At 40.0% G+C, this 135,519-nt stretch overlaps 3 protein-coding genes and 1 long non-coding RNA gene across 10 annotated transcripts; 1 reads left to right on the top strand and 3 right to left on the bottom strand.

The window, feature by feature from the left end:
* Positions 1–43,011: 43,011 nt before the first annotated feature.
* On the bottom strand, positions 43,012–63,712 carry LOC124257674 (monocarboxylate transporter 14-like). Of its 2 annotated transcripts, XM_046691797.1 has the most exons (7): positions 63,471–63,712; positions 54,323–54,424; positions 46,325–46,420; positions 45,724–45,867; positions 44,656–45,402; positions 44,105–44,155; positions 43,012–43,608 (listed from the first exon to the last, which is right to left on the bottom strand). In XM_046691797.1, the coding sequence occupies exons 2-7, from the start codon at positions 54,420–54,422 to the stop codon at positions 43,475–43,477; spliced, it is 1,272 nt and encodes a 423-aa protein (XP_046547753.1). In that variant the 5' UTR covers positions 54,423–54,424; positions 63,471–63,712; the 3' UTR covers positions 43,012–43,474. The 2 variants fall into 2 exon arrangements, with proteins under 2 accessions (XP_046547753.1, XP_046547754.1); XM_046691798.1 differs by lacking the exons at positions 54,323–54,424; positions 63,471–63,712 and adding an exon at positions 51,391–51,414.
* Positions 63,713–72,799: 9,087 nt separating this feature from the next.
* Positions 72,800–76,649, bottom strand: LOC124257628 (monocarboxylate transporter 12-like). The gene is made up of 6 exons (XM_046691734.1): positions 76,550–76,649; positions 75,921–76,016; positions 75,247–75,360; positions 74,315–75,061; positions 73,505–73,555; positions 72,800–73,123 (listed from the first exon to the last, which is right to left on the bottom strand). Exons 1-6 carry the CDS (start codon positions 76,647–76,649, stop codon positions 73,014–73,016), a joined length of 1,218 nt encoding a protein of 405 aa, XP_046547690.1. The 3' UTR covers positions 72,800–73,013.
* Positions 76,650–89,570: 12,921 nt separating this feature from the next.
* Positions 89,571–102,259, bottom strand: LOC124257675. Its single transcript, XR_006893325.1, has 3 exons — positions 102,191–102,259; positions 91,371–91,427; positions 89,571–89,692 (listed from the first exon to the last, which is right to left on the bottom strand). It is a non-coding gene; the product is annotated as an uncharacterized LOC124257675 (long non-coding RNA).
* A 246-nt stretch (positions 102,260–102,505) lies between these two features.
* LOC124257682 (monocarboxylate transporter 14-like) lies at positions 102,506–112,787 on the top strand. 6 transcript variants are annotated; one of them, XM_046691811.1, is made up of 6 exons: positions 102,527–102,815; positions 109,083–109,336; positions 109,568–109,711; positions 110,083–110,851; positions 111,933–111,983; positions 112,264–112,787. In XM_046691811.1, the coding sequence occupies exons 2-5, from the start codon at positions 109,135–109,137 to the stop codon at positions 111,943–111,945; spliced, it is 1,128 nt and encodes a 375-aa protein (XP_046547767.1). In that variant the 5' UTR covers positions 102,527–102,815; positions 109,083–109,134; the 3' UTR covers positions 111,946–111,983; positions 112,264–112,787. The 6 variants fall into 6 exon arrangements, 4 of the variants coding, with proteins under 4 accessions (XP_046547766.1, XP_046547767.1, XP_046547765.1 ...); XM_046691810.1 differs by adding an exon at positions 107,068–107,149 and having other exon boundaries at positions 102,526–102,815; positions 110,083–112,787; XR_006893329.1 differs by having other exon boundaries at positions 102,528–102,815; positions 110,083–111,983.
* Positions 112,788–135,519: the final 22,732 nt, after the last annotated feature.

Consider the following 135,519-nt stretch of genomic DNA (forward strand, 5'->3'; position numbering starts at 1 on the left):
GACGTCATAGTTGATGAGTTAACTTCCTCCAAAGAAGACGTGTGTGTTGGTGCTGGGGGATCAATTTCTTCAGTTTCAAATTTGTAACATAGGATGGTCTGCAAAAAGAAAATATACCAAACAGATATTTATACTTATATAACAACAAACAAAGAGAACAGTAGAATTACCTCGCCTCTCAGTTGAACGAGGTGGTGCTTTTACCTAGATTAACAACATGGTTGTATGATGTCAATGTTATCTCATGTACAAGGTGTGATCAAAATAATTTGAATGGTAGGTGCTGCGCATATGAAACCACTGTCTCCGATGCCTACCAAATATGGTCCCAATGATCTAGCGGAGGCGGCTATGTGTATTATGTCGCCATGCGGGGGCGTCTCGCCACATCCTAGACATAATCGATAGGAAGAGGTCTAACGAAGGTGCCATCCCTGGCTGTTCAGCAATATCGCTGTTTCAAGTGTGTTGTTACTACTTTTATATGTAGCATATGTAGGTTTTCTCTTTGTAACAATGTTCCAATGACGGGCAGTAGTGTGCTATATTTAGACTTGTGCTATATGAAGCCCCCAACAAACAAGCCCCAAGTAAAATGTTCAAACAGTTAACGTGTGGATGACAAACTTGACGCATTAGTGAATAAATTTGCCAGTTCGAACTCACACCCTCAGAGTCAGGCACCTAATCGCCAGCACACAAAGCCAGCGTCACTCAAATCCACTTTTTACAACTTCCTTTTCCTTAGAATAACTGTTCCAACGTTGAGTTCCTTGGCTATTTGAGTTTTAGTCACAGAGCAGTGAGGCTTATATCTGTTCAAGATTCGTCAACTGATAAATGTGTGTGACTGTTTCTAAGGACATTCGTCTGGGTATTGTTTTGCGCTTAGGCTCAATACACATGCTGATTGGTTAGTTACAAACCTTTCTGGACGATACAGTATACATGTAGGTGTTTTCAAGGCTTTCTTTGTTAGCTTCAAAGTTGTAATTGCTTGCGGTCATGACGTCGTATTTGATGCTGTCGACGTCTTTGTATTCTGCGTAAACGTGTTTGAGTAGGCGACCATAAACACCTTTTCCCTGGAGTCCTTTCTTCACCCTACCGGCTCGTACAAGAAAGGTAAGTCCATCGTCGATAAGGTGAACGCTGCAGAAGCCCACCTGTGGACGAAGAAGGCATTTTAACTATAATGTAAACGCTGAGGGTCGTTTTGGTAAGATCTGTTAATTGCTTTGGAGTTTATGTACATAAATAGAGATTATTACACGAGCATGTGTGTCACATGACATGAAACGAGTGTGGAATTTTGTATAAGTCATATGACACTCTTGCTCGAGTGTTATAATTTCGTTATTATCCATTTTATTCATGTACACTTGTGCAGTAAACCACGGTAAGCAAGTGTGACGAACCTCTTCATTGACATTACGTCGAACTACAGAAACGATGGTTGCTAGGCAAAGGTGATATGTGCACAAGTGCACATATGATAAATGACACTGGTTATGTTTCACCATATGGGTAATAAGTTATAATTCATTATTAAACAGTCGTTCCTAAGTTTTAAACATACCACAATAAAGTGAACTTTACAGAACTGATGTTTTAACAACTATCATCTGCGGGTTGAATCGTTTTGCCATCTCTTGAAAGTGCGTTCTATTTTAGATATCACCTACACAAATATCATTCAGATTAATCCATTAGCCTTCGAAATAACGTCAAACGGGTTTTCTTTTCTCAAGCACAGAACGTGAGTTTTGTCAAATCCACAGTTGCTTGTAACATTTTCTGTGTCCACATTCATCGGCACTAACCATCGCGAGACCACAAGTGAACCCTGAAAATCATATACTATATTTTTACCATATATCTACCAGGATAGACTGCGATGCCACCAATTCATAATTGTCGTCATCACCACCTCCAAACTGCAAGATCAAAATGACAAACACCTCCTGCACTAACTCCTTCACAGCGAACTACAATAAATGAATGGCTTCATCTAATCCAACTCAGTCCAGTAAATCGTTTAGAGGCTGATGAAGCCTCTCTATAGCTTCCTGGGTTGCATGATGATATGCACGACGCTTAACCTGAGTTATGATGTATAGCCGTTTTGGTTGTTGGTTGGTTGGTTGGTTGGTTGGTTTTGTTGGTTTGATGTATAACAGAGAGCATATACATATACATGTTGTAAATGCTACTGATGTGTCAATACTTAATGCTGCTATTACTGAGCAGGAAGTTTTGTTTCACATTTTACATTCTCCTAACAATAAGTCCCCTGGACCTGATGGTATAGCAAATGAGTTTCTTAAAGCATCAAGTGCCTCCATTGTACCTTTTCTTACAGTACTGTTTGATCAGATATTTAATAGTGGTAATTTCCCATGTGGTTTGGGCAAGAGTATAATATGCCCTCTGTTTAAATCTGGCTGTAAAAGTAACCCAGCTAATTATAGGGGTATATCTCTTATTGATTCTATTTGTAAAACATTTTCCTATATTTTGAATAAGCGTTTAAAATCATGGTGCGATGCACATGAAATTATTCATGAGTCCCAGGCAGGCTTCAGAGCAGGGTACTCCACAATTGATCATGTTTTCTTTCTTCAGGCTTTAGCCCAAATATATTCTGGTGAAAGAAAAGTAGATTTTATTGCCTTTTTATTGATTTCTCAAAGGCTTTTGATACAATAAGACATGATGTTCTCTTGCTGAAGTTGGTATTTCTAGTAAATGTTATAATATTATATCATCAATGTACAGCAACATTAGAACCTCAAAGGATTTATCTAAGTGTTTTACATGTAATATTGGTACCCGTCAGGGTTGTTTGTTCAGCCCACAGCTGTTTATCATATTTATTAGTAAGTTGTTTTCCTTAATGGAACAGGAAGGTGGTATAGGTGTTAATGTTTCATCTGATTTTAACAATTTGTGTTCACTTATGTTTGCTGATGATGTTTCTGCACTTTCTGATACTTGTAATCAGTTACAACAGAAAATAAATGCACTTGAATGTTTTTGTAAACAAACTGGAATGTCAATTAATCTTAGTAAAACAAAAGTTCTTGTTTTTAGAAATGGTGGGCCATTACGGGAATATGAAAAGTGGTTCTATAATGGTAATCCTATTGAAACTGTATCCTTTTATAAATATCTAGGACTTGTATTTACACCAAAGCTTGTATGGAGTAAAGCTCAAAGCTGTCTGGAATGTCAAGCTAACAAGGCAATATTTTCTGTAAATGGTTTTCCAAAAAAGATGGGAAGAGTAAATTGTAAAGACTTATTCAAGATTTTTGACTGTATGATTTCACCTATTTTGTGTTATGGGTCTGAGATTTGGGGTACTAACTATTGTAGCATCATTGAGGCTGTTCAGGTAAAATTTTGTAAACATTTCTTGAAAGTTGGTAAATATACCAGTAATAACATGGCTCTTGGTGATTGTGGCAGACTTCCTCTACAAATTACTGATATGACTAAAGTAATTAAATACTGGCGTCACCTATTGTATATGCCTTATAATAGACTGCCCAAACATTGTTATATTATGCTCAAGTCGTTAGATGATGTTAGCCGCACTACTTGGGCAAGCTGTGTCAAATATATTGTATTTAAGTATGGTTTTGGCTATGCATGGATCAGTCAGGATGTTGGCAATGTTGATTATTTCATATCCTTGTTTAAGCAGAGATTTTCGGATAATCTTAAACAATGTTGGTCCACTTCAATTCAAAATTCTAATAAGTGATTTTATTACTCCCAATTTAAGACATTTCTAAATGTGGAAAGGTATTTAAATTATGATATTCCTTTACATCTCATATCTGCACTCTCTAAATTTAGATGTGGTAATTTTAATGTAGCTGTTGAAACTGGAAGATACAATAAGTTAATTACAATGAGAGATTATGTTTATTTTGTAAAGTGGATGACAAAAATGTTATTGAAGATGAATTCCATGTACTCCTTAAGTGTGAACGTTTTTTCTGATTTAAGGTTACGATATATTCAGAAATATTTGTCTGATTTTGATCCAAATGCCAATTTTATTAACATTATGAAAACACAGAATGATTGTATCATAAGCGATGTCAGTATGTTTCTGTATCATGTACTTCAGCGCATTAGAAATGTTCCTCTTACACAGCACGTGCACTAAAGTATCTATATCCTATGCAAATGACTGTATGATGGGCCTGTGGCCTTTTAATGAATAAACTTGTCTGTCTGTCTGTCTGTCTGTCTGTCTGATCATGGCCGGAAATGGATACAGCTACCAATCCATTAACCTACCCAGCGGGCACATCAACGTTGTTTCAACGTTGAGAATAGATTGGTCCTCAACGTTAAGAAAATAGGTTGTATATGAAAGTTTGTTAGACGTAGATATCCGACCTGGAATCAACGTTGAAGTTTGAAATATTATTAACGTTGAAAATGGTTTGTTCCGTGGTTGTGTATGGGAAGGTTGATTTTAGAAATCTAACGTAAACACATGAAAATTCAACCAAGGTTACAATACTAGTATTCCGCTTTCCTGTAAATAGACTCGCACTTCAACTTTAAACTACACTAAAGTAGCACCAAACTCCTGCATCCAATTTAAATACCAAAAAAGCTACCTGCAATAAACAGTGTTCAAACAGAAAATTACAGCAAAAATATTTACCTGATAAAATACTTGGTTAAAATTCCGCATTCAATTTAATGTTTATTTAAGTTTTATGTCAGTTGGACGTATAATTCCAGTAACAAGGAAAGAGTATTCTAAATTAAGAAAAACTATTTACTGTTGTATTGTTATCTTGAAAAGGTGGAAATTGTCCCGAGAAGACATTTTGTCTGAATTTCAGCAATTAGATAGACCCCTGAATAAACACAATGCAATTACTTTCACCATGAAAGGGATCCAAGATGACCATGAACTATACCTGAAGACAGCACATAAAACTTTTTATGAAATCTTTATTAACACACACAGAGAGAAATGTGGTTTAAAGCATAATGTAAAACATCACACATGACATAGTCTGTAGGTGATCTCTGTTGTGCTAATAGCACAATATCATCTGCATCTGACATTTACGCCACCAATTCAATACCACAGTTCAGATCTTTCAACACAATTACAACTTCAAAAACACAATTATTAGCTCCTCTTCTTTCTGCCACTCCCAGCCTGGCGGTCAGGTGGATACTTCAGAAACGTTCCTAACTCTTTCTTGAAATTTGCTTCGGGTGCATTCCCATCTCATTCCCATGAGATTGGACACATTCTGAAATATTTATATTTAATCACATGTATAATTTCATATGGAAGATATTTTGTCTTAAATGATTCAAGTATTTGTTTAATGAATCATTTGAAAGGTTCATTTCACTGCTGTAACTTGGCATGTGAACATATGTAACATGCATATGAACAGCATCCATACAAAATATGAGGAAAAGTACTTTTATAGTGTAAACAATTTATATTTTTTTAACTAAAGGAATGGAAGTTTTCTTAAACATTTTCAAAAAAATCCTCAATTGCAAATTGATTATTCCATTAGACTATGAATTATGATGAATTAGATGATGCTTTACTGTCATATATTATTTGCTATGGTCATGATGAAAATACTGACAAAAGAGCATTTGGTAATTAACTTACCAGAGATGATTGAATACAACCTTGTATTCTTAAAAGAAAAATGACGTTTTGTCCATCAACATTCATTCTTGACTTCAAATTGTTTGACATTGTCCTGCAAAACAATGGAAGTATGTTGTTATTCTGTCATATTTAGTTTTCTTTAGAGATTCCCGGAAATGATTTTTTCAAATTAAATAGGAGTTGTACTGATGTAGCAATTTTGCTAACAGGAGTCATAAATTGTAACAAAAGCAATTTTCACATTATATGATGAAAACAAAGTGGGTGATAATGAAAGAACATTATCATCTTTCTCTTCAACTTTGTGATGGATATACTGGCAAACAAGTGGAATGTTAAAAACTTGTTACCTTAGCATTGCTCCTTTCATGTCATCCACAAAATTAATTCCACCCAATCTTCGAAAATGAAATTTTTGCAAATTCAATAAAATAATTTTATTTAAATCTTATTTTTAATAATTAAATGTTCCTCACTAAATTAATTCTTTTATATGTAACATTTTAACCATTAAGCGATGTAAATCATCACATCCCTACCAAACCAGTGTAAGAATGAAAGTCTTTGGGTGCAGTTTTGTTAATTGTCCCATCAAAGAATCATTAGTGAAGTTACACATTTTGTAAATAAATACAAGTTCAAATAAATTATATACAATTTCACCCTTCAAAAAGACTTGCACAAGACATTTTGATGTGACTTTTCGTTGCATGATCTGAGAAAGATTGGCTTTCGCCATTCTCGACACACACCCAAATAATATACATATGCTGACAGGGTTCAGAGCGTGCTCAGTGCACAATTTACTGATAGATCCATTCAAACGAACAAATGTTCATAAGAATGTGATGTAATATAAAATATTGATAAATTCTATTCGATGTTGAATGGCTGCTTAGGGACCGTTCATAATTTTATGGCTAGGGTGATGATGATTTTATGGAGAAGCATGTACAATGAATTACCCTGCCCCCCATGTTTGTACAAAATAGTGACCCCCACCCCTGCATGCCATGTACAAACTCAAGTAGCCCCCTCCCCTTCCCATAATTTCTAAGCACCATTTTAAACACAGTACAACGTACGTGTGTGCAAAATTGCTGACCCTCTAGCTCCCTGAACAAAATGGGTGACCCCCTATAATCATCATCATCACTATCTCTCTCTCACACACACACACACCCACCCCACCCACATAAATTATGAACCATATACTTCATTAATTATTTAAATATGTATATTTGCAAAATTCAAATCATGTGAAGGGTACGAAAGGTGAGGTGAGGTGAAATTGGTTTTACCTCGTGCTTGAGAATATTTCACTCATATGACGACGTGCATGCGTGTGTATGTGTATTTGTGGCTGCTTGTACTAGCCCAGACGTAAGCTGGTTTTGTAGTGCTACTGAGATACCATACCGCAGTGCATGAATACCCCACTTTATACTGACTCCGAGCCGACCAGTATTGTTGTACCCATTAATGCCGAGCGCCAGGCAGGGACCAACACGTACCATATTTTAACGTCTTTTTGGTATGACGCGGTCGGGGATCGAAGACCTTCCGCTCTCCGGGCGGACGCTCTAACCACTACACCACGGAGGCGGTCGGATACGAAAGGAAATCATATTCGATTATATAATAAAATGCTAAATATATGCATGCAAATATATTGAAATATAACAAAACAAATTCATGGAAAACACTGGCTTCCACGACATTGAGAAACGTACGTGACATACCTGTAACCTTTGTGAGATAAACATCAGCCCTAGTTCGGAGTTTCCTGCTACATTGACCTGATAGATTGAAACAACATCCCTACGTTTTCATTATACATGAATGAAATACTTACCAAATATACACCAGCATGCCGTGAAGATGTTGAAAATAGAACGATATTGCGTTGAACTTCTCCAAAGTGAAACGCCGAACTAACAACGATCAACTGCCTTTGCGCGCGCGATAATTGCGCGCATGTCCGGATATGACCAAACGAGGCGATCGACAGGTCAACATCTGGCATGTGTTTGAAAGCAAATTGTCGGAATTATACAATTTTGACAGTTTTGAGGGAAAATATCAAATTTAATGCAATTTGGATAACTGATGACTTTATACCTAACCTCATTAATTTTTTTCATTTTCATTTGCGATTTACGTAATATTTCCGTCCGTTGATCGATGCACAATCAAACAATATATTAGATTATATCTGTCACTAGGTCGATCTGGATCTTTTATGAAATTAATGTTCAGAAATGATAGTTGCTAAGTTGGATGCCTATTACCAATATAAATTATGTATCAAATTTGCCAATTAGTTGACATTTTATTTGTTCCATACGTTGAAACAACGCTGACAGCTAAACGAATCTCGACTAATTTTCTTTGGTCGCATGATAAACGTTGATCAACAAAACAACCCAAAGTCAACGTTGATTAAACGTTGACTCAACGTTGTGTGCCCGCTGGGTACAGTTCCTGTCCAGAAACAACTTGATTGAAGATTGCGTCTAACCTAACCACCGTATTGCATCTGAATAAATAATGAGTCAAAATGCACACCGCCATCACTGCAAGCGATTGAGACAAATTCGGATATCACTACCCTTACATACCCGTTAGAAACGCCACCTTGCGGAGCTGCCCTTGGTCATGGTCTCTAGACTAGGAGAAAGCTATATTCTTCTAATTCATACTTCAACCGAATGAAATATCACACATAATGGATGTTAACTTTTCCAAAGCTTGGATAATGAAAGACGCCTTGGAAACCCTGCGGACGCACACGTGGTTGTTATCATGTACGGAAACCCAAACTGATTCCACCTCTGGAGATTCGGTTGAGATCCGATATTAGGGCCGCCAAGATCAAGTTGGATACTACATCTCCATAAAGGCTTTTGTCAACGTTTCAAGACGATCGGTCCAACCGACAGTGATCATAATCGTAAAAAGTCAGAAACAACTATAACAAGCGGAATACATTCTGTTAATAAGCCCATGGGATTCTCATCGTTCCATTTTCACTGACGGTGGCAGTATGTCTCCAACCACTGTCGTTGGATCTGTAGCTATATTGCACTTTTTCTTTACACTGTTTGGGGCTTGCAAGGGCAGTTTAATGTAAGATACCTTTTGTTCGAAAGGGAAATTGAGTGTAAACATGATGAATCAAATGGTATTGAAGGAAAAGAAGGGATAATATCACAGCATGAATCATGGCACTGCCTAATGTGAAGATATAGAAGGCAACATATACTAGGTGTATGCTTCCACTGAACGATAATAAATCATCAAGCTTAAGTTAAACTTCTTGGCTTCCTGATAATTAGAATGGGAACCAACAACACCCATAACATAATGGCAAATGTTCATCGTGTTGAATTCATCACTTCGCAAGCAGGAGGGCAGCAAAGAATTCTCTGCTGGGTACCGCTATCGCCTGAAGACTTCATTAAATCTACAACGCAACACATCCACGTCCCTTTAGAATGACCCCAGTCACTGTGGCTATGTGACAATCACATGGGTGGTCTATGGGGCACGCGTTCCTGTAGGAATCTTGACACAGTTCGGCAATATTGGGCCCAGGTCGAATAACCATCTTATGGGGTGGCATCATTATTTGAAGAATTAAATTCCATGACATTTTGTTAATTCCAATGAATAAAATGCATTCAGAAAGAATTAAGATACCTTATACCTATACTGTTCTTGTAACTTTTCCCGTATTGCCTACAATTGACTTTTGGTCAAGTTCATTTTAGTAAAAGGTAGAATAGGTGAGCACATCAGCCTTACTCCCTGGTCACTGGACCGCATCATGCTGTTTTATCGTGTAGGCAGAATGGGACTGTAGGCAGAATGGGAAGACACCCTTCCATATTCACAGCACATTGGTGTACATGCAAGGACAGTCTCTTTATAGACTGTGTCATATTTTCTGGCTCCAGGTCAAATCTTCAGATAATATATTTTCAGATCGATCTTACCAATGTTCAATACGGCATGGCCTTTTGTTGCTTAACCAGCCATGTTGGCATAGTGGGTAATTCATACTTCAACCGAATAGAAATATCACACATAATGGATGTTAACTTTCCAAAGCTTGATAATGAAAGACGCCTTGAAACCCTGTGATGCACACGTGGTTGTTATCATGTACGGAAACCCAAACTGATTCACACATAGAAACCTGCAACTGATCACCTCCGGACTTCATTGAGATCCGATATTAGGGGCCGCCAAGATCAAGTTGATACTACATCTCCATGTAAAGGCTTTGCCAACGCTTCAAGAGACGATCGGTCCAACTGACAAGTAGGATCATAATCGTAAAAGTCAGAAACAACTATAACAAGCGGAATACATTCCGTTAATAAGCCCATGGGATCTTCATCGTTCCATTTCACCGACTGCGGCAGTATGTCTCCAACCACTGTCGTTGGATCTGTAGCTATATTGCACTTCTTTCTTTACACTGCTTGAAGCTTGGTAAGGGCAGTTTAATATAAGATATCGCCTTTGTCTGAAAGGAAATTGAGGCGTAAACACGATGAATCAAAATGGTATTAAGAGAAAAGGAGGGTTAATATCACGAAGCATAGATCATGGGCACTGCTTCAATGTGAAGATATATGAAGGCAACATATACTAGGTGTATGTTTCCATTGAACGATAATAATAATCCATCAAGCAAGAGTTAAACTTCTTGGCTTCCTAGTGGGAGATGGGAACCAACAACACACATAAATATAATGGCAAATGTTCATCGTGTTGAATTCATCACTTTGCAAGCAGGAGGTCAGCAAGTATTCTCTGCTGGGTACCGCTATCGCCTGTAAGACTTCATTAAATCTACAACGCAACACATCCACGTCCCATTAGAATGAACCCAGTCACTGTGACTATGTGACACTCACATGGGTGGACTATATGGGGCACGCGTTCCTGTAGGAATCTGGGGGCCCCCTATTCTCAAGAAACGTTCAATAGGCTCTAAGAATTCTTAACTTTGATCGTAGCCAATAATGTTAAGAATGGTATTTAAGAAAGTTCGTAGGAGTTACGAACGTTTCGAAGAGCTAGCTAGCCTAAAGACACAGTCTGGCAATACTGGGCCCAGGACGACAACCAACCATCTCTCAGCGCGGGGCATCATCATAATTTGAAGAATTAAATTCCATGACATTTTGTTAATTCCAATGAATAAAATGCATTCCAGAAAGAATTAAGATACCTTTATACCTATACTGTTCTTGTAACCTTTTCCGTATTGCCTACAATTGACTTTTGAGTCAAGTTCATTTTAGTAAAGGTAGAATAGGTCAGCACATCAACCTTACTCCCTGGTCACTGACCGCATCATGTTGTTTTATCGTGGCAATGGGACTGTAGGCAGAATGGGCAGACCTCCATATTCACAGCACATTGGTGTACATGCAAGGACAGTCCTTATGATTGTGTCATATTTTCTGTCAATGTCAATCTTCAGATAATATATAGCTAGATCGATCTTACCATCGTTCAATAACATGGCATGGCTTTTTGTTGATTAACCAGCCATGTTGGTATAGTGGGTAACACAATGGTTGATGCTAAAGTAAAAGAGATCTGTGACGCCATTTGTTATCGGTATATTACATGACATCAAAACTGTTATTAGATGACAAATCAGAGTCCTGTTACCAAAGAAAATGGGCTCGCAAAATGTGTAAAATAGAATACATGCAATAAAACTTTATAGACGACACTACTTATCAGTCCAAAACTGATGAAGCCTCATGCGATGGATCCCATTGCTATCAAGTTAATGTGTGTTAACTATAGTCGTTGTATTAGATACTGGTGCATGTATTTGAAAACGATAGATCAAGGTATCCCAGTACATGGTTGTGAAATGATGAAACATTTTCATGAACAGGATAAGGTATGTTGGGTTTCATTATTCGAATATTATTGTTTAAAACTGGCTTTCGTATGTATGGTTCGCTCCAGGATTACGCGATAGTATTAACGTTTTCATGTTTGTTTCCACAAAGATGTAGGGATATATAATTTCAAAACTAGTATTGTAAGATCTCAGGGTCATCATTTTAAAAACATTATAGTGGTTTTAAATGGTTGTGGATGTGGATAAGTATATTCTTGAATTCGTTTGCCGAAATGACCTGTTGAGGGTGTATTGTGGTGGTTTCGCTGTGCATCCTATAAATTGAAAGTTCAGTTAATAGATTCAAATGTTATGATAAAACCAAATGCGTTACTATGTACCAAATGTCCCTGGCTGTATTGAAGACGAATTTCATTTTTGTTTCTTTGTCCTTATTACAAGACTAGCAGACAACTGATTTTCCACCTCGAATATTTTACAAGAATCCAAGGTCTGCTTAAAATGCATCAGCTGCTAGCATTTGCTGCCACAAAACATAAAAGCAACTTTGTTGCATCACTTGAAGTACCCGATGCGCTGTGAATGATATACCGGTGTGCGTACTTTTGGAAGTAGTTGTTTCGTATTAGTAATATGGCCCACGGGCCCAAATACTAATAAATCTGCTCACTGGCACCAACCAACGCCCGCTATCGCCTCAGTTAATAACTTTTAACGGACGAGGTTTGTTTCTGCTAACAATGTTGGAAGTGAGCAGAACTGAGTTCTGTCTTGATCATTTGACCAGCTTTGATAGGTATGTCTGTCCAGCTTCAACACTAAACAACTAGGTGACACAAACTGTAGCTGAGTTCCAACTGTCAAGTTTTCAACAAAACTCTGATGACCCAACACGAGTATCACAGATCAAAACAGGTGCAGCCAAGTCCATCTAATAGGACTCACTCTAAATTTTCATATATAGTTTTCTCTTCCCTGAATGGAATTTGTTTTCAGGATAGATAAGACTGGGTATTCTTTTGCACTGAAGTTCTGTATTTAATATTTGAATGTCAGGTGAACCTGACAGCATGCGTTTGGTCGATGTTCCGATTTCCTGTCAGGGTGCGACAGCGTTTCAGAGCGAAACGTTCATTTCGATGTCGGCGTTTGTGGAGGAATCGTGATTCATCACAGCGCCATATTCGCCGACTCATTGAGTCTATGCCTGTTAAGTGTGGCCCCATCAAGCGCTGACGGTGGGTAGCCTTGTGGTTAAAGTGTTCGCTCGTCACGCCGAAGATGTGAGTTCGATTCCCCACATGGGTACTGTCCTGTCCGAATTCCAAGAGACGTCGGCGTGCCAAGGAATGGTGAAACAGATATTTGGACAATCTATAGAGGGACATGTGTGCGGGAGAGAAAAGGTGGTGTAAGTGTAAGTGGCGCTACAAATCTATGTATGTAACCAAAGACGGTATTTCGATGAAGAAACGCGCAAAGCCAAACGTGAGTTTACTAAGTGCACTTTACAGGAACCTGATGATCTCTGTGTTAGTGATTCCCAGCAATTCTGGAAGAAGATTGGAAAAGTTGGTATTGGATCGGAGAAGAAGAAGACTATACCCATGGAAGTGAAGTTAGAAGACGGATCTATCAGCACAGACACAGATGATATACTTGGAGAAAAAAAGCCTACAAACGCCTACTCAACTGCAATGAATCGTCAGATTTTACCCAGTAGACTTAAGTGACACTGACGTTAATGACGAAACTCTACCAAGACTTCACTGAAAGCTGGACACGCGAGTGAGCAAGCCCACATGGACAAAGAGGAGTTGGTGGTAATAAGTTACGCAACTACAACAGATTTAAACTTTCCAATGAAGCAGAACAGTACGTTTTATCCAATATGCCTCGTCATTATGGGAGTGCTCTTGCTAAATTCAGGTGTGGAGTTGCACCACTGAAGATAGAAACCGGACGGTACAGCAACATACCAATAGAGGGAGACCAATGCCACGTTTTCTTGAAGTGTCCACTGTATACAAATGAGAGATCACAGCTTTATCAAAGTGTGAAGATGCCGAACCCGATTTTATTGGCTTCTGTGATACAAGCAAACTAGATTTTATCCTGTCCATCCTCTTTTAATTTTTAGCTGCCAAACCTGCCATTTAATTCTCGCACGAGAAGGAATTGTTTATATGTGTGGTAGTAATAATGTGAATGTAAACTTGTTTTAATATATTTTTTTCCTTTTCACTACCTTGTATCTGTATTTCCCTACTTATTATCGTAAAGCATTTTATTTCATGTGTGTTTTAGTCATGTGTATATACGGTAATCATTTTATGTCTCTCATAACTAGAGTGGCTCATTACATATTTTATTGTCATTGTTTTTCTGTGTACATATTTTAATTATGTAATAATAATAATAATATAGATCATTTGTAATGCGCTTGACTACACAACACTTGGCCATGCTCTAAGCGCAAACACAAGACAGTCAATAGCGAAGAAAGAGAAATGTCTTTAGATGAGATTTAAAACTTGAGAGAGTTGGAGCAGATTTAATGTCTGTAGGGAGAGAGTTCCACAAGAAAGCAGCTGAATGTTTGAAGGATCTATGTCCGAAAGTTTGGAGTTTATATGGAGGCACAACAAGAAGTGATTGACCGGCAGATCTGAGATTCCTCGGTGGGACGTAGGGTGAGACAAGGGCTTGGAGATAGAGTGGAGCAGTTCCATTTAGTGCTTGATAAGTTAGAGTAAAAATCTTAAACTCTATTCTTTCTCTGATTCTCGACCATTGGAGGGACTTCAATGCAGGCTGGATCTGACTTGATAGTTTTGTGCGCGTGATAATATTGGCGGCAGTGTTCTGCAGCTTCTGCAGTGTGTGAAGTTGGTCATTGGTAATACCAATCAAGAGGCCATTGCAGTAGTCTAACCGCGACAATACTAGGGATCTCATCAGTGTGGCTGTGGTGTTTCTGGTGAGGAGGTGACGGATAGAACCAATGTTCCTGAGGTGGTTGTGGCAGATCTTTGATAGGTGGTTAATATGCTGTTCCATGGATAGATTCCCGTCTAAAAACACCTAGGTTTTTAACACAATGGGAAACAGGAAGTTCTACATCATTGATCTGGAGATGATCGATACCACATTTCTGCAATCTGGATTTAGAAGCAGTAATCATGAGTTCAGTTTTTGCGGTATTTAGCTGTAGCATGTTCTTAGACATCCAGTATTTAACATCTTTCACACACGACTCCATCCTGGCACAGACCTCAGTCTGACCCTGGGGTTCACTGGTGAAGTTATCCATGAGCTGAGTGTCGTCAGCGTAAAAATGATGGGCAATATGCTGGTCACTGATGAGAGAGCCGAGTGGTTTGGTATAAAGGGTGAACAGGAGAGGCCCAAGGACAGAGCCTTGGGGTACTCCACACTTCAATGTAGTAGCAGGTGACATGGTGTTCTGTACATATACAGACTGGGTTCTGTCCTGTAGATAGGAAATACACCACTTCAGCGCAGTCCCATGGATACCGTAATCCTTTTCCAACCGATCTGTCAGAAGTTTATGATCCACGGTATCAAAGGCGGAAGACAAGTAATGTGGTGAGACGCTAATAAAATATTTGTCTGTCTGTCTGTCTGTGTTAAGCCCATTTCTGGGGTCCTCCGCCGTGATATTGCTGTAATATTGCCAACAGCTACAACTTATCTAACTTACTCACGTAAACGTTTCATGATATCGACAAGAACTCATCATTATTCCTCAATGTTTGGTAAGGCACATATCTTCGCAGTTTGGCCAGTAGCCTGTCCAAGGCGAAGAAAGTCCCGGATGTAGTAATTTTGTGCTGACTCAATCACTTCTAGGACGACCTTGGGTTGACATGATCGGTATACCAATCCTATATTCAAACCATAATGCTCTTGTGTACGTTGAAATGTTGTGCAACTGGGGAACTCTCCATCTTCAAAACGTCATGTGGCGACATAGCGAATTACAACAGTCAGTCTCAGCACTGCCCCACTTCCAATAAGCTGCAGTATACAAATATGTTACTAGTTTCTATTTTCCCTAACGGAACGGTGTTAAAGATATATGTGCATTGCTTTGTCTAGTCTCAACAAGGCGGAAGTAATACCGCCGTGACGCAAAAACTCACCCACATTACTTCTCGTTTATGGGGAATCACTATAGCTGTGTACGAAGTCTCATATTACAAAGTGTGTTATCAAGTTACGTACTATCTGTTTCCCGATGGTGTAGACGTACGACCTGACGTTACGGTCGTCCATGAAGGTGTGGTAACAATTTCGCAAGTAGTCAGCGCCCATGTACACGTCCCCGATGTCCATGACGCCGTCAAAGTCGTCAACCGTGACAAGCCTTATGTGATAGTCCGAGTGCAAAGAGACATGAGAGTATGGTTTTACGCCGCTGTTACCAACGTAGGGAATAGAAGCAGGAATTACCAGAGTGTTTGTTACATATATTATATTAGCCGAAAACTATGAATACACAATGACATTTAGAAAGTGGTCAAATGTAACATATATTATATCTGGGATTACATTTTCTATGTGAAGTACAGAATCTAGTACTTTTGTGGGTTGAATCCCATTCAGTACTCGAACCCACACCCTCAGAGTCAGGCACCTAATCACCAGCGCACAAAGTCAGATGCCTAACCCGCCCAGCCACCGCGGCTTCCACAAGAATGGAAGTTGGACAACTGGTAGTCTTGACTACGGATTTTGTGTACCCCTCTGATAAGTGTAAATTGGCTCCCACGGCCGAACGCTGTGAATACACAATGCGTCATACACAATATGTATCGCAGTATAAAATCATGTGTGAAAGTTTCGGGTTCTATCACTGACTTTCCCTTGCAATGCACACATTGCAGGAATGTGAAGCAAATGACAAGTAGAACATAGAAGAAGTACTTTCAGTGTGTGTGGTGCGGCCATTACATGAATAGACAAAATAGACCCTTAAAAAACGCATAGGTGATTTTGAGAATATTGGACTCATTTAGCTGCGGCAAAAACAATATTATATTATTTCTTTCCAAAACATTATATTTGTGTGATTGTAAACAGCTTCAGCGGCAAAACGCGGCAATTTTAGCTTTTTCCTTTGTTTTAGAAGCGTTTGAGGAAATGTTCGCCAAAACGTCACCAAGAACAAATACAAAGGAACATGTAAGCGGAAAACCATGCGGTATCCATCACCATAAAAAGCCAAATGTTGTGTTTAATTTTGTCATTGTTTTTGCCTGAAAAAGAGGAAATGATCATGTCAATCGAAACATCGCCAAAGGTCCCTTTCATCTGGGGAGTCGCAGTCTGCAGTTGCCAGACATTTCAACGTTCATCAGAACACCATATCTCGCTTTCGGGTCCTTTCCTGCAGACCAATTCCGCCCAAGATCGCCCCAGAAGCGGCCGTCCAAGTGTTATCACACAAGCAAACAGCTTGGGTTGGTCACTTGCGTCATAGTCTTGCCACAGCCGTGGAGACTGCACAACGCATCCTGGTTTGAGAAGAATTTCCGACCAAACTGTCAGCAATCGATTGCGTGAAGTGGGGATTCGACCAAGAAGGCCACTTGCCCCCCCCCCCCCCCCGACTTCCATCGGCGCAATCGCGTGCGGTGGTGTTGTAGAGTCCGTAACTGGAACCACCGTGGATTCGATTATCGTAAGGGGGTAACTGTTATTTTTATGATTTATTTTTGTACTTTATGTATATATAATTGAACTTGTAGGCCTTTGAGATTTCGAGCACTTCCCAGACGATAATTATTTACCATCCCAAAATATAACGTGCACGTATTAAACGACGTATCTAATGTCAGTCAAGTTACATATTCAACAGGTAGAATACCCTGTACATGTGTATACGTTAGAAGTGGTCTACAGCATAGACGTTACTCGCTCTCTCTCAATAACGGGGTACAAATAGCTAAACAGATTACTAAAAAATTAATCAAGTTGCATTTGAGTGAAATTATTTATTTTGCCAAGGTAACATATTGCTCTGCTTGAAACCAACGAGAATTCTACAAGAATTGAAAGCTTTTGAAAATATAATAACAAGCTAACAAGATAGGTTCACTCTTAGAGAATACTAACACTGAAATGTTCATTATATAAAGGGATAACCACCTAAGCCGATAAAAACAGTCATGAAAGTCAGGAAGCAGCCATGGCCCTTATCACCAAGCCTGGGAGTACATGTTTCGTTAACATTGTACCTGTGTTCTTGCTGGGTAGACTAACTAATCCCCAGCCAATACAGTGCAGGATAAAACACGCTGAACTTGCTAACATTGACCAAACTGCGTGAAAGCAAACTTTAGGAATGCAGGATACACATGAAACAAAATGCCATGAAGTGGCAAATACTTTCAAATCCTCTGAAAGTTCAATCATAAGACATATATGTCGTCTATTTAAGGAAGAAACAAGGTTTAATAGTTTTCAAACCACTAGATATAAACCGATATCTAAAAGTAACGAACATTTCAGGCAACGTCATGTCTTTAGAAACACTGTCTTGTCCTCAGATAGACTTAAACTGGACATATTCCAAGACACTGAAGACTGAAAACAATACACATGCCTACTTATTATCATTCAATCTTTTGGGGTATAAATTTCAAATAATGATACTGTAGTTATTTAACATGACACCAGTAACATGAATTCTGGAAAAAATAGGTCTGTAGCTCAATTTTAATCCAATTGAAGCGACAGAAATATCTGTTGATGGGGTGCAATTTCCTTGTGGTTGTTATTGATGTTATGGTAATGTTTCTATTTCCCAATTGTAAGTCTGTCTTATCAAACACAGAGTGACAGAGATACTCCGAAACGTGACTAATAGCTAAACAGTAAGTGATGGTGTCATCATTGTTATTTAGAAATGAAATGTTCGTTACATCGTTACTTCCCATTTCAGATGACTCTCAGTCATACGTCTTTGGTGATTGTATACATTCTCTTTGACGTCCAAGCTAGGATAGGAGTCACGTGATATTTGTAAAATAGTGTCAAAAGCAACGTAGTTTCGAATACTCTGGTAACGAACATTTCAGTAACGGAGGTTACATACTCTGGTAAATCAAGCAGCAAGTTACCACTAACCACACACAGGCTTTGAATATTTCTTTCTTTTCTTATCTGGCATACTTCGTGTTCTAAATGTAACTTAAACTAAAAAAAAGAGCACAATTCCATAATTTGGCGGTGGTAACGGACAAGATATTTTAAGCCCCAAATAATGACAAGTACCGTTGATGTAAACATAAATTGTATTCATTCAAAGTGAATGGGAAAGATTATGCTTTGTTCTTCACGCATACACGTCAAGCTGAGACCGCCTCCGTGGTGTAGTGGTTAGAGCGTCCGCCCGGAGAGCGGAAGGTCGCGGGTTCGATCCCCGACCGCGTTATACCAAAAGACGTTAAAATATGGTGCTTGTTGGTCCCTGCCTGGCGCTCGGCATTAATGGGTACAACAAGGACTGGTCGGCTCCGAGTCAGTATAATGTGTCTGAGTGGGGTATTCATGCTTCACTGCGGCATGGTATCTCAGTGGGCTAGCACTATAAAAAAACCAGCTTAAGTCTGGGCTAGTACAAGCAGGCGCACATACACATACACACGCATGCAAGTCGTCATATGAGCGAAATATTCTCAAGCACGACGTAAAACCCAATTTCACCTCACCTCTTGTTACCCGTGACAGTAACGAACATTTCAAATTGACCTATTACCGTAGCTGTAACAAATATACTTGTGGGGTTATTGGACTGTTTATGCATGATGGATGTTGGCCAGGGTGGTACCATTATCCAACCATACTGATGATAAATTTTAGGAGAAGCATGGCGGCGACAGCATTTGCACCCCATTGTTCAGAATGGGTGTACTACGTATATTTGTTAGGGGATCGAAAAATATCCTTATACGGAAACAACACAGTAAAGTTCGCTGAATACAATGCTAATACCTATAGTTAAATAATCATTTACCATCCCAAAATATGATCCGTTCGTATTAAACGATGTATTTAATATCATTCAAGTTACATATTCCACAGGTAGTTCGAATACCGTACATGTGAAGAAAAGTATGCTTTTATAGACAACACAGTATTAGTTTGATCTTTGTCATTGTTAACAAATGACGAGTTGGATTTCAGTAGCCGGTAGACATACCATAACTTCAAGCGATGCCCTGTATTGGCCTCCTGGCTTGGCGTTGATAAAAATGTTTTAGTTCTTTGTTTTAATGCGTTTTAGTAAACGGTACTTGGACGTAATTACCTGTGATGCCTGTATGTAGGTAGATATCAATGATGGTGGTATGCAGGTAGATATCAATGATGCCGGTATGCAGGTAGATGTCAATGGTGCCACCTACAATATCAGATGTCTGTACCTGAGCGTGTCAGCATGAAGTGGGAAGAACGCACCGCGGATCCAGTTAGACTTCAGTAACCTCCTCGGTGTGGACACAAGAAAGGTACACGTGTGAAGGATGACTGACGTATCACTTAACAGTACGTGAAATTACAAAATGACACCACCAGCCGTCCCTGAGAATGTACAGTTGATTACACGTTAATCATACACAAACATTTGCTTTCTTTGTTGGTCACGAAGTGCAATTTGTCGTTTTCAATAACACAGTATCCCAAATATTATATTTTTATGTCTTGATGCACCATGCCTGAAAATGTGAAACACATGGAACAGAAAATACACAATATAAAAGTAACATATTTTGCACACATACATAATCTGTCTTTATGAATGTCAAGCCCTGATAGATATAACTGTACGTTTCAGAATGATTAGGCACGGACCGCTGACTATCTATGGTGGAGGCTGTGTTTATTGCTAACTGGAACAGACGAGTTTTCACACCCATTCTCTTACTAATGAGGTGCAATTGATGTCGCCAGCCATTTGTTCATAATCCAACAAATATTGTGCCCAGTATTTGCATTTTTCACAACGTCTTATACTCGACCTAGCCAACAAACACTGTTTCGGGTCATCTGTCCTTATATTGGCAATGCAGGAAAAGTCAAAGCTGGCAAAACGATACGTACGTTACTGTCGCCATGTCGGAGACGATTCACTTAAGTTAATACTGTCATTTTGATTCTGCAGTTTGGGTTTCAGATTGAACATTTAAAGAACAATGTACTTATTACGCTGTATTCAAATGAGAATAAGAAGGCAAACCATCGAAATCGGAATAGTTATAGAGTATTGAAATGTTGTCGCCAAACTTTGGATACATACGTTGTGTTTTTCTGGATGACAGTGTAGCAGCGTACCTTTCTGGCTTAAGTGAAATACAGTATCAATTATTTATACTTAAAACATTTACCAATTTAATTACGACAGGTTTTAACTATAAGTATAGTTCAGTATTGGAAAAAATACTTTTCAACACGACAAACAAGATGCGTAGAAATCAAGCAATACATACGTTATCATGCCAATAATATCTTCAATTTCTATAACACTTTACGCAAAACATTATACCAACAACACACCTTTCTACCATTCTAAAACAGCTCATATCACGATCAGTAGTGTGTATAGATTTGCAAAAATGAAAATGAAAACCATTGAAAATATACATACGTAACCGTTACATACGTTACTAGAAAGTACAGAATTAAGTGTTCGAAACATTATGATTAGGTTTTGGCTATACCTACTTCATGTGGCGACAGTCATCGAACAGCAGACACATTTTGAGAGAGAAACCACATCAGTTTTATGAGGTAATGTTGTTTAAAATTCAGGTGATACCATGCATAATTAAAGACGTCATGTTAAACATGTTACAAAGTGTAATTCTTTCAAATTGTCATTGTGTGTTTTAACTACCATCATAACAAACAGGAAAGCGATGCTAAGGGCATCATTTGGTGGTCCAGTTTTCGATCAAGGCATGCTAAAGTAACTGATACATACGTTATCAACGGTAACGTAGGTAACAACATTTGTTGAAGGTTTCAAACGTAAATGTCATATCATTTGAAGCCAGAAACTTTGGGTTTTTTAAAAACATTCAGACTTAAACTGGCAATCAGTGTTATTTAATGTCCTTTTATTTTCACATAATGAGCTATGTGTTGGGAATGATATGGTCACCTCTCTGAATGATATGACAATTGATATGAATATTTGATTGTTTAATTGGATGGAAGGATTGATGTACAAATGAAAGGTACTTTAGTAGCTTATCAGACAGAGTATTTGTAATAACATTTGGATTAGTCCTGGGTCTTTGTTATGTGAAAGAGCATAATTATAGGGTAACGTAGGTATCGAAATGTATTATACATACGTTACTCATTTGTTTGTGGGAAAACGTAGAGCAGAAATTCAGACAGAATATTGGTAAATTCGGAAAGCAAAAGGACCCGCCTTCCTTGAGAAAGAACGATCGAGGATACAGTCTTGTTATGTTCCTTTTGCCAAATTTAAGATGATTAATATTGATCACCCTGATATTGTCTTTATGTAGTACTGAAAACTGTAAAGGAAGAAACGATAGAATCTTGTAATCCTGAAGAAAACGATGCTCATGTGTTTTGATCGATGTTTAGGTAAGAAAAAGTATTATTCTTCATAATAAGAATCTTATTTGAAACAATTGAAAGTTGGGCTACATACGTTACTGTTTGTATTGCAAAAAGTGACTGGTAATTTTCATGAGTTTTATGTTGTTGCAACTGGCTATCGATCAAAAATTTTGCTACTCATTTTTTGGTCTACTACGCCCTCAGATTGTCGGCTAATCTAGTTATCAGGTTTGATTTGAGAATGTTTTTGCAATTTGTTGGTATTTTTGAAAAGCAATCTGAGTAATAATGATTTACAATGTGTATGTCAAAGTACTTCTAAAGTCTTTGAGCAGACATGTGTGTTACTAAATCGCCAAACCCATGCGGAATATTTGATAGGTTACTCAAATACTTTATCACATTGTCACTTAATTCTCTAGTCAGAAAAACTAGTCACGTACGTGTCAGGTGATAATATTTTATAATTCAAGGTGCCACATTTAGATAACAGCTGTATGGTTATTTGTAAAATGGTGTGGCTGAAAAAGTGATATGTAATAGACCATATACCAAACTGTCTAAATAAAATGTTTTTGCATAGATTTTGTGTAGTTGATTTTTACTTACGACGCTTACCCATTTGCGCCTCATTAGTGAGAACGGGCGTTCAGTCAGCACACGTCATACTCCATTGTTCCTCCGGAAGATGGAGACAACACCTTCTTTGGTGCCCATAGCACTTTATTGTTCAAAATATCAAGTATGTCGAGGGATGATATGGCCTTCTATTCCAGCGGCTGAAGGGATGTTACAAATCCAGCTAGGGTCCATGCAGGTAGCAAAGGTACTGTAAGTCCCCATGGTCCCTAGTATGGTGATCTACCTTCGGGTGCTGGCGATCTATAGCCCGTTTCTTATTGTGTTGTCCTAATGTGAAATCAAGTTTTAGAGATAGATACTAGTTTTATTTCTTGATACTCTTATATTCTAGTGGGTTTTGCTGTCCTTCGTTAACAGGTTTTTTAATGATTTACGTGTATTTATGATGAAGTTTAACACTTGTTTTAGTCACGACATGGCTGAAATATTGCCGATGTGACTTTAAATCACTCACTCACTCTTGTGCAATACAAAAAATGATGCATAACGGAAGAAATGGTGGTTGAGAAATTCCTTCTTACTTTCGCTGTTTTCATAGGTCTAACATTTTGAGTACTGATGACAATTTGTGGCGGTTGGAACCATACCACGCGATAGGATATAAAATGGTTAGCCACCCGACAGTTATTATTGTAGGTATTTAGTATCTCATTTTGGTTCGTGGTAATAATCCAGTTCTGAGGAGTGGATAATTCAATATGGAGGCATCGAACCACTGAAGCAATAATCTGTTGCTGAAAATGGGGGTGAAACAGATTGTTGTGTCGGGGTCATTGATTTTATCCACTTTTACTGGCTTTATGGAATTGGACAATGTGGCATGATCAGCCAAGTCACAAAATGGGGACCTAACCTTTCTGAAGGTTAGCATATGTTACTGTAGTTCCTGTGTCAGACGCTTAGGCTTTAAAACTGAGTTAAAACGTGAAGTCATGTCGGCATTAATTCAGCCATATATCGTTTCTCTCTGACGACGGGACCCGTGAAGATCAGGGTTAGAATTGGTCTTCAGCAACCTTTGCTAGTCGTAAAAGACGACTAACGGGATCGGGTGGTCAGGCTTGCTGACCTGGTTGGCACATGTCATCGTATCTCAGTTGCGTAGATCGATGATCGTGATGTTGATCACTGGATTGTCGGATCCAGACTCGATTATTTACAGGCGGCCACTATATAGCTGGAATATTGCTGAGTGCGGCATTAAACAACGACCAAACCAAACCTCAGACGACGGGTCCCAAATACTGTAACACATTGGAATTTGGGATTAAGTACAGATAGTGAGTGGCTGTGTCGCACTGAGCAGAAAGGACGCCGGGCCTTCAATGCACACTAGCCTCTAATAAACATCAGGTCATCAGCTTGTGCGAAATTTACTGACTTTCTGCTGGCAATGTATACTATTGACTTGTAATTAGCTTACAACAAGTATAAATTGATCCACTAGGGTGAGTGAGTGAGTTAAGATTTAACGTCACATCGGCATTTTTTTCAGCCATATCGTGACGAGAATAAATTAAACATTTATAAACAACATGTATATATTATAACATCTGTCGTCAAAGGTCAGTAAAACAACTAGACTATCACAGACACAAAAAATAAAACTCGTATCTATCTCTAAAACTGGATTTCTAACTAGGACAATTAAAAACGGGCTATAGATCGCCAACAACTGAAGGTAGATCACCATACTAGGAACCATGGGGACTTTTACTTTTGCTACCTGCATGGATCCTAGCTGGATTTACACCATCCCAGTTTTAAAAGATCCTTCAGTGTTTTGACACTGAAATATTTATCGCTTGTGATGGAAAAATCAATTCAGTCAAGCAGGACATGCTTGACCGTGGTTCTCTCATCACAAGGGATACAGAATGGAGGATCTTCACATTTCAATAAATATTCATGTGTATATCTTGTATGGCCAATGCGCCATCGTCGCATGGTGACCTCCTCAAACCTGGACTGACAACCGAAGTAGGTGTAACCGATAGTTGGTTTAATTTAGTGTAATTTATTGATACCTACTTGAGTGTCCCACTTCTTTTGCATTGGATCTCGGATATATGATCTAATCACGGCTTTATAATCAGAATATGGAATAAGAAGTGGTGTCACAGATTTGTTGAGTGCTGCTTACGCAGCAAAATCGGCCATTGTGTTACCAGAGATTCCCACATGGCTGGGTAACCAACAAAAGACGATGTCGCATTGGCCAGTAGCAAGATCATTGTATAATTCAACGATTTCAATTAAAAGTGGATGTTGAGAAGACAAATTTTTAATAGCCTGAAGGCAAGAAAGAGAATCTGAAAATATTATGTATTGTTTATATTTAGGTTGTTTATTAATATATTTAAGAGCTGTGCGTATGGCATTAGCTTCCGCTGTGAAAATAAAGCTGTTGTCAGGTAATCTAGACGATATTATTCTAGATCCAATAACAGTGGCACAAGCCAATGCGCCACCTTCCTTGGACCCATCTGTAAATAAGGATTTGTATGTATCATATTTACTTTCTAACTGATTATATTCTTGTTTATATTGTAAGTCATTTGTTTCTGCTTTCTTAAATGTTGTCAGTGTTAGGTCAACTTGTGGCCTCACCAATTGCCATGGAGGAGAAGAAAGAAGACGGGAAGGAGATATACTTTCCAGCTCAATGCCAGCAGCAGAAATGATTGGTTTAATTCTTATCCCAAGAGGCGGAACAAGAGAAGACTTTTTGTTGTACAGATCCTCATAAAGAGGATTAAAAACACAGTTATATGCAGGGTTAGACTCACTAGAATATAGTTTTGTGATATATTGTAACGATAATTTTATCAACGTTGTTTGAGAGATGGCTCATCAGCCTCTACAGAGAGACTGTCAATAGGAGAAGTTCAGAAAGATCCAACACAAAGTCTGAGACCTTGGTGATGAACAGAATCTAATCATTTAAGATTGCTTTTGCAGGCTCCACCATAAATGGTTTAGAACGGACGAATGATCTGTATAAGTGAAGGAGGGTTGACTGGTCCCCTCCCTACTTGGAGTTTGAAACAACCTTTAATAAATCAAGTGCCTTCAGACATTTAGCTCTCAGAGATTTAATATGTGGTAAGAAAGTAAGATGTTGGTCAAATATTATTCCCAGAAATGTGGCTTCCTTTACAATCTTGATTGGAGTGCCTGCTAGATGCAATTCTGGGTGTCTGTGCGGCTTATATTTCCGACATAAATGAATGCTATTAGTTTTAGTTTTTGAAAACTTGAAACCATTTCGTTCTGACCAATCATTAATTTTATTGTCTCTTAATCGTGGGCATATTTTTCCTCGAGATGACACATTAAAATCATCTACAAATAATGAACCATCAATGGATTCATTTAAAACTTTAGATAAGCTGTTTATTTTTATACTGAATAACGTTACAGATAATATGCTACCTGGTGGTACACCTTAGTCTTGATCATACATATCAGACATGGTGGAACCCACACGTACCTGGAACTGCCGATCTGTTAAAAACTGAGATATAAATTGAGACAAACGGCCTCTCAATTCCATTTCATGATGATCTTTCAAAATTCCATACTTCCAGATCGTATCATACGCTTTTTCTAAATCGAAAAATATTGATACAGCATGTTGTTTCTTGATGATAGCATCCTTTACGAGCGTTTCCAATCTAACTAAATGATCTATGGTACTTCCATTTTTTCTGAAACCACACTGAATATTTGTTAGAAGATTATTTGTTTCCAGGTACCATATCAGTCGGTTATTGACCATTCTCTCCATGGTCTTTAATAAACAGTTGGTAAGAGATCCTATAACTAGATCTAGAATAACTAGTAGGGTTCTGTATGGTCCCGGTCAGGTTTAGGTATAGGAATGACGACAGCATTCCGCCATGAAGAAGGCAATTCCCAGTAGTCGATATATTGTCAAAGATACATAATAGTACTTCAAGTCAAGGCACCCATGAAGGGCCACCTCCTCGTGGTGGGTGCTGGGTCACGCCAAGCGCCCTTCAACCCCCCGTTGTGGACCCGGGGGGATATTAGGTCCACCAACCCGTTTGCCGTGGGTTGCGCCCCTGTGTCGGTGGAGGAAGGGAGTCTGGTGGTTGAGGGCACTGGTTCCAGGAACAGTGTTCCTTTGCCCAACACACCACTTCGCCCCTGACTTCACCTAGACGGGTGGTTGAATGGGCCCGGTTCAACCAATCGGCTGGTCATGCTGAGTCCTGTGCATTCAACTTGTTCTTGCACAAATTTGATTCTTTCAAGTGTTTGCCATGGGGTCTTGTTCAAATAGCTTGTAGACCTGCACTATTAATTGATTTTACATAGATCAAAATACTTACCTAGAGTCTTAATGCCCAGAAGGCGATGGCTCATGGGTCAATCTGGTGGATTTATTGATCTCGAATTGATACTTCTGCTGGAGTATATCATCCCAGTATCCTTGGTGCTGCTAGTTGGAAATCCACTGGCTTATAGCATTGTCTTCGTGATACTCCATGGTGGGTGGGGAGCTGGGATGATGAACCTCTATAACCTTAACATGATACCCCCAAAACAACTTAAACGTACATTAGATGATAGTACATCTTCTGATGATGATGCTGTTTCTAACAGCAAATCTGATTATTGGTCACGCTTTTTGGTGATTTCCTCATCGGATGATGGTCCGTTGAAGCTGAATCCCTTTGCTCTTTCAAAAGCAATTTATGGTATTGCTGGTGATGTTGTCACAATGGAAAAGATGCGATCTGGCTGTATCTTGATTGAATGTAAGTCTGCATTTCAATAAGCTACCCTCTTGGCACTCAAACATCTCGTTTCAGTACCTGTTATTGTGTCACCACATAAAACTTTAAACAGCTCGAAAGGCATTGTCACAGACCGAGAACGTTGTCTTTCAGACATGTCTGAAGATGATATAGCTTTTGAATTAAAGGACCAGGGTGTGACGGGTGTAAAACGTTTCACGAGTAGGCAGAATGGTCAAATAGTAAAGTTAAACACCTATCTATTTACCTTTTCTCTTCCTGTTCCACCAACATCCATTAAAGCGGGTTATTGCAACATTGGTGTGGATAAGTACATTCCTAATCCACTTCGGTGTTATTCATGTCAAAAGTTTGGTCATGGTGCCCAGTCATGTACCAACAGAAAGAAATGCCATCGATGTGGCGAACTTGCTCATGAAATGTTAGAATGCCCAAACAACCCAAAGTGTGTTAATTGTTCTGGTGATTACGCTGCCTCTTCCAAATCATGCCCTGTGTGGCAACTACAATACAAGGTAGTTAAAATGAAACATGAAAAAAATGTTTCTTTTTCAGAGGCTAAACGTTTGGTGATGTCAACTACAACTCCAACTGCAGCTGTGTCATACTCTGCAGTAGTTGCACGTCATCCTAGCATGTCTACTAAATCCGTTGAATGCCAGACAGATATCACCTGGGTGAATACTGAAAAACAGTCATTGTCTGAAATTCACGTTGTGGCGTCTACCCAAACAAAACCACCATCCCGTCCAAAATCTCGTTCACCATCACCTGTTGTGATAAATGCCAGCAAAACATCAACTATTCAAGAAAACCGGAACGAGTGCCCAAAGGTCAACGGAATCGGGTACAACTCTTCAGCAAATATGAAATTCTAGAAGATATGGATGTCACCCCTCACCACTGTACGCGCCGCAAAAGTCATTCACCACAGTCTAGGAACAGATCCCCTGTCTTACCACCTAATGTAACATGAACAACACTACTACACTTATCCAGTGGAATTGCAGAGGTCTTAAGACCAACTTAACTGAAATACAGCTGTTAATCCAAGACTTTCAACCATCTGTTTTCTGTCTCCAGGAAACTTACCTGAAACCGACGGATACATTTGACTTACGTCAGTACAATTCTCATCATTCCTTTTCTCCTTCGGGTGGCAAAGCCACTGGAGGCTCCTCTATTTTAGTGAAGCAGGATATCATACATAGCCCTGTTCATCTTACCACTAATCTTCAGACTGTTGCAGTCCGCCTCACGTTACACATTGCTTTTACTTTATGCTCTTTATATATCCCTCCATCTTCAAACCTCCAACAATCTGAACTTCAATCTCTATATGACCAGTTACCTCAGCCCTGCATACTCATGGGGGATTTGAATGGACATAATCCTTTATGGGGAAGTAGTGGTATTAATACCAAAGGTAAAATATTAGAGGATTTCATTTCTGACAATAGTCTATGTATTTTTAACGATGGTACTAACACATATTTACACCCTGCAACGGGTAGTTATTCTGCCTTGGATCTAACAATCACAGATGCAAACCTTCTGAATGAATTTCCATGGTCAGTTCATGATGATTTATGCGGAGTGACCACTTTCCTACATTTTAACAGTCAGTAACCCATCTGACGTTCCGCCTTCATCAAGGTGGAATTTTTCAAAGGCTAACTGGTCTAAATTCACATCATTGTGTTCTGAGAAATTAAAACATGAAGCATTCCAGAATATCACTGATCCCATTCAGCTGTTTTCAGATGAACTGAATGCTATAGCTACCGAATCCATTCCTAAGTCCTCTGCTAATCCACACATTTGTAAGCCATGGTTTGATGGAGATTGCAAACGGGCTAGAAAAAATAGGAAAAGAGCGGAAAAATATTTTTGCAAACATCCAAGTGTACATAATTTGAATAATGTTAAGGTAACCAGATCTAAAGCTCGACGTACCTTCAAACAAAATAAACGTCAGTCATGGAGAACCTACGTCTCCAAGATTAATTCCCGCACACCTCTATCAAAGGTGTGGAATATGGTCCAAAGAATCAAAGGCAAAGGTTCAAAAACGAGTGTTAAACACCTCAAGGAAGGAGATCTTATTTTGGAGAATACTTCAGATATCGCAAACAAACTTGGTGAAACATTAGCTAAACACTCGTCTTCATCAAACTATCTTCCTGAATTTCAGAAATATCAGGAGATCGAGGAAAAAAAGAACATTAATTTCAACTCCGAAAATGGAGAAGATTACAACGAAGTCTTTTCACTACATGAGTTACAAACTGCCCTTGGGCAAGCTCATGATACGGCAGCAGGGGCTGATAATATTCACTATCAGCTCCTAAAACATTTGCCGGAATCGTGTCTTGAAAGTACTTTTAGACATTTTTGATCAAATTTGGACTTCAGGAAATTTTCCTCCTTCTTGGCGGAATGCTATTGTCCGATTCCTATACCTGGCAAGGACCATTCAGATGCATCTAATTATCGACCTATATCATTAACTAGCTGTGTTTGCAAAACTATGGAACGAATGGTAAATAATCGTTTAGTGTGGTATTTGGAAACCAATAATCTAATTTCAGATATTCAATGTGGTTTCGGAAAAACCGCAGTACTATCGATCATTTAGTCCGATTAGAATCCTATGTTAAAAATGCTATTGTAAATAAACAACAAGTAGTATCCATTTTCTTCGATCTGGAGAAAGCATATGATACTACTTGGAAGCTGGCATTTTGAAGATTTTTATGATTTCGGTTTGAGAGGTCGTTTACCTCATTTTATCTCGCAATTTTTAACAGACAGACAATTTCAAGTCCGAGTGGGTTCAACACTGTCCGACTATTACACTCAGGATCAGGGTGTCCCACAAGGCAGTATTTTGTCTGTCACACTTTAGTATCAAGATCAACAGTTTATCCAAGGTTTTAAATGATTCAATTGATGGATCACTTTTTGTGGATGATTTTAATATTTCTTGTCGTGGGAAAAATATGCATACTATTGAAAGGCAATTGCAGTTGTGTTTAAATAAAATAAATAAATGGTGTCTTGAAAATGGTTTTAAGTTTTCTAAATCAAAAACTAATTGCATACATTTCTGTCGTAAATATAAACCGCATAAAGACCCAGAACTGTTTCTCAATAGCACTCCCATCAAAGTTGTTAAGGAGGCCAAGTTCTTGGGTTTAATTTTCGACTCCCATTTAACGTTTCTGCCGCATATTAAATCCCTTAAAACTAAATGCCTGAAGGCACTTGACTTGTTGAAAGTCGTTTCAAATTCTAAGTGGGGAGGGGATCAAACCACTCTCCTACATCTATATCGATCACTGGTCCGCTCGAAACTTGATTATGGCTCCATCGTATATGGTGGAGCCTGCAAAAGCAACTTAAAACTATTAGATTCTGTCCATCACCAAGGTCTAAGACTTTGTCTTGGTTCCTTTAGAACTTCACCTGTTGACAGTCTCTACGTCGAAGCAGATGAACCATCTCTTACACAACGCCGTATAAAATTGTCCTTGCAGTATATCACAAAACTTTATTCTAACGAGTCCAACCCTGCGTTCAAATGTGTCTTTACTCCTCTTTATGAGGATTTGTACAACAAAAAGCCTTCTCTTGTTCCACCTCTTGGTTTAAGAATTAAACCATTCATTTCTGCTGCCGGCATTGAGCTAGAAAATATAGCTCCTTTCCGTCTTCTTTCTTCTCCTCCTTGGCAACTGGTTAGGCCTGAAGTTGACCTAACTCTGACAAAGTTTAAGAAATCTGAAACTAATGAATTACAATATAAACAAGAATATAATCAACTAAAAACTAAATATAATACTTACAAATCCTTATTTACAGATGGGTCCAAGGACGGTGGCGCGGTGTCATGTGTCACTGTCATTGGATCCAGAACAATATCTTCTAGAATACCGGATAACAGCTCCATTTTTACAGCAGAAGCAAACGCCATATTAACGGCTCTTAAATATATTCAACGACATCCTAAACATAGACAGTACATAATCTTTTCCGATTCTCTTTCGTGTCTTCAGGCTATTAAAAATATTTCTTGTAAACATCCACTTTTATTAGAAATTATTGAATTGTACAATCAACTTGCCACTGGCCAATGCGACATCGTCTTTTGTTGGTTACCCAGCCACGTTGGCATTTCTGGGAACACGATGGCCGATCTTGCTGCCAAGGCAGCACTCAACAAATCTGTGACACCACTTCTTATTCCTTACTCTGATTGCAAAGCTTGCATTAGAACCTACATTCGTGATCTGATGCAGACGAAGTGGGACACCCAAGTAGGTATCAATAAATTACATGAAATAAAACCCAATATCGGTTACACTTACTTGGGTTGTCAGTCCAGATTTGAAGAGGTCATCATGCGACGATGTCGTATTGGCCATACAAGGTATACTCACAAATATTTGTTAAATGGTGAAGATCCTCCGTTTTGTATCCCTTGTGATGAGAGAGTCACAGTCAAGCATCTCCTGCTTGACTGTGTTGAATTCTCCATCATAAGAGATAAATATTTCAATGTTAAAACTGTTAAGGATCTTTTTAATTCTGTTCATCTTCATTTAATTCTTGGTTTTTTAAAAGAAATTGATTTCATTAATGAATTTTGATTAATATATTCTGTATATAGCTGTGTTTTAATGATTGGTAGTTTGATTAGTAACTTAGATTGTTAGTGGCTGTACTCTCAAGGGGGGTTGAAGTATTGTAAAATTATTGTCCCCCTGAGAGGGTACGTAAGTCCCAATTTAAACTTACCAGGATTTTTAAACGTAGCATTTTTGTCATTTTAATTGTAGCTAACATTTCTTACAATCGCCATCAGCTGAAGGGATGGTGTAAATCCAACTAGGGTCCATGCAGGTAGCCAAGGTACTGTAAGTCCCCATGGTCCCTAGTATGGTGATCGACCTTCAGTTGTTGGCGATCTATAGCCTGTTTTTATCTTGTATTGTCCTAATAGTGCTATTAGTTTTAACCTTCCAACTAGTTTTAAATCTAATTGTGATATTCTAGTTGTTTTACTGCCCTTCGTTGGCAGGGGTTTTATATTATACACATATTACATTTCAATATCAAATGTTCTCGTCACGATATGGCTGAAATATTGCCGATGTGACGTTAAATAATAACTCACTCACTCACTCACTTCAAGTCAAGTATGAGGTAAATGTTGTAACAGTTGATAATGAATATTATCACCCCCTGTTGCTGTATCGTGTGCTTGCCCTAAAGCAGTGTGCAATTCATGCAAGAAGAAAAGTTCATTCTAGTCCTCACCGTTATCATAATTAAAATTAAGTTTCTTTCTTTCTTCCTGGTCTTTAAATTTCTGAAATTTTGGTGTGTAATTTGACGAGGAGGAATGTTTGGCTAAAGCTTCCCAAAGTTTGTTTGTGATATCTGCTGTATCTGTTAGTAATGTGTTACCCTCCTTTAGATGGTGAACACGAGATCCGGAACCTTTTCCTTTAACTTTTTGTATCATATTCCAAACTTTAGACATTGGAGTTCTGGAATAGATTTTAGATGCATATTTGTGCCAAGATTGGCGTTTAGATTGCTTGAAGGTGCGTCGGGCTTTAGCATTTGATATCTTAAATTTGTTTAAATTGTGGACGGTAGGGTGATTGCGAAAATATTTTTATGCCTTCTTCCTAGCTTTTCTAGCTTGTTTACAGTCGTCAGTATACCATGGTTTTCGTATATGTGGATTTGTAGAGGATTTAGTAATAGTTTCATTTGCAATTGTCAGTAGTTCTTCTGAAAAGATCTGAATCGGGTCAGAAGTATTAAAAAATTAATTCAGGTGCAATTGTACGTTGACATAATGTCTAAAATAAAGACCAATTTGCCTTTGTAAAATTATAAAAATTATATCTTGATGAAGGTGGAGTATCAGCTGGATGAACGAGTGAAAGTAAAGTTGGAATATGGCCACGTCCACAAAGGTCATGATGAACTGACCATTCGAATTCGTTGAGCAGTCCTGAATCTGTCAGAGACAAATCAAGTGAGGAGTATGTGACTGTTGCAGGGTGTAAACATGTATGTGAATCATCATTAGAAATACATAAATCATTATTGGTAATATAATCCTCTAGGAACTTGCCCTTAGAGTTTGTGTGTAGACCACCGTACCCCAGAGCGGATTGTGGCCATTCAGATCACCCATGATGACACATGGCTTAGGTAATTGATCATATAATGACTGAATATCATACTGCTGAAGAACAAAAGAAGGCTGAACATACGAAGAGCACAATGTAAACACTATATTTAATGTAATTCGGACAGCAACAGCCTGAACATTACTGTTCAGTTTGAGAGGGCTGTGGATCACTCCCTCCCTCACCAAGATAGAAGAACCTCCAATGGCCCTATCGCCAGGAGGAGAAACCCACATGGGTACAATTTGTGAAGCCTATTTCTGGTGTCCCCCGCCGTTATATTGCTGGAATATTGCTAAAAACGGCGTAAAACCATACTCAGTCAGTCAGTCAGTGCTTCAGTGTAAGAAAATACTTTTTGTAATTTTATTTTACTTATTTCCATTTTTTTCCATACTGGGCAGGCATTACTCGATGATGAGTGTGCTAAAGAACAATTCTGGCACTTTTTAACATCACTGTTACAATCTTCTGTAACATGGGAAGTTTGGCTACAGTGTGCACACGTGATTTTGTTTCTGCAGGAATTAGATCCATGACCAAACTTCTGACATTTAAAGCATCTCAATGGGACTGATAGAACCGAGCCCATTCTACCACCCGTCTAGGTGAAGTAAGGGTCGACGTGGTGTGTTGGGCAAAGGAACACTGTTCCTGGAAGCAGTGCCCTCAACCACCAGACTCCCTTCCTCCACCGACACAGGGGCGCAACCCACGGCAAACAGGTTGCCCATAATCCATGCTCATGGGTTTCACCGAAGTGGTAAAAGTCTTTTTCAATTTGGGCTTACATCAACGTGCTGGCACATGGTAAACCATGTAACACGAACATGTCTTTAGTCAACGCACAATAATAGTATCACATTGTTCTACATTCACGTACATACTGAGTACAATGCATTTTGTTATGCCGTGCTTACGTTCGCATGTATCCGAAATATCAAGAATGCTGAGTGTTGACGCTGTTGATGAAGCAAAAATAGCAGCAAGTTGTTGGAAGAGACTAGGCACGTCAATTACGTTAAACGTGTTTAACATAAAAACGTACCTGAGCTGATTGACCATTTGATTGTAAACATGTACTGTGAAAAACCGAGCTACAGCTGTTTCCGATCATGTATGTAGTGTGTGGTGATTATGGTTAAGGTTTATTCATTGATAATGTGCTTGGTTACAGAACTGGCAGCTGTTTAGAGTATTATCGTGAACTGCGGCTTCATTATATTATTGAATCTATGAAAAAGCTTCAGTGTTGCTCAGCAGTATTAGCCATACTGACAATACTTGCTGGGACATATTGCATTGAATTTGCAATAAGAGAAAACTATGGTGATAATTTTGCCTTCAAAAACTGATGATGGACGCTCGTGTGTTTTGATTTTCCGATTTCACTGGATGGGAAAAATCTGTATTTCATATGGAGTGCTCAGTGATGACACCAGGTGTTCGCGGAGATGGTAAGCATTTCCTGTCCTCCGGGTATCACCGCTACTCAAACAATTTGAGACGCATGTGTTGTCTGATACCGCATACAAGTACTCCTGCCATGCGATGGTGACCTGTAAACGGACCAGATAATCAAGTGATGGATCAGAAAATACAATGACACAATAGGACATTTGCTGACTATATTGAAATTAAAAACAAGTTAATTTTAAATGAGGTATTTAAGAATACGTTTGTTATGAGGATGTGTTTTTGTTGATTATAGTGTCACATTGATTAGCTATTGGTTATTGTCACACAAAAGTTTAAAGCGCTGGGTGTAGATTTGAACTCACACCTTGAACCTGTGTAATTTCACCTGTTAAGAGAGTAAGCTAAGGAGTTAGAGCTACCTCCTCTTTGTTGTTGTTGCTTTAGGCGGGAGAGAAAGGCCGTGAAGCGCTCCGAACATTGTTTTGTTGACTAGGTTTCGCTAGAAAAATCTAGAAAAGTATAATAAGCATATAAAGGTCGGTTGCTGAGATGTAGGACGGGACTACTGCTTTAGATTTACGCTCATCTGTCTGCTAACATGGATGTTTCAACACTCGTCTACATTGATCATTCAACAGCTGTCAACAATTTTCAGTCAGTACGTACATCTGTTTACCAGAAATATCAAGACTTTGGTAAGTTAATATTTTAGATTTGTGACCCAAAATTTTAGATTTGTGACTCAAGTGTATTGTATTGGAAATATGTGCTGTCATTCATTGTAACCTTCTTTCTTTATTCAATATATTGCTGAATATTATAGACTTGTCTGTGGGTGTTTTTGCTGGTTAAAGGGCACGCACAAGCCTTTTATCTCAGTAATTTCTAAACCGTAAGACATTACTGAGGCCTTACTACACCTGAAGGGTGTAATGTTGATCAGATGACTTCTGATGAAGAGTTGTATGACGCATTTTGAAATCTTGCCACAAAGAACATTCTCGATTGTAATTTAACAGTTGCTGGAGCTTCAGGAGTGAGTGAGTGAGTATGGTTTTACGCCGATTTTAGCAATATTCCAGCAACATCACGGCGGGGGACACCAGAAATGGGCTTCACTCATTGTACCCATGTAGGGAATCGAACTCAGGCCTTGGGCGTGACGGGCGAACGCTTTAACTACTAGGCTACCCCATCGCCCTGGAGGTTACAGGAATGTATTGCCACTTGTCGTAGAGTCTTCTTCGAGTGCTTTGTCACTTTGAACCCTTATGCAAAGATCAAAATGTGAAATCGATTAAGCGTTGCTGTCTCCTGTATTTCTGGTTCGAAAAAATACGTGTACATAAGGTAATTGATTAAGCGACAGCAGACTTAGCAAGTTGAATGAACTGGTGCATAAAATATTTTCATACCATATGAATGTTGTAGTGAATAGAAAGGGTTTAGGAGAAACATACCCAAGATTATCATGACATAATCTGATTTATTTGAAGATGGTACAGATTTGGAAAATGACGTCATTTCATGCAGACGCATTACTAATTTCACTTTTCTTGCATAGACGTAACTGTTAGTAGCATGCACACGTCTTGTTCACGGAATTGAAGAATAAGGTCTTGCAAATCCAAATATTGACCTTCCATCAGTATCTTGTGTAACCTTCCTTTGCATGAACAACTGATTCAAGACGCCTCCTCATTCCCTGGATCAATCTCCGGGTTTGAGTCCGAGGAATCCTGTTCCATTCCTCATGCTAAAGCAGCAGTTAATCCATTGAGTGTCTGGACAAGTATCGAACACGATGACATTTCACGTGCATTGCTCCATATTTCCACACAAAAATCATGTCATACATCAATATGCAAAATGTTTCATAAATCACTCGGAAAAATGCTGTTTTTGAATTAGGTCTATGAATTAGGTGTTGATTAGTTAAGTAATTTCCATATATATATATAAGTTGTTCACTGGTCACGAGGGGACATGGGTTGATGTACACCCGATGTTTGTTTATGTTCCCTGAGCCCGAAATCTTATTGTAGCCATCGCTAGATTTTGCTGACAAGAAAAATAGATTTAGAGTTATCTCCCTTCCATCGATTTGCATTCGCAAAACATCGGTAATTTCCGTACATCATACGTGATTCAATGTAATTCGAGATAAAAAATTACTACCACAAAGTTCCAAATGAGTTGGGTACATTGAAATGTTACTCGCTTGTAAGCGGTGTACATTGAAAATAATAGAAGAACGCTCAGCCAATCAGAAAGCGACATTTATGTGTGAGGTAATCTATCTATCTATCTATCTATATATATATATATATATATATATATATATACTCTCCCAAAAAAGAAACGCATCATGAAAATAGCAATTTCATGTAGCAATGAATTAAAACGCAATTCATTTTACAAAAGGTTTTGCTCTGTTTATGAGTCCTATGGTGTTTATGTTTTGAATCATCACAACATAACGCACCATCCGTAAAATACCCATATTTAACAGCATGATTTTCAGTTTCAGCGTGTAATGTCACAGAATACACAATTCACATGTAATGCACGTGAAAGTTGGGGATCAGATATTCTCAGTGATGGGTATAAAAGGTTGATCGCTGTCTGTCGATTATTCACTGTATTTGAAATATTGTTGACGAACGCAAAATTGCTACGTCTAAGTGAAGCCAACCGTCATATCGCCATTGGTTTGCTTGAAGCAGGCCAGTCTCAACGTGCAATTGCCCGACGCATGAATGTTCACCAAAGCATCATTTCACGGCTCTGGGAGAGATATTGCCGGCAGAATTCGGTAGCAGATGCCCCTCGTAGTGGGCGACCTCGAGGGACCATTGCGGCGCAGGATCGCTACATCCGGGTACATCACCTGCGTCATCGAACAGCTACGGCAACCAGTACCGCTCGACAAATACCCGGATTGAGGAGGCTTTCTGCACAGACCGTCAGGAACAGGTTGAGAGAGGCTGGTTTACGTGCCAGAAGACCTTATTTTGGCCCTGTGCTTCAACAACAACGTCGTCGACATCGAGTTCATTGGTGCACCAACGTTCAGGCCTGGAACCTACCGAATTGGCGTAGAATCTGGTTCAGTGATGAATCACGATTTCTATTGGAACGACGCGATGGAAGAATGCGGGTGTACAGACGTCGACGTGAACGTTTCGCCGACGATTGCATTCCCGAGGTGGACAGATTCGGCTGGGGAAGTGTTATGATGTGGGGAGCGATCACCTGCCGTAGGAGAAGTGATTTGGTGATGATCCAGGGCAACCTGACAGCTCAACGGTACTGTGACGGAATCCTACGCCCACACCTCCTTCCAATCATTGATCTCTAGAGGGAGTTGTTTCAACAGGACAATGCCAGGCCCCACACAGCACGTCACACTAGAGACTTCCTCCAGAACCACAACATCAATGTGCTCCCCTGGCCCTCACGATCACCGGACTTAAACCCGATCGAACATCTGTGGGATGTCCTCGACAGACGGGTGCGACGCCGTAACCCTCAGCCCCAGACACTTCAGCAACTCGCACAGGCACTACAGACAGAGTGGGCTGCGATTGGGCAACACGAGATTCTGATACTTATTCGTTCGATGCCGAGGCGATGCCGTGCAGTTCTGGATGCCCACGGCGGTCACACGAGGTATTGACTTCCGTGCCACCACACGTCTCCATGTGACACTCAAACTGACTTTCCTCGAGTTGGTGCCAAAGACGGATAAGTGTGCATTCCCAGTGTGCAATTTCGCTATATTTCATTCACTCATAAAGCCTACAAGATGTTTCAAAATAAACATAAAAATACAGCTGAAATTCCTATATGCGTTTCATTTTTGGGAGAGTATATATATATATATATATCACATAGATGAATAAAATCAGAATGCCTTTTTCTCCAACATGTTTCGTTCTTTACTCTTCAGGGAGATTGTAGCAGTTACAGTATGACGTCATTACGTATATATTGTGACGTCACAATAGGGACAACATTCTAGAGAGACAAGGTCACAGCTTGCAATGGTTTAGCATTGGTTTGAACTTGTCTATGAAGTAGTGTTCTTTTAAAATTCATTTTACTTTGTCCGAATTTTGAATCTTGATAAAAAGGAAATATTGTAAAGTTAATATCGTTTCCTTTCGCACAGACATCTAGATGTTCACTCAGTGGGATACATCGGGTTTCAGGACACTTTATTTGTTGTTTTTGGACACGAACCCGGGCTCTTAAATTTTCGGATTGACCAATACACTGTTCATTATGTGCATGTTATGACATATATTATGTTTTTGGAAGAGCAGTAAAAATTCTGTTTTACATAGAATTCTCCGTGTCTCGTGAAAGTTACAGAGTGTCCGTCAACAATATGTCGACACGTTCCACAGTTACCTCTGTTGCATCTGGACACAGTAGGATTTGATACATTCTGTTTCTTTAAAATAAATTTGGCTTTTGTAAGTATTTTTTAAGATTCTGATTTTGTCTTTTGCTATTTATTAATTTTCTAGATTTCAGCATTGATTTCAGTTTTTCATCTTGTTCTAAGATGCACATATTTGTTTTTATGTTCAGGAACACATTTGGGTTCAACGGATTATAAGTAGATACGAAAGCAATTACTATTTCCTCATTGGTTTGTTTCATAGTTCCTGTCAAAAGATCTTCTCTGTTAAGCTGTAACGCTTGTCTTCAACAAGAAATTTGGTATATTCCCGTAATAGTAAAAACATCCTAAGTTCATTCAGTCTTTGATTGCGGGTGTCCTGGTTTGAAACTATTGTACATATTTTTCGTGTCAGGTTATATGGAAGACTTCTTTTAGTGTGGCTCGGATGACAAGATTGTTTCGTATCTGTAGGTTTGTAGAAGATATCTGTGTCCAATTTCCGCCCCGATTTGATGACCATTGTGTCTAAGAAAGCTGTTTTAGTTTCATCTGCCTCCATAGTGAAAACAAGGTTTTCGTCCATGCTATTTAATAGTTCGTAAAATGTATTTAGTTTCTCCTCAGAAAATGACCAAATTATGAAGCAGTCGTCTATAAATCTTTTCCAATTATCCATGAAATAATGGGCAACATCCTCTCAAAGAATTTGACTGATTTTATGTTTGAACTTTTTCCTCCAGATATCCTAAGACAAGCGTCGCATAATAAGTCGGCGCCATTTTGGTTCCTGATCCAATCCAGATGGCTGTGCCTTTAATCTGTTTATAGTACTTATCGTCAAAAAGAACATATTGTTTTTAAGATGAATTCAACGCTTTCCAAAAAGAACGATTTTGAAATTTCTCTCAGGTATGTGTAAAACGCTTCACAACGGTTTAACCAATAATCCAACGCTTTAATTCCTAGGCTATGTGGGATATTTGAATACAATTTTTTTACATCAAAAGTTACAAGTTTGCATGTTTCATTAACGTTTTGTGGTCAAGAGGAAAGAAAAATGTATGGTGTCACGAGTAAAACTTTTTTGATGAGATTGGTTTCAATAAAATATCAATGAAATTACTGGGTCTATGTGTAGCACACGCTGGGTCTGCAATTATAGGTCGGAGTTTCAAATCTCCTGGGTGTTCCATCTCAACATAGCTGCTTTTAGCACTTTCACAAAGTCTTACGATCTCCTTACTTTTATGAATTTTGGGTAAGCCATAGAAATTGCTCGATTTGCAGTCAAAATGTGTTATATAATTTAATTCCTTTGATGTCAGCTCTTCTGAGTACTGACTGGTTAGGTTCTTTAATTTCCGAATTACACTGTCTGACTCTTTTCACTGCACGGGACATAAGTACCTTTGTCCAGGAGTAAGTCCATTGCCATGTGTTTGTAGTTCGTTGAATCCATTATCACTGTTGCTCCGCCTTTGTCAGCCTCTTTTATTATTATATTCGGATCATTGGCCAAAGAGTTTAAAGAATCTCTCTGTTTGCTGGTTATATTAGAGTGTTTCTTGCTTGCGTTAGGAATTATTGGATAACTGTTTATCTGATCCACAAAATTATCCAAATGTTTGTTTTGTCCCATTTGGCGCATTGAATATATATATGCATTGAAACAGATCAGAGAGAAGGGGTAACAAAAATGATGCATTTGGTTATCGAAATCTCTTAAATTAAAGCCTTTTCAAACTATTGCTATAGGCCCACACACAACGGTTATAAATATTGACAATTAGTAAAAGAAGTGCAGCTTGAAACTGAATTGTGAGAAAAGTGATTTTCAGCAATGTCACTTTACAGAACTTCAGGCTAAATCCCACTTTAACAAATTAACGTGTTCTAATGCTCTGATACATGCAGTATGCAGTCGATTCTTGGTAATCTGTGGTGACATTCTACCTCTGACAACTGTCTGCTAGTGGTGGTTGCAGACAAAAGTCTTTTGTTGTCGTGCTGTGACGTCTCTCCCGGTGCCACTGGCCTTGGCCTCAGTTTGCGTGTTGTCTCAGATTGTGTTCTACAGTCCAGGGCACCTACAACTGCTGCTGTTGATTGTCCAGTATCAAGACGTCATCAGTGATGAGCCGGATAGAACAACGCTAAAGTGTCACTAGTTTCTGTCAGTATTTGTAGTAGCCTCCCTTTACACGGAATACATCACAAAGTCGCCCCCAACATGCTCGAGATCAGACGCATTATAATCAACTGGGAAACCTATTGTATTTCCTCATGGAATGCCTGGATCAGATCATGGAGATTCTGTGATGGAGACCTCTTTGATTTACTACACGTCCCAAATGTGTGAGTGACTGAGTACATGTTGCTTTAAGCCGCATTGACAATTTTGCAGTTATTCGTTGCAAGAAAACATATTTTCCTATTAAGCCAAGAAAAAGAATAGAAGTGATGAGGAATATCACTAAAGCGTCAGTCCATTATCATAGTAAACTGTAAAAACTGACATTCAGAACTTCAAATCTTATCTTACTATATAGTTTAATTTCCTTCAAATATGCTAAAATTAAATCATTAGAACGTCGCAAATAATCCCATAGGTGTCCCATTGGGCTTAGATCCAGGCTTCGAGCAGGCCAAGACAATGCATCTTTTCATTTCAAATGTGTCCTATGATGGGTCAGCTTCAGGCAGGTCTATTGTGCACTCCTTTTCATGTTCTATCATTTAACCTTTGAAGTTATTTCCCTTCGTTGTACCCAGTCAGTGAAGCATGTGGATGTCACGTGTATTGGTACATGCAAGGAACCTGTGCAATGTTTGAGCGAGTTTGCTATCAACGCCAAGTAGCGTGCCAACAAAACATGTAATGTCATTTTTTAAGTTGAGATGACGGGGTTGCCTTGAATATTGTTCCACGTATATGCTTTTCAAATCCACTATCTATGCCAAAGAGTTCCGTTCAACATGTAAATCTGAAAAGGTTCAGAGCCGCACTAGGCTAATTCTGGTGTGAGGAGCTACAAAAAAGGTCGTATCGGCCTCTCAGGAATATGGCCTTGACACCACCTTCTTTGTGTGGCATTTTTAGAAGTTGGATACAAACGTTATGGATGAGCAACTTCTTTAGTCAGGTGATGCGACGTTTTGATACAGATTCTTGTGTGGTTGTCGAAACGTCTATGTTTACAACAGTTGGAGGAGTGAGTTAATCTAAGTCACGTCGGCAGTATGTCGGCCATATTGTAACTTGAACACGCCATGCATTCATACAGTTGCACGCTAATTATAAGCTGTTATCGGTGGACAGAAAATAACCAGCAATATATCACAGATTTGTTTAATACTAGTCACAGATCATTTTACACTGATATTGCATAAAAACGGGGCTAGGTGGCCAGCAACATAGGTAAAGCCACCATACTGGGGACCATGGTGACTTCCTCTATCTCTGCTACCTATATGGTTCCACTGCCAGATGTACACCTATCACTAGTTACTGGCGATTGTTGGTTTAGCCGGAGATTAATATTAAACACTTATTCAGCACTTACAATTCAGGTAGATATAACTACAGCTTGAAAGCTGTGGTCGTACATACCCTCTTTAGGCGTGCTTCAACACCCATTAAGGGCACAGCCACTAACAATCTCAGTGCATACTCATCTCCTACCAATATATTGAAGAAAAACATCATCAAATAATTCTATTTAAAACAGATAATATTAAATGATAAACAACGTCTTTTGCTGTTTTCACTCTGAAATATATACAGTATGCACATTAATTTCAAAATGGACCTTGCTCCTTCGCATTAAGAAGGATCAAACATTCCGGGTTCTCAGGATCTCCTGGAACTTTGGCTTCTCTCTTCAGTATCGGGATGAGGAATAGCAGCATGGTGCCCAGAAGAGACACAGAGCCTGTAGGCATACAGATACGTGTCGGATTAAAGTCAGTTTAGTGTATGACATGTGAGGCATAGTACCTACTGCACATAGTCGTGAATGTGCTATATCACGGGGGTATCGACAGACTACCCTCATGACCTACGCTTGTAATTGTACTATACATTTTTGAAAAATATTTCATCATACCGAATAAATATGTTCTGTCTAATGACAACCGTTACTCATTCTGCCATCTTTTCATTCGTCTGTGTAAACCCGTTTGTAAACTTTATCTTTTATTTCTAAAAGTATCTGTGTATACAATAAGTTATTTGAAAGGCCATTGTCCAGTCTCGTCAATTCTAAGTTCACTTCGGATTTTCTGCATTGCCTTGGCTGGCTTGACATAGTAACATGGCTTTCACAAACACAACTGTAATTGTAAGTGTTTGCTCTTAACGTTGAAATATAGAGAAAGCTTTGTAGTGAACATTTTACCATTCTCGTGCAATGAAGGGTACAGGCTTACCACCAATATGGAACCCTGCGGCGTATGATGATGTCATGTCGTACAGTGCACCTGGAAGAAGTAGAAGTACATAATGTAGTTGTTGGTGCAGTAACAAAAGTGGGTCTGTGAGGGAAATATATATAGGAATGAAGGTACTCCAAAATAATGTGTTAAGAAACAAACACTTAAGTGAGCTAAAACTTGAACTAAAATTTAACGTTGCTTCGGCAATCTCCATCTCGTTGACGCCCGGCGGTCCATTTACAATTGTGACTAAACCAAACCAGTGATTGATATTGTGAGTAAAGATATCGATGTATTGGGTGATGATGACACGCAATTAGCCACGTTAAAGCGCCTGACTCATTTCAATCTCATATAACAGAATAATGGTGACGAAAATCGTAAACCTGAAAGCTATTATCTGTGTGAATTATAAAGAATACTTATATGTTAGGATATTTACTATATTTGATTGTACATCGAATGTAAATGAATGTACAAGTGCGTGTACAAGTATGTACACTCTATGCATATTGCGTCGTGGGCATGTTGGCAGATGAACTTACCTGCAATGGTGGGACCAATCAGATAGCTTACACCGCCAACACATAAGGTAACTCCAAACACTGTTGCCAGGCGTTCAACTCCGAACAGCTCCACAACAATAGGCGTCAGTAACATAAAGCTAACACCGTAATATAAGCCAAACAGAACTTGGTATAGAACAAGCTGAGCAAATCCATGGGCGAACAGTGGCATGAATAATACAGTCAAAGAGTTCAGGCCTTGGCACGATATGTACATCATCAGCAAATCAGTGCTCTTGTCATTACAGATCGCCCCAACGAGAATCCGCGCCACAGTGAGAGTGAGTCCATAGGCGGTGAACAGCGATGGGACTTTGGCCGGTGGTACTCCAACGGAACGCACATAAGATGGCAGATGAACCAGCTGAATTGAGTAGCCCATCATTAATGTGAAATAGTTGAGAAGGATGATAAGTAGAATCTTGTCTTTCAGAAGTGTGAATGCGCTGACATTTTTACCAACTGCAACAGAAGCACTTTGTTTTGACCTTTCGTGTGGAAATATCAGAGATCCCGTTACCACCATCTGGGCAATGACACATCCAAGCGTGGACATCGCGGTCCTCCAGCCAAACTGGTCAATCAACCAGCCAATCACATGCGGACCAGACAAGACACCGACGCCAGTGAATGATAACGCGAGTCCATGGGCTAATACTCTTTTCTCCTGGAAGTAATATCCGACAACTATTGTAGCTGGCGTGTAAATGATGCCAAATCCTATCCCTGAATTGGATAAAAAGAAATCAAGCACATAATATCATACCTATATATTTCCTAGTTGTGTTGTTATGTCGATTATAGCATAACAATTTAAGTGTATTTAAAAGGTATTATTAACAAACGTTAGTTATGAATACACAATGCCATTTAGAAAATGGGTCAAATGTAACATATGCTATACTTGGGATTACAACTGAGTACTAGAATCTGTACTTTTCTAAGAAAGTGTAATCCAAAGTATAACATATGTTAAACATTAGTTGTTTTGCTACACCGAGATACCGTAGAGGGAAATGAAGCACAGCCAAATGTGGCATTCCTCACCAGAGAGTATTCCGAAACAGCCAAGCAACTGCGGAAGAGTGTTGGTAATGCTGGACGCCACGAGTCCAACAGATAGTATTGTTCCTCCAATCATTATGGATGTACGTATACTGAACATGTTACAGATGACACTCGCCACAGGACCTGAAACGCTGCACGTGTTTACTTCCTCCATCAACAACATAAACATCCACTGAGGACATGCTAGCATATTTCCAAATAACTTTCTGTAAGTAGATCTATTCAGATTATATAGAAACCAACCGTTGTGCGAAGATGTTTACACTCTGAATATTCTGTTTCGGCTTAAACACTGTTGTTGCTACATGACTACTATTGCCATTGACCATATTGTTTTTACCACAACTATTTTTTACTGACATCAAATTGTGTACTGCCATTGTATTTGCAGAAGCTTGTATTGATTTGTAAACCTAGTTAACATGTTACACCGTAGTTTGATCATGGTATACTGACATAAGGTTTCGGATTTATCATTTATTTCGGAGTCATTAAAACACAATCTACTGAAACTATACATGATTGAGCCAGTAATGGCTTTTAAGGATATTAAAGATCGAACAACGTGCATTGTAGTCACCTAGTATTGACTGCAGGCTGATGAAGAAGGAACACACCAAGCTAATATAAGCCGTACTGCCATCGTAATGCTGGAGAAACCGGTCCTGGAACATTCCTGGGAAAAGAATGCATGATAGAATTTCTTATTACTTACGTTATAGAGTAGACTGGATGGGTTTCATGCGTTCGCCATATGTGAAAAGTAAGATGCACATATTACAGGTAACGGATTTTCAATAAAAACATTTGCCTTTTAGTGTGTAGGACAAACAATTTGTCCATAAGCACGACCTGGCACAGACACGTAATTTACCACTAAGAAAAAACCGAATCACAGTATTTTCCATAAGTTTGTTTGCAGTCAACAATGTCGGTGAGTGAGTTAATATTTAATGTCACATCGGCAATATTTCAGCCATATCGTGACGAGAACATATGTGACATTGAAATGGAATATGTGTATATTATAAAACCCTGTCGTCAAAGGACAGTAAAACAACTAGAATATCACAATTACAACTAAAACTAGTGTGGAAAATTAAAACTAATAGCACTATTTGGACAATACAATATAAAAAGGGTATAGATCGCCAACAACTGAAGGTAGATCACCATACTAGGGACTGTTACGATGTTAGATTGTATTATGATTGCTCCCTTTAGATTTTATACAATGACTGGTCCCGGTATCCCAGCATACCTAGCGTGTACCAATATGGCGATGTATGCATTAAAGGTCAGTGAAAGCAGACCCGCTCGTTTTTATTGAATGGTGGAATGGCAAAGCCATGTCACCACGAGAACACAACGAAACATGGTGTCAGAAGTGAGCAGAACTCTATTTATGCCGACAGTATGAACTATTGAGCTGTCAGTGAGCGTCATTAGCGTGATAACGATGAATGAAAACGGTCCCGTGGTTGAAGAAGGCGAAGCACATGGCCATGATGGGGGCAATGAGCAACCAGAAGTGCCAGTCCAGGGTAATCAGTCTGCTGCGGGAAGACGCATAAATGTGCCCTTACCAGCGAAACTCGAGCTGAAAGGTAGTTTGGCTACGAATTGGAGGAAATTCCGTAGGATGTGGGACAATTATGAGATTGTAACATGACTGACTGATGAAAATACGAGGTTCAGAACTGCTACCCTGTTGACGTGTATAGGTGGTGAGGCTCTTGACATATATATGATGGTCTGTCGTTTGCCAATGATGTAGAAAGAAATAACATTGATGTAGTGTTACAGAAGTTTGAAGAATTCTGTCTTGGAGAGGTCAATGAGACCTATGAAGCTTATGTATTCCATAAGACACCAACAGCCAAGTGAAAACATTGACACTTATGTTACACATCTTAGAAAGCTAATCAGATCGTGTAATTATGGAGAGATAGAAGCCAGATTACTGAAAGATTAGATTGTTGCAGGTGTCAAAGATGAAGCACTCAGAAGTAAACTACTAGAAGTCAGAAACCTCACTCTAGCAAATTGTATTGATATCTGTAGGGCATATGAACCAAGTCAATACCAAACCAAAGCTATGAATGCTACATCAAGTCAGGATGAGGTACATGCTGTAGCTCAAACGAACAAACTTAAGAGACCTGAAAAGAGTGAAAAGAACCAAAGATTTCAAAAGAAAGGAAAGAAAACAAGAGTTTGCAAGTATTGTGGAACAGACTGTCCGCCAAAAGATTGCTCTGCATATGGTAAAACATGTAGCATATGCAAGAAAAGACATCATTTTGCTTCCATGTGTAGATTTAGAAAATCCCAACCAGTTCATTTGGAAAATGAAGATGATAGCTGTGATGAAAATGACAATGACTATGTCCTAGCTGTGAACACTGATAAAGATTTTGAAAAAACCATATGTGCAAACATGAATGTTGAAGGTCATGTGATGGATTTCCAGTTGGACAGTGGTGCGACAACTAATGTTATGTCCAGTAGAGACTATGTTGCCATTACAAAGGATACAGCACTTAGGAACACAGAGAAGACACAGAAAAGTCTAGTCACAAGACAGAAATGCGGACAATGGGTCAGAAGGTTTTCACTGTGACAAACCCAAAGACTGATGAAAGCTACAAAGTGAGATTTGTGATTGTTGACCAGGACTGTAAGTCTATTATGGCAGCCAGAGCAGTCCAACACATGCGTCTGATTACAGTGAATAGGGAGAACATTGCTAACGTGGATGTGAAGACTGATCCAGGTGAGGAGCTATTGAAGCAATATGAGGACGTCTTCAAAGGTGAAAGTCAGCTTGAAGGTGAACTGCATTTAGTGACAGATAGCACAGTGACACCTGTCAAGTTTCCATGCAGAAAATGGCCTCTCACTGTGAAGATTAAGGTGGATAGGCTTATGAAGCTAGGAATTATAACACGAGTGGACACACCAACAGACTGGATCAGCAGTTTAGCAGTGGCGATGAAGACCTCGGGAGCTGTAAGGCTCTTCATTGACCCAGAACCATTAAATACGGCATTGAAAAGGAATGAATACCCGATACCAACCATAGATAATATTAGGAGTTTCTTCACACACCTAGATGCCAAGAATGGATTTTGGCACGTCTGCCTCGACCAAGACAGTAGTTACCTGACTGCATTTGAAATGCCCTTCGGAAAATACAGATGGCTCAGAATGCCATTTGGCATCTCCCCAGCCCCAGATGAATTTCAAAGGAGGATGGACAATGCTTTAAAGGGCTGAATAGTGTTTTTGCATCACATGATGATTTGCTTGTATGGGGCAAAGGCAAGACACCCGAAGATGCTTCCATGGATCATGATAAGAATCTTGAAAATCTCCTTCTACGATGCAAAGAGAAAGGTCTGAACTGAATAGAGCGAAGGTTGATTTGAAGCAGACACAGGTCAATTACCTATGTTATGTGATATCTAAGGATGGTTTGAGGGCTGATCCGAGTAAAGTCGACGCCATTGAGAAGATGCCCTCACCAGTACAGAAATGGGTTACGCCCAGATAGAGAAAGAGATGTTGGCAATGGTGTTTGGATTAGAAAGGTTCGAGAGATATGTTTATGGAAGAAATGTGATTGTTGAGACTGATCACCAGCCTCTTGTGACAATACATAAGAAGAGTTTGCTATCTGCGCCACAACGTCTACAGAGGATGCTTCTACGACCGCAGAATTTAGAAGTATGAGTACGAAGTTGTGTACAAAAAAGTGAAGGAGATGTATGTTGCAGACACACTCAGTAGAGCCTTTGTAACGAGATGAGAGAAGGATGCTGAAAGAGAAGAAATCTTCCAAACTTCGTTTGAGAGAGAGCTACAAAGCAGAGACATGACGGAAAACATTGCTGTATCGAGCGAAAGACTGCAACAGCTGCAATTAGCAACAAAGACTGATGACAACCTATTTCACCAGATGAAAGTTATTCAGCAAGGATGGCCTGAAGAACTGGACAGATTTCCAGTGAATTTGAGACATTTTTCAACTTCAGAGAAGCAATATCTGTGCAAAATGGACTAGTGTTCAAAGTAGACAGAATTGGTGTGCCTACAGCTTCAAGACAAATGATTATGAACAGGTTGCATTTGAGTCACACAGGTATACAGAGCTGTGTTAGACGAGCACGTGAGACAGTATATTGGCCTTAACATGTACAGGGACATTGAAGACTATGTGGCAAAATGCAGGGTGTGCAATAGCATACAGTGTAATCAGTGCAAGGAGCCAATGATACATCATCAGATTCCAGAGCTGCCATGGCGATATGTAGTTTCTGACTTGTTTGAATGAGACAAGAGAGACTATCTCATCACGGTCGATTTCTACTCTGATTTTTTTTAATCGATCGCCTGGATGGTAAAGCAGGAAACGAAATCATCACCAAGCTCAAGGCCCACTTTGCCCGCCATGGAGCCCCGCAGGTGGTGATAACTGAAAATGGTCCTCCATTCAATTCTCAAAGTTTTTCAGATTTCGCATCAGCGTACGGATTCGAACACAATACCAGCTGTCCAGGATATGCACAATCCAATGGCAAAGCTGAAAGTACAGTCAAGATCGCAAAGACAATGCTACAGAAATCGCATGACGCTAAGGCGGATCCATTTCTAGCTCTCCTTGAGTTACGAAATATTCCAAATGAGAAAATGGGTTCATCACCAGTACAGCTTCTCGTCAGTAGACGTACCAGAACTCAGTTACCAATGTCCAAACAGCTTTTGAAACCAGAAATACAGCACAAAGTGAAACAGAGGCTTATTGAGAAAAAAGCTGTTCAGATGCACAACAGGAATACCAGAGAACTGCCGTCACTTAACAAGGGTGATATTGTGAGATTCCAGCCTCCGGGTCACAGGAGATGGATTAAAGCTAGAATTGAGAACCAGGTAGATGTTCAATCATACAGAGTTCGCACAGAGGAATCGAAATCGAAAACATCTTCGAACATCAAAAGAACACTTTGCAGAGACGGGTATATGAAATAGATATGCTCCAGTGCCAGGTTCAATACCTACTCAACCAGTGCTCATGAAGATTACCAGGTTTAAACCCGAAATCAACAGGTTCAAACCATGGACCAGCCTCGACAACAGCCAGCAGTATACGACCTGTTGAGCCACCAGTGACAAACAAGTTGAAAAATGTTAATCCTCCTCAACGTACCCCAGTGAAGTCACAACAACCGCTGCCGAAAACACCACAACATGGTCAACAACCATCAGTGTCTGCTCACCAGCCACAGCTGTGTCCGTCTAAGAGTGACGTCCATGTCAGTCCTCAGAGACCAGTACGAGGCAGGGTTGTGAAGAAACCCACCTACCTCAGTGACTATGTACCATAAAGATCTTGACTGTGTAGTGGTCACAATAGGATGAGCAGTGAGCATACAGTGTGGTGCATGGACACGCCTTATTTCAGTATTGGTGCATGTTGCACACAATTTTCAGTATTAAATTTATTATTAGCATTATATCAAGTAATTGATACTGAGTAGTGTTGTGCAGATAGTTTCCATTGATATATATGCTTGAGTGGCAAGAATTATGTTCATCTTATTTGAGTAATGCTTAAACGGTTGAAAGAAATGGAAATTTGATAACCTCTAGGGGATTGTTACTCTGTCTTATTCATGTTTTCTGTAAAGAAAGAGGGATGTTACGATGTTAGATTTTATACAATGACTGGTCCCGGTATCCCGGCATACCTAGCGTATACCAATATGGCGATGTATGCATTAAAGGTCAGTGGAAGCAGACCCGCTCGTTTTTATCGAATGGTGGAATGGCAAAGCCATGTCACCACGAGAACACAACGAAACAGGGACCATGGGGACTTAGAGTACCTTTGCTACCTGCATGGACCCTAGTTGGATTTACACCACCCCTTCAGCCCCTGGCGACTGTAGGACAAGTTTAGCCAGCAGTTTAAAATTGCAAAAAAAAAACTGCGTTTACAACTCTGGTAGGTTTAAATTTGACTTTGAAAGTTTTTGGAGTTACGTATCCTCTCAGGAGGACAATAATTTTATGATACTGCAACCCCTTTGAGGATACAGCCACTAACCATCTCAGCTGCTAATTTATACTACCATTATGACTACCATGTCATTTATCTATTTACAAAACATATTATTCAAAATTTATCTAATAATTATATTTCCTTTTAAAAATCAATGCTTTAATGATGAGTAACACTATAAAAAAGATCCTTAATTGTTTTGACATTAAAATATTTATCCCTTGTGATGGACAAAATACACTGTGATTCTCCCATCACAAGGGTTACAATACAGAGGAACTTCACCTTTGAGCAAATATGCATGAGTGTATCTAGTATGGCCAATGCGAAATCGTCGCATGATGACCTCTTCAAATCTGGACTGACAACCCAAGTGCAACCAATATAGGGTTTTATAGCATGTAATTTATTAGTACCTACTTGAGTGCCCCACTTCTGCATCAGATCACGAATGTACAATCTATTGGTTGCTTTGTAATCAGAGTATGGAATAAGAAGTGGTGTCACAGATTTCTTGAGTGCTGCCTTAGCAGCAAAGCCATTGTCACCAGAAATTCCAACGTGGCTTGGTAACCAACAGAGGACGACCAGTATTGACCAGTAGCAAGATCATAATATAACTCAATTACTTCTATTAAAAGTGGATGTTTACACGAAAGATTTTTATAGCCTGGAGGCAAGAAAGAGAATCTGAAAATATGATATACTGTTTATATTTAGGGTGTCTATTTATATATTTAAGAGTTGTTAGTATTGCCTTTGCTTCTGCTGTGAAAATTGAACTGTCATTGGGTAATCTGGAAGATATTGTTTTGGACCCAATGACAGTGGCACAAGCCACTGCGCCACCAGGATTAAAAACACAATTAAATGCTGGGTTAACCTTGTGAGAATATGGTTTTGGTATATACTGTAAGGATAATTTTATACGACATTGGCTAAGAGATTGCTCCTCAGCCTCGACGTACAGACTGTCAATAGGAGAAGTTCTGAAAGACCCAAGACAAAGTCTTAGACCTTGGTGATGGATAGAATCAAGTATTTTGAGGTTGCTTTTACAGGCTCCAACATATACGATGGAGCCGTAATCAAGTTCCGACCGGATGAGATATCTGTATAGGTGCAGTAGGATAGTTTGGTCCCCTCCCCCACTTAGAAGTGTAAACGACTTTTAACAGATCAAGTGCCTTCAGGCATTTAGCTTTAAGAGATTTAATGTGTGGCAGAAAAGTTAATGTGAGTCGAAAATAAGACCCAAGAATTTGATGGGGGTGACGTTTAAAAATACTTTTGGATCTTTATGCGGTTTATACTTTCTGCAGAAATGTATACAATTACTTTTTGTTATAGAACATTTAAACCCGTTTTCAAGTGACCATTTTTCAATTTTACTGAGACAAATTTGTAATTTGCTGTCTATTGCATGCATATGTATACCTCTACCAGAAACATTAAAATCATCCACAAATAATTATCCATCAACTGAATCACTTAAAACATTTGGAAGGCTGTTGATTTTAATGCTGAATAAAGACAATGTCGGTAGTATTGACAGTAGTATTCGTTTATTCCTTTTAGGCAAATCGGCCCATGGACATCATTGAACATTAATATACTGATATATTGAAAGTGACAATGATTATACATTGCGGAGAGACAAACAATATTTAACATATTTTGCTACATTTAGAATAATTTCATGATCTTTACTGCATACTAGTAACTTATAAGAATAAGAAGTAGGGTTATCGGAAAATCTAGATGGTAAATTCCCAAACTTCGGCACCATACAATAACACCACGATGTTAATGTCAAACAATTTGATGAAATATTAGCTGGCAATCCTGGGAACTTGAAAAGTAACTTTTTTGATGAAAAATAGAGCCTTATACCTTTGACAGCTAACGTATCTACACACTTTGACCAAAATACCCAAATAATTATAATAAGTGGTGTGTACCTGGTGTGTTACCTGAGGGTGTCAGGGTGTTCTACCCTTCCACCCTAGGCAATCTGTCTATCCACTCTGGTTCTGGGGATGATGTAGCTAAGATGGATAGTCAAAGATAAGTCCGGTATGGTGTTCAAGTCCTGTTTATTTTAGCATGAATTCTTTCCCAAAAGATCCTCAGATACTTCCTAGCTTTCCTAGTTTACATGCAACACAGATTCACAACTTCATGGAAGAACTTGTTGGTTTTTTGTACAACTCCAAAAGTTACAATTACATCTCAGCCATTCTCTCAATATACAGAGAGAACCTCTCAAGTCAACGGTGGGGCCCAGCTCTTATTGAGCCTTGAACAGTGATCAACAGCATGAGCATCGATCGACTGAATTGGGATACAATGATATGTGTCAACCAAGTCAGTGAGTCTGACCATCCAATCCTGTCAATCCTGTTACGACAAGCATGGATTGCTGAAGATTAATTCTAACCCAGATCTGTATTTGCATTGAGAGCCAATGGTTTGACAACAGGGTTACCAAATAAACACATGCAGTTTACATACCTACAGAGATGACCAGAGTCCCCAACACATACATGTTGAACACCGACACCGCAAGGACCACCCACGCCCAACCACTGTCAGTGTTCCGTCCAGACCTCATCCCTTTGAAAAGGAACAGATTGGAATAAGGAGTATTTCCATGACAACTTCTCACTACGCTTGGTCACTGGTTTGTCAGCACATTTCCCCTGCTAATGGGTTTCACCATGGGGGTTTCAGAAAAAACATCTACCTGCTTGACTTACTTAAAGTTTCACTTTTAAGGTCAGTGACATGGCGCTTTCAGAGAGGTTTAAAGCTAGCTCACGCACTTGGGTACATATGAATATGCGATGCCACGTTATGCTGGACACATTGCTCGAGAGATTTACAAACAGCTCGTTAACAGTGAGTGAGTGAGTGAGTGACTATTGAATCATAAATTGTTTGCTGTCACACTGGGCACATGGTGAAGCAATAATTGAATTTCTTCACAGAAGATTTAAATCACCAATCAAGAGATGAGATGGCTTATCACACGAACGTCATTTCCACAGGTTTGGAGAAAATCTGTAAGGCACTGTCAGGAAGTTTGATTTGAATGCCAGTTGTGATTAAAAAAGCCGTGAACATGACAGATACATTTTGCAAATATGTCAGGGACGTTCTTGTTTAAAGTTCAGCGGTGAAAATCCAGCAACAAATAATTCTCGACGGTAAGATTGACCTGATGAATACACGCAACAAGCCCACCTATTCAGAGGCTGTCAAGAGGGACGCTGTGGATACCCCTCCAGCCGGTGGTCAAATTGCTACTATTCAGAGTCAACAGCCGTGTCGACAACAACCAAGCAAGGAGATAAACTACCCTTGCGACAGCAGGATGGAAGACAACCCAAGTGCTGACGTCATCATCATAGACGACAACGTGGGACAGCACACTACCGACGAGGATATATACCATGATAGTGCTGATGTTACCCATTAGGGCTTCAACTAGGGCTTCCACGGGTACTCGAGTACTCGAGGACGAGTCGGGTTCAGCTGGACTCGAGTCCATTTTCAAGGACTCGAGGACTCGAAAAGGGGAGATAACTCGAATTATTTGACGTTGACAGACTGTCTGCCATGTGCTAAGCGAGTGAGTGAGTGAGTTTAGTTTTACGCCACACTCAGCAATATCCCAGCTATATGGCGGCGGTCTGTAAATAATCGAGTCTGGACCAGACAATCTAGTGATCAACAGCATGATCATCATTCTGCGCAATTGGGAACCGATGACATGTGTCAACCAAGTCAGCGAAACTGACCACCCGATCCCGTTAGTCGCCTTTTACGACAAGCATAGTCGCCTTTTATGGCAAGCACATGGGTTGCTGAAGACCTATTCTACCCCGGATCTTCACGGGTCCATGTGCTAAGCACGAGCGGCCGTTAACGTCTAATATTAAGATAAGATATAACTTTATTATCCAGGTGGAAATTCTTATACATCCAAACTGTCTGAAAATGAATATATACACAGTTCACAAAAATATACACAATAATTGCATGCTCAAAACGAATGCTATTTACAAATAAATCTGACATGATGTAATTCAATTAACCTCATAGGTAAAGAATCTGAATAATTTTAGTTCTAATCACATGATGGTGTGATTCAAAATATTTGTTGCATTCACGAATACTTGATGGTATGAAAGACTGTCGAGCTCTGTTTGTTTTGAGGGAAGGTAATCGACAGCAGCGTCCAGAAGGAAGTAGTTCAAAATGTTGAGATCAAATATATCAACTATCAAATCAAATTTTAGCTGCCTCTTTGACAATCTCGCGCTCATAGATAAAGGGAATATACTCGAAAGACACTCCAGAAATTTTGCAAGCAGTATTAACAATTTATAAAGTTTGTTTTTGTTGCGATGAGACAGATCCCCATATCAACATAGAAAATTGTAGGTCAACACACTTTGAATAAAGGCTTGATAAAAAACTGTCATTACGGTTTTGTCAATGCCTTCACGATAATAATTTTCAGAATCAGAAATTAGGCCAGTAACAGTGGCGTCATCTGCAAATTTCACAGTAGGCAAGTCATATATTGACAAGTAACAGTCATTAGTATGATGAAGAGTACGGATGAAGGAACACAGCTATGTGGATCTCTAGTAGAGGTTGAGAGAAAAGAAGATTGATAGCCATTGACACTGACATACTGAGTTCTATGTACCCTGAATTCTTTAACCCATCTGATAATGTTTTCATTAACACCTAGATTAAATAGTTTACTCCTCACACGGTGTGGCTGTATGGTATTAGTTGTTACAAGTCTGCAGATGAGAGTAAATATTATACATCGTTTGAGATTCACTTCTTAAAATGATTAGGTAACTATCTTGACAAGTGATAGACATGGAGAAAGATAAAAAAAATCAAATGTATGGGCGTATCTTGATCTGAATAGTGAAAAGAGCAAAATAACCAAATGCCGCCTGTGCGGTATATCACTGCGTTTTGAAGTACAAGAAGTACGAAGACAAAAAAGATTTGTCAAGAAAACATCCAAATACTGATTCTGACCAATGGGAAATGTTAGTCACATGACGATATGAAGTCGGAAAGAAGTAAGTGTTCACTTGTGTGATTTTCGAGTACTCGGGTCCGAGTCGAGTCTCATCCCTCGATGAGCTTCAACGAGTCCATTTTTTTGGACTCGAGTACTCGAGGGATGAGACTCGACTCGGACCCGAGTACTCAACGAGCCCTAGCTTCAACGAGTCCATTTTTTTGGACTCGAGTACCGAAAATTACTTTAATGTTTCCCATTTTTCATCTCCTGTTGAATACATCGAGTATCACAATAGTTATATCACAAAATGTCTACATGCTGCAACTATACTTGCAATTCCTACTTCAAAATTCCAAGCACAATTAAACCCATACTGGAGGAAGTATGAACTTAAAGAACATCATGACCAGATGCGTAATTGCCGCAAAAATTGAATTTCTAACGGCAAAAGCCACAGTTCAGATGACAAATTGTTGATTGAATATAAACAAGCCAAACGTGCATTTCGAAGAAACCATCGTTCAGCTAAGCAACGTTACAAAAACGAAACATTTTATGAAATCTACCAAGCAGCTGAGGTAGACATCCAAGAATACTTTAGAGTTACAAAAACGTTAAAACGTAACAGAGAGCAAACACAGTCTCTAAGTTATAAGGGAGACTCCTGTAACACGCAGGAAGGTGTATGTAATCTCTTTGCCGGGTACTTCAGAGGCTTGTCTGTACCTCAGAATGCAGAATGCTTTGATACTGGATTTACAGAGCACGTTGATAAGTTTGTAGAAGATGTTGTATATAACCCTGTAAATGACGACAGTGATTCAGTCATTCTCTCCCCATTTACTAAAGATGAGGTACTTGATACCGTGAAACGTCTTTAAAACAACAAATCTCCAGGCCCAGATGGTATTTCAAACGAGCATGTAAAGTATGCTGGTCGGTCTGTTATTGACCATATTGCATCACTATTTAATGCCATTATATCGTTTGAATATGTACCAAATGCATTTAGTGTTGGTAATGTTTTACCAATTCACAAAGGAAATGGTAAAAGCAAGCATGAACCATGTAATTATAGAGGTATCACTCTTACGCCTGTGCTCTCAAACCTTTTTGAAAGATTACTGCTCAAAAGAATTGAAACATGGACAAAAGCAGAAAACGACTTCCCTCACCCTCTCCAGTTAGGATTTAGGAAGGGTGCGGGCGGCGGAAACGGCAGCGCTTACTCTAACTGACAGTATTGCCTACTATGTCGAAAGAAATTCACCAGTTTATTGTGCCTTCCTTGATAATGAGAAAGCATTTGACAGAGTTTGGTTGAATGGACTTTTCTATAAGCTTTACAATTTCGGAATTCGAGGTAAACTGTAGCGACTTATATACACTATGTACACATCAATGAAATCATGTGTTAGCACTGGTGGCTGTATTTCTAATGTATTTGATGTAAAACAGGGTGTAGGTCAGGGTCGTGTCTTATCAGCTTGGTTCTTCACTCTATATATAAACGACTTACTTCACAGTATCGTTGACTCTGGGCATGGCATATGTTTACCATGGGGTAAAACACCAGGGGTACTGTTAGCCGACGACTTGTCTTTGTTAAGTGCATACCCAGGTGGACTTCAAAGTTTGCTTGATGTTGTACATAAGTATGCGCACACGTGGCACTTGCGTTTTAATGCATCAAAGAGTCTATTTCTTGTATTTGGAGATACAAAAAGAAATGTCCATCCTAAAATATACATTGGTGAGAAGGAAATACCGTCCAATACACATGTAAAATTTGCTGGTCTCCAAATCTATTCATCCGGTAAAACCATAGAACGTACGCAGTTTGTATGTGAAAGGCTTAGGATACTCTTTAATGCCAATAGGAGCCATGGCCTGTGTTTTGGTGGCCTTAAGCCACTCTGTTGTATCCGTATTTGGGAAGGAATTATTCTGCCATGCGGTTTGTACACTTGTAATGTATGGGCCCGTTTACCTGAAAAGGAATATGATATGCTGGAAACTGTACAAAGCCAGTTTTGTAAGAGTATCCAAGGCCTTTCAAAACGTGGATCATCCACAATAGCCACAGACAGTCTTGCCCTGGTCACACTGCGAAGATATATGCACCAGAAGTCCTTGCTATTTCTCGGTAAACTATGTAACAGCGATACTGAATTTGTCTTTAAGAAAGTGCTTGTGCACAGACTCTGTCAGTACAGAAAAAAACCTCATCACTGGAGAAAGAGCGATTTTGCAAGTCATCGCCAATCTTCCACATGCATAATCTTGTCACAATGTATGACCTAGATATGCATTTATACAACTATGATGACCAATCTTCCTTCTTAACGAAGGCTGAGTGGTCTGTACTGGTTAAAGAAAGAATACTTAAAGCTGAGGATTCACATGTTGCTTCTGTAACGAGGTTGAGACTTAACCTTGAAAGATATCAGACTATAAGGTATCCTAAAAATGTTCACAGACTATGGTCTGCATGCTATAAAATGCCAGAGTGTTCCAATAATATTGCTGCTCTTTTACGTATCAGCACAATGAGCCTTCAATCTCTTTAGTGTGAATGTGGCATTGTTGCCTGTGATATTGTAAAACATGTATTTCTACACTGTACTCTCATACAAAGTAGTAGAAACCCTTTGATTGAGTCACTAGTTGACATGCTAGATGTTGACACTTTTGTCAGTTTATGGAATGATGAAGAACTATTTGTCTCATGTATGCTCGGTGGTCTACCAGATGTATATGCTCAAGAGCTTGAACAAGAAATGTGGTTTAAATGTATAACACTTATCGCAAGCTCTGTGAAACCCTGGCTACATCAACTAAAATACCTGTTCTAATTTTGATTATCACACTCTGTAACCTGCAAAAACATATATATAACCTATGTTACAACCTGCTGTATCTTCGACTTAGGAGGAAATAAAGATTATCTGTGACATAGCTATCCGTAGAGCTAAGGGGAAGCTAGATTGATAGGGGATATAGCTATCTGTAGAGCTGAGGGGAAGCTAGATTGATAGGGGATACAGCTACATGTAGAGCTGAGGGGAAGCTAGATTGATAGGGTATATAGCTATAGGTAGAGCTAAGGAGAGACTAGATTGATATGAGATACAGCTACATGTAGAGCTAAAGGGAAACTAGATTGATAGGGGATACAGATATAGGTAGAGCTGAGGGGAAGCTAGATTGATAGGGGATATAGCTACAGGAAGAGCTGAGGGGAAGCTAGATTGATAGGGGATACAGCTACATGTAGAGCTGAGGGGAAGCTAGATTGATAGGGGATACAGCTACATGTAGAACTGAGGGGAAGCTAGATTGATAGGGGATATAGCCATAGGTAGAGCTGAGGGGAAGCTAGATTGATAGGGTATATAGCTACAGGTAGAGCTGAGGGGAAGCTAGATTGATAGGGGATACAGCTACATGTAGAGCTGAGGGGAAGCTAGATTGATAGGGGATATAGCTATAGGTAGAGCTGAGGGGAAGCTAGATTGATAGGGGATACAGCTATAGGTAGAGCTGAGGGGAAGCTAGATTGATAGGGGATATAGCTACAGGTAGAGCTAAGGGGAAGCTAGATTGATAGGTGATACAGCTACATGTAGAGCTGAGGGGACGCTAGATTGATAGGAGATATAGCTATAGGTAGAGCTGAGGGGAAGCTAGATTGATAGGGTATATAGCTACAGGTAGAGCTGAGGGGAACCTAGATTGATAGGGGTATATAGCTACATGTAGAGCTGAGGGAACCCTAGATTGATAGGGTATATAGCTACATGTAGAGCTGAGGGACGCTAGATTGATAGGAGATATAGCTATAGGTAGAGCTGAGGGGAAGCTAGATTGATAGGGTATACAGCTACATGTAGAGCTAAGGGAAAGCTAGATTGATAGGGGATATAGCTATATGTGCAGCTGAGGGGAAACTAGATTGATAGGAGATATAGCTATAGGTAGAGCTGAGGGGAAACTAGATTGATAGGGTATATAGCTACAGGTAGAGCTGAGGGGAACCTAGATTGATAGGGTATATAGCTACATGTAGAGCTGAGGGGACGCTAGATTGATAGGAGATATAGCTATAGGTAGAGCTGAGGGGAAACTAGATTGATAGGGTATATAGCTACAGGTAGAGCTGAGGGGAACCTAGATTGATAGGGATATAGCTACATGTAGAGCTGAGGGGAAGCTAGATTGATAGGAGATATAGCTATAGGTAGAGCTGAGGGGAAGCTAGATTGAAAGGGGATACAGCTACAGGTAGAGCTGAGGGGAACCTAGATTGATAGGGGATATAGCTACATGTAGAGCTGAGGGGAAGCTAGATTGATAGGGGATATAGCTACATGTAGAGCTGAGGGGAAGCTAGACTGATAGGGGATATAGCTACAGGTAGAGCTGAGGGGAAGCTACACTGATAGGGGATATAGCTACAGGTAGAGCTGAGGGGAAGCTATTTTGATAGGGGATATAGCTACAGGTAGAGCTAAGGGGAAGCTACACTGATAGGTGATACAGCTACATGTAGAGCTGAGGGGAAGCTACACTGATAGGTGATATAGCTACATGTAGAGCTGAGAGGAAGCTACACTGATAGGTGATATAGCTACATGTAGAGCTGAGGGGAAGCTAGATTGATAGGGGATACAGCTACATGTAGAGCTGAGGGGAAGCTAGATTGATAGGGGATACAGCTACATGTAGAGCTGAGGGGAAGCTATATTGATAGGGTATATAGCTACAGTTAGAGCTGAGAGGAAACTAGATTGATAGGGGATAGAGCTATAGGTAGAGCTGAGAGGAAGCTAGATTGATAGGGGATATAGCTATAGGTAGAGCTGAGAGGACGCTAAATTGACATGAGATACAGCTACATGTAGAGCTAAGGGGAAACTAGATTGATAGGGGATATAGCTATAGATGGAGCTGAGGGGAAGCTAGAATGATAGGGGATATAGCTATAGGTAGAGCAAAGGGGAAACTAGATTGATAGGGGATACAGCTATAGGTAGAGCTGAGGGGAAGCTAGATTGATAGGGGATACAGCTACAGGTAGAGCTAAGGGGAAACTAGATTGATAGGGGATATAGCTATAGGTGGAGATAAGGGGAAGCTAGAGAGATAGGGGATATAGCTATAGGTAGAGCTGAGGGGAAACTAGATTGATACGGGATATAGCTATAGGTAGACCTGAGGGGAAACTAGATTGATAGGGGATACAACTACAGGTAGAGCTGAGGGGAAGCTAGATTGATAGGGGATATAGCTGCAGGTAGAGCTGAGGGGAAGCTAGATTGATAGGGGATACAGCTACATGTAGAGCTGAGGGGAAGCTAGATTGATAGGGGATATAGCTACAGGTAGAGCTAAGGGGAAGCTAGATTGATAGGGGATACAGTTATAGGTAGAGCTGAGGGGAAGCTAGATTGATAGGGGATACAGTTATAGGTAGAGCTGAGGGGAAGCTAGATTGATAGGGGATACTGTTACATGTATCGGATGGTCAGGCTCACTGGCTTGGTTGACACATGTCATCGATCCCCAATTGCGCAGATCGATGCTCATGCTGTTGATCACTTTAATTGTCTGGTCCAGACTCGATTATTTACAGACCGCCGCCATATAGCTGGAATATTGCTGAGTGCGGCATAAAACTAAACTCACTCACTCACTTACAAGCATAGGTTGCTGAAGACCAATTCTAACCCGGTAGTGACAACTTACCGGAAGCAGTGGTCATCGACGTCTGTGAAAACAGTCATGTGAGCTTTTAACCGAGTTCTTAGAGGACGCTAATTTGTGCATTATATATGGAAGAGTCGGCCAGCAAGAATTCACATATATTAAAAACGGATCCTTTGTTGTGGACAGGAAAACATGTGCAACATTGAAACTTTGAAGTGTCGAGAATGTCATCTTCGATTAGCGGTGTCAATACTCCTGACAGTATATCATCGAAAGGATGAGAAAGCCACAATAACTCGGTGTATATTCCACAGGGAGTTGTATACTCCACAGGGAGTTGATACGATGTGTCGTTGAGATTCACATCCAATGATCGAGGAAAACATATCAGCGCCTTGAGCATGTAATAGTTGCGTGGATATGTGCCCTTTATAATAATCCTAAAAAACATCCGATAATAATCATACCGGATCACTCTTTACCTTACTTGTGATGCAGAGAAACTGTGGCTAAATTGTAAAACGGTTCGGCGGAAAGTGCTACGAAAACAGTTTACAACAGAAACAAAACTATTTGATAAAGTACTGGAAACGGACATAACTATCGGATGGACGAACAGCAACGTTTATTGGACCAACTTAATAATTGTGATTCTCGTTCATTTTGGAAAATTCGGTAAGCTTGGCATTGGCATAATTCTATTCCATGGGAAGTCGAAGTTGATGGTGAGGTTTGTGTCTTTAGAACTGCTGTGTTAATAATTGAAAACAGGATTATAGTTCATTGTTTGTGGATAGTTTTTCACACGCCTTTAATCATGGTCAATTACGTGAAGTTCAACGTGACCTCGATAACAATAGTGTTATATGGGACACTGCTAAAGATACTACTGACCTGCATTTGCGTATTACAAGGCCTGAGGTCACACGGTTGTACGTGCTAAACGTGGAGAGTCCGCCGGTCCAGATCTTGTACCAGCCGAGGCACTAAAACACAACCACTGTGTAGACATTCTCTTCAAATTGTTTAGCTACTGTTTTGATAACGCTGCGTGTCCTGACATATGGTGTACCAGTATTGTCAACCCTGTCAACCAGACAGTAATCCATGTGACCCACTAAGATATGGGAGCATGTCACTTTCATCAGTCCCATGTCTCTGATATTTTAAACACCCATTTCAGCAAATGGCTTGAAAACAATTACGTGTTAACAGTGTTCGAGTTAACGCAAAAACCTGCTTGTTTCATGTAAATACATCTACATTTCACGCACGATATTTTCTACCTACGTGTTCCGCACGCAAAGCATTTTGTGTCCAGGGTAGTTACATTTTCAAGTTACTTCCTTCACTTTCATGACATTGAAATGTAACATTGTCCGTTTTGACATGGTGGAGTTCCCCAGGTGTAAATATAAACAATTTCAATATAGCTGTATGAAATTCTATTTTGTTCGAGTAACGCTAGGCCCCTTTTTCTTCTTTTTTTTATATTTCTAACGTAAAGTACAATAGAAAATATAGTTACCTTCCCTTTGAGCACATGTTATGAGGATTTTGAAGCTCTTTCCATTAATAAACCGGTACGAAATAAAGAATTATACCTCGTCTTGTTTCAACGAACAATAGCAGCTTTAGCATATGCAGACGATATTGCTCTGCTAGCGGAACGCGAAGCTGATCTTAATATTGTTTTCAGCTGTTTTGAAAGATTGGCGAGGAATTAGTAAATTTTAATTAAGTTCAGACAAATCGAAGACTGTACATTTTAGAATTCCATTAATTTCAAGGACGCAGCATGTATTTAGATACACCTGTTAAGATCAACAAATCAGTTCAATGTACACTTGTTGAGGATAATGTAATGAAGGAGTTTGTTGCCTCGTGGAATTTATTGTTAAATGGAGAGGAAGGTAGAACTTGTTGGAATAAACTTAAACTTTTGCTTGCTCTCAAAACTCCACTTCTAACCCCAATATCAAAACGCATAACAAACCTCATAACTGAATACAACCTAATTAAGCTAAAACAAAACACAACCCCATCCAGTATATCCACACCTAAACTAAAAAATCCTGATATAAACACAAAACTCTCCTCCGAAATAAATAAACAATCAAACAAACCCAACATCGCCAAAAACACAACGCGTGAACACAGCTTGATAACATGAACACTGGCCAAATTGGTGCCACATGTATATAGACGGATCCTTTGATCCGGGTACAAAACGCACAGTTTTCGGCACCCACACATCACAGCCCTCAACACAAACTTAACCATACAGACTCCCCATTGGTGGATCCAGAGGGGGGGTTCAGGTGTTCTATAGGGGCTGGAATAGACGAATATCCGCCATTTTGATTTCTGACGTCATCGAACACCTGGCTGACCTTATTTCACAGGGATCAATGACCTAGTACTGAGCTGACCGTAGGGAAATATAATGTTATTAATGTTAACGGAACTTTCCCAGAATAAGAAAAGATTTCAATAAGGGATATGCTATTTATCAATTTACGCTGGAACCCAAACGCATAGAAGGGAACTGTTTGAATACCTTTAAACAAGGCGACCTTCATTTGGAGTTACATGTTAAGTCAGCGCTTCCGGAAGGTATCAACTGTCTCATTTACAGCGAGGATCAGTTGATGTTTAAGTGAACGGAGCACGTAACATTAGCAACACTATGAATACACGACAACTACAATGCCTCTTGAACAAAGACAGTGTTACTAAAGGGATGAAAATCAAAGTGCTTGCTGCCAATCAGTTACCACGGACCATATCCACATATCCCAAGGATTCATTTTGAATAACCAAGCCTCTCATCAACCTGGACAACACTGGATAGCTATAAGGATGCAAGATTCAAAACACACAGAATTTTTTGACAGTTTGGGAAGAAAGCCTGAGTATTATCAAAGGACATTCCACACATTCCTACAAAGGAATGGTTCTTCTTTCCAACACAATACACGGACACTTCAAAGTAAAAACAGTAAAACTTGTGGACTGTATGCTTTGTTTTATGTGAAGATGAAAGCCAGAGGACATTCAATGAATGATATTCTGAATCGTTTTACTTTCAACCCAAGGTTAAACGATATGCTAGTGTATAGATATGTGTCTTCATTATGTGTCAGTTATAGTTAACGTGGTCCTCCTCCTTAAGAGATGTCTATGTACCCATGAAACTGAAAAATGTACAGACTGTGGATATCTATATCAAGGACAGAAACGGTGATTTAGCTTCAGTTAGCCGTGGACCAGTGATAGTGACACTTCATCTATAACCTCTGTGTGAGAGTCAGTATTCATTCTGAACAAGAAAATGAACAGTAGATACTGGATACCCTATCTGGACGACCCTAAGAAATGGACCAAATATTACTATTTGCAGGCTAAAGGATATCCCAATCCCTTTACTAACGTTGATGATTATGTGATCTATTAGGAGAAACAAGGGGTAAAGATGGACCTACCCCATTCTAAAGAGACTTTTGCACTCACTTCTCCAACCCAACAAGTCGTTCAACAGGCCAAAGCACGTATTCAGATGCAGGAAAACGGGGGAACTGAAGCCGAAACAATTACTTCCTCCCAGAGTCGCACAAAGAAACGGAAGACGACTTTTTAGATAAAAGCAGCTAGTAGACAGGTCTGCTGCCATTTAGACTCGAAAAATGTACAGATTGATTCATCTCCATGAGAAAACTGTAACGCAAATATAATATAATGAATATAATGGGCGACTGATCAAAAGCTTAATCTCATCCTCCATTATGTGGTAGTCACAGAACTTACATAACCGATGTTCCAGAGCTGTCTTAGGTCGAGTGAACCTAACACGTTCAACTTCTAAGGGGAGAGAACTACAGCGCAGCTTAGCCGGAGCACTGCGGTGGGATCTGGGAATCAACTGTGTAACGCACGGTTCAGAACTTTTGAAAAGCCTATTGTTCGTAGTTATTACCATTTCCAACTGTTCACGGTGATTCCACAATTCTCTAAACCATGCTTTTTTGTCGAGAGATTGAATCCATTCACAAGATAATTTAACAGCAAGTCCTGGCATGTTATAGATGTCATGAACTGGAAGCTATAGACAGTTAAAAAGGTTGAAACTGCATTGTGAGAAAAGTAATTTCCTCAGCAGCAATGTCAGTTTACAGAACTTCAGGCTAAAACCCATTTTAACAAACTAACGTATTATAATGCTTTGATACATGCAGTATGCAGTTGATTCTTGGTAATCTGTGGTGACTCTCTACCTCTAACAACTGCCTGCTAGTGGTGGTTGCAGACAAAAGTATTTCGTTGTCGTGCTGTGACGTCGAAAACAATCGAAACTGTGGTTTGATCAAACTGTAAAGCGGCAAGAAAGCAGTATCATAAAACTAAGCGTATTTTTGGCAAAAACAAGTCTGACTCAAACCACAAAATATTTATTACGGCCTGTAAAACTATAACAGAACTCTGAAACAGTCAAATCAAGCCTACAAAAGGCAATGTGCAGAAAAAATATGCTTGGCACAAAAATCTAATCCTAAAACATTTTGGAATATTTTAAAATCTTTCTCAAGAAAGCGTAATAATAATCTCAATATTGAGTTGGTGAAGCTTTTTAACTATTTTAAAAGTGTGAATGAGACTGATGAAAGCGATGATGTAAAACATCGACATGCATGAATTGAGTGAACGTGACATATTAGATAATCTAAATACAGAAAGCGAAATAGCTCGTGCAGTGAAAGCGCTCAACAACAACAAGGCTTGTGGTACTGACGGTGTACACAATGAATATATCAAAGCAACGCTTGATACTCTCATGCCTGTATATGTTAGATTGTTTAATTGTGTGTTTGATGATGGAGTTCTACCTGAATCTTGGCTACTCGGTTACATCAGGCCAGTCTATAAGAATAAAGGGTGTTCATCAAACCCTAATAGTTACAGAGGTATAACAATTGTAAACTGCTTGGGCAAAGTTTTCACTTCCATACTATCGGAGAGATTACAAAACTTTTCAGATTCCATTGAACTTATAAGTAAAGCACAAGCCGGCTTCCGTAAAGCTTTTTCTACAACAGATCATGTTTATTTACTGAAATCCCTTATCGATATATATAAAGGTCTTAATAAAAAATTATATTGTGCTTTCATAGATTTTAGTCAGGCCTTTGACACGGTTTGGAGAAATGGTTTATGGATTAAAATGATTAAAAGTAATATAAGCAGCAAATGTTTTAAGATAATTTACAATATGTATCAACAAATTAAATCCTGTGTAAAACATGGTGATTCTACTTCACCATTCTTCTACTGTAATATTGGCGTTAGACAGGGTGAAAACTTATCTCCATTTTTATTTGCTCTCTACCTTAATGACCTTGAAACCTTTTTATGTGAACACAATGTAAATGGACTTGGTATTGTAAATTGTTTTTTTGAGGAACAGCTTGGCATGTATATAAAATTATGAGCACTTTTGTATGCAGATGATACCGTTTTGTTATCGGAAAGTGCTGAAGAATTACAATTAAGCTTAGATAATTTCTCAACATATTGTACATTGCGGAAACTTAAAGTTAACTTAGATAAAACAAAAATTGTAATCTTTTCAAAAGGCTATGTAAAGAACAAATATAGGTTTAAACTTTTTGATGAGGAAATTGAAGTTGTCCGAGAATATCTATACTTGGGAATTCTATTTAACGGCAATGGTAAGTTTGCTAAAGCAATTAACAGACTTGCAGAACAAGCAACACTGGCGATGTTTTCTGTTCTGAAATTTTGTAAGTATATACTTAAGGTAAGATAATCTACTCCAAATTTCATTGTTTATGGGGAACTCGGTAGATATCCTATTGAAGTAATGATTAAAACAAGAATAAGAAGTTACTGGTGTAAAGTCATTACATCAATATAGTGTATAATGTAATGGCTAATGTGTCAACCTGTTTGGGTATTCAATTTGATCTTTTAAATGTAGTGAATAGTATACTTCAAAAAGTTGGGTTATCTTATATATGGCAGTCCCAAAGGTTTCCTTCCGCATCCTGGCTGAAACACTATGTTAAATACACACTTATAGATCAGTTTAAGCAATCATGGAATGCTGACCTTCAAAACTCATCAAAAGGTAAATACTACTCCTTATATAAGCATACTCCCAACTTAGAACCTTATTTAATCAGTCTCCCATTGAAACAACGTATCTGGTTAACAAAACTGCGAACATGCAATCACAGATTACCGATTGAAACCGGCAGATGGTATAACATAGACACAGAAAATAGAATATGTACAATCTGTAACCAGCCTGTTATATGTGACGAATTTCATATTATATTAAAACATGCAGAGCTCTTGATGATGTAAGAAAAAGTATACTCCCTAGCTATTTTTGTAATAACCCCCATATTGATCAATTTGTTTCCCTTATGAAATCTGACTATCATCCTTTGGTACAGAAACTGTCCCGTTTAACGAAAATTGTATTATCCCTGTTTTAGTTATACACTTATATTATATTCATATGCATATAAGCCAAATTGGCACTTTATATTTATCAAAATATATGTATGTTCTCGATATCATTTTGTATGATTTATGAGAATAAAATCCTGAGTCCTGAGTCCTGACGTCTCTGCCGGTGCCGCTGGCCTTGGCGTCCTGCAACGGTGCCCGTCTGCTGCACACCGGTCCTCAGTTTGCGTATTGTCTCAGATTGTGTTCTACAGTCCAGGGCACCTGCAATTGCTGCTGTTGATTGTCCAGTATCAAGACGTCATCAGTGATGAGCCGGATAGAACAACGCTAAAGTGTCACTAGTTTCTGTCAGTATTTGTAGTAGCCTTCCTTTACACGGAATACATCACAAAGTCGCCCCCAACATGCTCGAGATCAGACGCATTTTAATCAACTAGGAAACCTGTTGTATTTCCTCATGGAATGCCTGGATCAGATCGTGAAGATTCTGTGATGGAGAGCTCTATAATTTACTACACGTCCCAAATGTGTGAGTGAGGGAGTAAATATTGCTTTAAGCCGCATTGACAATTTTGCAGTTATTCGTTGCAAGAAAACATATTTTCCTATTAAGCTGAATAAAGAATAAAAGTGATGAGGAAGATCACTAAAACGTCAGTCCATTATCATAGTAAACTGTAAAAACTGGCATTCAGAACTTTAAATCTAATCTTACCGTATAATTTATTTAAAATATGGTAAAATCAAATGATGAGAACGTCCCAAATGATCCCAAAGGTGTCCCATTTGGTTTAGATCCGGGCTTCGAGCAAACCAAGACAATGTATCTCTTCATTTCAACTTTGTTCTATGATGGGTCAGCTTCAGGCATGTCTATTGTGCACTCCTTTTCATGTTCTATCATTTAACCTTTGGAGTTATTTCCCTTCGTTGTACCCAGTCAGTGAACCATGTGGATGTCACGTGTATTGGAACATGCAAGGTACCTGTGCAGTGTTTGAGCGAGTTTGCTATCAACGCCAAGTAAAGTGCCAACAAATCATGTAATGTCATCCTTTAAGTTGAGATGACGGGGGTTGCCTTGAATATTGTTCCACGTATATGCCTTTCAGATCCACTATCTGTGCCAAAGATTTCCGTTCAACATGTAAATCTGAAAATGTTCAGAGCTGCACTAGGCTAATTCTGGTGTGAGGAGCTACAACTAACGTCGTATCGGTCTCTCAGGAATATGGCGATGACACCACCTTCTTTGCGTGGCATGTTCAGATGTTGGAGAGTCAGATACGGACGAACGTTATGGATGAACAACTTCTTTACTCGGGTGATGCGACGTTTTTATACTGATTCTTGTGTGGTTGTCGAAACGTCTTTGTTTACAACAGCTGGAGTGAGTGAGTTTAATCTAAGTCACGTCGGAAGTGCCCTAGCCATATTGTGAACTTGAACACGTCATGCAGTCATACAGTTGTGCGCTAATTATAAGCTGTTATCGATTGACAGAAAAATAACCAGCATTATATCACAGATTTATTTAATACTAGTCACAGATCATTCAAACTGATTATTTGGCACTGACATTGCATAAAAACGGGCTAGGTGGCCAGCAACATACGTAATTCAAGGACCTTTGCTACCTACATGGTTCCCTAGCCAGATTTACACCTATCACTAGTTACTTGCGATTGTCGTAGGTGTAGCCGGAGATGAAAATTAAACACTTATTCAGCACTTACAATTCAGGTAGATATAATTACACTTTGAAAGCTGTGGTCTTACATACCCTCTCTAGACGTGCTTTAACGCCTATTAAGCGCACAGCGACTAACAATCTCACTACATAATTATATGCTACCAATATATTAAAGATGACATATGTATAATTCTTTTTCTTTACAACAGATAACATTAAATGATAAACAACGTCTTTTGCTGTTTTCACTCTAAAATATACAACAGTTTGAAACACAGGCTGACACACAGGCTGTAGCTCCAAGCAACCAAAGCCACCTGTATGGAGATCACGGGGACTAACGGACTCTGATTCCTGTTGGAACTTACAGCAAAGATTATACCAAGAGACATGTAATCCATCATAATCAGGTATTCTACCATGAATCAAGAAAATACTAGATTCTGATTGGCATCAATTGTGGATTGACGCTCATCTGATTGTAAGGCCGCTTCACCGCGCATTGACAAATCTTATTGTGAGAACTACTTCCGTTTGACCACAATGATGGCGGATCATAACAACAACTCCATGGATTTTGACGCTGACTTTCGAATATTCCACATAGGCAATTGGAACTTTTTGGATTAAAAATGCGTTTGATTTCATTGCGCTTCACTGCGCACGTATAGGACACTGCCGCACTACTTCAGCTTGACCACCAACATGACTAATATCAACACAACAGACGTGATGGAAATGCTGATAAAACATTTATTTAAACTCGAAATATACAATTATATGATCCCCCCAACCCCCACCCCCACAATTATGAGGGAACCTCACTATCATATTACCTTCTATTATAAAAATATTCAAACTCAATTACAATACACAACCCCAAACATAAACAAAACAATTTCTAACATATAAATCAGAAAGCCTTGTAAAAATACATCCCTATCTATACAAAATATGCAGCAAAACATTAGTAAACATTTACCTACCTGGTAAATGGTATATTTAATTCCGTTTAGAATGGGAAATTTGCAAGATAGATTTAACGGTCTGGCGAAACACCACATTTATGCCACTCATAGTCATACTCCATGATATCCCGTTGCATCGTTCACAAAATAATTCTGCTCTCTGCCAGCTTCCCCGCAAGGTTGTCACTGTTATGTTCATCTACTTTGAAAAACGCTTGGACACAGTCCAGTCCCAAACGATGAAAACAAAGTTCCAAGGAATCACAAGTTAGTCGCATGTACACTAAGCAGCAGCACTGTCACCCTTTTGTCGCATGCCGGGGTGGAGGCAGTACGTGAAATCATGATCGGCCGGTCATAAAAATCAACAGTTTTTGATGAGTTACAGGTCGTAGGTTGATCAGGAAAGTATCTATCCTTCGATTCTGCAGGGTTCAGATTCGACAGTCAGTCAAGTATTGCCCACTGACACTTCAAATTTCAACCTTTCGCAAAATGTAAACACTGGCTCGTCCGCCATTTCAAACTGTTGCGTAACTGTTTACTTCGAAGAAAATAAGTAGGTCAGACGATTCCATTATAGTGTGGCCAGGGGGGTACAGTTTCACGGCACACAAAACAATAGGCTGGTTTTAGTCGTGTGGAGTTGGGATGAAAAAAACCCCAAGATCTCGGGTATTACATAATTGCATTGAATAAACAGTAGTTTGATTTCTTTGGACAGAATATTGTTATGTTGTAATGTTAAAAAAAATACGAACGGCACCTACCGCTCCCTTCACAGACGAGTTCAATTCGCCTCTCGTCCCATGCCGGATTACGCAGTGTCTTCCGCAGAGCGAGGAAGTTCGATTTTAAATGGTTCATGGTAGAATGGAGATAACCCTTGTGTGTTTGAAAATCAGAGACATGCTTTACTGAATTGATGGCGACTAAATATTTCAATTGAAACCTCACGCGTAGCGTGAGGTTTCAATTGAAATATTTAGTCGCCATCAATTCAGTAAAGCGTGTCTCTGATTTTCAAACACACTAGATTTATCTCCTAAATGGTATGAAAACGCAACTGTGAATAAATGTACTGTAATTGCTCAGTTCGCATAATTTATGTACTTTCAAACGTATTTCTAAATTCATGTCTTCGAACGTTAATAAGAAATATGAAATACAATAAAGACATTTCAAAATATAATTGAGCACCATGGACCAGTGGCCTTCTGTGCGAAGGTAACCTATAAACAGTATGCACATTAACTTCCAAATCGACCTTGCTCCTTCGCATTAAGAAGGATCCAAACATTCCGGGTTCTCAGGATCTCCTGGAACTTTGGCTTCTCTCTTCAGTATCGGGATGAGGAATAGCAGCATAGTGCCCAGAAGAGACACAGAGCCTGTAAGCATACAGATAGACGTGCCGGATTAAAGTCAGTTTACTGTATGACATGTGAGGCATAAAAAGTCATGGACATGGTGCTATATTACGGGGTATCCACAGAGTACCGTCGCTTATAACTGTAAATTAAATATACATTTTTGGCAAATATTTCATCATGGCGAAAAAATACATTTTGTCTAATGAGCACCGTTACTCATTCTCCCATCTAAGTTCACTTCGGGTTTTACGGATTGCCTTTGTTGGCTTGAAATAGTAACATGGTTTTCATGAACACAATTGTAATTGTAAGTGTTAATTTGCTCTTAGCGTTGAAATATACAGAAAGCTTTGTAGTTAACATTTTACCATTCTCGTGCAATGAAGGGTACATGCTTACCACCAATATGGAACCCTGCGGCGTATGATGATGTCATGTCGTACAGTGCACCTGAAGAAGTAGAAGTACATAATGTAGTTGTTGGTGCAGTAACAAAGGTGTGTCTTGTAAGGAAATATGGTTATAAAAGTATTCCAAAACAAACGCTTAAGTGGGCTAAAATTCCAAAACGAATTTTTCAGCTCCATCGACAATATTTCAGACTTTTAGCGACGTTAAACGCTTGATGATATCCAGAGCCCGGCTGTCCATAATTGTCACTAAACCCCATCAGTGATTGATATCATGAATAAAATTCCATGCATTAGGGGCACGATGACGCGCAAGTAGCCACGTTAAAGAGCCTGACTCATTTCAATCGCATATAACAGCATAATGGTGACGAAAATCTACAAGCTATTATCTGTGTGCCTAATAAAGAATAATTATATAATATAAGGATATTTACTGTATTTGAGACCCGTGAAGATCCGGGTTAGAATTGATCTTCAGTAACCCATGCTTGTCGTAAGAGGCAACTAACGGGATCGGATGGTCAGGCTCACTGGCTTGGTTTGACACATGTCATCGGTTCCCAATTACGCACATCGATGCTCATGCTGTTGATCACTGGGTTGTCTGGTCCAGACTCGATTATTTACAGACTGCCACCATATAGCTGGAATATTGCTGAGTGCGGCATTAAACTAAACTCACTCACTCACTACTATATTTCATTGTACATGGAAGGTAAATGAATGTACAAGTGCGTGTACAAGTATGTACTCTTCAGGCATATTGTGTCGTGGGCCTGTTGGCAGATGGACTTACCTGCAATGGTGGGACCAATCAGATAGCTTACACCGCCCACACATAAGGTAACTCCAAACACTGTTGCCAGGCGTTCAACTCCGAACAGCTCCACAACAATAGGCGTCAGTAACATAAAGCTAACACCGTAATATAAGCCAAACAGAACTTCGTATAGAACAAGTTGAGCAAATCCATACGCGAATAGTGGCATGAATAATATTGTCAAAGAGTTCAGGCCTTGGCACGATATGTACATCATCAGCAAATCAGTGCTCTTGTCATTACAGATCGCCCCAATGAGAATCCGCGCCACAGTGAGAGTGAGGCCATAGGCGGTGAACAGCGATGGGACTTTGGCCGGTGGTACTCCAACGGAACGCACATAAGATGGCAGATGAACCAGCTGAATTGAGTAGCCCATCATGTACGTGAAATAGTTAAGGAGGATGATAAGGAGGATCTTGTCTTTCAGAAGTGTGAATGCGCTGACATATTTACCAACTGCAACAGAAGCACTTTGTTTTGACCTTTCGTGTGGAAATATCAGAGATCCCGTTACCACCATCTGGGCAATGACACATCCAAGCGTGGACATCGCCGTCCTCCAGCCAAATTGGTCAATCAACCAGCCAATCACATGCGGACCAGACAAGACACCGACGCCGATAAATGATGTAGCGAGTCCATGGGCTAATACTCTTTTCTCCCGGAAGTAATATCCGACAGCTATTGTAGCTGGCGTGTAAATGATGCCAAATCCTATCCCTGAATTGGATAGAGAAAAAACAAGCTCATCATATCATACCTTTATATTTCCTAGTTGTGTTGTTCCGTCGAATATCATAACATAACAATTTAAGTGTTAAGACATTATTAACCAACATTAGTTGTTTGATACACCGAGGTACGGTAGAGGGAAATAAATCACAGCCAAATGTGACATTCCTCACCAGAGAGTATTCCGAAACAGCCAAGCAACTGCGGAAGAGTGTTGGTAATGCTGGACGCCACGAGTCCAACAGATAGTATTGTTCCCCAATCATTATGGATGTACGTATACTGAACATGTTACAGATGACACTCGCCACAGGACCTGAAACGCAGCATGTGTTTAGTTCCTCCATCAACAACATAAACATCGACTGTGGACATGTTAGCCGATTTGCAAATAACTTTCCATAAGGTAAATCTGTTTGGTTTATACGGAAACCAAATGTTGCGCGAAGACGTTCCGGTGTATTTTGGAAGGTTGAAGACTGTTGTTGCTACATGACTGCTATTGCCATTGACCATATTGCTGTTAACTATTTTTATACTGTCATCTGGATTGACAACCCAAGCAGGTGTAACCCATAGGTGGTTTAATTCCATGTAACTTATTTATACCTACTTGGGTGTCCCACTTCTTCTGCATCAGCTCACGGATATAAGTTTTAATCCTAGCTTTGTAACCAGAGGATGGAATACAATTGTTAAGGTTGGCACCGGCAAGAAAGTGCATTATCGGGTTACAGTGGCCCGCTCATTCCTGATAACATGTGGTCGTTTTAATTATACTTCTGTCCATTTTAGCTATAATGGCTTTTAAGGGCATTGAAGATCCAATCACGTGCATTGTAGTCACCTAGTATTGACTGCAGGCTGATGAAGAAGGAACACACCAAGCTAATATAAGCCGTGCTGCCATCGTAATGCTGGAGAAACCGGTCCTGGAACATTCCTGGGAAAAGAATGTATGATAGAATTACGTTATAAAGGAGAGTGGATGGGTTTCGTGCCTGTGTCCTGTGGGAAAAGAAAAAATGCAGATATTACAGGTAACGGATTTTCACTTAAAACATGTTTTGTATTTTAGTTTGTGGGATAAACAATTTCTTCAACAAATGTAGTAATACGTATGTATTAACAGTCTCGCCATAAGCACGACCTGGCACAGACACGTAATTTACCACTAACAAAGAAACGAATCACAGTATTTCCGCTAATTTTGTTGACAGTCAACAATATTACCGCTCTTTGTCGGTAGTGTGTATACAATTGAACCTTGATCAGACAAGCCAGTGATCAACAACATGAGCATCGATCTACGCAATCGGGATACAATGATATGAAGTCAGTGAACCATCCAATCCTGTCAGTCGCCTCTTACGACAAACATGGATTGCTGAAGACTAATTCTAACCCAGATCTGTACATCATTGGGAGCCAATGGTTTAACAACAAGGTTACCAAATAAACATGCAGTTTACATACCTACAGAGATGGCCAGAGTCCCCAACACATACATGTTGAACACCGACACCGCAAGGACCACCCACGCCCAACCACTGTCCGTGTTCCGTCCAGACCTCATCCCTTTGAAAAGAAACAGATTGGAATAAGAATTGTTTCCATGACAACTTCTCACTACGTTTGGTCTTTGATTTGTCAGCACATTTCCCCTGCTAGTGTGTTTCACCAATGGGGGTTTCACAAAAACATCCTCTACCTGCGTGACTTAAAGTTTCACTTTTAAGGTCAGTCACATAAAATGACGTGCTGGCGATTCATGAATGGAATCACATGAGGCCCGATGAGTTCAGCACAGTAACGTCAAGATTGCTTTGGGTGTCAATAACATCGATTCTTCTACTGTATGAGCTGCCTGCCCGAACCATAACATTGCGCCACCAAATCTGCACACCTCCTGATCGCAATTAGACGCAATTAGACGCCTTTCATGACGCCGTCAGGACGCCTGAGCAGATACCGCGACTCATCACTGAACACATTTCTCCACCTTTGCAATGGCCACTGGAGATGGTTTCGACAGCACTGTCGTGTAAAGACAGGTCCCCGAAAAGGTCTCCTCGGATGAATACTAGACTTGTGCCGATGCCGATGGTACTCTGGGACACATTGAATTGCCTTGCAACCGCTTGCTGCAACTCACCAGCTTCCAAATGACCAATCGCATTGTCGCGCTAAGCCTCGGGTAGTCTAGGCATGACTTTACTTGAAGATTTGCGTTTGTCAGTTGCCGCTAAAACAATGAGAGAAATGTTGCACGGATTGTACATGCAAACGAAGCCGCATGAATCTCATCTCATTCATGCTTCAAGACCTATATAAGATTTGGTTGCGTTTTGGCGACAGGTTTTCAATGACAAGTGATTCTAACTCGGAAATGGTTGGACGGACCGTTCACCATAGACATACTGGTTAGACTCACACTTATGATTCATTTTCGAAACATTACATAGACAGATATTGGCTATGCGTTTCTATTCTTCTTTTTTTTAGTAGTATAACATTATCATGTACACGCATGCTCACATGTGTGTATGCTTATATTACAAGCGCAATCGTGACTCATGGCAGAGTGTGCTTTTATGTACAAGGCCAACAATGCCGTGAAGTTATAGGGTTTAACAGTGTTACCAGTTGTTACTTCTTCAGGTCGTGAACAAGATTTCGAACCATTTTTGTATACGCATCGATGTATCCGTCACGCCCAAGAGTATACCAACATCCCGCGTACTCGAAGATCTGCACGCTGCAGCTGTCAGCAAATAATGTATGCCTCTTTAGCCGCGTTGTGCTTACGCATACACACCTGAAGTTGTGTCACGAATCGAATTTTATCCTTTTGAAGACGGGCACCCATGTGTCTAAAGGTAATTAATATTTGTTCATTTATGGCCAGTTGTTGTGTTGATTTCAAAGTTTAGACAATACGTTTACCAAGAAACCTATACGCAAAACAATTCAAACGTCAAGAACGAGAAAAAAAAAGGAAAAGAGCAATGTCATACAATTTATAACTATCATAACATTGACCTGGTGTACAACTGCCATGATACTGGGAAGCAATTACAATGGATGTACACAGTGAGTGAAATGTAGGTTTACGCCACTTTTAGCAATATTCCAGCAATATCCAGGCGGGGGACACCAGAAATAGGCTTCACATTGTACCCATGTGGGGAATCGAACCCGGGTCTTCGGCTTGACGAGAAAACGCTTTGCCTACTAGACTACCCCACCTAGCGTTACATGACAAATGATCCGTTAAACGTTTTGCTTCAGGAAGACAAGGTCCTTTAGCCGTTGTTGACATCACGTGGTGTACGCCAAGGAAGTATGTTGAGCCCTGTTTTATATATAATTTTAATAAGAAATTTTCACTGTCCGAGATGGACTATAAGATTTCATGTATCTCTCATTTGCAAATGATGTAAGACTGATAGATAGCACTCTCATATGCCAACAAAGAAATCTTAACATGTTACAGTGCAATTGATATAATTATATATTAACCAAGCGAAGTCCAGTATTGTTTCTTTAAGAAATGGTGGATACCTACGAACCACAGACAAATGGACTTATGACGACAAACAGATACAAGTAATATCCAACTATAGATACGTTGTGGTTTTCTTCACATTTAGTATAATTTGGTTCAAAGTGGGGAGTAATAGCACCGCACGCTTCTTAATGAAGGAGTTTCCAAATAATTACCTAAATGTAGTATCGACATATGGATCGAGAATACGGGATATATACTTTTTCTGCAAATATTGAAAAACTCTGATTTTGTTCCTTGGAACGATGTTCATGCGTAAATATAAAGGTATCAATGCCGTATTTGGTGAAGTGGTTAGAACCTACTGTTGTATTAACTGTTTTAGTCGTTGAAACTGGATTTACACATGTTTGGAATGCACAAGAGTGAGGCAGAATATGATATTTTTCACGATATTTTACGTGAAGATATGTACAGACATACACATTCAGACTCGGCACGCTAAAAGTATTTCTTCCACATTCCCTACGGTTCGTTTCATTTGTAGATTATGTTGTGTTTGTTTAGATTGGTGAGTTATGTGTGATTAAAAACGTCCTAGAAGGCCGGTTTTGAGTAGACAAATACTTAACACTTTAAAGGGTTGGGTGTTATTCAGAGGACGTAGATCGAGATTGATTACCCTTCACATTCCTGCCTGAAAACCCTAAAAACCTCAGCTGCCAAAGGCATGCTGTAAATTGACAATTGTATCTTTTTCGCTTTTCTAATTTCAACTTACCGCAAGGAAATTATAATGGCAGTAAAGCAAAGAGTAGGCGTTCATATTCAACGTCAGTACACTTACATTGGCTGTATAGAATACAAACACATTATTACATGGAATGGCAATAACATCTGTAGTGATAATATTTACCTCAGAGCCCAAGCTGCCAGTCTCCCCAAAGGTGTTATCCCAAAACTGGCGGTCTCCAGATGACGTATTTAGGGAATTGTTATAATCACATCCTTTTATTTAAACTTAACAGAAATATTCCATAACAACCACAACACCGTTTTACATTCAATACCACTGCTATAAAGTTGACATGCATAATATCAGTATTATCGCATAGTGAATTGCGAAGTGACGCATGTTTTGAAGGACTGAGTATTTCTAGCACGTGTTACACCTGTGATGACGTCATAAACTAAACGTCAGGTGACCAAGTGTACGGTTGAGAAGAATGAAGCGTTGATGTCATGTACCAGTGTAATATGAACTTCTGTTAACTGAAACATAGTGTTGGCGTATGTTTGGAGTGTCTGAACTGAACATTATCCTGGAGAAAATTACTTATTTGCCGTATGGTAAATATAGAAATGTTTTCATAGGCTTGTGTATAAAACATTCAATTTGCGTCTGAAACCAATTTTAATAACCATTTAATATGTCAAATAGAATTTATTATTCTGCCTGTCTGGCATAATATACTCAGTCCAGTTTCACATGCATAAGCCTTTAAAGACCATTGTATAGGCAGCCAGACTCTGTAAAAATATATGCTTTAGACCCGTTGTTTGGGATCTTGATTATATCCTTAATAATTTTGAAGAGTAACGATTACAGTCAAGCAGTCTACTGTCGTTGGGTTTGTGTACAAAACTGAACACAAATCATAAACAGCAATACATGACATATGGATGGACGATAATAAGAATAAATGAAATATATATAAACAGCTTAAATAAGGAATGTCAATATTTCTAATACGTAAAGGGAAGCTAGATTGATAGGGGATATAGCTATAGGTAGAGCTAAGGGGAAGCTAGATTGATAGGGGATATATCTATATGTAGACCTGAGGGGAAGCTAGATTAATAGGGGATATAGCTACAGATAGAGCTAAGGGGAAGCTAGATTGATAGGGGATATAGTTATAGGTAGAGCTGAGGGGAAACTAGATTGATAGGGGATATAGCTACAGGTAGAGCTGAGGGGAAGCTAGATTCATAGGGGATATAGCTATATGTGGAGCTGAGGGGAAACTAGATTGATAGGGGATATAGCTACATGTAGAGCTGTAGGAAAGCTCGATTGATAGGGGATATAGCTACAGGTACAGCTGAGGGGAAGCTAGATTCATAGTGGATATAGTTACAAGTAGAGCTGACAGGAAGCTAGATTGATAAGGGATATTTCTATAGGTTGAGCTGTGGGGAAGCTAAATTGATAGGGGATATAGCTACAGGTAGAGCTAAGGGGAAGCTAGATTAATAGGGGATATAGCTACAGATAGAGCTAAGGGGAAGCTAGATTGATAGGGGATATAGCTACAGATAGAGCTAAGGGGAAGCTAGATTGATAGGGGATATAGCTACAGGTAGAGCTAAGAGGAAGCTAGATTAATAGGGGATGTAGCTACAGATAGAGCTGAGGGGAAGCTAGATTGATAGGGGATATAGCTATAGGTAGAGCTGAGGGGAAGCTAGATTGATAGGGGATATAGCTACAGGTAGAGCTAAGGGGAAGCTAGATTAATAGGGGATATAGCTACAGGTAGAGCTAAGGGGAAGCTAGATTAATAGGGGATATAGCTACAAGAAGAGCTGAGGGGAAGCTAGATTAATAAGGGATATAGCTACAGATAGAGCTGAGGGGAAGCTAGATTGATAGGGGATATAGCTACAGGTAGAGCTAAGGGGAAGCTAGATTAATAGGGGATATAGCTACAGGTAGAGCTGAGGGGAAGCTAGATTGATAGGGGATATAGCTACAGGTAGAGCTGAGAAAATTCTCAGAAAGCATTAAGTTTCCTATAAGAAATGGCCCTTACTGGTTTCCAAAGTTTTGAATAAGTAAGAGGCAGGCTGTCCTTAATTGTCACTAAACCCCATCAGTGATTGATATCATGAATAAAATTCCATGCATTAGGGGCACGATGACGCGCAAATAGCCACGTTAAAGAGCCTGACTCATTTCAATCGCATGTAACAGCATAATGGTGACGAAAATCTACAAGCTATTATCTGTGTGCCTAATAAAGAATAATTATATAATATAAGGATATTTACTGTATTTGAGACCCGTGAAGATCCGGGTTAGAATTGATCTTCAGTAACCCATGCTTGTCGTAAGAGGCAACTAACGGGATCGGATGGTCAGGCTCACTGGCTTGGTTGACACATGTCATCAGTTCCCAGTTGCGCAGATTGATGCTCATGCTATTGATCAGTGGATTGTCTGGTCCAGACTCGATTATTTACAGACTGCCGCCGTATAGCTGGAATATTGCTGAGTGCGGCATAAAACTAAACTCACTCACTCACTTACGACAAGCAAAGGTTGCTGAAGACCAATTCTAACCCGGTAGTGACAACTTACCGGAAGCAGTGGTCATCGTCGTCTGTGAAAACAGTCATGTAAGCTTTCCACCGAGTTCTTAGAGGATGCTAATTTGTGCATTATATATGGAAGAGTCGGCCAGCAAGAATTCACATATATTAAAAACGGATCGTTTGTTGTGGACAGGAAAACATGTGCAACATTGAAGACTTTGAAGTGTCGAGAATATCATCTTTGATTAGCGGTGTTAATATTCCTGACAGTATATCATCGTAAGGATGAGAAAGCCACAATAACTCGGTGTATACTCCACAGGGAGTTGAGATTGATGATACGATGTGCCGTTGAGATTGACATCCAATGATCGAGGAAAAAATACCAGCGCCTTGAGCATGTACTAGTTGCGTGGATATGTGCGCTATATAATAATCCTAATAAACATCCTATAATAATCATACCGGATCACTCAATCCTTACTTGCGATGCAGAGAAACTGTGGCTAAATTGTAAAACGGTTCGGCGGAAAGTGCTACGAAAACAGTTTACAACAGAAAGGAAACTATTTGATAAAGTACTGGAAACGGACATAAATATCAGATGGATGAACAGCAACGTTTATTGGACCAACATAATAATTGTGATTTTCGTTCATAATTCTATTCCATAGGAAGTCGAAGTTGATGGTGAGGTTTGTGTCTTCAGATCTGTTGTGTTAATAATTGGAAACAGGATTATAGTTCATTGTTTGTGGATAGTTTTTCACACTCCTTAATCATGGTCCATTACATGAAGTTCAACGTGACCTCAATAACAATAGTGTTATATGGGACATTGCTAAAGATACTACTGACCTGCATTTGCGTATATCCACACCTAAACTAAAACATCCTGATATAAACACAAAGCTCTCCTGCGAAATAAATAAACAATCAAACAAACCCAACAGCGGCAAAAACACAACACGTGAACACAGCTTACTTACATGAACACTGGCCAAATTGGTGCCACATGTATACAGACGGAACCTTTGATCCGGGTACAAAACGCACAGTTTTCGGCACCCACACATCACAGCCCTCAACAAAACATCAACCATACAGACTCCCCATTGGCGGATCCAGAGGGGAGGGGGGGGGGGGTGGTGGTGGTAAGGTGGTGTTCTATAGAGGCTGGAATAGACGAATATCCGCCATTTTGATTTTATGTCGACATCGAACACCTGGCTGACCTCATTTCACAGGGATTAATGACCTTGTACTGAGCTGACCGTAGGGAAATTAATGTTATTAATGTTAACGGAACTTTCCCAGTAAAAGAAAAGATTTCAATAAGGGATATGCTATTTATCAATTTACGCTGGAACCCAAACGCATAGAAGGGAACTGTTTGAATACCTTTAAACAAGGCAACCTTCATTTGGAGTTACATTTTAAGTCAGCGCTTCCGGAAGGTATCAACTGTCTCATTTAAAGCGAGCATTAGTTGATTTTTAAGTGAACGAAGCACGTAACATTAGCAACACCATGAATTCACGGCAACTACAATGCCGCTTGAACAAAGACACTGTTCCTAAAGGGATGTAAATCAAAGTGCTTGCTGCCGATCAGTTACCACGGACCATATCCCAGATCCCAAATGATACATTTTAAATAACCAAGCCTCTCATCAACCTGGACAACACTGGATAGCTATTTGGATGCAAGATTCAAAACACACACAAAAATTTGACAGTTTGGGAAGAAAGCCTGAGTATTATCAAAGGACATTCCACACATTCCACAAAGGAATGGTGCTTCTTTCCAACACAATACACGGACACTTCAAAGTAAAAACAGTAAAACTTGTGGACTGTATGCTTTGTTTTATGTGATGATGAAAGCCAAAGGACATTCACTGAATGATATTCTCGATCATTTTACTTTCAATCCAAGGTTAAACGATATGCTAGTGTATAGATATGTGTCTTCATCAAACTGAAAAATGTACAGACTGTGGATATCTATATAAAGGACAGAAACGGTGATGTAGCTTCATTTAGCCATGGACCAGTGATAGTGACACTTCACTACCAGAAGGGATGCCATGCTTAGACATCTCAGGAATCGGCACAGACGACCAACGCAGCCACCACCACCACCACCACCACCACAAGCACCACAAGCACCACCACCACCACCACAATCACCACCACGACCACCACCACAAGCAACACCACCAGCACAAGCAACACCAACACCAACACCACCACAAGCACGACCACCACCACCACAAGTACCACCACCACCACCACAAGTACCATCACCTATGATGCAACCAGTGCAACCACATTCTTCAGAAAGTACTACCCAGTCTTTGGAAGAATTTAGACTAATACACCCATTCACCATGATTGTCTCAGGGCCCACCTCCTGTGGGAAAACTTACTTAGTGAAGCAGCTTTTAGAACGGATGAACATTAAACCTTATCCTGAACGTATTATATTGCTCTACAAACGATGGCAGCCCTTGTATAACACCATTCAAACCTGTATTTACCCCTTTGTCGAATTTCATCAATGCATTCCTTCTGATCTCGAAAAGGATCAGTTTCTGGACCCCAGTGTTGTGAACATGGTTTTCCTTAATGTTGACAGCGAGCAAAGATCCATGCATTACAGATCTGTTTACGGAAGGAAGTCATCATCGTAATCTCTCAGTGATAGCCTTGAACCAGAATTTGTATTTCAGTAAGGATCCCACACAATGCATAAACTGTCATTATCTGCGACTTTGTCTCAATGAATTCAGTTTAAAAGGAGGCATCCAAGCTAGGACCATTCAGTCTGAGTTAGACTTTCAGCGTGAGCAGACGTGTGAAGAAAACCTCCCAACAATGCCATCTTGTGATGACTGTGGACTCATGTTTAAAGACGTGCAGGATTTGCAAAACCACAGACGAAAACTGGTGTCCCGAAAAGTCCTCAGTGGGTCCACCTGGAATACCCCAAGTTAAAAGGAAGTGGGAGGAAGATGACAACTTTTCTGCTGTGAAGAGATCAAGGCCTCTGCCAGATTGTGACTATTGTGGTCAAGTGTTTAGCAATAACCACAACTTACAATAATTTACAAAGACATTTACACGATAAACAATGTCCTGAAATGGAAAATGATGGTGATGATGATGAATCGTTAAGTGATGTCACACAAAACAACAGAAAAAGGTGGCTGATGTCGAAGAGCAAGGTATAAGACAAATGTATTCCCGTACATGTCAGCTGAATAAAGACTTTTTGGATGAGAAACGACAGCTGTTCATGGAAAGAGGTTTAAACGAAGACATGATACAAGCCAAACTGAAGAAATTTATCTGGAGCACATTTAAAGGGATGTAAGCAGGATTTATTACTTATCTGTATCATATGCAGTGGGGTCCAAAGGCACAAGGAATACTGAAACAAGTACAAGACACGAATAATATGTATCATGATGTGTTTTCCAATCTGTACAAATGTAAGTCTTGGGTGGAAGGCTTGACTGAAGATGAAGACATAACATCTGATGTAGAGAGAGTGAAGGACAGGACGTTGAGGAGGGGCAATAAGACAATTCACAACAGATGTAAAGTAGACTTCTGGGAGCGCTCCTATCCCGTAGTTCTACTCGTTTGAAACGGAGCTAATAAAAAGAATGAAATCAGTATATCTTGTTTTTTGTCATGTATACCGCGTTAGGATGGGAAAACCACATTAACATGGTGCACCTAGTGGCAGCAAGATGCTCCCCGGGGAGTTTAGAATGGTAATATGGCTGTGATTGACATCCAAGGAAAAATGTACCAGCGCTTTAAGCATGCATGCAGGATGGACTACAGTGCTATATAACTACCCATATAATAATAACATACACCACTGTGTTGTCATTCATACATTTATGATTACTCTTTCATACTAACACTATACAGTACAACCAGAAATTATTGAGAATTTAAGATTGTAATTTTTTATATTTTTTCACTCATTACTCACGTATAAAATGTGAATATTAGCAGCACATAACTCCAGATTCAAAGGCAGGTGAACAGTTAGTATGTTGTCAAGTCACCATGGGCAGCAATGCAGGCTTCAATGTGGCGGGGCATACTACTGATCAAAGAAGTTAGAAAGTCGTGGTCCATGCTGTCCCAATATTGGACCACCACTTCTTTCATTTCAGCAAAATTTGTCAGATTTTTCTTATTGACACTTTCCTTCATAAGTCCCCAAACATTTTCTATTGGATTTAGGTCAGAGCTATAGCTTGGCCAATCAAATAATGTCATAATTTGGGACCGAAACCAGGCCTGTGAATGCTTTGAATGATGTTTTGGGTCGTTGTCCTGCTGGAAAATCCAAAAATTACCATAGAACACTTGAGCAGATGGAAGTAAATGTCCCCCGAGAATATCTGTGTACCGCTCACTGTTCATATTCCATTCAAATAGACAGAGGGGCGTTGCCCCTAACACAGATATGCCACCCCACACGTTTAATTTCGGACTGTACTTTGGGCGCTGATACAAAGGTTTTTCAGTTTGTTTGGCCCAGAATTTTAGTGTATTAGGAAACAGCCACACAGAACTTTCATCTGAGAAAATCACACTGTCCCAGCTGTAAGCACCAGTTCAACCTTCGCTCCTTTTGTTCAGATTTCATGATCGGTGATGGAATTCCTCGACTTTTCTGCTAACCTATTGAATGCAGCTCAGTTCTTATTGTCTCCTTACAGACAGCCACAGTTCCTCTACCAATCATATCCAGCCTTAAGTTTTCTAAAATCCTTCTTTTGTTTATAGAAACAAGAATACCAAGCTGCCTCCTGTCACTGACAGTCAATTTTCTGGGCCTACCTGAGCCTCCCTTGTGCTCAATGCCATATCCATTTGCAATATTTTTCAAAACACGATAAACAGTGGACAAAGGGATGCCTGTTCTACTTGAAATCATTTTAGCTGATCTGATGTCCTTGTTATAATACTCTAAAATCAACTTCCTCCCTCTCTAATTCATCCATACTGAGGATCACTGAAAATGTCGTCTGCTAGCAAGTAAACAAAGGGGGATAACTCTTCACAAACTAATGAAAGAGGATTAACGGAGTTGTCACTCTTAAATGAAACCAAGCACTTGATAGCTGGTCAAAGTTGTTTATACCAGAAATCCAATTAAACATATTCCTAAAATTCTCAATAATTTCTGGTCATACTATACAATTATACCCCATTCCTGATGGAAGTTTAGATGAATTCCATGAAAGTTGCATTCCTAAATAGGTTGGGAAGCGCACGTACAATCTCCATGACGAGAACGCACATTTCTTCAGTCAAAGCAGACGCTCCCTAGCTAGTGTTGATTCTAACGAGCATGTAGCATTTTATTTATGGATGTTTTTTTGTTTTACAAGACATCAATTATTGTCTTATAATGATGCATTTATTCAATACAAAATCATACTATGTAGGGAGTAATTCATGGGCTGCTAGTTCCACCATATTAACATAGGTTGTTTACACTCGCGAGAAATCTCCAGGCTAACTGTCGACAGAATCTTGACACGCCCTCCCCCTGCCACAGCAGTAGCTTGTGGTCAGTGGTCCAGTGAGATCGATAGTTGCTCTACGCTGATTGGTCAAAAATAATGGCGTGATGTCATGGTGTGATGCTATGATGTCACGCCGGATCGGTTTTCCCACGGGTGGGGGTGGGGGGGGATGTGCGCGGTCATTGCCCCCTGTGAAATGAGGTCAGCCTGGTGTTCAATTAGGTCACCAAAAATCAAATGGAAAATTTCAAAACAAAACATCTTTCTAAAGGGGCAAAGTAAAAATATACCAAAATTCAAATTTGGAACCAAAGAAATCTAATAAATATACACTCAAAAATAAAAAAACTAACATAAATCTAAAAATATTGACAGGGCGATAACCAAATTAAAAAATAGGTCAAACAAAATTAAATTACCACCTACATAGAATTTAAAAAAGAGTCCCACTGCAGCGAAGCACAAACGCTTGAACACGTCCTACTACACTGGATACATTACCACAACACAGAATGGTGCTCCAGAGTTCACTGGACACAAACACACACCTAACTCTACAAACGTTCCTAAGCCCACTAACATACACTGGGTGATGGGGTAGCCTAGTGGTTAAAGCGTTCCCTCGTCACGCTGAAGACCCGGGTTCGAATCCCCACGTGGGTACAATGTGTGAAGCCCATTTCCGGTGTGCCCCGCAGTGATATTGCTGGAATATTGCTAAAAGCGGCGTAAAACCAAACGCACTCACTCACTAAATAACACCCAAACCTTCAAACGCTCAGGTATATGTCTTTTCAAAACTGTCCTCCTAGGTCGCATATAATCCCACATAACCAATTATTTATAGTGCTAACATGAAAATACCATACGAAAACAAAGCAAAAACTCAATCAAAAAGTACTAGATAAAACATCAAATGGCCAGGCGGGTCCGTGTGCGAAATACGCATTATTTCGGAGCGCACGTAAAATCTCCAAATTATCATCATTCTCATCATCATCATCATCATCATCATCATCATCATCATCCACCATCATCATCATCACCATCATCATCACCATCCTATCAACACACTCGACCTCACAATATATATTGAAACATCTCCATCACTGATTATTGACTTACGGAATTCTCCATTATATTTTAAGATTAGCTCTGTTGTAGAACTCTATTAATTATGTCAGATAATGCCATTACAGAAATATATTATTTATTATGTATATAGTGTATTTGCATGTACATTGTTATGCATATCTGTCATTATTGAATATGTAAGTGGATTATATGTGTTGTTATTGTTTAGTTGTGTGTATCTTGCACTCAAGTACGGACACATTAAATGTATTAAACGGACACATTAAATGTATTAAACATCATTAATATGCTGATAGCGAACTAATACAAACAGTTGGTTCAAGTGCAAATATCATTTGCATATGATTTATATGACGACAGCTGAGGTATAATTGAGATATGTTTAAACAGTATGGGTAAGAATGGTTCCCGAATGATTATTATATGATGTTAGGTTGAACGAAGACATTTATTGTTGTTATGTACACAAGCGATACCATTTGATATGCTTATTCCCCCATCGAGATGTGTTTATAAGACTATTGTTTGAATATATTTTATGTATATGTATTTATAATAACACACTTGTCCTCACAATAAATATTGAAACATCACCTTGACTGATCATTGACTTAAGGAATTCTACATTCTATTTTAAGGATTATAACTTGTTATGGTGGTGGGGTAGCCAAGTGGATAAAGCATCCACTCCTCACGCTGAAGACACGGGTTCGATTCCCCACATGGGTACAATGTGTGAAGCCCATTTCTGGTGTCCCCCGCCGTGATGTTGCTGGCTTATTGCTAAAAGCGGCGTAAAACTATACTCATTCACTCAATCACTTGTTATCCCATAGGGGCGGTGAGGTAGCCTAGTGGTTAAAGAGTTGGCTCGTCACGCCGAAGACCCGGGCTCGATTCCCCACATGGGCACAATGTGTGAAGCCCATTTCTGGTGTCCCCCCGCCGTGATATTGCTGGAATATTGCTAAAAGCGGCGTAAAACTAAACTCAGTCAGTCAGTCAGTCAGTTATCCCATAACAAGCCGGGTAACAGAAGGTTACAAGTCAACGGTGGCGGATGGACCATAAAGGCTACTTAATTGGTGTTTCTTTGACATCGAACAAGAGCAGAAAGGCAGCACTATCCAGCATTCTGCAGAAGAGAACTATTACGTTTAATAATTGAATAAATTAGTCAATTATTACAAAAATAACTGTCATTGCAGATGTTGGTGAGCAAAAAAGAAAGTACCACTTCATGGATAGCAAATTCTGGGATGATACATGCAGCGACGATTTTATGTCGATTTCTGCACTGTGACTTCACACAAGAAATGTAAGTTATATGTGCATGACATGTTGTGATATGCTGAGGTTTAACATCAGGTTATATGTAGCGCACATACAACTGCATGAAGGCAGTAAAAGTAACATGTAGCACACAAGTGGTAAAACACACAGGTAACGATGGTAACGATGGAATCTAAGGAAGAACAAAGACGTGACACGTTTATTTGGTACTGATACAAAAAACACCAGATGCTTCTTTTGACCTTCATTGACATGAGGTAATACCTTTGATCTCTGTTGGTCAAGGGCTTGTAAAGGTTACTTTTTATGCTCGTGGGAGTTTCCTCTAAATGAAGTCCTAATATATGAGCGTCAGTCAAAAAGTAGTCGGCCTCACCTTGAAAATGATACAAATGCAGCTGTGTGTGTGTGTTTTATTTTTCTACATATTATCTGTCAACCTCAAACAAATTGGTTTTGCTATGTTCACGATCCCCATTGTGTTTGATGCAAAATCTGCAATAACTGCATCACAAAGTTTCAGGAATATGCAAGAAACATTTTGTGTGTTTGAGATAGGTAGAAGTCCGCTAGAATCAAACTTAGATATCAAAGTGCATAAAAAAATTTAAAAATTGAAACCGCAATCGCTTGTTAAAGTGACTTCCCCCTTCATGTTTACTGAAACAGCTTAGTTTGGAGACAACACTACCCCCCGCCCCTCCCCTTCAGATGACGTAACCATAAGGACATAACTTATTCGAATGTTTTCACTTATTCATAGAGGATGCCAAGGGTTCAAACTAAATACTGAAAGGTCACACAAGTGCCAGCTCTCAAAATATTGTAAACAGTGCCAGTTTGAATATCTGGACACAATGTTTTTGAAAGATTAAAGTGGGGGTGTCCTTAAAAACAGACCCCGTCTAAATATAAATCAAGCAATCCAAATCTTTGACTGTTCATTATGACGGGAAGTCAGGCATCCAATACTATGTGAACATATTCATACATGTTACCAAAGATTCCAACTAAATACTGAACGGCCCCACAAGTGTCAGCTCCCAGTATGTTGGAAACAGTGCCAGCTTGAATATTTGGACACAATGTTTTTGAAAGATTAGAATGGGGGTATCCTTAAAAAAACAGCCCCGTCTAAATATAAATCAAGCCATCCAAATCTTTGACTGTTGATTATGATGGGAAGTCTTCCAATACCAAACTGAACATTTTTATATGATATTATCTGAGGGCATACCATTATCCAAGAGGTACCAAATGACAGATCGTTTTTCATTTTCTGCATTTTCTTAGAAATATTACGCCCCAATGTGTTGTGATGACTAATATCTCGTTAACCACATTACCAACATATGTGAAATGTTGGATATGGCTCCGCTAATGATTCCTTCAAAATCAAATGGAAGCTTAAGCCATTCAAACATTGGACATCGAGAATATAGTTACTATATAGTGACAACTTTTTGACCGACCCTCGTACTGGGTTGAAGGGATTTGGTCTTTGCATTATGCATACATACCTCTTATCACTTGGTTGTTGTCACTGCCGACATGTAAGAATCTCCATCAAAACGTTCCTAAATGGAATACAGCATATGCTTATATCTCATAATTTTGAAAGTGTTATATCTAACATTATTGTCTACTTCTAGTGTTGTGCAAATTCAAGCTTCTGTAAATGATGACAGGGTCGGGAGTTGAACACTTCAACATTTTGACACACATCCAACCCACACTATGGCATGTACAGACATTACGAAAGATGTGTTCCCTTAAAGGCACAATTTCACACATTTTCGAAAATGACCTATGTTATATACTCGATGTCATTAATAAAGGGTCAAGCTATTGGTCACTATTTCTAAAAAGTTGTAAAGCTTCGTTTTTGTTTGCAATATATACAACTGAATGTTTTACAAACTTTTGGAACAGGATGAAAAATCACATCAGGCCGTTGAAATGTCATTATTACGTTCTTTAACGTCCGATACATTCTATTGCAAATGACACACTTTTTATTCAAATTGGCAATTTGGAAATCAACCTGCCCGCAATATCTACGATTTACAAATCCCTCTATCAATGGAAAGTGGAGGAAAATGCACGTGCATTGATGCTTTTTAACTGCCGTGCACTGTTCAGGTACGTGTTTGAAATCGCAGCTTAAAATGAGATGGTTTTTTTTTTTTACACTTGCTGGAAGGAGTCAGCCTATAGGCTTTTGGGAATCTGGTCAAACTCAGCGACAGGTTGCTGTCACTAATACGAGTCAGAGAGGTATTGGTAGATTGTGGCAGAGATTGCAAGCCAATGGGTGCGTGAAATATGCACGTCGGCCAGGTCGCCCCAGAGACTGTCCGAGATGATGGGCACATGATTAACACTACGTTATGTAACAGATTCCTTAACGCGGCAGATCTTCAGACAGACCACTTCAATGTTAACAAGGTAAGGATGTCCAGGAGCACCGACCGGTAATACTTCATTATACAGCTTGTATTAGGAATCTAAAACGCACCTCCCTCGAAAGCATTTCGCGATTACGCAAGATAATGAGGTAGCTGGTCACGTGGTCGCGTGACGTCATACCCGAGAGTCGCTACATCAACACACGGAAAATACAGTGGTACCGAGCCTGTTCGCTTACTGAGGTCTGCTTTTAGTTTAGCAAATAAATCAGTCCACGAAGTCAAACCTGGATTTGGATGGCATACTAGATACAGATAATATCACATACATGCAACATTTTCAATTTGAAAGTATTTCTAGCTGCAAGACCGAGAGGAATATTGACGACGATTCCACCAGTTGACAACATACAGCCATGGGACGATCACGACTATGTTTTAAATAGACGTACTGCAGACTGGTATGCAAGCCACTTGCCTATCACATGTTCATGGAAAACTGATTAGATACTGAATTAATTTTTCCGCGGTCACGGTAAACTTTGCAGTCATGATAACGGCAATGTTCGATCAATGTGCTGAGCCTGTCTTCCGGTATACATCGGTATGGGAAGGTAAACACTGAAATAGTTACGTTCGAGGTTCATGATTTTATGAAGGTTATTAAGTAACTTTCAGCTTTATTTAATAAAATGCGTCTCCTGTTAAATTTGTCCGTAAAGGTTTAAGTATGGTGATAATCTTTTCTATGAAATACGTACCGTTACGGAAGTCGATAAGTTCGATCTTACTCCTGTATACAGTAGAGGAGTACCCTAAATTCGTTAGTGTATGTTTCCGGAGAAGTCGGCGTATCGTCTCTGATGGCCTCAGACCACAATTATTTTCCCTATTGGCTATGTACAGTTACATGCCAGTCTACCATAATAAATATCGGTCGTAGGCTGTTTTCCTGTTGCATGCTGACCAACCTGCCACTTGTCACTTAACCAGCAAAATATCGGCCTGGGTCGACCACCTCAATTTTGCTGTATCCACTGTCAACTATGGTCACCGGAGGTTTCGAGCCGGAAACACACTAAACAACCTTGAACTTGGGGTCAAATCATGGAAGGCTGGTGCCAATACCATGTGCAGATTGTGGACCAAAAAAATTTTGCAATAAAGTACAATGTCTCACCTTTCATTTAAGCTACCACAAATCACCCTGAGAAAATTAGCACAGACAGAACAGCCCATTTAAACAAGGCACTATATTCTCCTATTTTGCTTCCGGGTCATGGTAAAAGTAAAGGGGGGTAACTGTGGTCTGAGGCCTATCAGGACTAAAAGAAATCTGCAAATTAAATAAAACTTCATCAATACTAAGACCAGACACTATGTAAGGCTCACAAAAAATTTGAAAGCCCTCACTCATACACAACTTGACTTATACCCCTTGCAAATCATGCTGTACCTCTGGCATTTGAGTGTTCATTTTTGGCATGAATTCATTTGAAATACAATTCTATTTTGTATATAACTCCATAACCACAAGGAAATTGACCAAAACATCAAGTGTCCCTGTTTTGTTATTGCATATACTATCTAAACACACCAGTTCAGTCTGGTAAAGAATTTTTTTCAATTTTTTGTTTATTTTTATATACATACATGCATTTTATACTAAAATAATTCCATTAAAGTTCATATTTAAAAATAAATTAAAAAATGAAACTGTTAAATTTATATTCATTAGAAAGCCCTATCTTTTTTCAATAAATTGATTGGCAGCTCAAGAAGCTGTGTACAGCCAGTCAAGTGCAGTGAGTCACCAGGCGTCACCACTCTCACCAGGCCAAAGCCAAAGTGTCAATCTGTGTGTATAGCTCAACTGCATTATGACGTCATAATGGTTTACAGTTATGACGTCATAATGCTAATACCCTGTGACGTCATAATTGTAAACCATTATGATGTCATGCAGCTTGCAGTAAGCTGAGAATCATCACACTGTACACAGTTTCTATCATTAGTTCAGTTGAGGACAATCACCATGAAAGGTGACCGCAAGCGAATAAAGTCACATTTCAGCCAAGGCCATACTCCCTGGAACAAAGATCTCACCCTTGAATCAGAAGAGTGTGAAAGTGCCTCTCCACCCAAGATACCCAGGACTGTGACTAGGTTCAGTGCAAAAGACTTCTCCCTGGTCACCAAGTCAAGGCTGGTTGGAACTCAGCTGTCAACGCCTGACTGCGAAGGTATATCTACTTCAGTGATGCTTCTGCGTCCTACTTCAGCCAGCAAGCTTGACCTGAAACAAGAGTATAGCAAACATGACTTGCAGGGTATGCGACTAGTCGACATTGAAAAGGTGGCTGATGTCATGGCCATCACGAAGCTCCTGCGGCTGCATCGCTCAACATCAACTAACTGTGATGACCCTCAGCTGCACATAGCCAATGAGAGAAAATGGGGTATGTGTTGGAAAATAACACTGAAATGTGTCATGTGTGACTTTGTAGCACCCGAAATGAAATTGTACAAGGAAATCCAGATGGGTAAACCTGGACCAAACCCAGCAGCACCTAACGTCGGACTTGCCTTGGGTCTACAAGACACACCCATAGGAAATAAGAGAGCGAGGCTGATTATGGCCAACATGGACATTCCACCTCCATGCAGGAGCAGTATGCAAAGGACCTCAAACAAGGTGGCTAAGGTTGTAACTGAACTTAACACTAAGGATATGGCTGAAAAGGTGGAATTAGTGAAGGATGTTAATCGAAAGAGGGGTACAAAGCCATGTGAAGTGAACATTGCAATGGATGGCCGATACAACTCGACGACAATAGTAAGCAGGAAGAAGCCAGGGCAGAATGCATCACAAGCAATCGGCATCGCTTGCGAAACTGTAACCGACAATAAGTTTATAATCAGTGCTTCATTCCAGAACAAGCTCTGCTGGACTTGTGCCTGGTTGAAAGGAAAGGGCATGGATGTGAAATGTCCAGGGGGGCACCCAGACTGTACTGCAAATATGTCGGCTTTCACTCCATTGTCTGAGTTCAACATGGGACAAGACATTGGAAATCAGCTCGCACTACAGGGTGTGTTTATAAAGTATGCAACTACCGATGGGGATTCCAGGTGTGCAGATGGACTAGACAAAGCTCTGAAAGTGTTGGACCCAATGTGGAAGGTGCAAAGACTAGCTGACCCGACCCACTTGGCTCAAGGACAGTTCCGACAATGCTACAGAGCTGATTTTAACCCAGACATGTTCCCTGGCACTGCACGTACACAGAAAATCGAAGCAAAGAAGGTCCTGAGTCAGGATGTGAAAGCACGGTGCAGCCTTATACTAAAAGAACTGATGAAGGATCATGCTGGCGACATGAAAACACTTAGTAGCATGTTACCTCGAGTGCTCGAAGCTACCCTGAAGTGCTACAGCGGCGACTGCTCCAGGTGTGCCCGGTACTCAGTTGTGTGTCGAGGAGGTGTAACAAACAGCTGGTGGCAGCGCTCTATGTTCCTCGGCTGCAACAATATTACACATTTCAACATGGATGACAACGATAAACACTTACTTCATGAAATTCTCAAAATGAAGCTAAGTGTTGAAGTTGTTGAACAAATGAAATTCTACACAGACACCCAGAAATGTGAAGCCGCCAACCGATCCCTGAGTATTTCTTTGCCAAAGAATGTAAACTTTTCAAGGAATATGATTGGGAGGGCTTCCTCGACTATTCACAGGCTCAACAATGGCCTTGGGACATCATCAATCGACAAGTGCCACCATTCTGGAGTCAAACTCTCAAGTCGGGCTGTGCAGTCACTTGAGCAAATGGACAAAGAGGCTGCCTATCACAAAGAATATGAGAAAAGTCCTAGTGTTGTCAAAAGGAAACTTGTACAGCACGGAATCAAAATCTGTGAACATTTAAAGTCTAAACAGACCGACAAACACAGTGGGGACTACAGAAAGGGCCAATTAGATCCTGTGCCATGTTTCAACAAAAAACATGAACATTCCTATTCAAAATGTGCAGTAATGCTGCAGAACTTTATAAGCTAATTACTTGCTTATGTTACCAACTTTGTGCAAATTTATGTTTAAATACATCTCTCAGCTTTCCGCGAATCAAGTATAATACCATTGAAACGGAGGTATTATCATTAGTACACTAGTGTACAAATAAAATTTTACTATATTATATGATATAGTATTTTTAACATACTTTGTCTTTGTTATTGTGTTCATCTATAGCTTCAATTCCAAAAGGCAATCCGGGAATGGTGCATGCCCTTTACACATACCCCTGTTGACACAGGCCACTCTGTCTGCATTGATGCTATGTTGAGCAGACAGGTGTCTTCAAAAACTTATCTCTATACCTTTTGAAAAAGGCTTGAATATTTGACATTTTAGGTAATACATGCATGAACAAGGCACGTGCAGTGTAGTGATACATACATTCACCATTATGGAACGAATATGACTAAATATGATGCGTCCGCTCACTCACTAAACAATATGCATTCAGAAAATTGAAATAAATTCATTAAAAAAATTTAAAAAATTATTTTAAGTTGAAAACACATGTATACATATTTCAAATGTTCCTGCCAATACATATGCGAAGTTTCAAGACAATATTTTGAAAAATAACAGAGATATAGCAAATTAAACACTTGCACTACCGTCACCATATCAGGCCTCAGACCACAATTATTTTCCCTATTGGCTATGTACAGTTACATGCCAGTCTACCATAATAAATATCGGTCGTAGGCTGTTTTCCTGTTGCATGCTGACCAACCTGCCACTTGTCACTTAACCAGCAAAATATCGGCCTGGGTCGACCACCTCAATTTTGCTGTATCCACTGTCAACTATGGTCACCGGAGGTTTCGAGCCGGAAACACACTAAACAACCTTGAACTTGGGGTCAAATCATGGAAGGCTGGTGCCAATACCATGTGCAGATTGTGGACCAAAAAATTTTGCAATAAAGTACAATGTCTCACCTTTCATTTAAGCTACCACAAATCACCCTGAGAAAATTAGCACAGACAGAACAGCCCATTTAAACAAGGCACTATATTCTCCTATTTTGCTTCCGGGTCATGGTGAAAAAGTAAAGGGGGTAACTGTGGTCTGAGGCCATTTAAAATGTCAATTGTGTCAGAGCTTTTAATATGTGCCTTAACCTTGTCAATCAGAATAAACAAGGCGTCACGAGGCTATAACGTATGTAGAATCTGTCAGTGGTCTTGAATAACACGCGGCCTGCCTTTAGAATCCCCGGCCAAATATGCGCAGTGAAATCAAACATATTTGTATCTTTTTGCTTCAGAACATTGTTCACTTTACGGCTGTCCCAATTCTTAACCATGACGTTGCAATACTGTTGTACAAATGTGTTATACCGACACGCTCGGTTGTGTTCCCATGACGACAGTGGTCAGACTGGCCTGACATTTGTAAGGCTTCAGTGCAGTGTTTGTTTACATCACAGAAATATACAAATTCATTTCATCGGGGACTTTAGGGGACGCTCACGGTGAAATGCTCGCTCTTATTTTGCACACAGAATAGGAAAGCGACCATTTTGGTTTCTCTACGATTGATTTGGTCAGGAGCAACTTAGACTTTGAATCTTAACTTTACGATTGACTTGGGTAAGATTGGTTAGTGGAACGGTATGCCGATCGTAACGTCACGCTAAGATTGGGATTTTAGGGGTTTACGATTGGCCTAGGGCTAAGATCGGTTAGTGGAACGGCACCCTGTACAGTAACCTCCTTAACAGCTGATAATAGATATAATAAATAAATATAGATGCAAAAGAAAGAACTGACAAATTCTTATCTATCTCTTTAACTGTCAGCTAGTGAAAAAGAAAATTCTTCATTGTGTTCTAGTAGTAATGTGTGATCAGTCCCAAAGAAAGACTATCGATCAAATCAAGAAACCAGCACACAAAAATTAAAGCAAATAATTTATTTGCATACAAACTGTTTATGACAAATTAATGAATACAGTGTGTACTCCAACATCATGAAGGCAAAGACTTGCGTGTAGATTAACTGGATGGACTTGTAAAAGCCTAAGAAAACAAGATTGCTCTCCAATAACACCAGATGACACAGTGGTGACTGCAATTTGGAAACATTTACCATCTGAACAAGTCCAGGATTCAAACAGACGAATACAATAGACCTTAAGACATCAGGCACAACTGGTTTCAGTTCACACCCTAGACACATATACATGATTTCATTTTATGTCTTAATGTCAATGAATTCACCAGTTCCTGTTTACTAGTTATAAATGAAAGTGTCTGGCAGAATATCCAGGAAAAATAGGCTGTTGTGTCCTGCAGGTGTCCTCCCATTACGCAGACAGGCAGTTCGCAGACGCCTTAAAACAACAACATTTACAGTTCAATGAACAGATTAGCTACTACCCGTTACCTACACATTATAATGGAATAGTCCAAATACTCAAGAAGAAAACTGAAGCTGTATTATTTACTTTGAAAGATGTCCGAAAAGACATTTGGATTTTGAATGTTGCTGCAAAAAACACCAAAAAAACCAATAAAAACAAAACAAACTTGATTTTTTATAAACATTCTGCTTTAACCTTCTGGTCTAACGGGAGTTGGCATCATCATATTGAAAACATTGTCAAAATGACATCTAAAATGATTGGAGCATTTCAGAAATTAAATTTCCGACTGAACAGAACAACACCAGTTTTTCCTCAGGATTTACTCCCACCTGTAGTAGGCAACCAGATAAGTTATGAATTAAGAAACTCCAATAATTTTAGTCGACCATGTACAAGACTGAGGTACTCAACATCATCTTTTATTCCATCAGCAGTAAATATGGACTAATAATCCTATAGCTATTAGGAATTGCAACTCTGTTGCATCATTTGAATTTCATATCCACGTGAAAGAAAAGTGTGCACCTAAATATTATTCATATGGAATAAAGAAGTTAAATGTTTTGCACACAAGATTAAGATATATATGACGAGTACAGTTAATTATAATTTATTTAGAATAAATATAAAAAAGTGTCTCATCATGTCAATGTGGCCATGGATGTGAGAATGTTTTTCATTACTTCCTTGACTGTCCATTGTTTACTGATCAAAGTAAACTGGTAAAATCTTTAGAAAGTATTGTTAAAATTAGAACATTGACTGGTCTTAATCTTATCTTACATGGCAATGCAGGTTTCTCAATAACTGAAAAGCAGAATGTTCTCAAATATGTACATATCTCTCTGCCATGTTTCTTCAAACTCTGTGAATAAATTTTACATTGAATTAGAGACATTTTGTAACACAATTTCAGTATATTTTGTTTTGGCAACCATAATAATAATTTTCTTTAAAATCTGCACTAAAAAAGTAAGTACTTTTGTCTTAACAAAAGCTGAGAGGGAAAATAGATATGATGATTAAAAACCAGTGTCTTTGCAAACAAGACTTAGTGTTGACTCATTAGTTTGGGAAAAAACATGCAGTAATAGGAACAGTGTGGGTCTTTTCAAACTGGAGTGCACCAGTTCAACCAAAGATTATTGATTGTCTGAATTATATTTACCATGTGTTGGTTTCTTGTTCACTGGCTTGACCTCTTGGTTTAGGCTTAGGGGTAGCTGATTGCCCAGTTGGGTTCTCCAGTCTTGGTCACTTCTAGGGTATTTAGGTTGTTTTCATTGATGTGAAATGCTGCCATGTACATCCTAAAAATAGCATTAAAGTAGCATTTTTACATTTGCCAAAAACAAAACTCACAAAGAAATACATTATCTGAATGAACATATTTCCCTGATTTCCCATTTTTGAAAGTGGGTTAAAAGTTATACCTATATACACAGCTGCCATGATGTTTTTACAAGGGGTCCATAAATACCTAAGTTTTATGCTAGTGCAGAGCAGTCATTTTCATTTTATTTATTGTACATTGCCTTAAAGAGAGAAAGAGTGAGAGTCAACATTTTAATCATGCCCTAACACACACACGCACACACACACACACACACACACACATACACACAATTCACATACCCATTTTAACATGGCAAGGGACCAGTCCCTGGTGGATAATTATCTGATATGACTCATTTTTAATTATGTTTTAATAATTATGTGCTCTCTCTCACCTCCGCACCCATATGTTGCAAGTTCTCATTTGTCCATGCCCACCCCCATCCCAATCCCTCCACACACACTCACACAACACACCCGTCTCGGGAAATAGATGGCTTGGCCCTTCTGAACAACAGTCACACTAACAATAACAGTGGCGGTGAAAATATATCTCTGATCGAAAATAGGACATGAGCGCAAACTATGACGTACTTTTTCATCAATTATTGCTTTATATAGCTAGCTACTGGAGTGTTTATGTTGCTCCAAAACAACTACACCTTAAAACTTACCTGCAACCAACGTCGCTTCCGGAATGCAACTCTCTCGGTCTCAGTCCCAAGTTGACATTTCGGCCTCTGTGTTTGTTTGGAATGTCGAAAGGAATACCCGATATATAGCATCCTTATAAAGTTTAAGTTTTGCCTATTCGTATCCATGTTTCGCCAGAGGTTCGGTCTCTTTCATAGCACTTCTTCGAAAAGTGTAACGAACACAGATGACCGTGCGTGGAGGCGTTCACAGAATCCGCACAACGACAGTAAACAATCTATGCCCTTCCTCTTGTCAAATAGAATTTCTCAGGAAATGTACATCCGTGTTGTTTACGCAGTTGGATGATCATCAAAACGCGAAGTGCAGTGCAATACATAATCACAACAACGCTTCATGCAAAATATTGCGCTTCGTGTCACTTTCAACTCGATGGCGTATACACTACTGAAATGTCAATACACTGAGCGGACTCTCGGGTATGACGTCACACCCACAGACGGCAGACCGCTAAAAATAACAATATGCATACGAGTGGGCGGGGCTAAAGTGGTTTTAGTTTTGGTGCATATTTATAATTTCTACGACTATTTTTCGTATATGGATGGTGCAGATGTGGTATATATTCATGTTTGAATGGCATTATGTAATAAAAAATGCATAGTGTTTAACCTTTTTAAAAATCCTTTAAGTATGCAAGTTGAAATATTTCGTTAACATCAGAGATATCCATAACAGTTTAGGGTAAGGTGTCTGCCGCTTTACTTGTTGCTCATGAGGCTGAACAGTTATGAATAAGATCGCCACAATAGTCGCGATTAGAAGTGCAATTCAACAACGATCACGGGGTCGCCATTTTGTGCCTTCTGCCTCCTTCATCATAAAATGTTTCGTACTACATATACACCTAAAGATAATTATACTCTAAGTTAAAGTCCAAACATTGTTTATGCTACATGGTTGGTTGGACATGGTTACGTCATGACTATATGACTATAATCATATTGTTCACTAATGTTCACCAGTCAACAAAAGAGACAAACTCTTTCTCATAATCGTAAAAAGATGGCAGACTGCACGCTTTCACCCTCTCCAGAATGAATCACTGACAAATAGTGCTGACACGGCGTGCGCGAGAAAAGAGGAGGTTACCCGCTCCACCAGTGAAACATACAACAACCACGTTTCATAGCAAGCCGGATGTTCTCTAGAACACATAATGACGGGTACGCTCTGTACAAGTCCAGCACTGACACAAAGACAAACAGTGTAAATCCATTCGTAACTACTCACCTCTTTCCGTGACCTACAAGAACACTCGTACCTGTATAGTACGCCATTATTGCCAAGAATCGTGGTAAACCAATCAAATTGCGCGTAGTAAAATGTGAAATGAGGTCAAATAGTTTCTTTGCGGTTATCGATTTTCATTATTACTTGAGTGATTATAAAATTATCTCGTTACTGGTATTAGTTAGGGACAAAAGAAACTTACCATTTTCGTGTTGTATTATGAATTAATTGGCGTAGGGAATTGTTGACGCATTTCGAAGCATGAAAATGAGTGTACTTGTTTTGTAGTCTTTATTGGATGAGAGGACTCAAAACATACTATACACAGAAGTAGATGCACATATATATACTAATATAATCCCCCTAATTATTCCTTACTCCAAACGAAGCACCCTTTCTTCATTGATACTCGGGCTGTTCCATTATTCTACAGGGCAAAAAATCATTTCCCACGCTGCCTACAATGTTTTTGTTGGCAGTTTGGGATGTAGGCAGTTTGGAACTGTAGACAGTATGGGACCTAACCGTGAAACTAGCAGCGGCCATTAAAGAAGTTATATATAGACACCGGGAAATGCACGAATGTCAACGAAGGGTATTACGTTCACAGCGCTATTGTTCATTGTTGCGAAACGCTGTGGAGTAATAATATAACAGTTTATACAGTGTAACGAGCATTGTATACGTTTACATTCTGTTGGATACATCTGATGTATGGTTCCATTGTTTGGCTATTGATGTCACTCCAACTTGGAGGGCGCTCGAGGTAGCAGGCAGCGCGGATTCAACAGAAGCCAGTCAAGGCGGAGACGCCTGCCACATCAGTGGTAAGCATATACTCCTTCATTCATTCTAACATTAGGAGCTATTCTGTTTTCATGTTGTGATATGAGACCGGTGCATATCATGGCATGACGAATGACACGCGTCTAAAATTGGGATACGTTCGAGCAGATCCGTGATCTAGCGTTTTCGAGTTCTCAGTATGGAATCGTCCAGCCTTGAGGGAAACAAATCTCCCACATTTAGTCGTCTAGCCCGAGCAGTGGTGTGCCTCGTTGAAAACCACGGGACTCACCTTGATATTGGACCAGATTATGCTCACGAAAACCAAAGATCTTGCATGTGTCTGACAAAATGGCAAGTCAACCAACAGAACGTAAACGCCATGCCATTTCAGCGAAAGAAAAAAAGAGAAATTTGTAAATACAAAAAGCAGCATCCCAGTTGACCAGTTGATCAGCTACTACGAGTGTGCAGGCGACAGTGACAACTTCGAACTGTTATTGAAAGTGAAGTCCTCTCGCTTTTCTACAAAGCCGGTACAAAAAGGTTTGACCCATTTCTTCAAGCTAGCATGTATTTGACAAGATGTGATTGTATGTATGCATTGTTATTTGTTGATGTCTTATCAATAAAGATTACCTCTTAGACCTATCATGTTCGTTTCTTTGTATGTCTTTCTACATATGGTCCTTGGTTCAGATATCTGGAAATTCGTTTATCCGGACAATTTCAAGAAAAACACAAGTGTCCGTATAAATGGGGCACGACTGTATACAGTGATGTATTTCAGTATACAGCAATTATATGCTAATACTTTGTTTGCAGATGATTTACTACTTGAAGCCGACATTCCCATTTGACTACACAAGAGGTTAGACTTACTTTTTAAAAATTTGCGAATGTCAAACATAATATTTTTTCCAATTGAGGCAGACTTTCTAAATATTAAAATCTTGCATACAATGGAGTGAGTGACTTTAGTTTTACGCCGCACTCAGCAATATTCCAGCTCTATGGCGTCGAAATACAATGGGATGAGATTAGAAACTTATATTGATAACCCGATAATTAGTTTTGACATATGCATGCAAAGTTCTATCGGAACAAGCTTAAACGTCACTTATGCCCATACGATCTTTGATAAGCGAGCACTCGGAAAACTGGCCAGCTATATTGCAAAACCTTCAATCAAAGAATTAAAAGATAACACGTTGATTGATAAATCACTGTTATCTTGCACAGTAGATTTGTCAAAAGTTTTCTTGTATGTAGGTTTACAAAATCAGACGGAATACACCCACATATATGGGTGTAAAAGTAACATACTTTATTCAAAGGATTAGCCGACAATATGATGGCTATTGTTCATTGCTGTCTGATTAAATTGAAATGTTTGAAGTACCGCGGGCATTATAATGTCCCGTGTGCTATCTCAGCTGACCAATGAGACTGCTGAAACAATCAGTTGACAGACGAACACGAGTTATAATATCCCGAAACGCTGTGGATATTTTCAAACAATGTATGGTTACAAAGACGAGTGTCATCGAACAGGTGTCTCTGTACTGCTTTAGATATATGGGATATTGTTCCTGTGTGGATATTGACAGACATATGCCTCGAAAAAGATAACTGCCTGATATTATACTCTTAACTTCTTTGGATGTAATTACGATATATGCATTTTGTTTGTATTTATTTGCTGAACACTTGTGACCTCAACGGTTAATGATCAAACCGTTCAATAATTGATAAGATTCCGGCAATAGCAAGCAGCTATTCTAAAGGGTTATTTAGGAGATAAACGTACTGTGTTTGGAAATTAGATGAATGTTAGACCGAATTGATAGTCTCTAAATTTCATTTGAAGCCGAAAGCGTAGCGTGAGGTTTCAAATGATTAATTTAGAGACTATCAATTCGGTCTAACATTCATCTAATTTCCAAACACAGTATGTTTATCTCCATTCTACCATAACCGATTTAACATCGAACTTCCTCGTCCTGCGGAAGACACTGCGTAATCCAGCATGGGACGAGAGGCGAATTGAACTCGTCTGTGAAGGGAGCGGTAGGTGCCGTTCGTATTTTTGTAAACATTGCAGCATAAAAAATATTCTGTCCAAAGAAAACAAACTACTGTTTATTCAATGCAATAATGTAACACCTAAGAGCTTGTTTTTATAATCATAACTCCATACGACCGAAACGAGCCTATTGTTTTGTGTGCCGTGTTACTGTGCTCCCCTGGCCACACTAAAATGGAATCGTCTGACCTACTTATTTTCTTGGAAGTAGACAGTGACACAACAGTTTGAAATGGCGGACGAGCAAGTGTTTACATTTTGCGAAAGGTTGAAATTCGAAGTGACAGTGGAAAATACTTGACTGACTGTCGAACCTGAACCCTGCAGAATCGAACAATACATCCTTTCTGATCGACCTATGACCTGTAACTCATCAAAGACTGTTGATTTTTATGACCGGCGAGTGTCGATCATGATTTCACTTAGGTGCCTCCACCCCGCCCGCGGCATGCGACGAAAGAGTGACAGTGCTGCTTTGTGTACATGCGACTAACTTGACATTCCTTGGAACATTGTTCTCATCATTTAGTACTGGATTTTGGTCAAGCGTTTCAAAGTGTACGAACATAGCAGTGACAGCCGTGCGGGAAAGGTGGCAGAGAGCGGAATTCTCGTGGTTCAAGTTTTTGACATTTTGAACGATGCAATGGGACATGATGGAGTATGAGTGGCATACATTTTTTGTTTCGCCTGACCGTTATCTTGCGAATTTCCCATTCTAAACGGAAACAAATATACCATTTACCAGGTAGGTAAATGTTTACGAACGTTTTGCCGCACAAATAGGGATAGATAGGGATGTATTTTTACAAGGTTTTCTGATGTATATGTTAGATATTGTTTGTTTATGTTTGGGGCTGTGTATTGTAATTGAGTTTGAATATTTATATAATAGAAGATAATAATTATGATAGTGAGGTTCCCTAATAATTGTGGAGGAGAAATCGTATAATTGTATTTTTCGAGTTTTAATCAATGTTTAATCAGCATTTCCATCACGTCGATCTGTTGTGTTGATATTAGTCATGTTGGTGGCCAAACTGAAGTAGTGCGGCAGTGTTGTATACGTGCGCAGTGAAGCGCCGTGAAATCAGACGCATTTTCAATCCAAATTGATACCGTGTGCATTCGAGCATTTCACGTAGCCATGGTAGAATATTGAATTAAATACATTTAGTAAAGCTGCAACTAAAATAACTGGATATTGGGGTGTAAATTCTTACTACCGAAGCCGACGGAGGAACATATATCTAGACTCCACGCATATACAATTGTTGCCAGAGACCCCTTGAGCTGCTTTGTCAATAACACCAATGTTTGTCGTTCATGATATAAAAAGATAAAGTGGACAATGATAACATGCGACCCCGCTGCGTGTGTAGAAGTGATCAGATTCCCGAATACACATTCCACTAGACTTGCACAAGTCTCTAAGGTAAAACAATAGTATTTTAAATGAATATTTCTAAAAAGAAATCCTAAATAACACACTGTCCTGTCGGCCTATCTAGACTTGCCTCTTCGAAGGATATAATTGCTATACATTCATGGGCTCAGCATTCAGTACAGCATGTAGCAAGGCTAACACGGCGGTGACAGGCCGGGAAAGCCACATTTCAAAAATGACTTCCCGGGAAGGTCACATCAATGTTGGCTATCTGTTTTGAAATGTGGCTTTCCCGGGCTGTAAGCAACAGGTCTGCAAGGCCTTACATATTTAAGTGTTTCTCCAACCTCAAGCAGCACGAGAGCGGGAGGGCTAAAAAAGTAAGAAATCTAAGAAAGATGTTTTACGTAGATTGTTTGACTTTTTTCATAAAATGTAATGATTACTTAAGTAGTGTTTAGAATAAACGTATGTAGCTTCGCTTCGGAAGTATTTTGATAAACATATATGAAATATCCGTGTGTAAAGGTAAGATTTTATGAATATTTTTGTTGCATCAGGGCATTAATTGCCACAAAACTATTTTTATATATTATTTCACGTCGAAATGAAAAAATCAGGGCGGACGGGAGATGGGAAACAGAATAATTATGGATAGCCTAAACTTGGCTACAACTCCTATGTTCCGAGTATGCTATACACGAGGTCACGACCTGCCACGTGGGAACAGCCGTCACTCATGTCGGTTAATGTCCTAAGAGGTTATGAGAGGTTAAGAAACGATCGGTCAGCCTGTTTGACCTCTTTGTTTACCGTTCAGAGACGGTCAGTTCAGCCACGGGTTAAAGTAGTCCTTGAAGAACGAACACGACCCACGTGTGATCTAAGACGCTTTTCTCAAGGTAATACATTTGTTATTTACAGTGCATTTCCAACATACACGTATAGAAGTGGCAAAGATAAGCACGCGAAAATTATCGAGTGAATTATCCTTGTGTCTGAAACGTGGTTGAGTACTGAAGCCAGCAATCGTTGTAACTGTCATGTATGTTTTAAGAGGACGGACACTGCAGTGTATAAGAAGATGGCGATAAAGATTATATTCATTAGCAAGATAGTTAAGGATTTGAGTCTCGTGTTCGTCTCGATTATAAACAGTAGTCTGTTTAACCATTTTCTCCCTGGTGTGATAAATTCTTGACATCTTCCACTTCGTCACGTTCGAACTGTTTGAGAGGCATTCTAGGAGATGTAAGCTACAGGAATGACAAGTCTCCAGACCCGCACCGAATAGCAGAGCGAGTCTCTGATTGGATAGCGTCTTCTATTATTCCCACCTCTTTTAACGTGCAACTATATTATCCAATCCGAGACTCGCTCTACTATTCGGTGCGGGTCTGTAGCCTGCGATTTGTTTGCTTCCGGGCATATGTCCTGACTTCGTGCGAGAATGGACGGCAAAATTATTGAAAGCTTTAAATGAGAATAAAGTCACCAGGTTAGTGATACGCAAAGTACTTTACAGAGGTCAACTGAGCATAAAGTGTGCAGTTTATTCAACGGTCAAAGAGATGGAAGCGTTTGTCAGACCGAAACCCAGCCGAGCCGAGCCTGGCCGCCATTTTGTTTCGATTTACTGACACACCTTTTTTATATCTTATATATATAGGTCATACTTATAAACATATCAGAGTCAAGCGCCTATGACTTATACCGTTTTCAAGCAAATGCACGTGGACGAAAACGGTGTAAGTATCTGTACCAAAACGTGGCTACTGTACTATAGAGAAGTTGATCATCCATAAACACTTGTCATTCCTTTTGTCACGTTTACCTACCAACCTACCGAAGCTAGATTGTATAATAGAAACCATCTGTCCGCTTTGTGTTCTCCTTATACCCTAGGTGTGTACGGCTACATTCAGTTGGATAGGCAATGCAACTCTTGGCACAATCAAACTCCGTTGTGTCGCAGTTGCAGAGGCCTACTTTGAGATATCCAAAGTTCGCTGCCAGAAATACACAGGCAAAAATACACAGCTCTTTCTTTTAGACAACCCCAAGTTCTACATAATGAATTTGTTTGTGGTTAAATAAAGTGTTTGACTTTTGTAATAGTGTCGACATGTACATTTCGGCACTGTCATGAATACAGGCTCACAGTTAGTCGTCAGTCTTCATTGTTTCATTAGCATGTAACAACGCAATGACTATAACTATTTTGCTGATATTGTTGTACAATTTCACAATTACCAAAGACAAATACTTATGGAGGTGAGGTGAAATTGGGTTTTACGTCGTGCTTGAGAATATTTTGCTCATATGACGACGTGCATGCGTGTGTATGTGTATGTGCGGCTGCTTGTACTAGCCTAGACTTAAGCTGGTTTTATAGTGGTAGCACACTGAGATACCATGCCGCAGTGAAGCATGAATACCCCACTCAGACATATTATACTGACTCCGAGCCGACCAGTCCTTGTTGTACCCATTAATGCCAAGCGCCAGGCAGGGACCAACAAGTACCATATTTTAACGTCTTTTGGTATGACGCGGTCGGGGATCGAACCCGCGACCTTCCGCTCTCCAGGCGGACGCTCTAACCACTACACCACGGAGGCGGTCAAAAATACTTATGGAAAAGTATTTCGTATTTCAAATTTATTTCATTCAGAAAAAGCAGTCCCAGATGCGTCTGTGACAAGTTTCGGAGCATAAGCGTCAAGTCAGTGGTTGAAATCAACCAGGTGCACAACAGGTAAACACTTTTAATAAATTTCTGACATTTTACCAGAATATAACATTACGAAACTGACGACTCTTTCGAATTTGCAGTGCTGGTTGCTTAAAGGAGTCGTCGTGGAGTCATCTAGGAGTCGTCGTGGCAATGGATTACACTAAACACAGAGACGTTGACAAAGGCTGGGCCTGGGTGGTGCTTGTGGCCACGTCGCTGGGTCAGGTGATCACGGGCACGGTGGCTCTTTCCACGGGATACTTCCAGACCGAGTTCCTGAAGCACTTCCCTGGCAGTAACAGCCTCATTAGCCTCATCTCCTCGATATTCATGTCGCTACAGCTGACAATGGGTAAAGCAAGACACGTCATCATGTCCTGGATGTACACCAGAACAATATAATGTCCAAATATTTTTCAGGATAATGCCTTTCGTGATTTGGGCACTGCTGAAAGTAACCCATGTTTGTTTTCTTCTTGATGTGTTTTGACAGGATGTTCTGGGCATTTTATGTATGTGTGTGTGTTTAGGGGTAAGGAAGGACGTGTTCCATTTGTACACATTGCGTTTCATGTTGACCCAGGACCTGCCTCTAGCCTCCTGTGTAATGCGTTCGGAATCAGAGCTGCCATGATGGCTGGTGGCATCATGCTGTCCCTCGGCCTCTTCCTCAGCAGCTTCGCAACAAACCTCCTACATCTTGTGGCTACATACAGCCTCGTGGCAGGTGCGCTACTAAAACTACGGGGTCTATGTGTAACGTAATATCCGACTAAGTTCAAGCTAAAATTCGAAGACAACTGAATCACAGACATTCATTCTCCTTTTCTTCTATATGAGACTTGATTCTGCGAAAACAAAGATAACAACAGCAATGTTGATCAGATGGCTCTTAGCAAAACCATTTGAAACAACGGACTAGATTGTAGGTAGGTAATACCATGACAATATAGGTTACAAAGCAAACTGAAGCCAAAACATTATAAGTTGTTCACCGGTCCCTCGGGGCCCATGGACTGATGTAACCTCGATGTTTCTTTATGTTCCCTGAGCCCGAGCATTCATTGCCTAGTCTTGACAGAAATTTTGTATTCACAGGAGCAGGATACGGGATCACCTACACTCCCATGAACGTCATCTTGGGCCACTATTTTCACAAGAAACGGGTTCTGGCTAATGGAATAGCTATTGCATCATGTGGCATCGGTTTCGCAGGTGGTGGCTATCTGGTTGTCTGGATGCTGGAGGGATGGGGATGGAGAGTTGCCATGGCATCAATAGCGTGTTTAACATGTCAGATGTGTATCATAGGATGTGTGTTCTTCCCCCTCAAACTGGAGAGAATGCGGCTTCCCTGTTGCACAAAAGAGAAGCCTGAGAACAGGAAGTCCGGACAGTCCCATCTCTGGTTCCTCGGCGATCCCTATTGGTGGATCATGTGTGTCAACTACGGCCTACAGATGATAGGACTAGGAATTCAGCTGGTACATTTTCCTTCATATGCAGAATCATGCGGGGTGCCGCTCCGTGACATCCCGTCGTTGGGGACAGCGTTCGGAGTTGCTATGATCTTTTCGCGGTTACTTGGAGGTTGTTGTTGTAATGATGATGGCGTGGACTTGTTGATGTTCATGTTTGCAACACAAGGTCTGTCAGGAGTATTCATTCTATTTATGCCTTTTTTATGCGAGTTCGTTCACAGGATTGACAGTGTACACAGTCTTGATGTCGCTATTCTATGCAGCGTCGTTTGTCCCCGTGTCACCCTTGGTTGTCAGGCTGTTCGGCGTGGAGAAGCTAGCCACTGTGTTCGGGTGGATCATGCTATGGGGAGGACTAGGCTACCTCGTAGGGCCTGTTATAGCAGGTACGTTTTGTGCAGACGGATTCCCTCCACTGACCCTTGAGCAAACATTCCTACGTATCTGCTTATCCAATCCAGCGAAGCTGTGCAGACCATAATGAGCACATGTCCAATCCCTGCAATAAGATGGTTTGCTGTTCAATGTCCCTGCCGGCAATATTCCACCTTATGGACACTGGACAACGTCGCATCCATATACTGGAGACACAGCATTTTTACGACATTACCTTGCAAACAGTGACAACATTAGATCTGTCATGTTGACGAACATTACAGGAAACCTCGTATGCAGACATGTATCAACTTGTAGGACACTTACACGTGCTTGCTCCCAATCTTATCATTGATCTCAACATAATACATTCGTTAGAATCGTTGGTCATGGATATTGCACGACGATACCCTTTCCATACTCTTGAAATCTCTTCTTACAGACTGTTGTATGATTCCGAATGTATCTTGAAGCAAACTAGGATACCAAGTACGTTTTCCAGTCACCTGTCATATATATTTGGAATAGTTATGTCGTGGTTGGGCGATGATCCATCCTGCAGGAAAGTTGTTCAGGCAGCCTTTGATCCCCATTGTACCAAATATGGTTGATTAACTGTTCCTGGTGATTAGCTGATTATTGCTTTTGATTATTAGCCAGTTTCGTATAATGCATTGTCCCATTTCTGGGGTCCCCCGCCGTGATATTGCTGGAATATTGCTAAAAGCGGCGTAAAACTAAACTCACTCACTAATGCATTGTCACTAATTGTTTGTGCGGGTACATATTTTAAAGACTTAAAAGTTACATATTTCACACTTGCCAAACTAATTTCTCTTGAGAGTCAAGATATATGTTTCAAATACTTCTGACGCTTAGTTCAGAAGGAAGGCGTGTGATTTTACTGATGAATATGCGACAGTTAGGTTAAGTTCAATATGTTGTCAGAGTTCGCCAGTGTCAGATCTTGCTTTATTCTGGATGTCGTTTTCATCAGCTTTCTGTTCATCAATAAAATGACAGCGTTAACAAATCAGCATGTTTAATGTACTTACATTACAAACTCCCCGTGAACATGAGCCTTTCTTTCAGGGCGTATCTTTGACGTATCGTCTTCTTATGCAATGGGATTTCATATAGGAGGTGAGTAATAAAGAGACACATATTGAGAGATTCCTTTCAACAGAATATCAGTTAACGTGCGTGAATTGGATACTTACACATAGAAAGCATGCTGGCCACTCACGAAACGTTTATAGAGCATTAATTTTACATCAACGAAGGCGATTAGAGTGTTGACACGTTCTCGTATACCCTGCCATTGTTAAACTTTTTCAATTGCTTAATATTAATTTGTCTCCTTAAGATGTCTTTAATAATAACAAATTCAAAGAACTTCCGTAACTATCTCTTCTCATTGCAGGACTCGTTATGGTCAGCAGTGCTTTTCTGTTACTGTTGATTCCGATCGTAGAGAGCAAGTTAAAAGTTACGGATTCGGAAAAGCTAGACCATCAACGGGACCCATTACACGTTGACAAATGTATTACAATAGAAAATACAATGGAATCTGACTAGGCAATCCAGCGATTAATACTATGAACAACGCCCCACACCCGTACAAAGCCGGCGATTCTGACCAACCGATTTATTAAGTCACCACTTAATACTTGATTTACACTAATTCCTACCTGGAATTCTAGTATTGATTTTGACTAGTATTGATGTGCGTGGGACACATTTACCTATTTATGGCATTGGTCGCAAGGTATTTGGTCTCACTCCAACATGTACTGTACGCGCTGCATCGTATACGTCGTTGTTGACTGACAAGGTGAGCTGCTCAGATGACGTGAAACTGTTAATTTTAAGGTGTATGATGTGTTTCAATGTGAAGCACAAAGAGGTTTGTTATGCCATTAATAAAAAAAAAAACTTGAAACGGTCTTTTAAAGTTCTTGGATTGTCTCCCGACACGAAAGAAAATGTTTTAGCAATCAGGGCAAGCAGGTAGGGGGGCATGTCAAAATCATGTTGGATTGATAAATCAAGTCAGACGTGCACTTGTTAAAGTGGATTCAGAATATAATTCCATGCCATCAATACACTTTAAAATACCTACATACTGAATGTCAAGATCACATGGTAGTTTGGTTTAACTGTATGACGTGTGTTACAGTGTGGTTGGACTGTAGTAGGTGAGTATCAGGGTGTGGGAATGGGTAGAAAGCATGCAAGGTGGTATGAAGAGGCTAGTGTGGCAAGAAAAGCATGCAAGGTGTGAGGTTTGATTATATTAGGCAGAGTGCAAGGGTTGGTGAGTGCAGTCATGAAAGTTGTCTGATGAGGATGGCTGTATTTGCAAGGGGGCTGGTCCGATTTCATGGCGTGAGTAGAATTTGTTTTATTGGATATTTATGTTTATCGTCTTGCTTTGTAATTATTATTGTGGAGCTATGTAAATATGGGTATTTGTTAAATGATGATTATGTTATCATTTTGTCAATCATCAAATGTTGTAGCAAGAAATATACTATGTATGTAATGCAATGCTCTTAGTACGTTGAATGATTGTTATCATTCTGGGTTTGTAAAACTCGGTGTACATTGAATGATAAGTATATCAAATGTTGTTTTGATATTTGTATAGTGCCCGGGACCTGTGCCGGACCATATAAAAGGCAGTATGTGTGTGTTTACCTCGTCTTGTGTGTAAGAGGCAGATCTGTATGATGGTCTCGACCTGTAAAAGGTGGCGTCTGTGTTGCCTCCTCATGTGACTGACCAGCGAAACGTCGTCAGGATGGCTGACCGTGAGAGAGATTGAGGTTGTCATGACATTATGCTATGTGAGAAGAGCTTTAACATCAGTGAACATTCAGTCCCATTCCGTGTTTGATACACGTGGTGTACGCTCTGTACAATGTAAAATAGTTGTATTGATGACTCTTTATTCCATTACTGAAGAGGCCACATGCCTATAGTACAAAATATAAAAACAATAAATGGCATACAATCACAATGTTTGCAAAGGTTATTTTCTATGTTCAAAAGCATGGTGGATATACATACCAAGTTTACGAATATCAGTTGTATTATTAGAGTTCATTATCAAATTTAAACATGGTAGGCTGTCAATAGTAATATTGTGGTAGATATTTTGTCCTTAAATCAGCATAGTAAGGACATACCAGCAAAAAAGTGGAACTCATCTTCAATTACATTTAGTGCACAAAATTTGCACAATCTGTTTTCTCTTGGAATATTGTAATATCTGCCCTTCTCGATCATAAGATCATGTGAAGAGCATCTAATTCTAGATAATGAAACGTGGAATTTTCTAAGATTAATATCGGGTAGGTATTGCTCTGCATGGAAATAAGATTTAAAAGTACTGTAAAAAGTGGATTTGGGCGACTGTATTAAAGATGAGTTCCCGGTCTGAATGTACATATCTTTTAATCTTTGCGATAAAGCATATAAAATGACTTTGGGCAGGTAATTTTTTGTGACAAAAATACATCACTAAAACCACAATGATTTAGTAAATTTCTGACATTCGTTACCCAATTTGATTTTCCGTTGGTGTCAAACCAATACATCATGTTATATCATTTCTTAGGAAATCTTGATGCAGGCATATTCAAGAGCTTTACCCAGTATTTGATAGCTGTTATCTGTGCTTCTAGATAAAGTGGGAAGCGACCGCATTCACCATAGATCATCACATTTGGGGTATTTAATTTAACTCCTAAGACTTTTTTACACGCGTACAATTGAACCTTTTCCAATGCTTCCAACTGAGAAAACCCCCAAACTTCTGCCCCATATAGCAAAACTGGTCTAATTTTTGTATCAAATATTTTGAAATATGTTTGGAAATTTACATTGCCCAATTTCTTTACATTACTGTAAATGCCCATAAAAAACTTTCGTCCCTGTAAAGCAGCACTATTACCATGATGATACCATGATAACGTATTGGCAAAATGGACCCCTAGATATTTATATCCTTTAACAACTTCCAAGTAGTTTTCTGATTTGGACAATTTAACACCATTCTTATAGACAACAACCTTTGTTTTATTTGCATTTACATTAAGCTTAAATTCACGGCAATGGTTTTCCAGCAAGGTAATTTGTATTTGTAGACCCTTCACTGTACTTGAGAACATGATGACATCTTCAGCAAACAATAACAAAAATACCTTAATGTCCGGGTGCAACTGAATACCATCTGTACAATTTTGATACACAACTGATGCTAATTCATAAAGAAAATTAACAGAAATGGGCTTAGAATACAGGCTTGGCGTACACCAACATTGCAATCAAATGTTGATGGCATAACACCTTTTGTTACGCACACATGCTTTCACATTGTTATATATATTACATAATAGTTTTCCCATTTTGCTACTCAAGCCGTTCTGGGTGAGTAGCTTCCATAATTTGTTCCTATCAACCGAGTCGAATGCCTTGGCAAAATCTACAAATAGAACTTAAAATTTACCACCTTTACGTGAGATATAACGCTGTACAAGGCTTTGGAGAATAAACATATTGTCAGTGGTGGAGTAGCCCTCTCTAAAACCCGCTTGTGATTCGTGAATTTTATCTTTCGAATCAGCCCAGAAAACGAGTCTTTTATTAATGATATACAAGAAAATTTTACTAAAAAATACTAAGTAATGTGATACCGCGGTAATTTTTTGCTAATTTTGGATCCCCACCCTTAAACAGTGGAATGATAATACCGGTATCCCATGCTCTGGGAAGGCTGCATTTTCGAGCATAATGTTAAATATTACTGACTGACTGAGTTTGGTTTTACGACGCTTTTAGCAATATTCCAGCAAGATCACGGCGGGGGACGCCAGAAATGGGCTTCACACATTGTACCCATATGGGGATTCGAACCCGGGTCTTCGGCGTGACGAGCCAACGCTTTAACCACTAGGCTACCCCACCGCCCGTTAAATATTTTTAGTAGGTAAGGCGTAAGCACATCTTCTGCGTTCTTGAAAAACTCTGGTATAATATTGTCTATTCCTGCAGATTTGTCATTCTTCAGATGTCGTATACTTTCTCTTATTTCAAACTCTGAAATTGGTGCATCTAGAATATCAGTTCTAATTTCATCTTCATCATTGTTCATAATAAAATCAAAGGCCTGAACACGTTACCATTATCTCCTTTCTCAGGGTCTGAAACATTAAATAAGGTTTTGAAGTGGTCGTACCACTCATAACTTGGAATAGTATTTTCTGTAAAGTTGGATTTTAAACTGTTTATTACTTCCCAAAAACGTTTAGGATTTTCAAGTGACTCTTCTAATAAGCGAAGTTTGTGGTCATGATATTATTCTTTTTTAACTTTACAAACTGCATTATACTTATTTCTAGCATCCACGAATTCGTGGAGGGAAACTGGTTCCGTATCTTTTCTGAATTTATTCAAAATCCTGAAACTTTCTTTCTTTGTAAATTCACATTCAGCGGCAAACCACGGTTTACTAGTTCTACGTTTATTACCAATTCGTCATTGCATTCCATCTGCTGCCGCACATAATCCTTTACACATGTAATCTATACTGTCATTAATATTTGTAAATGCAACAACGAGAGGTTTTTCGAATATCCCTTATACAGTATCAGAATGTAAATTATCTACAAATGATTGTTTCTTAGCTGTATCCCATATAAACCAGGAAGAAAATATATTTGAATTATCCTCGTCCGAACCAACACAAGCACAAGCGTGAGGAGCTAGTAAAGATGAAACAAGTGCAAGGTGCGATGATTCTGCACGAGAAAGTACATTAAACGTTTCAGTGTTGAAAGAGCTCCGGGGAACGTATTACATAATCAGTCAAGCTTGCCCCATTATGTCCAATGAATGTAACATCACCAACACCCTGATCGCCATCACATCTTCCATTCATTTTATATAAATGTTTAAGACTGCGCATAGATCAAGTAAACATTTTCCAAAACGATTTACACATTTGTCTACTGAATACCTTTTCATTGAAGAAACATCCGATAAAAGCTCACATGATCTATTATCGGTACCTTCTGTGTACTTCAAAATATAATTCTCTATAAAATCAGAATTTGTACCAGTTCTGGCGTTAACATATCCACCGATACATAAATATACGTCAGTGTACTTCATAAGTATACCAAATAATCTTTGTTGAAAGATAATGATGCCATTATTACATTGTATATCTGTATTACTGTACCACGATGATCCTTCAGGATGTACATACACACAAGTGTATAATATATCCTTATTAATATCAAACAGTACAAAAATACAGCTTTCAAACACCTCAATACATTTTACGTCTTGGGATAAAGTATTTTTGATAAGTACAAGTATGCCCCCAGACAGTCTCCCAGCTGCAGATATTTTCTCAGCATTCTTCATATAAATGATAGTCAGCAAAAACTGATTTCAGATCAGAACCCTTCATCCATGTTTCTGCCAATCCGATGATTTCATGTGATAATATGAACTGAATACAGTCATGATCATTAAGCTTTGAGAAAAAGTCCGGACACATTCCAGAGTACAAAATTAACTTTTTTACAAGCATTTACACAACTATGTATACAACGTCTTGAACGAAGTGCCGTAGAATCACATAGGCCCTGACCACACCCCTATCTCTCCTTGTTATTCTTTCTCCCTGTTCTATTCCTCTCACGGAGTTTTCTAATGTCAGGTTCTTTCCTACTAACTCTCAACGACTCTCCCACTCCATCAATCGCCATATCATCATCCCTATCTGTCTCACTAATGTTTCTATTCAAGCCTCCCTGCCCTTTCCTCTCGCTTCTCCTGTTTGATTTCCAGTTGTATTATACAAATGTATTGTTCCATTGGGTTAGGGTTTTTTGTGTGTGTAAAGGGTATGTATAGGAGTGATTGTGTGCTATTATTATGTTTGATGATGAATGCGGTATGAATGAAGGGTGATTTGGGGTTTGATTTTGGGGAAATGGTTTTGTTTCCATTACATAAATAATTTTTGTAATAAATTTCATTTATAGCATTTCTGCCTTTGCCTTATTCATCTCGTATTGTGACACTGAAGATATTTTGATAGTTACTAAATACAGGCTATGGCACCTTCTGAATACATTTGACACCAAACAATACACCTGGAAAAAAAGTTAAATTATATGTTTCGGCTAACATCAGTGGTGTGCACGCACAGTACGTTGGTAAAGCTACATGTTATTGTTCTGTAAGATCATGTCTTGACTACAAGAAAACCCAAAAAGACATTTTCCTTCAACGTTTTGATAATTTGTATGGCATAATACACAAAGCATCTGCTTTGGCTCAACATGATTCCTGTTACAAGTATGTATCTAGAGAGAGGATCAGACAACATAACGTGTATGTGATGAGACGAAACCGTTTATTTGTAACGTGGGAACTTTCCGCAATAAATATCTAGTGTAACCTCCACGTGTTTGGATAACAACTTGTACCCTATGTGACATGACCCTTTGCAGAGGAAACATCGCCATTCTTGGTGCTTCCACGTCACACAGATTTTGAACAGGTCCCAAATATGCTCAAGGGTTTCCAGGTCTGGATTCATGGTGGGCTTCGGGAGGTCAGGGACTGCATTAGTCTTAATAAAAATTGTCACTGCACGAAAAAGGTGGGGCATAGCGTTAACAACAATAAATACAGGTCTTGTAGCAAGGGGTTGATAATCAAAATAGGAAACAACAAATGGATCCAACGTTTCCAGGATATACTGATCACTCGTCAAATTCCCACGTATTATCTCCAAGTTCAGTGTACCGTCAGGAGGGACACAGCCCCACACGATGACAGAACCTCCACCAAGGGCAACATTTAGTTGACATTTTCTGCGGCAAAGGCTGTGTTTCGCTGCCTCTAAACTCTCAAGCGTCAATCAGGTAAACGAAGAAGGAATCGGCTTTCATCAGACGTTTGATGACCCTTCTAGAGTTGTACCCGGCTCTCCTATGGCGATTCCGGACTGTTCTCGTGGAGTCCCTACGAAATGGTAACCAGTGGTACTTCAGAACAGTGCTTGTGGCGAATGGTAGTTATCGCGTCAGTCTCAACAGTTCCCGGTCTTCACGATCAGATGTCACCCTGGGTGAGAACGTGGGTGATCCTTCACCTCATTGGTTTCCCTGTATTTTCTGACCAAACGACTGACAACGCCGGATGTAGTGGACATTCATTTCCCGACCAATTGCTTTAAAGGATATAAAAGAGTTATACATGCCAATAATGTTCCATCTCCATCCATCTGATAATCGTCTTCGTATCATAGTGGCAACAAATTATTGGACATTGAAACCAATGCAGATTAAATACCGACATATGGCACGTGCACAAATTGCATTTATGAGAATTCGTGGGTTTGCTTATATACATGCTCCACAGTGTGTTTGGGAGACACTTTCCACCAATAATGTTTCTTAAATGAATATTATTAATATTATACGTATTTAGGTGTACCTTACGTTTTTACAGGTTATATAATGGGTGAAGGTATGGCTGTGTTATGTGAACGATCTGACATCGTTCTTCTCCTAAATCATTATCTTCGAACCATCAAGAAGAACCGTGAAGAAATGAACGAGCCTTGTTTTCCTACATGAGACGTTGGTAGCTCACGCTACCATGTAGAATTACCGGCAAGGTATTCTGGAGTGGGTGAAAGAGATTCCCTGCTTTATATGGCAAGTCCCATGTTATCATGGACGCAGCAGCATGTCACAATGTGCATGATCCAGAGAGCAAGGCCTCAACGTCTAAGGGTGTAAAAGGAGTTATCGTAACATTGCTGTGATGTCACTAAATCTGACAACCCTGAACACCGTTGATATGGGGTATCGTCCAAGGACGATTGAATACAACTCTTAAATCGTGGGATGTTGAAAAGCCTTGAATCCTTTGGTTGGGCAACAGTGGAGACACTGCCTCGGTGCGTAGCCAAGGTCCTCAATGAGATAAAGTTGAGATAATGGTCACGTGATGAACGGACGCAACAGTGTCTACAGGTGTGGCCACTAGCAGTGACACAAGCAACTTTGACAAAGAGTGTTGGGACATGAGCGAGTCAATCTAATATACCGTTGTATACTGGCTTTGTAATTGTGCTGTCACAAGTGTGGTGCCGTTAAAATTACTTCGCAGTATTCCATAAATTATATTGATTTGTCAACTTAATTAAATTTATTAAAGTATGTGATCTTTAACATTTTTGCTGTTTGTTGGTTTCACATTGAATGCTGGTTATACATTTCAATTTATATCTATTTTTTCTTGTATTTTTCCGGGGCTTAAGTTCAGGTATACTCGGTTAACTCTTAACATCGTCATCAGTTTTGCAGCTGAGGTTTGTACGGACTGGATCCCAATTTTGTAATGCTGTCATTTGTAATGAGTTTTATTCCACACAGTTAAATTTAAAAACAGTAATTAATTACGCTATGCCCTTCATCAGTGACACATCTGTTGCTCGTTGTATGCTTCCGACTAAACAAACCGTCTAAACACAATAGTCAGACCAGATCATGCATCAAATTGCTGAAAACATGCGCAAATATCGTGCATGTGAACAGCTGCGTTTTGGTGATAGGTTTTTTTTAAGAATTCTCCAATTTTCACAGAGTTTCATTATTCATGACAAATATCTTTCCAACGTTACGTATATGTCTTAAATTAGTTCATGTGTAAACAGTACCTATAAACAGTGTGGAATATTTTGCAAAATCTAGTTTGGACTGACTGACTGACTGAGTTTTGGTTTTACCCCGCTTTTAGCAATATTCCAGTAACATCACGGCGGGGGACACCACAAATGGGCTTCACACATTGTACCCATGTGGGGATTCGAGCCCGGGTCCTCGGCGTGACGAGCCAAGGCTTTAACCACTAGGCTCCCCCCCACCGCCCCTATCTAGTTTGGAACAGTTGATAGAAGGTAGTGACTACATATACACTAGTGAGTCTAAACTTTTGATGGGTAGTATATAACAGGTGAAATATTGTTGTACAACGTATAATTTCAGAACAATATGCAGAAATATGCTATGATCATGTTACTCATTTGTGGTAAGAATATACAGAACGTGAACTCTTTCCCCTTTAAGTTTGCAATCACAGTTTCACAGAATTCCTATTAATCTCGAGTCCTAAGCATATACGTTGAAACATTTTCAGTTCTGGTAGAGCAGTTTATGCTGGCTTGAGGAAACCAGATCGAGTCTTTGTGATGTCCGTGCACGTTTTAGCCTGTGAATCAACAAAGATGGCGCCCGGTGCAATCGTTGACAAGACGACATGGGTGATTGTCAGAGCGCTTCACGAACCAACTGACGTTCGTATTATTGATAATGATAATGGTTGGTTGGTTGAATATCGCCGCACTCAGCAATATTCCAGCTATATGGAGGCGGTCTGTAAATAATAGAATCTGGACCAAACAATGCCGTGATCAACAGCACGAGCATCGATCTACGCAATTGGGAACCGATGACATGTGCCAACGAAGTCAGTGAGCCTGACCACCCGATCCCGCTCGTCACCTCTTACGACAAGCATGGGTTGCTGAAGATCAATTCTAGCCCGGATCTTCACGGGTTTAAATGATAATGAGACTTAGATTTAGATGCAGAAGACATTGACAGTCTGTCGATAGAAGAAAAGCCATCTATACTGAGTCAAAAAAAAAACTTCACAAAATGTAATTTGAAAAATAATGAATAATTTTTCACTGATGATACATCTTATGTATCCGAAATGGGATCCCTACCTTTCGACTCTAGAAAAACGTTATCAAAACCCAATCAAACCCATGCATTCGTCGTGCAAATGACGTTAGTGCAAAATCAGGTTTTACACGTGCAGTCGATCACGTGATCTTCGCATCGAAGTTTTCTTCATATGCACGTGTTTGCATTGGCCTCAAGTATTGAAAAAACACTTTTAAACCACAGTTCTAACGGTACTTGAAATGCCACGATTGTCAAATGTGCAACGTGAACGTGCCGTTGGCATGTTGCAAGCGGGAAGATCAGTTATTGACGACGCAAGAGCAATGGGATGCAGCCGTCGTACGGTGTATGACTTGCGAGGTCGTCTACAACAAACTGGCACCACTTCTGATCGCCCAAGGTCGGGTCGTCCACGTGTGACGTCACGAGCAGAAGACCGTCAAATCGTCCTACGTCACCTACGTGACAGATTTCTGCCGGCTACACGAACCAGGGCTGAGATGTTTAGAGGTCGACTGTCCTCACAGACCATTCGAAATCGGTTGCGGGCTGCCAATCTCCATTCTCGACGTCCATATCGTGGGCAAATATTGACGCAGTTTCATCAACGTCAACGTCTGCTGTGGGCCCAACGTCACCTCCGATGGACCCAGAGAGACTGGAACTGAGTCAGTCGTCTTTAGCGATGAATCCAGGTTTACCCTCAGATTCGCGGACGGCAGGCATAGAGTCTGGAGACGACGTCGTGAACGGTATGCCCAATGTTGTGTACAGGAAGTCGACAGATTCGGGGGCGGAAGTTGCATGGTGTGGGGTGCTTTCTGTGGGAACAACCGTTCCCGACTTCTGGTCATCCGTGGAAACCTCACAGCTGCTGCTTACCGCGACCAGGTGCTCACCCCTGAACTCGTTCCTTTCATGGCGGCTCATGGCCCAGGTCTACAGTTCAAGCATGATAATGCTCGGCCGCATACCGCGATGTTGACACGAAATTTCCTTCAAAACGCTGGAATCAACGTCATGGACTGACCATCGAGGTCCCCTGACCTTAATCCAATAGAGCACGTTTGGGATGCACTTGGGAGAAGGCTTCGTGGTCTTAGGAACCAACATCAGAATTTGCAGGAACTTGGCGCTGCCTTGTAAGAGCAATGGCGCAGAATCCCTAACCACGTGTTCACAAGCATCAGGCAGTCGATGAGGAGACGGTGTTTGGAAGTGGTGAATGCGCGGGGCGGCCATACACGATATTGAACTGAGAAATTTCGCATTTTTATTCTTGTGACTTGACATTCTGCATACCCATGTTTTGGAACGGCGGTGTAGCCTAATGGAACTGATTATGGAACTGTCAGTGTATCTAGTACATCACACAGATCTGAGCAATGAAATAATAACAATTCAACCATCTTACCATCTCTTGTTCTTTTATAGTGCCCTGAAGAAAGAATGTGAAGTTTCTTTTTTGACTCAGTATATTTGTGATGCTGGTTTCGGCAAAATCGCATCAGGTGACCTGGCTACAATTCTTCGCAAGCTTACCCGTGAAGATCAGCAACCCATGCTTGTTAAAGGCGACTAACGGGATCGGGTGGTCAGGCTCGCTCACTTGGTCGACACATGTCATCGTATCCCAGTTGCGTAGATCGATGCTCATACTAAACTCACTCATTAACTCATTATGCTAAATTTAGGACAAGAATATAGGGAAGTTCAACTCCTCGTACCCTTGGACACTCTGAGCAATAAAGCACCAAAAGCGTCATTCTCTCAACACGTTCATCTTCTCTCAAAGAAGTCACCAGCAGGTGTACATGGTCTACTATTCCCAGGGTGGGAAATCGTTGAAACCCAAGCCATGTATCGAGATGGGGAACATGTATGTACTGTATATTACTTTGGTAATTTGAAGGCGCTTTACAAGTCCAGCGCTGGAGCTGAGGTGCGGTTACAAGATTATGTTACTACACTTGCCACTCTGCCAACCTTCACATTGGCCTCCTTGTGCCACAACGAAGTCCGAAGAATCGCAGGAATATTTCCTTATGCTTTCTAGATTCCCCAAGAAAGCAGTTCAATCTGTGTTTCACGTTCTGGTTGGTGCCTCATTGCAGACGCCACTCTTAATAGTAAATATACAAGATCTACTCCTGAAAACCGACTGTCATATGTTATTTATTGGTTCATCACAAGTCTCATTAGTCAATGTACATTGACGTGTTTAACATGGAAGGTCGCTAAGTTCTCCGCAAGGCTGTATTTTATGTTGTGTCCCTGTGGGGATTTCAGTTCAGAAACACTTGTCCCCAGGTATCTGTGTTTGTCGTAAGAAGGAACTCAAAGATCGGTTGTCAGGCTTGGAGTCATGTTCCCAAACGATGTGGATCATAGCTCACAATATCAAACCCAGGTCTGTTAAATCAGGATTCACTCGAGTATCTAAACGGTCTTTTTCGCACATGTCGCTGGATTGTTTAAAAGGTTCCCTACATATGTGTCATTCGGTCATTAACAGGCCGCTATCATATATGTCATTCTACCGTTAACATGCCGCTATCATGTATGTCATTCTACCTTTAACAGGCCGCTATCATATATGTTATTCGATCGTTAACAGGCCGCTATCATATATGCCATTCGATCGTTAACAGGCCGCTATCTTATGTGTCATTCTGCCGTTAACAGGCCGCTATCATATATGTCATTCTACCGTTAACAGGCCGCTATATTATATGGCATTTTACCGTTAACAGGCCGCTATCATATATGTCATTCTACCGTTAACAGGCCGCTATATTATATGGCATTTTACCGTTAACAGGCCGCTATCATATATGTCATTCTACCGTTAACAGGCCGCTATATTATATGGCATTTTACCGTTAACAGGCCGCTATCATATATGTCATTCTACCGTTAACAGGCCGCTATATTATATGGCATTTTACCGTTAACAGGCCGCTATCATATATGTCATTCTACCGTTAACAGGAGGCTATCATTTATGTCATTCTACCGTTAACAGGCCGCTATATTATATGTCATTCTACCGTTAACAGGCCGCTATCATATATGTCATTCTTCCATTAACAGTAGGCTATCATTTATGTCATTCTACCGTTAACAGGCCGCTATATTATATGTCATTCTACCATTAACTGGAGGCTATCATTTATGTCATTCTACCGTTAACAGGCCGCTATTATATATGTCAGCTTACCGTTAACAGGCCGCTATTATATATGTCATTCTACCATTAACAGGAGGCTATCATTTATGTCATTCTACCGTTAACAGGCCGCTATCATGTATGTTATTTGATAGTTAACAGGCTGCTATCATATATATCATTCTACCATTAACAGGCTGCTATCATATATGTCATTTGGTCGTTAACAAGCCACATTCCTGATGCTGAAGTTTTACAGATATCTTCATTATCAATATTTTGATACTGGCGTTTAGATTTGACCTCATCATTTCCGTTAATGCTTTACAATGAATTATTAGTTTCTGCGGGAATAGAATCGAGGACCAAAGAACCAAAGAAGGTCCGCTATCCGTTGCCAGTTTGGGCAGGTATATATTCCATTTAATAAAATGTGGTGGGCAAGTTGACGATGTGGCAAGTCCAATTGATTTGTATGGTCTCAGAATTGAAGTAATTTAACAGTGAACAATCATAAACATATGACAGTGAAAAACAACACCCACTCTGTCATAGCTTATTGACATGCTGCAGTGTATTTGTTCCAAGTGTAATACATTTTACAAGTGATGTTCAGTGAGGGGCAGAGGAGTGCTATATTTAGACAGAGCATTGGTGTATGCTACACAACTCCCAGATTGTATCACCTATTTCAGCACGGCTCCCTTGGGGGCTGCATAAATCGCCTTACACGCGCATGCCGCGCGTCGTTGGATAGATGTGTCCTGTGGCTACACGGGGAATGTTTCCGTTTGTTTTTACGCAACTTTATAGCCGAGCAATTTAGGTTTCTGTGATTTTAAGCTGTGCGTTTTTCTTCCACGTAGGCCCCGGTGGAAGAAACTTGTTCCACCCAGCCTCCGGTGGAAGTCGCCTGCGCCATGGCATTTTTCAAGCCTTCTACTTTGTCATATCTATGCATGTTATACGTTCTTGGAAACCTTGGGAAAAAGCTCTCTCCAAATATGCAAACGTGAATATTGTGCTGCCCCTGGTAACCAGTCCAGATTGAAACTCCGACGTGATGTTTTGTGTAATTTTACTGAAGTTCAATTCTTCTGTGATATAGCAATTTTCGCCAACATCGCGCAGTCGTGATATAACGGCTACTATTCTTACACATCACCTCAGAATATACATTTCTATAGCGCGTTTGAAAGCCTATTAAGGCGTGTTTTAGACAATGTATAATACGCACATGTTGCACATTCAGTGGTGGAGCTATATGAGTATTAATGTGCGAACTGCAAAATATATGGGACGTGATATAGATTGGCGGAATATAGATGAATTTGTACACCGGCTATACCGGCGGTGTTAATATTTACATCTATAGTGCATTTGCAAGATCATTCATGTGGGATTCTGGGAATATGTAATATGTTGTTGTGCGACATTAGATAGTTGAGCAATACAGGAATGAACATGCTTGACATATCTAAAAAGTACAAGCGTTTGGAATCTAACCATAACAGCAATACCTGTAGTGTTATTATTTATAATGTTAGTGTATCAGAAAGCCCTTGAAAATGCGGTTCTGCCAAGGTATAATGTGCATTCGAGTCACACCTGATAGTCGGGCTCTGCGCGCCGTTATATTTTGCTGAAACCGGATCAAATCTATGATCTGGCGTGCATGCTCCGTCGGCCCGTCGGCGTTATGACAGCTATACTTTATCACAAAAGCCGCCTCTATTGTCACTTAATTAGCTTTATATCACACTCTATATATCACATCTACGTATCATCATTGTTTTATAACGTCTGTTTGACCTGTCCTCGTGGATTCGTTGTATATACATGCACATCTCTAGCTTCCTGTAAATCTAATTATCACTTCATTAGCTGTCCATCACTCTGCTGTGTTTACTGTTTAGTCTGAGGCGTGGCAGGTAATTTCCGGAGATGTACCACTAATCAAGCAAATTTAATTTCGTCACCGTGAAGATATCCTCCTTTTGATAAGCAGCTTTGTGATTTTATAATCTTGTCGCCCGACTGATTTCAGCCATGTGCATAGAATGCTTGGTTTTCATTGGGATGGGCAATTCACACCTTTTGGCGTGCCCTTGCCCCTCCAAATGGACGTCATGCATAGAATGGAGATGGGCAATTCACAATTTCCTCCTCTCCCTTAAAAACATCCGACTTGGTCACATGACAGTGACCTTCATCTAAACCATTCCATTGGCTATCTGGCGGGGACGTGGTAATATAAGTGAATGCTCACAATATCATCATCACAGACCGAGTGTCTTAGTGGACGAATACCAGTCGGCGTTGACGATCCCTATTGGCAAGTGAACTTTACTTTTATTACCTTTTGCTTGTTTTTAATAAGTCATCTACGCTGCTCTATATATCAAACTGATACATAGCATAAATAGGGTTCTTAAAATATCCAAGTACAAAACTGTGACATCAAGGCCCTTTTCTGTAGCTCCCAGAAACATAGTACAGTGAATCTTTTGCCAGTATGCCTTCCACAAATGTATCAGTGGTTTGTCAAAAGTGCAAAACATATTACAAAGGCGTTGCGCATTTAAAAAAATGTTATCCTAACAGTTCTATTGCTGCTATAAACGCCATTCATGCCCAAAATCGCCGCCAAAGTGAGTCTTATACAGCTACTCAGCCTGTATCCATGTCGGCTCTATTGGCATTTTGTGGCACATTCACAATAAACAAAAAACAAATCCCTGAGTACATCAGGGTACTCAAAACACTTTGGCCACACAATACAAGGAGAGGACGCACCTGTAGCCTCTCCTTCAAATAATAATCAATGCCGAGTACCAGTACTGGTTTAACTGGGTCGACCAGAAATGGTACTCGGTATAATTACCAACACAACTCAGTCAGGGCTAATCTAACTAACTCTGGCTTATATGATAGGTTCCCTGAAAGTGAACCCACACTTTCAGGGTTTAAGCAATATTTAACCAATATTCTTAAAAAGCAGGGCGTAATGCTGGTGACACATGTCGCCGCGTTTCTAAGTTTTTCTATTTTATCCAAAACAGGTATTCCCAAATAGTAACATGGCTTGTATCAATTTTGATATATTTGAGCACGTAGATGAAATACATCATTTCAACATGGTATTTTCGCAAAACGGGGTTTCTGCAGGTGCCATTAAAAATTACATGGCAGCAGTCAAATCCTTTCTCACCTACTGTCAAACATATGTTAAAATGTCACCCAGGGTTTGCGATAATTTGCGTAGGTTTACAAGTGCTACAAATTGTTCATATACAGGTGTAAGTAAACAATATAAACGCGAGGAAGCCCATAAATCTGTTGCAGAATTCAGAGATGAAACCAGGCAACCGCCATCCATTTCCGTTGCTCAAAAGGGATACACAGATCCTGCAACCAGACAGGAGGTGAGGGACATCCTGGATCGGGCCAAGGCAGATCGACAATCCGATGACGATCAGCGCCTGGTGATGCGGTACCTGTCCTGTGGGATAATTCAACTTGGTCATGCCCAAAGACCTCCGGTGGCATCCTGTATGAAGTTGGCTGACTTTGATAAGGCACGATCCGTTGGCGACAGGTACCAAATTTCGTTCATGGACCACAAGACGTCCACGAGCTTCCTTGTCAGCATAACCTTGTGCAAAGAGGAGTACAACATGTTCAGGGATTACCGCCGGTATATACGTGGTGACATGCCTGAAGATGTCCAGCCGGAAAAGTCGGCTTTCTTCAGAAAGGTGGACAATGGTACCGAAGTGGGTAACATGTCCCTCGAGTTGGCCCGCTTCCAGGGCGAAAGAGGTTTCTTTAAACCCAACGAGGGAAATAAACGTAAGACATTTACAGCCACGGATGTTCGAAAAGCTTTGGAGACTGAAGTGGCAAGGCTGCATCCCGATGATGCTGCAAAACGTAAGATGGCCAGTGACTATCTTGCACATGGCCCAAAAACAGTAGATAAATATTATGCTAAAAAAACACCCTTACAGGCTGCTAGTGAGTGTGCATTTGTAGCCGGTGTCATCAAACAAGCAGCTAGTGCATCAAACGACGGTGAGGAACCTGCCTCGGCGTCCATTCCAACAGCGCCCCAGCCCCCAAACCCCAAAGGTAGGGGGAAAGGAAAAGCCAAAAGTAAAGGCAAAGGCAAACTCATCAAGCCCAAATGGTAATAAATTAGGTGGATAGTGGAAGGTAGGGGGAAGGGAAAGGTAACAGTAACAGGGAAAGATGATCAAACCATAATCAACTATAGGCTAGAAGTAATAGGATATAACCTGTAATTCCATAACCTAATGTCAGTATTGACGCATTAGGTTTATACAACAGTAGTAAAGGGGTTCGCTGTTCGAACTTGCTGTCGTGGGAATGGTGCAGGAAAATGAAAATGGCACTCTTAAAAGAGCTTAATATCTATAACGCATTTGAAAGGCCTTTCCAGTGCGCTTCTAACGATGTATAACATGCACATTTACGCCGCTGCGCAAAGGTACCAGTGTTGTTCGTGTATAATGGTCATTTCCCGGTCCCATGTGCTATCGGCGGAAGATGTTTTTTCCGCATAAATTCATTATGCATAATACGATTCTTAATATCTATAACGCATTTGAAAGGCCTTTCCAGTGCGCTTCTAACGATGTATAACATGCACATTTACGCCGCTGCGCAAAGGTACTTTAGTTGTTCGTGTATAATGGTCACTTCCCGGTCCCATGTGCTATCGGCGGAAGATGTTTTTTGTGCATAAATTCATTATGCAATGTTGAATTCTTAATATCTATAACGCATGTGAAAGGCCTTTCCAGTGCGCTTCTAACGATGTATAACATGCACATTTGCGCCGTTGCGCAAAGGTACCAGTGTTGTTCGTGTATAATGGTATTTCCCGGTCCCATGTGCTATCGGCGGAAGATGTTTTTTGTGCATACATTCATTATGCATAATACGATTCTTAATATCTATAACGCATTTGAAAGGCCTTTCCAGTGCGCTTCTAACGATGTATAACATGCACATTTACGCCGCTGCGCAAAGGTACTATAGATGCCCGTATATAATGGTAATTTCCGTGTCCCATGTGCTATCAGCGGAAGATGTTTTTTGTCATATAAATTCATTATGCATAATACGATTCTTAATAACTATAACGCATTTGAAAGGCCTTTCCAATGCGCTTCTAACGATGTATAACATGCACATGTGGAGTATTTTGCAACGGTGCTCCATACATCTGAAATTGCCGCCGTCTGTGGTGTTCGTGTCACCTGCGCCATCAGCAGATGTAGTGTTCGGCTATAATTTATATGTCCATGGTCCGATTTTTTCACTATGTCTAATGCAGTCGAAAGCCCTCGAAAGTACGCTCCTAACGACGTATAACTCAGACATGTGCGATGTTCTGCTGAGACGTTACGCACGTCGGTTTATACCGCCGCTTCTTGTGTGGTCGGCCTTTCAAATGCGCCCTTGTTCAGTCTTTGCCTTATCGCGTCTTTGTTTGCTTCTAACTCCGTTATACCTATCTGCAACAAACCTGTATTGGTATCATTAGAAAGCTCTTTTGACGTCGGTGACGGTGGTGAACACAGATTGGATCTATCCTGAAAATTAAAATATATATTGTACAATTTGTTTGTAAAAATCGTCATGTTTTGCTATACTTCCGCAGGAAATCCTATATAACTTTTCTGTCCAAAGTCAGAAATCAAATTGGCTTATATTGCCAGAGGTGCATGCAAAAGGGCGTTTTTCTAACCCTTCAAATAAAGTATTTATTAACTTTTTAAAATGCATAGTACTCTCAGGCGAAAGTCTAACTATCCAACGTATTTACGGGGTATTCTTTATATGGGGACAAGAGCCAGGCTGGCCACTGGCTCAGAAATTTGCCTATGTTCCCGGGCAAGACGATGCGACGGGCACGGCGATGTGAAAATTGCGACGCTGCCGTCCACGTCTGCCGACGGAGGTCGGAAAGATGGGGGAACCGAGGTAGTGCATAGCGGGATAATTCCGACCTCCACCATGATCAAGCTTTTCGTTGCCTTGGTGTTTAGCTTGTGTAACGGCGCGCGACGTTGCTCATGCTATTCGTCATTTGAAGATGCTCGATGCGGCCACTGTGTAGCAGAACTGAAACACATTGAGTCCGGGCAGGGGCTCAGAGGCGACTTGGCAGTAAACAAGCGCAAACGGTGGTGGATTTCTCCTGGAAGCAGGACGAAATGATGGTGTTGCATGGGAGTGAAGGGGCGACCCTTAGAGGAGAGGCATTAGCGGCGAAACGGTAGCTGGCGCAGGCAAACCAGTTCGAGTCCGGGCAGGGGCTCAGAGGCGACTTGGCAGTAAGCAAGCGCAAACGGTGGTGGATTTCTCCTGGAAGCAGGACGAAATGCTGGTGTTGCATGGGAGTGAAGGGTCGCCCCATAGAGGAGAGGCGATGGTGGCGAAGCGTTGGCTGGCGCAGGCCAGCCAGTTCGAGTTCCGGCAGGGGCTCAGAGGCGACAGGAGTTAGCAAAGCGCAAACGGTGGTGGTTTCTGCTGGAAGCAGGACGAAATGCTGGTGTTGCATTGGAGTGAAGGGGCGACCCTTGGAGGAGGAGCGAGGGTGTGAAAACGGTAGCTGGCGCACCCAAACCAGTTTGAGTCTTGGCAGTGGATCAGAGGCGACTTGGCGGTAACTGTGCATGATTTGCCGTGTCAAATCTTTGCAATTCCCTAAGGTGTGGCATATTGGAAAGGAGAGGTATATTGCTGTAGTGTCTACAGCTATGTATGCTTGAAGTCACCCAATTGATGGGTAGGACGCAATGGCATTACACTACGAGAGACGGACATTGACGTTTTCTGACGTTTGTTATGCATGTTGATGTAAATTGTAGTATGTATTGTTCATCACGTGTAGCAGCTCCACTGCCATTGTCAACAGTACCTGAAGAATTCACAGAGATCTGATCTACCACGACGACCTTCCTGCGTAGACTCAACTGCGCCATCACAGCAATCGGACTTTGAAATCAAAGTTGTATCCTTCCAGGTTTAATGTTTCGTATTATATATTTGTGCTGACATGTTTGAATTATCTGTCCATTATGCAATTGTTAGGGTATTGAATTCGTGAGCTATGGTTATCCATGTGGGTATATGACTGTGATGCACAAATGCTTCGTCATGATCATGTTCGTCTTACAAATGGGGAATGCAAAAATAAACGTACAAGTTAACACCGTCTCGCTCTAAACTAACACTAACCACAAACCGATGTAACATAAAACTTGCGTGAAAAGGCAATCAGTCCTTCTCTCTCTAATCTAAAACGCTAACCTAAAAACCGAAAAAAACATAAATTAAAACTAAAAGCCTACAGCCTTCTCTTTAAGCTGAATCCCTAACCCAAACCGCAATGACATAAACTTAAAACAAAGAAGGTTAAAACGTAAACCAAAACCGAAAAAAACCATAAATTAAAACTAAAAGCCTACGGCCTTCTCTTTAAGCTGAATCACTGACCCAAACCGCAATAACATAATCTTAAAACAAAGAAGGTTAAAACGTAAATTAACAATAACAACACGACACAAAGAACTAATAATACCGGTAAATTAAAGGGGAAAAAACATCGATGCGGGCAATAAGTCCTCTCCCAAAACCGAAAAAAAACATAAATTAAAACTAAAAGCCTACGGCCTTCTCTTTAAGCTGAATCCCTAACCCAAAGCGCAATGACATAAACTTAAAACAATAACAACAAAGAACTAATAATACCAGTAAATTAAACGGGAAAAAACATCGAGGTAAAGTCGGGCATGTGAAACTGAAATATAATCCTTGGCTCAAGTGATTTTCTACACTTGGCTCAAGTTCTATGAATTGAGTCGGTAGGCCGGCCGAGGCATTGATAGTATTGTTTCCAGGTGAGGGGAACATGCTTTCAATGTCTACGAACTAGCCCGGATATTTGTCTTCAATTCCACCTGGTGTGATGGCGAACTGAATTTTTGCTATGTTTGCACTTGGTTTGATGTTGTCTGGAAGGATGAATAAAACGATTTCTTTGCTACGTTTAGCCTTGGTATTGTCTTTATTTCCATGTGAAGAGAAAACGGAGACACGTTTTTTGTGATATTTAATTCTTATTGTTTGTTACTAAATGTCACCTTCACACAATTACATTCCTAAAGTAGGTTCATAGTGAGTTCTTACTCACCTCATTGTCTTCAAATGAGCCTTGATTGGCGTCACGTTTGCAGAGGCACTTGTTGTGGTGGGGCACACAGGCTCTGCTCTGATGTTTTGATTGTAATGCCTAATCCGAGAGTTTCTGAGTGAAACATGGAAGCCAACCAAGTGGCGGGAATTACGACTGAAAGCGCCAATCGTTGATCGGTTGTTTAATCGCATAAGTGAATGGGATGAGTGAGTCGTGTCAGGTTTAAGCTACCAACCGGCCTTAATCCATGAATGATTGATTGACTCTGTGACCTCAATGCAGAGCTTAATACAAACACTTTTCAATCGCTCGGGCTATATATACCTAGCAGTCAGATACAAGCATCACGGCACTTGTGCTAACATTGTTTGACACAACTCATTGTTGAAGACTTCATTCAAGCCATGGCCTACACACTTTTTAAAGGTCCTGTTTCAAAGCCCGTCCACTTTGCCATCCTGGGACATAGCTTCGTGTGGCGACTTGATCAAGTCTGTCCCCCTTCGCGTGGCATCATCACTTCCGTGCGTGGGATAGGAGGGGCGACTGTCGCTCGGATGAAAGCAGTGGTGGATGCACTTGATGCAGTTTTCCAGGGCATTGTTTTCTTTCAAGTGGGAGAGAACGACGTGTCGGCGTCAACTGATGCTCAGAACCTGGTTGAGGACTTGCTGAATCTTCTGGACTACCTTCGGTGGAAACGGCCGGGCTCCAGAGCAGTGATAGGAAGTCTGTTCCCGAGGGTAAAACCAAGGAACATGACGGTCTCTGCCTACAAGCGGAAGGTGGAGGAGGCGAATCGGCGCTTGAAGAGGATGTTGCGACGCCGTCTGGATGCCACCTATTGGGACCACAGCCAGCACATGAGGATGGGACCTGCACTGTTAGGCAAGGATGGCGTCCACTTGACGTCAAAAGCCAATGCCCAGTTCTGGCTTTCCATTCGTAAGTGTATGTGTAGGTACGTTTAAACGCCCATGCCCTGTCCGGTAGATCATCATTTTATCGTAATTCCAAAACTCAATAATTGTCGTTTCCGCACATTGTGTTTATATACAGCAGTGACAAAAGGGTTCCGCGTGTGAGACAATCAGTGCAAACGGGACTCACAGATCAGTCAAATCTGAGCGCACGGGGCTTAGCTTGGGATGGCTTTAAGGGTGGGAAAACGTGACGACATCCGCACGTGTCGCACATGACGTGAAAGCTAAGACACGGGGCTTTCGATCCATAGTAACAATAAAAGCCTGTGGTCGATGTACGAAACAAAACAAGCATCTGCAGCGTGAAATACTGCCGTAAATCGGGTCAATTCGGGATTAAAAGCGCCCCGGCTTCGAACCCGTTAAAGACAGGTCACTTCTGATGATACCACCAGTTGGCCCTGGGAACCAGCTTCACGTCGATGTGCAACATGTCAATGGGTTGTGTATATTTGTCGTCCACGCGACGTATAAAAGATGATCGCAGAGCAAGGCTCTTTTCTTGGTAAAAAGACATGTCTATATCAGATGGCCAAATGGACGTGGACGTCCAACCAGGTGCCCCACGTCGACCCTGTGACGATCCCAGGTGCCTTATGCACGTGGCAACATTTTCATATATGATATGCGTGCATATGTTTCTTTCTCCGGGTGCGAGACGATTAGTGCAAGCGGGATGCAGAGATCAAACCCCTTTTGATATGAAATCTGAGCTGTTTTGGCTCCCGTCACACGCACGGGGCTTAGCTTCGGGGGGCTTTTAGGGTGGGAAAACGTGACGACACCCGCACGTGTCGCACATGACGTGAAAGCTAAGACACGGGGCTTTCGATCCATAGTAACAACAAAACCCTGTGGTCGATGTACGAAACAAAACAAGCATCTGCAGCGTGAAATACTGCCGTAAATCGGGTCAAATTGGGCTTAAAAGCGCCCCGGCTTCGAACCCGTTAAAGACAGGTCACTTCTGATGATACCACCAGTTGGCCCTGGGAACCAGCTTCACGTCGATGTGCAACATGTCAATGGATTGTGTATAGTCGTCGTCCACGCGACGTTTAAACAACAACACCCACCGTTTCTGGCCCCTGATATAGGGCCAGCTGACGTTTCCAGCTGGTAATATCATCAGTTTGTGTCATAAGCTTGACGCCTGAACTAACTAAAATCATTTTGCGTCGATCCATTTGGCTTTGTCAGAATGTGAAAAGCTTTCGTTTTCAATTTGCTTAAGTAGTGTTTAAAATCTCTTCGCATGACTTAAATGTGTTGTATACGTCTTTCTATGACAGCTATCATTTGTAACCGTATGGATGTCTCGCATCTTAAAATTCCCGTTTTACAATTGTAAAACAGGAATTTTATGATGCGAGACATCTTCTCTTTATAGAGATTCCTTAACGATAAGGGAAGTTTTGACGCTTTTCATTATATCAACATTAATGACATTGTACGGAACTGAGGCGGACAATGTGTCATTATGTCGCTTTCTTATACTGGCACTTGTGAT

The sequence above is a fragment of the Haliotis rubra genome, unplaced genomic scaffold (assembly GCF_003918875.1).
Source record: "Haliotis rubra isolate DU_JTF1 unplaced genomic scaffold, ASM391887v1 Scf67, whole genome shotgun sequence".
NCBI classification, from domain to species: Eukaryota; Metazoa; Mollusca; class Gastropoda; order Lepetellida; family Haliotidae; genus Haliotis; species Haliotis rubra.

What these genes read in the sequence shown, in the direction of transcription:
- LOC124257674 (XM_046691797.1), bottom strand. Translation starts at nt 54,422, where the DNA reads ATGAGGTCTGGACGGAACACTGACAGTGGTTGGGCGTGGGTGGTCCTT. An exon ending in GACTCTGGTCATCTCTGTAG is followed by an intron (nt 46,421 to 54,322) that starts GTATGTAAACTG and finishes TTCTTTTCCCAG; the next exon opens with GAATGTTCCAGGACCGGTTT. An exon ending in GATTGGTCCCACCATTGCAG is followed by an intron (nt 44,156 to 44,655) that starts GTAAGTTCATCT and finishes TACTTCTTCCAG; the next exon opens with GTGCACTGTACGACATGACA.
- LOC124257628 (XM_046691734.1), bottom strand. Translation starts at nt 76,649, where the DNA reads ATGAGGTCTGGACGGAACACGGACAGTGGTTGGGCGTGGGTGGTCCTT. An exon ending in GACTCTGGCCATCTCTGTAG is followed by an intron (nt 76,017 to 76,549) that starts GTATGTAAACTG and finishes TTCTTTTCCCAG; the next exon opens with GAATGTTCCAGGACCGGTTT. An exon ending in GATTGGTCCCACCATTGCAG is followed by an intron (nt 73,556 to 74,314) that starts GTAAGTCCATCT and finishes CTACTTCTTCAG; the next exon opens with GTGCACTGTACGACATGACA.
- LOC124257682 (XM_046691810.1), top strand. Translation starts at nt 109,135, where the DNA reads ATGGATTACACTAAACACAGAGACGTTGACAAAGGCTGGGCCTGGGTG. An exon ending in GTCGCTACAGCTGACAATGG is followed by an intron (nt 109,337 to 109,567) that starts GTAAAGCAAGAC and finishes ATGTTGACCCAG; the next exon opens with GACCTGCCTCTAGCCTCCTG. An exon ending in TACATACAGCCTCGTGGCAG is followed by an intron (nt 109,712 to 110,082) that starts GTGCGCTACTAA and finishes TTGTATTCACAG; the next exon opens with GAGCAGGATACGGGATCACC.